The 142,542-nt window shown below is 43.9% G+C and overlaps 1 protein-coding gene across 2 annotated transcripts; it reads right to left on the bottom strand.

Moving 5' to 3' along the window:
* Positions 1–24,614: 24,614 nt before the first annotated feature.
* EIF4EBP1 (eukaryotic translation initiation factor 4E binding protein 1) lies at positions 24,615–116,497 on the bottom strand. Of its 2 annotated transcripts, none has more exons than XM_029603903.1 (3): positions 116,220–116,491; positions 70,220–70,390; positions 24,615–25,534 (listed from the first exon to the last, which is right to left on the bottom strand). In XM_029603903.1, exons 1-3 carry the CDS (start codon positions 116,350–116,352, stop codon positions 25,503–25,505), a joined length of 336 nt encoding a protein of 111 aa, XP_029459763.1. In that variant the 5' UTR covers positions 116,353–116,491; the 3' UTR covers positions 24,615–25,502. The 2 variants fall into 2 exon arrangements, with proteins under 2 accessions (XP_029459763.1, XP_029459764.1); XM_029603904.1 differs by lacking the exon at positions 24,615–25,534 and adding an exon at positions 39,803–41,779 and having other exon boundaries at positions 116,220–116,497.
* Between the last annotated feature and the right edge of the window lie 26,045 nt (positions 116,498–142,542).

Raw genomic sequence — 142,542 nt, 5'->3', positions numbered from 1 at the left:
TGTTTTTGCCCCTTTTAAGTGCAAAGCGAGGGCCATTTGTAAATATAGGATGTAGATTCAAGACATGCCAATGGCGCTTTATACTATGTTGTATAACGATATATTTGAGGGGAATATGGTAAAACACAAATCATCCGGTCCATATTTTCTTGTCTTCGTGATGGTTGTAAAAGTAAATCACGATTTGCCCACCGTGCTCTTTTATAGGCTTTTTTTTACCACATACGGGGGATATCCCCTTGAACAAAAACTTTGTGTCATTTCCTTTGCACGTATCTTGTATTCTTCTACAGTAGAGCAGACTCTTCTTAGTCTAAGAAATTGTCCCATCGGTAAATTTGATCGCAGATTATGGGGATGACAACTCTCATATCTAAGCAAGGTGTTTCGATCCGTTGGTTTCCGGTATAATGTATATTCAAAGCCATATTGTTGTATGGTAATGAAAATGTCCAAATAAGCCAATCCAATTCGACTAAATACTGTAGTGAATTTTAAATTCACATCCCTAGTATTTAACCATTGTGTAAATTCCACAAAAGTTTGCTCTTCTCCTTGCCAAACAATTAGAATATCATCTATGAAGCGCTTCCATGTTTTTACATGGGCTTTAAATGGATTCTGTTCCAACCACATAGATTCAAAGTTTCCCATGTACAAATTTGCTACATCGGGGGCCATTGTGGCCCCCATTGCTATCCCTTTGGTTTGTAAGTAATAATCATCTTCAAAAAGGAAGTAATTATTGTATAGAACAAATTCAATCAAAGTTTTAATAAAATCAACTGGAACTCTGTTATCCAATGACTTCATTCTTAAGATGTTTATTATGATATCACTCGCATCCCTCTGGGGTATATTTGTATAAAGTGCTACAACATCTATTGTTGCTAATGCCAAATTATCACCCGGGAAAATATCCTTTGATACATTATCCAACTGCGCTATCATATCAGAAGAATCCCTCACAAAAGCAGGTAATTCTTTAACCAAACTGTCTTTAACAAAACAGTGACCCCTAGTGGGTTGAATAAAGAAATTGACTGGTCGGTGTTTTAGAAGGATGCCTTCGGAAGCAGTGACTTTTGAAGATGATTGACATCATCCAGTTCCGGGGAGGATTGGTAAAAAGAAGTGGGCAGGAAGTGGAGGTGACACAGGCTAAGAAGGAATTTCGTATTGAGTAAAGCGATGTTTGAACATGATTGACAGCATCAAGTTCCGGGTATGACAGGTATAAAAAAGTGGACAGGAAGTGGAGGAATCTAAGAACGCCGAGGCGCCATTAATGCATGAAAAAGGAATGGGCATTAGCAACACTGTGAGTAAAGTTTTTTGTTGAGTTGGAAAGAAATTTGTTACAAGAATTTGTTTTAAGGGAGTTGGTAAAAATGTTTCGGGAAGGTTAGACAAACTTGTATCTGTGATGAGGTTTTTTAAATAGCACTTTTTAACAATATTTTTTGTATGTCCTAGGTCAAATTAACTGACTAGCGCTGGTAAGGCAAAATTATAAAAAACTGGTTTTTGGAATCGTGATTACAACATGCTAAGTATCCCCTGAGGAAGACTGGAGACAGTCGAAACATGGCCCATGTCGGGACAACTTGAGAAATAATACATCTACAGTGGGGCTAAGTATACTCGATCCTAGGATTTTTTTCCAGGATGTCAATGATTGAACAAACTGAATGACGGTGGACATCTAATTTGTGCTAGGAAAATAATTATTCTAGATTTTAGAAACACATAAATAAATAAGTTTTTTTGGGTTTTTGGGATAAAATTAAAATTTGAATACTAAAAAATAAAAAATATTTTTAGTAGATAGATATTAAATGTTGTGGAATAAATAAAGGAACAATACCAAATGATTGTACACTATGTGCTTGAAGAAATGCTGAATTCGCCTGGGGCCCATTGCGTGGCGAGAGGCGATGGATTATAGTCCATTTGCACTACTACTGATGGTATTTGTTCCTATATAAATAGTTGATTAGGCTTTTGAATTTGTTATCTTAATAATTATAGAAGAGAACATTATATATCCTCCTTTTTTTGTATTGAGTAAATTCGTGAGTGAGGATCTTTAGCTTCTGTGGATTGATTGATTACCAATTTAAATATGTCATCTTTAGGAATGTGCATGTCTTATATTTTTTAATTCTGCTCTTTCTTAAGTATTCCACTGTTCAGACATTTTAATTTCTCAGGCTTTGTATTTTGGCTTTATCTGCATGTTTCTGTTTCTAATTTATAGTCTCTTATTTCTATATTAGGGTAAGGGTCGGTCTCAGTTTTGCCTGTGTGTGACTGAAATGCAGTATTTCTGCTAGCGTGTAGTTTCTCTGTAGTAGTAGTCCAGCTTGTTCAGTTATTCCAGTAGGTGATGTATTAATGTTCTAGGGCCTGGTGTAGTATTTGCATTGCTGCTTTTTCATAAGGTTGCTGTTATTTGAATCCTGAGAGTCAGTGCTGTGACTGTATGGCAAGGTTCTAGATGCCTCTTTCTTTGCAAGAGTTTGTGTTACTTCACAAAATAGCAGTGGAGGGTTATTTTTTGCTGAAATGACACCAGAATTTGAATTTTTTTTTCATGTAATGTGAATTGCCCTAGCTTTGCGCTGCAACTGTTCTGATGATTAATTATATTTTATTGTATTTATGAAGATTTCTGGGTTTCTGCAAAGATGGTTCATGAAAGAATACATTAATTTTTGTTTTATTACGATTGGATCTGATTGTTTTAAGATCATGAGAGGTCTTGAACGAGTAGATGTGACTCGGTTATTTACACTTTCGAATAATAGAAGGACTAGGGGGCATTCCATGAAGTTAGCAAGTAACACATTTAAGACCAATTGGAGAAAATTCTTTTTCACTCAACGCACAATAAAGCTCTGGAATTTGTTGCCAGAGAAGGTAGTTAGTGCAGTTAGTGTAGCTGGGTTCAAAAAAGGTTTGGATAAGTTCTTGAAGGAGAAGTCCATTAATGGCTATTAATCAATTATACTTAGGGAATAGCCACTGCTATTAATTGCATCAGTAATTCTTCAACATACACCGATACAAGGGCCCACTTGTGCTCTGGTGTTACTTATGTACGGTGGCTATGTTAAAGGACAACCCATTTGGTGGGTGCCCTTGTCTTTCGCCTTTTTTGTGAAACCTTTTTTTTAATTTTCTGCAACGTCAGTCATTTTCTTGAAAAACCCCCAATTGCCCGTTTTCCGAGGCGACCCGCTATTGATGTATATATACTTATCAAGGCAACCGTCTCAGCTTCTTCTCACGGGTACGCGTCTGCTAGCCCGACATGGGCCATGTTTCGGCACCTCCGTGCCTGCTTCAGGGGCTACGGGTGGGGTAGTGCTGTGTCCTATCAGGTACACAGTAGCTGTTTGCGTTTCCAACTATAAAGTTAGCACACATAACTCTCATTCTGATTGCTTATCATGCATAATCAATTTCAATATACCATTTGCACTTTGTTAAAACACTTACATATGCCTTGATAAGTATATATACATCAATAGCGGGTCGCCTCGGAAAACGGGCAATTGGGGGTTTTTTAAGAAAATGGGCTAGCAGACGCGTACCCGTGAGAAGAAGCTGAGACGGTTGCCTTGATAAGTATATATACATCAATAGCGGGTCGCCTCGGAAAACGGGCAATTGGGGGTTTTTCAAGAAAATGACTGACGTTGCAGAAAATTAAAAAAAAGGTTTCACAAAAAATTAAGATAATAAAGAATAATAGACGGGGCGAAAGACAAGGGCACCCACCAAATGGGTTGTCCTTTAACATAGCCACCGTACATAAGTAACACCAGAGCACAAGTGGTCCCTTGTATCGGTGTATGTTGAAGAATTACTATTGGAGGGAAGAGGTTGGTTGATGTACATTAATTGCATCAGTAGCATGGGTTCTTCTTAGTGTTTGGGTAATTGCCAGGTTCTTGTGGCCTGGTTTTTGGCCTCTGTTGGAAACAGGATGCTGGGCTTGATGGACCCTTGGTCTGTCCCAGCATGGCAATTTCTTATGTTCTTATGTTCTTTTCTATACTTGAAATAATTGAAATAAATTATTTTAAAGTTTCATACATGACATAATGGCAGTTGCAAATTACTTAAGCCATTCTAGGGTGCAGTATATGGCATTATTTATCAATAAGAAAACAACTAGTAGGTCTCAGACCTGCATGCCTACAGCCCACCCATGTTAACCTTGTGCCGACCCAAAAAATCAATTCTGGCTACGCCACTGGTATCTATGCCCAGGGACCATGAATCTCTCCTGTGACTGAAGAATCGAGGAACCTTCGCCTTGCGAGAAGTTCTTTCTTCTACAGTCCCTGCCCTGATACCACCCCCCCCTGCTCACCTCCCCTTGTCTCCTCCTCCCACAGGATATATTATGTTAATAATCGCCTAGGATAAATCGCTGTTTATGTCTCGCTACTCTATTGTTTTTCGTTGATTATTTTATCACTCTCCAGTTGTTATCGTTTAAAATCTTTCCTGTCTTCCATCTCCCATGTTTTCGCTCCCTGTTTAATGTAACTTTACCTTCTACTTAGTTGTTAATTGGTTTTCCCTGTTCTATTGTAAACCGGTACAATAAGACCTCTTCTTGAGTATCGGTATAGTAAAAGAATTTAAATAAAATAAAAAATAAATAAAATAAGTTGCCAGCAGGTCTAGAAATGGAAGGCCCCAGCAATCCACAATCAGCTGAAATGCCTCAGTTGATAACACCCATTCTCCTGGGTCTAGACTCTCCCTGCTGAGAAAGTCTGCTTTTACTTTGTCTTTTCCTGCAATGTGAGAGGCTGAGATCATTCATAGATGTCCTTCCACCCATTCCATAAGTTGGTCTATTTTCTGTGACACATGCTGGCTCTTCCCTGACAATTGATGTAGGCCACTGTCGTCGTGTTGTACGACATTATGCAGACCTTTTGATCCTGCGGCCTGTAGCTGAACTGCAAGCATGCCAACCGGACTGCCCGGGCTTCTAGGCGATTGATGTTCCAGTGCGACTCCTCGGCATTTCAACGCCCTTGGGCCATCAGCTCCTGACAGTGAGCTCCCCAACCCTGGAGACTTACATCTGTCATAAGTACCAACCAGGTCGGGGAGGACAAGGAAACACCCTTTTTCAGATGAGCCTCCTGCAACCACCACTGGAGGCGAGAGCAGATTTCCATCGGCAAATGGAGCTGAACCGAATAGTCTTGAGACTGTAGGTTCCAATGAGACAGTAACGAGTGCTGAAGAGGACACATATATGCTCTCGCCCATGGCACCACTTCCAGGGTTGCTGCCATCAAGCCGAGCATCTGTAGATAAGATCACACTGTCGGGTATATAGTGTTCACCAACTGACACACCTGAGACATCAATTTCTGAATTTGAACTTCCGGCAGGAAAAAACTCTGTCCTGTCCCATGTCAAACCGAACCCCCAGATACTCCAACAACTAGGAAGGCTGAAGACTGCTCTTGGCCAGGCTCACCACCCAAACGAGCTCCTGCAACAAGGAGACAACCTTTTGCATCACCAGGTGGCTCTCTTTCTGAGACTTGGCATGAATCAACCACTCGTCCAAGTATAGATGCACCAGGATCCCTTCACTTCTCAAAGCTACCGCTACTACCACCATAACCTTGGAAAATGTATTGGAGGCAGTGGCTAGATGAAAGGGCAGCACCCGAAACTAATGGCACCCCAATACTGCAAAACAGAAACGGTGTTCCAAATGGATGGGAATATGAAGGTAGGCCTCGGACAGATCCAGGGAGGTCAGAAATTCCCCCAACTGCACTGCTATTATCACAGAATGTAAGGTTTCCATGCGAAAATAAGTCACCTTCAAATGATGGTTGAACTTCTTGAGATCCAGGATGGGATGAAAGGAACCCTCCTTCTTGGGAACAACAAAATAAATGGAATATCACCCCATACTTTCTTGAGATGTGGGCACTGAAACCACAGCCCTCAGCCTGAAGAGCCTTTGAAGCATAAACCCCACTGCCTGCTTCTTTTGTGGGGAGTGGCAAGGAGACACCATGAACACATCCCGAAGAATACTGTGAAATTCCAGTGCATATCCTTCTACCTCCAGGACCTACTGGTCTGATGTGATCTCAACCCACTTCTGATAAAAGAGAGAGAGGCATCCCCTATCTCCTGTTCCTGAAGGTGGGTCAGCAAACCTTCATTGGGAAGCTCGGTAAGATCTGCCACCCGAGCCCGCTTCTCTCTTGAGCTGTTGGGGATGAAAGGACCGAGACCCACCGAAAGGCTAAGTCCTCTGAAAGGTCAAACCTCTGTAGGGATGAAACCGCTTGGAACCCCGGAGACAACCCCTCATACCAAAGGGGTGCTGCAATTGCTTCTTATCCTCCAGGAACCGAGGAACCGGAGATTCGCCTCAATTATTGGCCAGTTTCTCCAACTCGCTCCCAAACAAGAGCGAGCCTTTAAAGGCCATCCTTGCAAGATTAGCTTTGGAGGCTGTGTCAGCTGACCAGTTTCACAACCAGAGTTGATGCCTGGCCGCTATCACCGAAGCCACTTCCCTGGATGAGGTATAGACCAAATCGCAAGCTGCATTTGCTAAAAAGGGAGCAGTGGGCTCCATAACCGCTCTGGAATTCCCTCCAGAATCATCAACCTCCTGAGAGAGAAGCAGAAAAGATCGTGCCACTAGGGCATAACAGGAAGCTATCTGTAAAGTCATCGCCATTACCTCAAAGGATTGCTTAAGGATAGCCTAAATCCTCCTATCATGCACATCCTTCAAGGCCGCTCCTCCCTCCACAGGGAAAGTCGTCCACTTAAGAGACGGCGCATACCAGTGCATCCACTTTGGGAAAATGCAAACGCTCTCTCACAGCTGGATCCAGGGGGTACAGGTCTTCCAATATCTGACCCCCTTTAAAATTTTCTTCTAGGGTGTCCCATTCAGGATCAATCAATTCTTGAATAGTGTCCATCACAGGGAAAAAACGGAGGCTTTATGCAAGGAAACCAAAATGAGATTTGTCTTCGGCTCAGACATGGAATCTGCACCAGGAACACCCAGCTGTTTCAAAGTCTGGGAAATCAGGGCTGGCAGTTCATCTTTATGAAAAAACCGCAACATGGTTCGATACAGTTCCAGACCTGGAGGAATTTCTCCATCCTCCAGAGAGTCAGAATCTGCCTTATAATCAGTGCCATCTGGATTCCTGTCGGGAATACCTGCAGGAGGGAGCCGAGGCGAGCCCCAGTGCTTCAGCATAGGACTGAAAGAGGGAGGAGCCACCGGATGAGGGTCCATCCTGACAGGATTGGATGAAGTGGAGGACTGCGCCTGAAGAAAAGCTTGTAAGTCTTGAAAACAATTCCACCCAAGATAAAGCAGCCGGGGCCAAACCAAGCCCAGAAGCAACTGGAGCGAGGCCCTCAGAACTGCCCTCTCCTGCGGAGGAACCAGTCAAGGGAGAACCAAGGTCTGGCGACCCACCAGCCAACAATCCACCATCAGAATGGGAGGAGCCAGGCCTAGCAAAATCTGAGGAAGACAATTCTCCCTGTGCGTCCGAACAGCTCTGACACAAGTTAGAAAACAGGTCAGGCTGAGAAGCCCTAATATGACAGGCAACACAAAGAAAAAGGCACCTAGGCTTCTTGTTTACTGGCACAATCACGGCAGTAAACCATGCATATAAACGGCTCGTGCTCAAAATTTATGCGCACAAAAATGAAGTGCCAGAGAAGTGCGGCAAGACACACACACACACACACCCCCCCCCCCTTGTGCACCAAGCTAAAGCATTTGAAACAGTTCAAAATTTGTGCACGCGAAAGGTGCGCCCAAAACTGAGTGCACAATGCATGCGCAGAGCTGACACACTGTACACAGAGACAGTGTGTAGAGGGCAAAGCATACACAGGAGCATGCGAAAATGTTGCTGTGGCCTACCATGCGGCGTGCAAGCAAAAAGTCTAACTGTGGGTCCTAGCCCACCGGGGCTGCACAATCTGCTAAGTTGCTCAATTCCCCAACTCCAACCAGGGCGGGAATGAACGTCGGGATGGCGCGCCAAGCACGGAGACTGGAGAAAGTCCTAAAACCCCTCTGTCTCCGAAAGTAAAACTTTTTCTTTTTTTTCTTTCTTTTTTTTAAAACCTTACCCGATTCAGCGCTTACTGGCTGAGTACAGAGATGGTCTCTGGTTGCAGGGGGGGGGGGGGGGGGGGGAGGGCATCTGCCGTCACTGCCACCCTCAGCCTCCTGCACCCACTGACTTTCAGCTGAATAAGCAGCTAAGTCCATGCCAGGAACTGGCTACCAGACCAAGGCGCACCTCTGAGCAACCATGGAAATCAGCTCAGGAATTCTCAACTGGGGGAGGGACCTTTTGGTATCACCGCAGGAGAGTGGGGCTTTCTTTTCCAGAAATGAAATTTCTCCTTCCAAAAAACCCTATGCAATCCCCATAGGGAGATGCACGTCCACCATCTGCTGGAGATGAAAAATACTGGCAGGCTGGTGTCACTGCAGGAATATATAAACACTGTGACTTCAGCTTGCTCCGTCTCCATCTGCGGGCAGGGGAGCATAAACCCACTGGTCCTGAGTCCATCTGTCTATACGCTAAGAAACAAAATTTAATGTATTCTTTCATGAATCCTCTTTGCAGAAATCTGAAAATCATCATAACTACAAAAAAATATCATTAATCATCAGAACAAGTGCAGAGCAGAGCTAGGACAATTCACATTACAACCAACATGAAAAAAAATTATTATAATTCTGGTGTCACCTCAGCAAAAAATGTCCCTCTACTGCTATTTTGTGAAGTAACACAAACTCCTGCAAAGAATGAATTGTCTAGAACCTTAGAAAAGGAATGATGAATAAAACGGAAAATGTCATAATGCCTCTGTATCACTCCATGGTGAGACCGCACCTTGAATACTGTGTACAATTCTGGTCGCCGCATCTCAAAAAAGATATAATTGCGATGGAGAAGGTACAGAGAAGGGCTACCAAAATGATAAGGGGAATGGAACAACTCCCCTATGAGGAAAGACTAAAGAGGTTAGGACTTTTCAGCTTGGAGAAGAGACGACTGAGGGGGGATATGATAGAGGTGTTTAAAATCATGAGAGGTCTAGAACGGGTAGATGTGAATCGGTTATTTACTCTTTCGGATAGTAGAAAGACTAGGGGGCACTCCATGAAGTTAGCATGGGGCACGTTTAAAACTAATCGGAGAAAGTTCTTTTTTACTCAACGCACAATTAAACTCTAGAATTTGTTGCCAGAGAATGTGGTTCGTGCAGTTAGTATAGCTGTGTTTAAAAAAGGATTGGATAAGTTCTTGGAGGAGAAGTCCATTACCTGCTATTAAGTTCACTTAGAGAATAGCCACTGCTATTAGCAATGGTTACATGGAATAGACTTAGTTTTTGGGTACTTGCCAGGTTCTTATGGCCTGGATTGGCCACTGTTGGAAACAGGATGCTGGGCTTGATGGACCCTTGGTCTGACCCAGTATGGCATTTTCTTATGTTCTTGCCATACCATACAGTCACAGCACCGACTCTCAGGATTCAAATAACAGCAACCTTATGAAAAAGCAGCAATGCAAATACTACACCAGGCTCTAGAACATTAATACATCACCTACTGGAGTAACAGAATAAGCTGGACTACTACAGAGAAACTACATGTGAGCAGAAATACTGCACTTCAGTTACACACACAGACAAAACAGAGACCGATCTTTACGTAATACAGAAATAAGAGACTACAAATTAGAAACAGAAACATACAGACAAAACCGAAATAGAAAGCCTGAGAAACTAGATTCTGAACAGTGATTTACTGAAGAAAGAGCAAAATACAAAAATATAAGAAATGCACATTCCCAAAGATGGCATATTCAAATCGCTAAAATCTCAAAATAGTTTTTTTTCCAAATGTCTTTATTGAGGAACACAATGCACAAGAAAAAAAACAAACAAAGCAGACTATTCCATTTAAAAAAGAATCCCTCATCCCCTAACCCCCCCCCCCCAATCTCATGCTTCACCAAAAGCCCTGGAGTCCATAGACCAGCAATTATATAATCCTCGGGCAAAACGCAAAACAATTCTCCCAGTACATACAGTGCACTCAGTCGACTGACAAGAACCCACTTGATCGAGAGATATTCAAATAGCAAGTGAAAAAGCATTCCGCATTTCTATTGGTAAAGTAAGAAAGAAAGGATCCAAATTTCCTTGAAAAACACCTTCTTCTACCGAGGAAACTTTCGATAAAGAGAACCATGCTCCAATTGGAACAAGTCAGTCATTAAAGATGTCCACATATCAACAATAGGAGCAATCGGTCATATCCACTGATATAATATACATTTTTTTGTGATTAAACACACCTTCAGTAAAAACATAATATTATCAGAATTCACACTGTCTTCCCCAGAATCGATACCCAAAATACAGAAGGCTTTAGACCAGATGTTTGGCACCCCTAGAATTTGACCAGTCCTCTTGTGGACCCCTGTCCAAAATTCCTGGATAGGAAGACAATTCCACAAACAATGAAAAAATGAAGCTTCCCCAGACCCACATTTTAAACAAGTAGCATCTGCTATCAATCCCATGGTCTTAACATGCTTAGGAGAAAAAAAAACAATTCTATGAAAAATTCATAATTGCAGTTCCCGCAGGCTTATATTGTAAGAAACCTTATACATCATATCATGACAGCCCCGAAGCAAACCAGCATCCAGGTCCTCATCAACCTTGGGTTGCTTTTTTGCACCAAACTGCTAAAAATTAAACATTTCTTAGTCTGCCGCAAAAAACCCATAAAGATGAGAAAGTGACCCCTGTTGGAGAAGAAAAAGCTTCAGAGTTTGATAATAGATATTAGTTAGAGCATTGTATCCCCCCGAAAAAAACCTTCATAAAATAGGCTCTCATTTGCCCATAAAGCAAAAAATGAAAATTCTGAAAACCAATTTGTTTTTGAAAATATTCAAAAGAATACACCTCCCTGGCATTAATATCACAAAAGTCAGTTAAGAACCAGCCAGACAATAACTTAAAAATATGCCTCTTAGGAAGGCATTGAAAAGGGAAATTCGGATTGCCAAGGAGAGGCAGATGAGGCGACACCTGAACATCCAGTAGCAAGTCTGTGTGCACTAAGGCCCAAACTTTCCTAACCCCACTAATTAAAAGGGAAGGCATAAGACTGCTCTGTATTTCTGCTGCTCGGGGATGGAAAATATATTTAGGACTGACAGGGAAGCACAGTGCTCGAACCAACAGGCTGTCAGTATAATCAGAGGTGTTATTCATCCAATCTTCCAAAAAACCTCAAATTTGCAGCCCACGTACAAGTACAAAAGTCAAGGAGTCCCAACCCATCACAAGCCCTTGGTGCCACCAGGGTAGAATAAGGCAAGCAGGGCCCTTTTGCCTCTCCCAGATAAATTTCCCACACATCTGCTGAATAGATTTGGAGTCCTTCACTTTAAAAAAAATGGGAAGCATCATTAGCAAATATAACAACTTAGGCCCTATAACCATTTTAATAAGGGCAATATACCCCATAAATACTAAAGGAAGAGAATGCCAGCTATTTAGTTGTTTACAAAGTTTTTCCAGTAAGGAGGGGCGGGGGGGGGGGGGGGTATTAATATCACCAATGCGCAGGGTTCCTGTGGCGTTGCAAGTCCAGTTATTTAATATTATCTTTTTCTCACATCACCAGAAATTTCTCCCAATGTTGGTGCAACGAGTCAGATACATCTAAAGCCTCTGTTTTGTCCAAATTGAACTTAAAGCCAGATACTCAGTGATAGACTAAAAAAATCCGAAGCGCTTCAGGCAAAGCTACTCTAGCATTGGATAATAGGGATGTGAATCGTGTCCTCGATCGTCTTAACGATCGATTTCGGCTGGGAGGGGGAGGGAATCGTATTGTTGCCGTTTGGGGGGGTAAAATATCGTGAAAAATCGTTAAAAATCGTTAAAAATCGAAAAATCGAAAAACCGGCACATTAAAACCCCCTAAAACCCACCCCCGACCCTTTAAATTAAATCCCCCACCCTCCCGAACCCCCCCCCGAATAACTTAAATAACCTGCGGGTCCAGCGGCGGTCCGGAACGGCAGCGGTCCGGAACGGGCTCCTGCTCCTGAATCTTGTCGTCTTCAGCCGGCGCCATTTTCCAAAATGGCGCCGAAAAATGGCGGCGGCCATAGACGAAAAAGATTGGACGGCAGGAGGTCCTTCCGGACCCCCGCTGGACTTTTGGCAAGTCTCGTGGGGGTCAGGAGGCCCCCCACAAGCTGGCCAAAAGTTCCTGGAGGTCCAGCGGGGGTCAGGGAGCAATTTCCCGCCGCGAATCGTTTTCGTACGGAAAATGGCGCCGGCAGGAGATCGACTGCAGGAGGTCGTTCAGCGAGGCGCCGGAACCCTCGCTGAACGACCTCCTGCAGTCGATCTCCTGCCGGCGCCATTTTCCGTACGAAAACGATTCGCGGCGGGAAATCGCTCCCTGACCCCCGCTGGACCTCCAGGAACTTTTGGCCAGCTTGTGGGGGGCCTCCTGACCCCCACGAGACGTGCCAAAAGTCCAGCGGGGGTCCGGAAGGACCTCCTGCCGTCCAATCTTTTTAGTCTATGGCCGCCGCCATTTTTCGGCGCCATTTTGGAAAATGGCGCCGGCTGAAGACGACAAGATTCAGGAGCAGGAGCCCGTTCCGGACCGCCGCTGGACCCGCAGGTTATTTAAGTTATTGGGGGGGGGGGGGTTCGGGAGGGGGGGGGATTTAATTTAAAGGGTCGGGGGTGGGTTTTAGGGGGTTTTAGTGTGCCGGCTCACGATTCTAACGATTTATAACGATAAATCGTTAGAATCTGTATTGTATTGTGTTCCATAACGGTTTAAGACGATATTAAAATTATCGGACGATAATTTTAATCGTCCTAAAACGATTCACATCCCTATTGGATAATAGTAAAAGAATATCATCTGCAAAAAGCAGAGTCTTGACTGAAAAATCATGGAGATTCATCCCAGTGACCACCGGCGAGTTTCATAACACTAATGGTTCAACTGTTAAGATGAATAGTAAAGGGGACAGGGGGCACCCTTGCCCCCTTTGAAGGGAAAAAGATTCAGAAAGATGACCATTAACTAAAATTCTAGTGGAGGGATTTGAGTATAACAAGGTAATGTACTCAGCAATCTTCCCATGGAAACCAAATTTCGATAAAACACAAAACAGGAAGGGCCAGGACACCCTATCAAATGCCTTTTTGGCACTGCAGCTCACAACTAGGGGCTCAGATAAGAAACTGTGCATACAGTGCTCTAACATCGAGCACCATCCGTAAACAAAACCCACCTGGTCCATAGAAATTAATATGGGCATGAGAAACTTTAAACTATTTGCCAAAATTTTAGCAACTCGATTAATGTCCAAATTAAGAAGAGAGATGGTTCGATACAACAAGGGCAATGAGTGTTTCTGCCTGGTTTAGGGAGAACAATAGTTGCTTCCCTCATTGTAGCTGGCATTCTCCCATTATTATCATTGGATTAAAAATGTAGTTGAAGAATATCTGAGATTTCATCTGCCAAAATTTTATTAAAAAGAGCATCAAAACCATCAGGGCCAGGAACCTTCATGGATGGCAGTGATCAAACGGCTTCCCTAACTTCTTGGATCTCAATGGACCAGTTCAATTTTTGTAGATCCATTTCAGATATCCTAGGGCATTCCTCCTCTGCCAAAAACTGATCTATCTCTTGCGTATCCCCAGACTCTGCTGTGTACAGTCGCTGATATTATGTAGAAAACACTGCAGCAATCTGCTCAGTAGTCATCAAGCAATTCCCCATGTCATTTTTTTTTATAGAAGAAATGAATTTAGATTGTTCTTGCCCTTGTACAAGGTTTGCAAGAAGTCTCCTGGGTTTATTCCCAAATTGGAACAACTTACATTTCAGCCTCTGTAGTGAGGATTCAGCCCTGACATGAAGCAAGTTGTTTAAAGCTTTCTGATTTTTTTGAAAACCTTCTAACTCTATGGCAGATGCATTAGTACTCAAATTTCGCTTGTGAGCCCTCATAGACTTTTCCATCTCAACTATATCAGTATCCAACTTCTTCCACTTATAGGCGTCATAACTAATTATTTCGCCCCTTAATTCAGCCTTAACTGTTTCCCAAAATAGTACTGGATTGTCTAAGTGCTGCAGATTAAACTCAATATACTCCTCCCACTTACCCTTTAAAAATATAGGGAATCCAGGGTCATTTTACAATTCTGCGGGCATTCGCCAAGTGCAAGAACCTGGTGGGGATTGAAATTCTATAGTACCTACCACAGGGCAATGATCAGAAATCACTAAATCTGCTATGTAAACTGTGGAGAACCTGGACTGCAAACATTCTGAGATTAATATATAATTGATGTGGGACATCGACTTGTGAGCATGCGTTATATGAGTGAACTCTTTAGCGCCCAGGTGAAGCGACCTCCATAAGTCGATAAGACGCAGGTGATTACATTAAAATCTAGTGCCTTTATGCTCACTCAGCAGATAACCCTTGAAGCCAGGCTCCCTATTCCATTCCGGGTCAATTATACAATTCAAATCCCCACCAAGAAGGATGGGATAGTCTCCCAGTTGAGAAATATGAAATAGAAGATCTGTAAAGAAAGTATGTGTATATTGGCTAGGCACATGAACAGATGCTAGGATAACCCGCAAACCCATGAGAGTGCCAAAGAGAATAATAAAACGGCCATGTGGGTTAGCCACACTCTGCAAGACCTGAAAAGAGATTGTTTTGTGAATAAGGATCACCACTCCGCAACTCTTTTTTGTATCAGCAGCCGAAAACACCTGCACCACCCAGCACTTACGCAGTTTGGCAGCCTCCGCAGCATTCAGGTGAGTTTCTTGTAAAAAAAATAATTTTGGCTTGCGAGCTCTGTAAACGAGTTAGGACTTTCTTCCGTTTGACCGGTGTACCTAGTCCAGCCACATTCCAAGTAACCACATTCACTGACATCGTATTATACATGACAAAGAGAAAACTGCACGACCCCTCCTATTTATTGTAAGGGGGACTATTTCTGCAAAAACAAAATACTGAAGGTACATAAGTGAATGCTTGCAAAAAGCACAAGTAACTGGTTGATAATTTAAAACAAACAAACAGAAAACATACCCAGACCCATTCACTTTGCCCTAGGCCAAGAAAACCCCAAAATTACTGTGGTGAAGATTCACCCCCCCCCCCCAAGACTTCCTCACACAGGCAAGCTCACACACACACACACACACACACACACACACACACACACACTCTCTCACTCCCCCTCCCAGGCTCCCATTCTTATGCACTCACAGGCACACACCCAGGCTCCCATTCTCATCCATATAAAACACATTCAAGCTTCCATTCTCATCCACATGCACACATTCAAGCTCCCATTCTAACCCCCACACACATTCAAGCTCCCATTCTCATCCGCATACACATTCAAGTTTCCATTCTAACCCCCACACACATTTAAGTTCCCATTCTAACCCCCCCCACACACCCAAGCTCCCATTCTCATCCACACACACACACACATTCAAGCTCCCATTCTCATCCACACACACTCACAGCCGAAGTCCTACTACTTCCGCCACAGGGATGGGATCCCACGACAGCCTTGCTACTCTGGCCCTCCTCTTCGCCGTCATGGGATCCCGTGATGGCCTTGCTACTCCGGCCTTCCTCGTCGTTGCGGGGATGAGATCATGTGGCGGCATTGCAACTCCAGCCCTCTTCGCTGTCGCAGGGATGAGACCCTGCGGCAGCATTGCTTCTTCTGAGGCTCTCCTCTTCGCCGTGGTGGGGATAGGATCCCGTGACAGCATTTCTCCAACAGGCTTCTTACAGTTGGGTGGACCTGAGCCCAAAGTGGGTAGGCCACTGCCTGGCAGGTATCCAAACATGAAATAGATTGCATGCTATTAATGTTGGTAATAGCAATGGCTATTCCCTAAGCCAACTTGTTTAATAGCAGTTTATGGACTTCTCCTCTAGGAACTTATCCAAACCTTTTTTAAACCAAGCTATACTAACTTAACTAACCACATCCTCCGGCAACAAATTCCAAAGCTTATTGTGCGTCGAGTGTATAATTCTGTGATTTGTTTTAAATGTGCTACTTACTAACTTCATAGTCTGCTCCCTAGTCCTTCTATTATCTGAAAGAGTAAATAACTGATTCACATTTACCTGTTCTAGTCCTCTCATAATTTTATAGACCTCTATCATATTCCCCCTCAGCAGTCTCTGCTCCAAGCTGAACTGCCCTAATCGTTTTAGCCTTTCCTCATAAGGGAGCTGTTCCATCCTCTTTATCATTTTGGTTGCTTTTCTCTGTATCTTCTCCAGTGCAATTATATCTTTTTTGTGATGCAGTGACCAGAACTGCACACAGTACTCTAGGTGTAGTCTCACCCTGGAGCAGTACAAAGGCATTATAATATTCTCTGTTTTATTTACTGTTCCCTCCTAATAATTCCTAACATTGTTTTTTTGACTACCATAGCACACTGAACTGACGATTTCAATATATTATCCACTATGATACCTAGATCTTTTTCTAAGGTGGTAAACTCCCACTATGGAACCTAATATCGTGTAAACTACAGCAGGGGTTATTTTTCCATATAAGAATCAGCTTGGCACTTGTCCACATTAAAATATCATCATTCCTCTCACCCCCTCCATACACTCACTCCCGGCACTTCCAGACATCTACATCACCATCTCTCCCCCCTACACCCATGTCCCCAGTAACTCCCTGACACTTGTCCCAGACAACTCACGCCAATCCCATAATACCTGCACACAGCCCCACTGCTGTCACCTCCCCATACATCTATGAGGAGAGGCATAGGGAGCAAAATATAGTGCACACATACACATGCATGTAGCTCATTACAACCGTGACACGTACACCCTTCCAAATTGCTCCCCCCTCCACCACACACGCACTGGGGGGTGAGGGAGCATGTGCAGAGTGCAAGGGGAAAGAGCACACCCCAGCAACACACAGAGGAGAGGAAAGGGAAATGAGGGTGGGGACAAAGCGGAGAGTGTACACATATATACCCCTCCACACTCAATCAAGGGATGAGGATGAAAGGAAAATGGGGGTAATTCCCTTCGCCTACCAGCACACATCCCTCTCACATCCACAATACACCCCCCATTCACTCATGAGTAGGGGAACATAAGAGAATGCAAGTGGGGGGGGGGGGGGGGGGGGAGTGCACTCACACCTCTAGTACACTTTTCACCAACGTCCCACCCCCATTAGTACCTCATGTAAGCTTAAAGAGTTGCCATGCAGTCATCATTCTCTTTTTGGGCAGGGTTTCCTCAACATCCATATACACCCTTCCTTTCATTAAAGTTACTGGCCCCACACAACATCGGGTCCAGCACAAAACCCTCTACCAGGGCTAATATATATATATAGATATCTATATATATTTTTTCTACTATATATATATTGAGCTATAGATCTTTTGTTATTTCTGCCTCGTCAACAATTGACCAAATACTCAATAACTGACCTGTATTCAATTGAGATAAATACAAGGCAGCAGTAATGAAAGGATTCATGCACTATGATATGAGATGTTGACAATGTAATAACCTGTGCTGTATAATGCAGACTAACAGGTGTTCTCCTAGGACAGCAAGATGTTAGTCCTCACATGTGGGTGACATCATTAGATGGAACCTGGCATGGGAAACTTTGACTGGCAGGTTGAGCATACCCAGCCTGCTGCTAGCCACGCATCCACCCGAGGTTCCCCTTCAGTCGTGTAACATTGCAAAAATTACGTGCATAAAAATAACATAACAAACAGAAAGTGAACCCAACATAGTGGGGAGGTGGGCGAGATTCCTGAGGACTAACATCCTGCTGTCCTAGGAGAAAACTTGCTACAGGTAAGCAACTGCGCTTTCTCCAAGGACAAGTCCTCACATGTGAGTGATTACAGAGCTCCAGACTGCCTTCTGGGGAAAGAGGGACCCACTGTGGCCAAATAAGGTGCCAACAGGTACATCCCAACTATGGCGCTATGGGAAACAGGGACAGTCTGGCCCCACAGAGGGCACGATGAGAACAGTTGGGTTCATGATTGGAATAAGATTGCAGAGGACAGACTGGCCAAAAGCGCTGCCCTGGTGACTATCCCTGTCGAGACAGTAGTGAGCTGCAAATGTGTGGAGAGAACTCCAGATTGCAGCCCTACAGATTTTGGCGAAAGGGACCACACACAGATGGGCCACTGATGCCACCATAGCCTGCACCGAGTGAGCCTTTATCCTGCCAGCCAGCTGGATGCCTGCCTGCTTGTAGCAGAAGGCAATGCAATCCGCTAGCCAGTTGGATAGGTTCTGCTTCCCCACTGCTGCTCCCAGTCTATTGGTGTCAAAAGACACAAAGAGCTGGGTGGACTATCTGGGACTCGCTGTATGGTCTAAGTAGAAAGTGAGCACCCGCTTGCAGTCTAGGGTGTGGAGAGCACGTTCCCCGGGCGAGAATGAGGCTGGGGGAAGAATGTGGGAAGGATGATTGACTGGTTGATGTGGAAAGCCGTCACCACCTTCGGCAGAAATTTTAGATGCGTGTGCAGCACCACACAATCATGGAAGACTTTCATGTAGGGAGCATAGGTAACCAGGGCCTGGACCTCACTCACCCTGCGAGTGGAAGTAATTGCCACCAGGTACATAACTTTCCAGGTGAGGAACTTCCGGTCACAGGATTTGAGAGGCTCGAACGGATGCCGCATGAGCCTCACCAGGACAATGTTGAGATCCCACGAGGTTGCCGGTGGGCGAAGCAGGGGCTTCAGTTGAATCAGGCCTTGCATGAAACGCCCGACCAGTGGCTGGACTGAAATGGGCACCCTGGCGTCCCCCTGGTGGTAAGCGCTGAGGTGGACTCTGACCGAGCTGGTCTGGAGGCCAGACTCGGACAGGTGCCATAGATAATCCAGCAGGCGGAGGAGCAGGCAGGAGAAAGGGGTCCAGTCTGAGGCCCCTGCACCAGGTGGAGAAGCACTTCCACTTTAAGCTGTAAGACCTCCAGTGGAAGGTTTCCAGGATTCAATCGAGACCCCATCCGAGAGCTGCAGGGGCTGGAGGATCATGTGCTCAACATCCCTGACATGAGGGCCAGGGCCCGGAGGTTCGGGTGGCGCAAGGTGCCCTGGTTCTGCGATAGGTCAGGAGCCATCCCCAGTAGAACCGGTGCACTCACGGACAGGTATTGGAGCAGAGGAAACCACACCTGCCTTGGCCAGGAGGGTGCCACCAGGATCATGGTCCCCCTGTCCTCTTGCAGCTTCATCAGAGTCCTTGAGAGAAGCGGAATAGAGGGGGTATGCATATATGAGGCCTTGTCCCCAATGAAGGGAGAACGCATTGCAGGCTGGATGGTCCTTCCTCAGAATCAGAACATGCTCACCTTGTGATTGTGGGGACAGGTGAACGGGTCCACATCCGGTGTGCCCCAGCAATGGAATAGGCTGACTGCTGCCGCCGGGTTCAAGGACCACTTGCGAGGCTGGATGGACCGGCTGAGGCGGTCCGCCAGTGTGTTTAGGTGGCCCGGCCGGTATGTGGCTCACAGATACATCCCCCTGGAGAAGGCCCAATCCCAGACCTGCAATGCCTCCTGGCAGAGGGGGGAAGGAGCCCATGCTTCCCTGCTAGTTGATGTACCACATCGCCACTTGGTTGTCCGTTCTGATGAGGATGACCTTGGAGGACAGCCAGTCCCGGAAGGCCCACAGGGCGTACTGGATCACCCGCAAGTCCAGAAAATTTATCTGGCAACGGGACTCTGCCGCAATCTAAAGGCCCTGAGCATGCAGGCTTCCATGTGGGTCCCCCACCCCTGAAGAGAGGTGCTGGTGGTGAGGGTCCCCTGGGGTGGGGTAGTCTGGAATGGGAGTCCTATTTCCAGATTGGACAGGGCTTCCCACCAGGCTAGGGAGACACGGAGAGGGTCTGTGACCGTCACTGGTGCTTCCAAATCCTGGGATGTCTGCCGCCATTGACACCACAAGGCCCACTGCAGGATCTTCATGCGGTGGCGGACCAAGGGGGTCATGTGGACTGAGGCTACCATATGGCAGAGCAGCAGATGGGCTGGTACCATCGCTTTGTTGCGAACGAGGGGAGCCAACGGAGAGGGAGACCGTTCTATCCCTGGGCAGAAAAGCCTTTGCTTGTGCCATATCCAACCTGGCACCAACGAAGTTCAGTCGTGGAGACAGATTGAAGTGTGACTTGGGGAAGTTGATAACGAATCCCAGAGTCTGTAAGGTGTTGATCATCAAGGCTAGAGCATTCATGGCCCCTGAGTTGAATCACTCCGGATCAGCCAGTCATCCAGGTATGGAAAGACATGGACCGAGCAACACCTGAGGTAGGCAGCCACCACCGCCAAGCATTTTGTGAAGACGCATGGGGCTGATGCCAGCCCAAAGAGCAGCACTTTGTATTGAAAATGTGCCATCCCTACCAGAAAGCGGAGGTACTTTCTATGGCTGGGGACAATTGTAATATGAGCATAAGCTTCCAAGTTGAGGGAGCAGAGCCAGTCTCCTCTTTGCAGGAACAGAATCAGAGTGCCTAGAGAGACATCTTGAATTTTTCTCTTATGAGAAAATGGTTCAACACCCTGAGGTTGAGAATGGGGTGCAGGCCACCGTTCCTCTTTGGAATGATGAAGTATTTAGAGTAGAAGCCGTGCCCCTCACTGTTCGTGGGGAACCGGTTCTACCGCATCAGCCACTAGAAGGGTGGAAAGTTCCGATTGGAGGACGACCTGATGGGCAGATGAATCCCACGATGGACATGGGGGAACGGTCTCTGGGAGTCTGCTGAAGTTTAGGCGGTAGCCCTGGCGGACAATGGAGAGGACCCAATGGTCCGAAGTGATTGCTGCCCTGTGGAGGGAAAAGCAAAGAGGCTTGCGCCCAACTGCTCTACAGAGCCTCAGGTTTTGATTAGGAGTTCCCAGACTCCCAACTAAACAGTAAGGAACTGTAATGACCCCATATAACAAGAGCTATTCATGTTTCTCAACCCATTCCCTCAGGGACCACCTGGAAAGTATTTGCTTAGCATATCCAGAATGAATATGCATGTGAAAGGATTTGCATGCACTGTTTCCATTATACACAAATGTCTCATGCATATTCAGTTTGGATATCCTAAAAACCAGACAGGCAAGGCAGTTAAGGATTTTCACTTTAAGATTACTTAGTGAAACTATGATATTTTGAATTGTTTTCTTTAAAACTTGTGGCACTATCATGACACTTAAAAATATTAAAAAGCTTCCAACCCTTACAATTTAACAGGTTTGGTATATAGAAACCCAAGACAAATAACAGAAAGCCACCACAGGCAAAGCATACAAGAGAGAAGTACCAACTCCTCCTCTATATTCTCACCCAGTACCATGCTCAGGATTAGTTTACTGCAGAGAATCATGGGTCTTAGTCTGGCCTTTTGGTTACCATTATGCATATACCTACCTATTCTCTGGTTGTCCAGAACTCTTTCTGCTGGAGCTTTTAAGCACATTTAGCACCTGAATCTGTTGTGTCCCTAGCAAAATTCTTTACAATTCCCAGCAGAGAACCGAATGACCTTGGAAGGTATAGGTGTACAGCTCAGTATATCAAATGGGATAGCGAGCCAAGGGGTGGGAAAACAGGAAGCAGATTGAAAGCTACAAAATGGAAACCTCTCTTTAATTTCTTCTCCACAGAACCTCAACTCTGAACTGCTTGTGGCACATACTCTATTGTATCTCATTTCTTGACTCTGCACTCAATCCAGGTGACAAGATTCAGGTAGTAACTACTATATTTTGGATGTTTTATGATGATCTACCTATTGGAATCTTGCCAGGTACTTGTGTCTTGGATTGGCCACTGTTGGAAACAGGATGCTGTGCTTGATCGACCTTTGGTCTGACCCAGTATGATAAGTCTTATGTTATTTTATCATCAGTAACTGAGAAATAACTTCTGTAAGTACAGCTTAGTGCATGGCAACCTGTGTTCTTCTGTTACTCTATTTTTATGTAGCACCCTATGCAGGGCATAGGAGGGTAATTTTCAAACATCCCACATCAGCTAAAGTCTGCAGGTACTTCTTACCCACAGGTATTAACCAGAATTTTCAATGTGGATTTATATGCATAAATCTGCTTTGAAAAATTTGCATTAACCAGCACCAACATATATGCACAAAGTTACACTGATCAGGAGCTGGGGTCATTTGAGTGTATATTTACACACATACTTTTAAAAATCAAATATATGCATGAGAGTTTTGTCACTGCTCCAACTCTGCATATAATTTAATGTGCAAAATCATCTGGGCAATTTTCAAAAAGCCATGTACATGAATAAAACTTTGGTTTATGCACATAAAGCATTTTGAAAATTAAACATAGGAAATGACTACTGCTACATATACTTTTCCATTCTTATCAAAATGCCTTTCTACAAATACACAAAATTGTTTTTAGATGTCAGAAATTCCATATGCTCAAATTTGGAAGCAAACAAAAAAAATTGAATAGGAATGAAGGACAAGTTGGATAAGAGTTCATGAGCTAGAAGAACCTGCTCAGGTCAGGGACAAATTCTGCTTTTCCTAGCAGGCATAGTCTTTCTATAAGAGAAGAGTGTGCTGGACAGAAAGATTCAAACTGGAAGCCTTAAAACTATGAATATTTCAGCAGTTTTACATAGACAGGAAATTTAAAAATCCTACACAAGCCGGGGATGAAGCTAACCTCGGTGAGGGAGGAAGGAAAGCAAGCCTACCGGGGGACTCACAGCGGAGTGGAGAGGTCCCCCTGGAGAATAACCAAGGACAGACGACATCCAATTTGACTGTTTAAGATGCTTGGAAGCTATGGAAAATAGTATTAAAAACATTTAAATATAAGGATTCTGAATTTCCCGAGGATCGCTGGGGGAAATAGCTTATACTACTTTAAAAAAAAAAAAAAGTTTTCATTGAAGCACTCTTTTCCTTCTGAAAATATTCCGTGAATACCTGCTATTTTTTTGAATAAGAGAGTTTCTTTGAGAGGGACTGTACCGGTAAATATCCCAGCGAACTTAACCAGTTTTCTGGAAAATTCTAATACAGACGTGCTAAAGAGAAATACTTTGTTAGTCTCATTCATCGCTGTACAAGATGTCAATAATGTAATGAAAGCTTATTTTAGAAAATTTCCAATAACTTTCCTACGGCCAGCCAATAAAGATATATCCTGATCTGGCACAAGTTACCCAGAACAGGAGAAAAGAATTTCTTTCATTGCGACAAAAAGTTAACGAGTTAGGATTTTCATTTGTTCTAGGATACCCGTGTAAATGTATATTGAAGAGGGGGGGGCAGAGACCTATATATTCTTTCAATTTGATCAGTTGCGGCAGTTTGTAGAGGCCCGGCAGCCTGCTACCTCTTCACCAATTCCTCAGAATGGGGAGTGGTCTTAGAACATAAGAAAGTACAAGTGTAAGTTCTATGCTATTGCCCTTTCTGATGGTTATTTTCTTTTTCCTTTGTGTATTCTCCTTAAATAATTTTGCTTGTCTCCTAAAGCCTTGGTTTTTCTTGTAAAAAAACTTTGCGAGTACAAATTGAATAACTATTATACTTAAGGATTTGTATAAGAGTAAGATTTAAGTTAGGAATGTGAGAATTTAATTGTTTAAAAATTGTTTCCAATTTGTAACATAAAAAAAACAAAACAAACCTACACAATTGGCCTATCCATTCTACCCAGCTTTTCTGATTTACACTGCCAAGACTATAATCTCAGCTGTCAGCCATAGAAACAACCACCTACAAGGTATCATTCCTTCTCCAAACCAGTTTTGGCTTCCTATCTCGATAAGCATTCAAGTTCCCACATTTAATCCAACACTTAGAAACCCTCATGCATGCCAACAATGTCATACCACCAAACTCTAAAAATCTGAAATACCATACCTTGAAAGTGTGTTGCCCGAACAACTGCCCACCTACCAGCCCCTTTTTATTACCTTGCTGGATAGTGTCCAACCATCAGCCACCCAGTTGTTTTCTGAGAGTTGTAGCCTATTGGTTTTAAACTGGTAACCTCATGGCCTGTGGTATTGCTAATTTTTTAATTTCTTCAGGATGCTAAATCTGCAATTGTGATCAGTATTATCCCATACAACAGCAGAAACTATCAGAATCTCCAGATGATTAAAATTAAGCTATACAGTTCACCCAACTACACAAAGTATTGTGCTTACTGTCAATGAAGGGTTAATTTTGAACAGATTGGATAAATAGAAGCTACCTGGAAACAAGTCAATTAAATTGCTCTAAATAGATGGGGATTTTTTTGTATCATCAAGATATCCTCCTAAATAGGCTTCAGCTGTCATTAACAAATCAATAATAAAATAAGAGACCAGACTGGAATACATATATTTGCTCTTTATTCCATGCAATATGCATCTGCTTTTCTCACATTTCTGACACAGATTAATGGGGAATCTTCTCTTCCAATAGTGATTTTTCCCCCAATGGAAAGTAGTTATCCTGTTATTAGAAGGGTCAAGAATTTGATGTAGTACTCCTAGGGATGCTGTCGGTAAAATGGAAATCTGAAAATCTGGCCTCTAAATCTGTCAAACTTTATTAAAAACAAAACAAAAACACAAAAACCTTTAAATCCCCAACACATAAACCCAGCCAGGAGGATAAAACAAACACAAGGCACTGCCAAAAAGAAGGGAAGAAATAACATTGTGATACCATGATTTTATTTCATAGAGAGATTTTCAAATTCCCATTTTAAAGTATCCCTTTAAGGCATCTCATCAGCAAAAAAAAAAATAAAAAAATAAAAAACCCACCACAAAATTTATTGCATTAACCTCCAGATCCAGAGACTCAATTAGGATTTCTGTCATTTTTCCTATATGGCATTTCTTTAACCCTCTGCAGTGTTGACACACACTGATCAATAAAGACAGAGAAATGTGAAAATAAAATCAATTAAAGGAAAGTAATTTCTCTTTCACTCTGTGTGTTGTCCATTGCCAGCAGAATCCCTGACACCTATGTACACCCACATCAGTAAATCTTGCAACTCCAGTGAACCTTTCTATCTATCTCAGGACTGGAAATGAATCGATTGTCCTTCTGTGGAGAAGAGTGAAGTCACACCAAAAGGGGAAAAAAAAAAACAAAAAACAAAAACAAACAAACCACAGGCCTAACTTAAAAAGCCTAGCTGGTGAGAATCCACAGACTGAGGTCCACTCTTTACAGGACAAAGTGCATGGTCCACTTCCAGAGACAGCATTAAATATCCATCTGAAACTGAGCATCTTCTCCTGTTAAAAGAAAAAAAAAAAAGGTCAGACAATCGAATAGAAATGCACACCTGGGCAGGAACTATTTACTTTAGTATGAGGTGCAAATTCACCATAAACTTTTCTTCATTCCATGTGACTTGATTGTATCCACAAGAATCTCAGCCGAATGTACAATATAAGAAAATTATTTCTTACCTGCTAATTTTCGTTCCTGTAGTACTAAGGATCAGTCCAGACAGTGGGTTATGTCCCCCGTCCAGCAGATGGAGTCAGAGCAAACTTCGGAGGGTGCTGGCATATAAGCTGGTGCAACCCTCCTAGATCCTCAGTATCGAGAATATCAAAGCCAAGCCAGAGAACTGGACAGACCGAGAAGGATGGATCAAGCATATCCACAATGTCAAACTGTAAAACTGTGAGAAACAACAACTATGCAACTTGCAAAGAGAACTGTCAACTGATACAAACACACACAGACAAAGAGTCCAGAAGGAGAAGGCTAAACAGTAGGACAGGAGAGAGACTATTCGAGCAGGTATACCCCCAGATCCGAACACGACCAGGGCGGGCGTCTGGACTGATCCTTAGTACTACAGGAACGAAAATTAGCAGGTAAGGAATAATTTTCTTTTCCCTGTACGTATCAGGATCAGTCCAGACGGTGGGATGTACCAAAGCTTCCCTAAACCGGGTGGGTCCCTGAGAACCCTGCTCTGATAACCCTGTCCCCAAAAGAGCCTGATTCCCGCTGCCGGCAAGTGGAGCCGGTAATGTCTGGAAAACGTGTGCAAGGACTTCCAAGTCGCCGCCCTACAGATTTCCTGAACGGAGACGTGCTGAGACTCCGCATAGGAGGTGGGCTGGGCTTGCAGAGAATGGGCCTTGATTCCTACCGGAGGATCCCTCCCGGAGCCGATGTATGCCGAAGCCACCGCCTCCTTGAGCCAGCGCGCAACGGTAGTCTTCGACGCTTGTTGACCCTTTCTATTCCTGGACCAGAGGACGAAGAGATGATCGGAGACGTGAAATTCATTCGTCACTTCCAAATAACGTAGGAGAACGCGCTTTACGTCGGGAAGGACGGTAGTTCCACCACCTGGTTCAAGTGGAACGCCGAAACCACCTTGGGCAGGAACGAAGGGACTGTCCGGATTTGGACCCCCGAGTCCGAGAACCGAAGGAAGGGTTCCCTGCAAGATAGAGCTTGGAGCTCAGAGATGCGCCTCACCGAGGCTATGGCCACCAAGAAAATCGCTTTCAGAGTGATATCCTTGAGAGAGGACTGACGCAGGGGCTCGAAGGGAGGCCCCGCGAGAGCCTGCAACACCAGATTGAGATTCCAGGAAGGGCAAAGCTGACGCAATGGCGGCCGCAGATGCTTGACTCCCTTCAGGAACCGTGAGATATCCGGATGGGACGATGGATCAGGCCTTCCCGAGGAGCGAGCCAAAGAAGCCAGAGCAGACACTTGCACTCGCAGAGAACTTTAAGAGAGACCCTTCTCCAGCCCCTCTTGGAGGAACGCCAGGATCTGCTGTCGTGAGGCTGCGGTCGCGTGGGCACCCCGTGCCGAACACCATACTTCAAAGACCTTCCACACGCGCACGTAAGCGACCAAAGTCGAGGTCCTACGCGCTCTGAGGAGGGTGTCTACCACGGAGACCGAGTAGCCCTTACGCAGGAGGTTCCTCCTTTCAAAAGCCAGGCCGCAAGACAGAAGTGTTCCGCCTGATCCGAAAATACCGGACCCTGGTGAAGAAGACGAGGCAGGTGCGAGAGCCGGAGAGGACCGTCTACCGCAACGTTGAGTAGATCTGCGAACCACGGCTGACGCGGCCATTCCGGAGCCACTAGGATTACCAATCCGTGATGCAACTCTATCCTCCTCAGCACCTTGCCCACCAGAGGCCAAGGGGGGAAGACAGAGGAGAAGCCGGGGCGGCCAAGGGAGAACTAGGGCGTCCACTCCTTCCGCGTCGCGCTCCCTTCTGAGGCTGAAGAACCGGGAGGCTTTGGCGTTGGAGGCGGTTGCCATGAGATCCATCGAGGGCGTCCCCCAGCGCCGGACGATGAGAGTCATCGCATCGTCGGAGAGAGCCCACTCTCCGGGGTCCAACGCCTGACGACTCAAGTAGTCCGCTTGAATGTTGTCCACCCCCGCAATGTGCGAGGCTGCCAGACGGACGAGGAACCGTTCCGCCCAAGACATCAGGCGAGCGGCTTCGAGGGCTACCTGACGGCTCCTGGTGCCCCCTTGCCGATTGATGTAAGCCACCGTAGTCGCATTGTCCGAGAGGACATGAACTGCCCGACCCCTGATCAAGGGCAGGAAATGTATGAGTGCCAGACGCACCGCTCTGGTCTCTAGACTGTTGATCGGCCAGGTCGCCTGTTCCTTTGTCCACTGACCCTGAGCCGAGCTCCTGAGGCAGACTGCCCCCCAACCGGACAGACTGGCATCGGTAGTGACTACTATCCAGTCCGGAGTCTCCAGAGGACAACCCTGGGCCAAGTTCTTGGGGTCCAACCACCACCGGAAGCTGTACCTGGCGGTCGGAGTAAGAGGGAGTATCACCTGATAATCCCGAGACACTGGCTTCCACCTCGATAGCAGGGACATTTGCAGGGGTCTCAGGTGTGCAAAGGACCAGGGCACGAGGTCTATCGCGAATGCCATTGAACCCAGAATTTGGAGGTAGTCCCGCGCCGTGTGCACCGGAAGGGAGGCAAATTGGACGATCTGATCTCGCAGGGATTGAGCCTTGTCTGGACGAAGGAAGACTCTGCCCTGCACTGTGTCGAAGTGTGCCCCCAGGAAGTCCAATTGCTGGGAGCGCAGCAGACTGCTCTTGCTGAAGTTCACCACCCAGCCAAGAGACTGGAGGAAGGACACTACTCTGTCGACCGCCGCCCGCCCCTGCGGAAGAGTCTTTGCTCGGATGAGCCAGTCGTCCAAGTAAGGATGGACCAGTATTCCTTCCCGCCGTAGCGTGGCTGCCACTACTACCATGACTTTGGTAAAAGTTCTGGGCGCGGTCGCCAGTCCGAAGGGTAGAGCCTGGAACTGAAAATGTTGACTCAAAATCTTGAAGCGAAGAAACCGCCGATGGGCTGGCAGGATCGGAATGTGCAGATAGGTCTCTGTTAGATCGAGAGAGGCTAGGAACTCCCCCTGATGCACCGCCACGATGACAGAGCGAAGTGTTTCCATGCAGAACCTGGAGATCCGGAGCACCTTGTTGACTTCCTTGAGATCTAGGATGGGACGAAAGGAGCCGTCCTTCTTGGGAACCACGAAGTAAATTGAATAATGCCCCTAGCCCACCTCTCCTGAGGGGACGGGTGAGATGGCCCCCAAGTCCAGAAGCCTGTCTAGCGTGCGCTGGACCCCCAGGCGCTTGGAGCTTGACCCGCAGGGAGAGAAGATAAACCTGTCCCTGGGAAACCGGACAAACTCCAACGCGTAGCCATGTCTTAGGATGTCCAGGACCCACTGGTCCGTGGTGATGTTGGTCCACTCCTCGTAAAACAGAGCGATGCGACCTCCAATCCGGGGTAGCGAGGAGTGGACTGGCATCATTGGGGTGTCTTGCCAGAGGCTCCCTGAGCCGAAGAGTCCCTGGGGGGTCTGCGACCCCGAAAGGGCTGAGACCAAGACTGTGACCTCCCTGAGGGCGCTCTAGGGCCTTGTCTAGCACCCCTATAACGCCTCCGAGGGCGGGAACGGTTCCTGGGAGCCGACGAAGACGGACGATAGGACCTCCGGCGGTCTTCGGGCAATCTGTGGACCGAATTTTCTCCTAGAGATTTGATAATTTGATCGAGGTCCTCGCCAAAAAGAAACCTGCCCTTGAAAGGCAGCGCTCCCAGGCTAGATTTGGAAGAAGGGTCCGCTGCCCAGTTCCGAAGCCACAAAAGTCGTCTGGCAGAGACTGCCGACACCATAGTCCTCGCAAAACCCTCAGCAAGTCGTGTAGAGCATCCGCCCCGTAGGCGATGACCGCCTCCAGTCGGTCCGCCTGAGCCGCCTCCTCCAGCGGCAACTGCTGCGAGGTGAGGAGCTGTTGGACCCATCGAAGATCGGCTCTCTGAGTTAGGGAACCACAGATGGCTGCTCGGACCCCCAGTGCCGAGACCTCAAAGATCTTCTTGAGGGCGACCTCCAGCTTCCTGTCCTGTAGATCTCGAAGAGCCGTACCCCCTGTGACCGGGATTGTGGTTCTCTTCGTGATGGCGGAAACTGCTGAGTCAACCTTAGGGACCTTAAGGAGATCCAGGAAGTCTCCAGGGAGAGGATAGAGCTTGTCCATAGCCCTGCCGACCAGGAGGGACGCCTCCGGAGTGTCCCACTCTCTCACGAGAAGCTGGAGAAACGAATCATGAATAGGAAAGGTCCTGGCCAAAGGACGCAGGCCCGCCAGCACTGGATCTCCCTTTTTGGTGGAGGAAGCTACAGAGGGGGCCGGGGGAGCTGGTGGCTCAACGGGGGGATCGAGGTCCAATTCCTGAAGAACATGGGGAATGAGGTCCGCCAACTCCTCTTTGCGAAAAATCCGGAGCACCCGAGGATCGTCACATTCCAGGTGCGCTGCCAAGGTCGCCTCATCATCCCCCTGTGATGCCGGGTCCCCCCTGGGTCCGGCAAGGGAGACGTCCCACCCAGGGACAACGGAAGGCCCAGGGGCGCCCTGGGTCTCCCCACCACGGCCCCCGGTACCGCCGCCGCAGTACCTGTGATCCTTGGAGACTTGGCCGGCGAGGGAACCGCAGCTGACCACCCCCCGGAGGATGTAGACTCTGGAGATAGGCCTGGTGCATGAGCACCACAAAGTCTGCTGAGAATCCGAGAGGCACTGGGGGGGGGGGGGGGGGGGGGGGGGGGAGGATCCCTGGGGAGTCCGGAGGTGGATGGGAGCGGACCTGGATCCGGGATCGGCAGTGCCAGAGATAAAAATTCATCCTGAGTCTCCTCCGGGTCGGATCCCATGCTGCTTTCTAACTCTAAGATGGCCGCCGCTCCCGCCAAAGGAGGGGGCGGGGCTACTCCCCGAGGACCGCGGTGCTCTGAGCGCGGCGGCGAAATCGTCGGGGGAGCAGCGCTTGTCTCCCCCCCCCGGGGAGACACCTGCCGCAGGGACCTTCCCGTGAGCCGCCCTGTCCCGGGCCACCGCAGGACGGGCAGCGAGCATGCTGCATCGCGCAGGCCCGGGAACGAGGGTGCTGAAGTAGCGATGCCGGGAGTCGCGCCGCGGGAGGAGCAGGCCTGCCTCGCCCTACTCAGAAAGTCCTCCCCCCCAGGAGCGGCAGGGGAATGAAACCTCCGTGCTGCTTCGACCCCGGGGAATTGGCGCGTCGCAGGGCTGCGGGGGGGGGGGGGGGAGGAGAGGAACTGCGACTAAGGGAAGGGGAGAGGCTGGCACCACCAGCATCCACCTCCTCACAGCTAAATCCAATGCTGCAAAGGAAAAAACACAGTAACTCACCAAAACTTTCCCCCGAGGAGACAGCAGAGGAGCAAGGGGGGAAAGAACAAAAAGAAGAAAAGTAAAGGAGAGGCAGTCCTGATGGCAAGAAAGAAATTAGGGCGGCAAGCCCAAACCGCCTCTCTACTGAATACTAAAGCCTTTCTTATTTTTTTTTTTAAACTGCTTGATCCAACTTGAGAGGAAAATATTAAGAAGAATAAGAAAAATGTGGAACAGAGCCACTAGCTAGGGGAAGCAACGGGTTCCCCTCCTCACATCTGCTGGAGTCAGAGAGATACTGAGGATCTAGGAGGGTTGCACCAGCTTATATGCCAGCACCCTCCGAAGTTTGCTCTGACTCCATCTGCTGGACAGGGGACATAACCCACCGTCTGGACTGATCCTGGTACGTACAGGGAACTGCTGATCATTGCAGAGTCAGTCTAACTTTCAAACACCACATAACATTCTCAAACTGTTATCCCTGCATAGTATAAATTCAAAGGTTAAATGCACTGCATTTATTGTTGCCAAAACATTCCTCCTCACTTCACTCAAACATCTGTTACCTAATCTGCAACTCACCTTGAGCTTGTATTTGGAAAGGCGAGTAATTAGATCTAAGAAATATATTAAACCTATTATACACAGACTGATGTGGGGCAGGAAATACAAAAAAATCCATTAGAACTATTGCATATGACAGAGCATGCACATTGCCAAATTAGTTAATCAGTAAGAGGCCTGAACTTCAGTTTTAGTTTAGAAAATGACCTTAAATGCCATTACAGAGAAGTATTATCCTGAAAAGCAAATTTTCATGTATACTATATAAAAATAACCCATGCTGTTACACGATGCTAGGTTCCATATTAGGTGCTACCACCCAAGAAAGATCTAGGCATCATAGTGGATAATACATTGAAATTGTCGGCTCAGTGTGCTGCAGCAGTCAAAAAAGCAAATAGAATGTTAGGAATTATTAGGACGGGAATGGTGAATAAAACAGAGAATGTCATAATGTTTTTGTATCGCTCCATGGTGAGATCGCACTTTGAATACAGCAGAACCAGGGGTCATGATTTAAAACTCCTGGGAGGAAGACTCAGAACCAATGTCAGGAAGTATTTCTTCATGGAGAGGGTGGTGGATGCCTGGAATGCCCTTCCGGAGGAAGTGGTGAAGACCAGAACTGTGAAGGACTTCAAAGGGGCGTGGGATTAACACTGTGGATCCATAAAGTCTAGAGGATGTTAATGAAGAGTGGGTGGCTTGCGGGAATGACTGCTACTACCTGGAGATAATACCCTTATTCAATAAACAAACACACGGTTAATGCCACTCCAACATTGTTCTAAGCTTCCATGGCAAGAGGAAATGTGGAAAAAAGGATTTGCATTCACAAAAAAAGCGGGGAGTAGCTTGCTTGTTACAGCAGTTGCTACCCCAAACCAAATAAGCCTGATACTCCACTTTCAATGCATGTCCAGCGTGGCTCTCTGCTTCAACGGCGGGGGGAATGAAGAGAAGTGGATCTATATACAGATGGCAGCTGGTAGGGACTGAATTGCATAGTCTGGGTAGACGGGTGGGTGTGGGTGTAGCTTGCTTGTTGCGGCAGTTGATACCCCTAACTAATTAAGCTATTTCACGTGGATGCAGTTCCAACAAGGCTCTCTGCGTTAGTGGCGGGGTTGGAAGGGAAGTGGAACCAAGGGGTTACTAAGGGCCAAGAGTAACAGATAAGTGAGGAAAAAAAAGTTAAAAAGCTTGCTGGGCAGACTGGATGGGCCTTTTGATCTTCTTCTGCTGTCATTTCTATGTTTCTATGTACAATTCTGGTCATTGCATCTCAAAAAAAAATAAATAAATATATAGTTGCACTGGAGAAGGTACAGAGAAGGGCGACCAAAATGATAAAGGAGATGCAACAGCTCCCCTATGTGGAAAGTCTAAAGAGATTAGGGCTGTTCAGCTTGGGGAAGAGATGGCTGAGGGGGATATGATAGAGGTCTTTAAAATTATGAGAAGTCTAGAATGGGTAGATGTGAATTCGTTATTTACACTTTCGGATAATAGAAGGACTAGGGGGCACTCCATGAAGTTAGCAAGTAGCACATTTGAGACTAATCGGAGAAAATTCTTTTACTCAATGCACAATTAAGCTCTGGAATTTGTTGCCGGAGGATGTGATTAATGCAATTAGTGTAGCTGGGTTTTAAAAAGGTTTGGATAAATTCTTGGAGAAGTCCATTAACTGCTATTAATCAAGTTGACTTAGGAAGTAACCACTGCTACTACTGGCATCAGCAGCATGGGATCTACTTAGTTTTTGGGTACTTGCCAGGTTCTTGTGGCCTGGATTGGCCACTGCTGGAAACAGGATGCTGGGCTTGATGGACCCTTGGTCTGACCTAGTATGGCAATTTCTTATGTTCCTATACACATATATGTGTGTGGTTTTGTGTGTGTGTGTTAATGACCTCTGCTCTGTTGGCATTTACATTTTTGCCTTTAATTAAAACCATGACACTTAATCCTATTACACCTGAAAACAAGGATTTAGAGGCATGCAACTCATTCATTCTCTCATATACTATACATAAAAATATTAGGGTGCCCCAGGTGATCATCGCATCACATTTGTGCAGACACAATGACTGCATCCTAAGCAGAAGGGGAGCTGCAGGCAGCAAGGGAGACGTACCAGAATCAGAGCGAGAGAGAGCGAGCGAGAGAGAGAGCGCGAGAGAGAGCGCGAGAGAGAGCGCGAGAGAGAGGGAGGGAGGGAGAGAAGCAGGAGCCACTGGTGGGGGTTTTCAGGCCTCACCAACTTCAAGATGATGACCTTTGAGCCTGAGGTGGGAGGGGCAGGCAGTGGGTACAGCAGAGGGAGAGGGGAGCTGGGGGGAGAACACAGCACAGCCCAGCCTTCCTCTCATATATACCCCTCGATCACTCACACACCAACCTACACCTTCCCCCCTACATACTCAGCACTTCCATACCCCCTGTAAACACAAGGGGTGGGGGGGGGGGTGGCGGGGGGGAGGCACGTGTTCTTTCCTACCCAACTCATCCCACATTATCACCCTCACACAAACTACTCCAACCTCATAACACAACCCAGCCACACCACTGCCCACACAGGAAAAGAGAGAACGTGGACGTACAGTTCATACCCCACCCTCCCCGCTACCTCGTCACTTCTAGATTCCATCCCTTACACACACATCCCCTAGATCACTTACACCAACCCCATAATATACACACATCCCTTTCCCCCCTCCCCCTACATACATGGGGAAGACAGAAGGGTAGAGGGAGATTGGGGATATCAGCAAAGTGTAAAATGTGAGTGAGCACACACAGAACCCCCCCCCCCCCCCTCCTCAACATTCATATCCCCCAACTTACCCCTAATACCACTCACATACTGCCTCCCACCTCCATGGAAGAGGATGGGGAATCTGTGGAGACTGCAATGGGGAAGAGTACATCCCCCCCCAACACATACACCCTCACCTCCCCGAATTCACACATGAGGATGGAGGGGGAAATGGGGAGAGCAACCAAGTGGAAAGTGCAGTGGGGGAGAGGGATAAAGCAAAATTGCTTACCTTGTAATAGGTGTTATCCCAGGACAGCAGGATGTAGTCCTCACATGTGGGTGACATCGTTGATGGAGCCCTGTTGCGGAAAACTTTGTCAAAGTTTCTAGAAACTTTTGACTGGCACACTGAGCATGCCCAGCATGCCATGATATTCTCAGCCACAGGGGTCTCCCTTCAGTCTCGTATGTAGCAATAAGCTTTAGCAAAAAATAAAAAAACGTATAGGACCCAACTCCGCGGGGTGGCGGGTGGGTTTCGTGAGGACTACATCCTGCTGTCCTGGGATAACACCTATTACAAGGTAAGCAATTTTGCTTTATCCTAGGACAAGCAGGATGCTAGTCCTCACATGTGGGTGATTAGCAAGCTATAGGCTGAGTCATTTTATAGTGAAGCAACATTGCAGTATTGTTGGTAAAAATGAGGCAGCCAAAAATCACAGCAAGTTGGATGTAGAAGGAGTTGGGATTATACTGGAAACAAGTTCTTTAACACAGATTATCCGTAGGCTGAATCTTGTCGTCCTTCTTTGTCCAAACAGTAATGAGCTGCAAAGGTGTGAAGAGAACTCCATGTTGCCGCTTTACATATGTCAAGGATTGGCACTGAACAATAGTGTGCTACTGAGGTTGACATTGCTCTTACTGAATGCTCCTTTACTCTCCCTTGGAGAGGAAAGCCTGCTTTTTCATAGCAGAACTCTATGCAATCTGCTAGCCAGTTGGAGAGAGTGTGTTTGTCCACTGGATTACCCGGTTTGTTTGGATCAAAAGATACAAAAAGAGTTGAGTGGATATCCTGTGGACTGCAGTGCAGTCTAAGTAATATGCTAGTGCATGTTTACAGTCCAAGGTATGTAAGGCCCGTTCACCTTGGTGAGAATGAGGCTTTGGAAAGAATGTGGGCAAAACTATGGATTGGTTCAAGTGGAATACCGTAACTACTTTGGGAAGGAATTTTGGATGGATTCGGAGAACGACTGTCATGTAGGAATTTTGTATAGGACGAGTACGTGATAAGTGCTTGTAACTCACTAACCCTTCTAGCCAATGTAATGGTTATAAGGAAGATAGCCTTCCATGTGAGAGATTTAGGATCACAGGAAGTCATGGGCTCAAAAAGGAGAACGCATGAGCCTTAAGACCAGATTCAGGTCCCATTCTGTGACAGGTGGTCGAATTGGTGGTTTAAGATGAGTTAAACCTCTCATAAACCTGCTGACAAGAGGTTGTATGGATATTGGTGCATCTCCCATCTTGTTATGGTAAGCTGAGATTGCACTTAAATGTACTCTTAGAGATGAGGTCTGAAGACTAGAGTCTGAAAGATGGCATAAATAGTCTAGTAGAGAAGGTGTGTGGCAGGAGAAAGGGTTAATGTTCTTTTGCGTGCATCACAAACTGAACCTTTTCCTTTTCGAAGAATAATTCTTTCGTGTGGAAGGTTTACGTGAAGCTATAAGCACTTGAGACGTTGGTTGAAAGATTAAGTGGTTGTAAGATCAAGCTTTCAACATCCATGCTGTCAGGGATAGGAATTGAAGGTTGGGATGGTGCAACCGACCCTGATCCTGAGTTATGAGAGTGGGAGCTACACCCAGGCGAATTGGTTCTCTGATCGAGAGATCTAGAAGTTTGGGAAACCATACTTGTCGAGGCCAATACGAGGCTATGAGTATCATGGACCCTTTTGTCCTCTTGTAGCTTCACTAGAGTTTTGGTTATGAGCGGTATCGGAGGATATGCGTATAGAAGGCCTGAGTTCCAAGGGCGAGCAAAGGCGTCCTTGGCTGGCTGGTGTTTCTGGCTGTGCAGAGCACAGAACCTGTCCACTTTGTGATTCAGGTGTGATGCAAAGAGGTCTATTGTTGGTTGTCCCCAACGTTGGAATATCCTGGTCGCTACTAAGGGATCCAGGGACCACTCGTGTGGTTGGAACTGACGACTGAGGCGATCTGTTACTACGTTGTGGATGCCCACTAGATAGGTGGCCTGGAGAAATATGGAATATGTCAGGGCCCAGTCTCAAATTTGTGCAGCTTCTTGACAAAGGAGATACGAACCCGTACCTCCCTGTTTGTTTATGTACCACATGACTACTGTATTGTACATTTGAATCAGAACAGTTGTGTGAAAGGCAGTCCTTGAACGCATGCAGAGCATAACGTATAGCTCGAAGTTCCAGGAAATTGATTTGAAATGTTGCTTCGAGTTTTGGCCAAGTACCCTGAGTTTGGAGATTGTCTATGTGAGCTCCCCAACCTAAGGTGGATGCATCTGTACTTAAAGTTATTTGTGGGACTGGTTGCTGGAAGGGTAGGCCCTTGCACAAGTTGTCTTTGTTGATCCACCGAAGGAGAGAAGAATGTAGTTGGTGGGTTACTTGAATTGGAGAAGACAGTGGTTGAATGGCTTGGATCCATTGTGACCTTAATGTCGATTGGGTTATTCTCATGGCCAGTCTTGCCATAAAAGTGACATGAACCGTGGAGGCCATGTGGCCTAGTAATGTGAGAAACTGATGAGCTGTCGCTTGTTTCTGCGAGTGTATTGAGTTTGCCAATAGGGAGAGTGTTTCTCTGCCCGATCCTCAGGTAAGAACATAAGAAAATGCCATACTGGGTCAGACCAAGGGTCCATCAAGCCCAGCATCCTGTTTCAAACAGTGGCCAATCCAGGCCATAAGAACCTGGCAAGTACCCTGATAGGATGATGTTCAATTCTGCTCTGATGAATTGAAGCAGGTGAGACGGAATGAGATGGGACTTTTGGTAATTGATGAGAAACCCCATCGAGTGAAGCAGAGTAATTGTTCAGCTGAGAGAAGCCAGAGCTCCTTGTTGAGATTGACTTCTGATGAGCCAGTCGTCCAGATAGGGGAAAACGTGTACACTTTCCTTGTAAGTGTGCTGCTACTACTGCCAGGCATTTTGTGAACACTCTGGGAGCTGAGGCAAGTCTGAATGGCAGTACTCTGTACTGGAAATGTTGTTGACAGACCAGGAAGCGCAGATACTTGCGAGGAGGAGGGAATATTGGAATGTGAGCGTCTTGTAGATCCAGAGAACAAAGCCAATCTCCTGTTTGAAGAAGGAAAAGCATGGTGCCTAGAGAAACCATCCTGAACTTTTCTTTCTTTAGAAATTTGTTGAGATTTCTGAGGTCTAGGATGGGACGTATGCCTCCGGTTTTCTTTGGAATGAGGAAATAACGGGAGTAGAATCCTCTGCCCTGCTGAGTCCAGGGCACCGGTTCTACGGCTCTGGCTCTCAGAAGGGTGGATAATTCTGCTTGTAGATGAATTATGTGATTTTCGTTTAGCGAAAGAGGTTTTGGAGGAGAGTCTCTTGGAGTTGAGAGGAAATTGAGTTGGTAACCTTGAGATATTATTGAGAGTACCCATTGGTCTGTTATCTGTAACCAATGGTTGTAGAAGGAGGAAACTCGGCCTCCTACTGGCAGGTTCGGTTTTGGATTGTACAGATGGCTTTGGTCTCTGGTGGTGGCCTCAAAAACCTGCAGCCGGTCCCGTCTGCGGTGGCGGTTCAGGCCTAGCGGCTCTAGGCTGTCTGGGCTGAGATCTTTGCTGCGGTCGAGAAGATCTACCACTGGATGCTGGTGGATAATATAGTCTCTGCCTGTAGAAAGGTTTTCTAGTGTCTTTCCTTGGTGGACGGCGAGACAATGATTAACAGTCTTGCGGAACCGATGACAGTTGGCGCAATGTCTGTGTGTTCCTTTAGTTGGGCCACTGCATCTTGAACTTTCGACCCAAAGAGGTTGTCACCTACGCAGGGTAGATCCACTAGCTTCTCTTGTACCTCAGGCCTAAGGGTCAGAGGCTTTTAACCATGCCCAGCGATGCGCACTGATCCCTGAGGCTGCCACTCTTGAAGCTATTTCAAAGTTGTCGTAGGCGGCCCGGACTTCGTGCTTTCCAGCTTCAAGTCCTTTGTGTATTATAGCCTGAGCTGCCTCCTGGTGCTGCTGAGGTAGGGAGTTGGAAAGTTCCTGCATCTGCTTCCATAGATTCCTTAGGTATTGCGTCATTTAAAGTTGATAGGACGCTATCCTTGAGTTGGGCATAGCTCCTTGGAATACCTTTCTCCCCAAAGAGTCCAGGAATCTATGGTCTTTTCCAGGTGGAGTGGAGGAGTGAGGTCGTACTTTTTTTTTTACTTCTTTTGAGCCAACAACCACAACAGATTGATACGGTAACTGTGACTTCTGGTAACCAGGAACATGTTCGACAAGATAGGTGGTGTCCACTCTTATTAACAGGTGGAACAGAGCATGGATGTTCCCAGAGTCTATGTTGCAACTCCAGAAGTACCTCATGGACAGGAATGGCCAGGACCTCTTTTGGGGGATCCACGAACTGTAAGACTTCTAAAGTCTGCTGTCTTCCTCAGACACTAAGTTGAATGGTATTGTGTCTGCCATGTCTTATGAAATTGGTGAAGGACAAGTCCTCTGGTGGAGATTTCTTCCTGCCTTCTGGAGGAGAAGGGTCAGCTTTCCAATGAAGAATCAGTATGCTTGTCTTCCCATGAGTCGTATGGTGCTTCCCTGGAAGGAGAAGTGGGAGAAGATCTCTGTGGAAGAGATGGAATCAGTGGCCGAAAGAGTCCTGAAGGCCCTGGCTGAGGATCATCGACAGGTTTCTGTCCAGGAACATCCCCAATAGGTTTAGTTGGGACAGACTTCGGTGGAATAGCACCGATGAGGGCGTCAAATCTATCCATTAACATTTGAAATAAAGCCAATTCTGGTTGACCTGGAGCCCCAGGTAGTGGCATTGGTGTCATTGGAGATGGTCCCGGCGTTGGAACAGGTACCGGCATCGAAAATGGTGTTGGCGAGGGCATCGGTGTCGGCGTTGCTACTCTTGTAGCACCGCTTGGCGGATAAATCCGCTCAATTCCTCTGTGATAGCTGGTGCAGGCAGAGCAGCTACATGTGATGGCGATGGTGGCATTATCAGTCCTACCACAGGGCCCTGTGGAGGTTCGATGGCTGGCACCTCGACAGATGGTGAACACCTCGGTGTCGAAGGCCTCTGTTTCCTGCAGGCGAGGCCGCTTGGTTGTCGACTTGTCTGGGGATAGCAGAGATTCCGGTATTGATGGATGGCGATGTCTATGCTGACTTCATCGATGCCACGGATGGGGTCGGTGACAAACGATCCCCTGAACCTTCCGGACGGTGGTTTTTTTTTTTTTTTTTTTTTTTTTTTAAGTATCAGTCGTTTCCGGCCGGAGATGAATGAGTGGACGTCGATGGGGGAAGGTAAAAGTTGAAGATGGAACAAGTGTTCCATCTTTTCTTGTCGTGCCTTCCGACCTTTAGCAGTCATTTCAGCACATTTTGGGCAAGATGTTACATCATGAAATTGGCCCCAAGCAAAGTACACACTCGAGGTGTAGGTCCGTAATCGACATGGTCCGATTACATTTGGGACACTTTTTGAATCCTGTGGCCATGATACCGTCGACAGCCGATGTGTATGTGAAGAAAAAATTTTGTACTCAAATGAGTCGGATGAAAATATTTTACTCACCGGCCGGTGGTAACGAGGGAGACCCCGATATGGGAGAGAATTAACTTTTTTCACTCTGATTTTAGTCAGAATTGTGTGAGAAAACACACAGGCTCCTGCTCCACGATGCCAAAAGCAGCGCGGAAAAACGAAGACTGAAGGGAGACCCCTGTGGCTGAGAATATCATGGCATGCTCAGTGGGTTCAGTGTGCCAGTCAAAAGTTTCTAGAAACTTTGACAAAGTTTTCTGCAATAGGGCTCCAAAGACGTCACCCACATGAGGACTAGCATCCTGCTTGTCCTGGGATAAAGACGACACATTCGCAGAGGAGAAGGGGGGGGGGGGGGAAGGGGAAATGGGAATGTGTTTCCCCCTCTCCCTGCAACACTCACCTCAATACCATTTACATATCCTCCACTCACACCCACACTACTACAACACATGCACACCATTCCCACCCAGGTGGAGAGGATAGGGGTAAGAGGGAGAACGTGGAGAGTGCACATGTACATCTCAAACCAATCCAACACCACCTCATACATATACCCCGCCCACCTTCATCCATCCTCTGCAAGCCTTCTGACCCACATCCTCACTCATTTAACATCTCTCCCCCTGCTCCCCATACACAGGCACCATCTCCTAGACACTGAAAATATATGCATCTAGCACATGGAGTCATAAAACACTTTTTGACATTGCCATGCAATTAACATTCTTTTTTAGGGGTTCTGTTAACACCTATGCACTCAGTCAAGGGAGAAATAAAGGATGGGTAGTGTCAAGAATTCTACAGCATTCTCCCTTCCCTTTCATTAACGTCAACTGCCCCAACCAGCCACTCTTTGCATTTTCCACCTAGGCACGAACACGGAATCTACAGCAGAAAGCCAACTGGCAGAGTTGGCGAGTGAAGTGAGCAGGGACACAGTCTCTGGTGTGTGATAGAGGTTAGAAGATTAAGAGCTAAGAGCTAGCGAGCGAGAGAGAGATTGAGTGTCGTCATTCTAATTAATGACATGATCTTGAATGCCATTACAGAGCAGAGGAAAACCAATTTCCATATACACTGTGTACACATACATATATAATCAAAAACACTGTCCTAATACAATTCAGTGTGGGTGGAAAGTAAACACTAAACTACAGTTCTCTACCTCATCAACAACTTTACGCTATTATATTATAGACCATCATAATAGGCGTCATCAGAAACATGTAATTAAACACTTTGTCTTCAGATTATATCTATCTATCTATATATCTATCTATCTAGGAGAATGTTCCATTATTTATTTATTTTTTTATGGACTTGAAAAATATCAAACATTGGTTTTTCAAACGTTGTAATTATAATGCTGTGACTTATCTTAAGTAACGCCAAACAAAACGATTCTTTCCAAGGTAATTCTCTATACAGAATGCTGTGTTCTTCTCAACATGAAAACGCCCATCTCTTAGACTGATACAGGACCGTGTTTCAAACAACCTTCATCATTTTGAAGACAGAGTCTGAAGTCATTTCCAATTCCATATAGTAGAAAACCAGAGGTGGATTGATGTCAGAAGTGGATTTTATTGATCATATAATAAACTGCCCGACTCGGGCCGAGTTTCACCCATAAACAGGGGCTGCTTCAGGGGCTATATTAATGTTAAAAAAACATATTAAAAGTACATTAATAACATATAAAAGGTACATGTGTAAATAGAAAGTAAGAAACTTAAAACATATATAAAAAATTATTAGAACGTATAAAAAACATATATAAAGAAATACACATACATTTTTAAAAATAGCTAATTAGATGGAATCAACTTAAGACGACATTGTTTGTATAACACAGTTACAAGTGATGCGGACTATACCTATACTGTTCACAGTTTCTCTGTGAAATGGTTGTAGCCAATATTTCTTTATCAGGAGAGTTGTGCACAATTCCAACTCTTCTCTATTGTGGTCTAGAGAGAAAATATATTTTAGTTAGATCAAAGTACCAATTGGAGCATTTTTATTGGAAGGGCTGGAGAAGCCCAGTCTTGGAAGTCCATGATAATATGGGCGCCAGGCTGGCTCCTCCAGTCGGGATCACGCAGCTCGAGGTGTGTGTAGGTGTGTGTCTGTTGGGTCGGCGCCCCCGTGTTAATTTTGATTCTAGGGCTCCAGGGTCAGGTTTGATCCTGATTGGCCGACCCTGGTACATCAGGGTCTGAATATTTTATTTCTAGCTGGGGGTATAAAAGGGGGCGGTACCAGGTCATGCCACCCCTTTTGCACTGCACGATCAGCCAGCCCTGTCGTCCTCTGCTCCACGTGATTGCCTGTCTCCCTCCGTGAGATAGCAAATGTTGCTTACCTGTATCAGGTGTTCTCATAGGACAGCAGGATGTTAGTCCTCACATATGGGTGACATCACAGGATGGAGCCCAAATCACGGAACACTTGTCAAAGTTTCTAGAACTTTGACTGGCACCTACTGGGCATGCCCAGCATGGCACTAAACCTGCAGCCAGCAGGGATCCCCCTTCAGTCTTGTTTAAAGCTACAGGAAGTGCCGAAAAATAAAATAAGAAAACGTAACAAACCCAACACCGCGGGGTGGCGGGCAGGTTTCGTGAGGACTAACAACCTGCTGTCCTGTGACAACACCTGTTACAGGTAAGCAACATTTGCTTTCTCACAGGCAAGCAGGATGGTAGTCCTCACATATGGGTGAGTACAGAGCTGAGGATGCCCGAGAAATGCACCAAATGTACCCAAAATGTGCAATAGGCACAAGGACTGGGGTGGAATTTGGTAGAGGGCATCATGAACCCTAACGGGCAGGCGGAAGGGTGTTGGTACATCAAGCTGTAAAAAGGTTGTGCAAGACAGACTGGCCAAAGATGGAATCTTGTCTTCCGGCCTTGTCTAAGCAATAATGGGCTGTAAAGGTATGGAGAGAACTCCAGGTAGCAGCCCTGCAAATGTCAGGATGTGGCACCGAGTGTAGGTGCGCTACTGAAGTCGCCATGGCCCTCACAGAATGTGCCTTAACATGGTCTTGAAGAGGAATACCTGCTTGCTGATAGCAAAAGGATAAGCAGTCCGCTAACCAGGAGGAGAGAGTCTGCTTACCCCTCAGGCTGCCCCAATTTGATGGAATGGAAAGAGACAAACAATTGAGTGCTTTCCCTGTGGGCTGCTGTACGGTCTAGATAGAAGGCTAGAGCCCATTTGCAGTCAAGGGTATGCAGAGCCTGTTCTCCTGGAATGGAGTGAGGCCTGGGAAAGAAGGTAGGCAGTATAATGGATTTATTAATGTGAAACTCAGATACTACCTTAGGTAAGAACTTAGGGTGAGTGTGGAGAACTGCCCGGTCCTGCAGAAGTTTAGTGTAAGGCGGATAGGTAACTAGGGCTTGTAACTCACTAACTCTGCGAGCAGATGTTATTGCCAAATGAAAAATTACTTTCCATGTGAGATAGCGAAGATCACAGGATTGGAGAGGCTTGAATGGTGGTTTCATGAGCCTTCCTAAAACCAGATTGAGGTCCCAAGAAGGGGCTGGAGGACGCAGTGGAGGCTTGAGGTGAAGCAAGCCTTTCAGAAAACATGTCACGAGGGGTTGTACTGAAATAGGAACGTCCGACACCTTTATGGAAGGTGGCCACTGACATGCATTCTGATGGAGGAAGTTTTTACACCTGATTCTGACAAGTGCCAGTGATAGTCTAGAAACTTCGTGGTGGAACAGGTAAAGGGATCAAGGGATTGAGAAGACACCATGACTCAAACCTGTTGCACTTGTATAGGTAAGACTTTCTCGTGGAAGGCTTCCGTGAAGCAATCAGGACACGGGAAACTCGCTCTGAAAGGTTAAGTGGCTGAAGAATTAACCTTTCAACATCCAGGCTGTCAGGACAAAGCTTGAAGATTGGGGTGGCGTAGGCACCCGCCACTCTGAGTGATCAGAAGCGGGTCCTTTCCCAAGGGAATGTGTCTGCGAATGGAGAGATCCTGAACTATTGGATACCAGACTTGGCGAGGCCAGTGAGGTGCTATCAGGATCATGCATCCCTTGTCCTGATGTAACTTCACGAGAGTCTTCGAGAGAAGTGGAAGTGGAGGGAATGCATATAGGAGACTGGTTGCCCATGAGAGGGAGAACGCATCTCTTGGCTGAGAGTGTTGGCTGTGAGTGAGAGAGCAAAAGTTCTCTACTTTATGGTTTTGAGGTGATGCAAAGAGGTCTATGTGAGGATGACCCCAACGTTGGAATACGGAGTCTGCTACTGTGGGGTTGAGGGACCACTCGTGTGGATGGAAAGCGCGACTTAGGTTGTCCGCCAACACATTGTCCACTCCTGGCAAATAGGTGGCCCTGAGGTACATTGAGTGGGAGAGGGCCTCTGCCCATATCTGCGCAGCTTCCTGACACAGTAGGTAGGAGCCTGTCCCTCCCTGTTTGTTGATGTACCACATGGCCACCTGGTTGTCAGTCTGAATCAGGATGACCTGATTGGAAAGGCGATCCTGAAAGACCCTGAGAGCATATCTGATTGCTCGCAGCTCCAGGAAATTGATTTGGTGTTTGGCTTCCTCTGGAGACCAAGTTCCTTGTGTTTGCAAGGCAACATGGGCTCCCCAGCCGAGGTTGGAAGCATCGGTGAGAATTACTTGAGGGTCTGGAGCCTGGAAGGGCAGGCCTTGGAGGAGATTGATCTGATATTTCCACCAGGCTAGAGACTGACAGAGTGAGTCGGTGATGTGGACAGTGGTTGATAAAGGTTGGACAGACTGAATCCATTGTGACCTTAGAGTCCACTGCATAACTCTCATGGCCAAGCAGGCCATTGGGGTAACCTGTACTGAGGACGCCATGTGTCCCAGCAGGATGAGGAAGTAGCGTGCAGTCATGTGGCACTGAGACTGTAGTTGGTGTGCGAGAGAGAGATGAGAATGAGAGCTCGCTATCGAGGCAGAAATGCCTTTGCCTGCAAGGTGTCCAAGTTTGCCCCTATGAATGATAAAGTTTGAGATGGGACTAAGCAGGATTTTGCATAGTTGACTAGAAATCCTAGCGAAATCAGAGTGTGTAAAGTAAGACGTAGGGACGACAGAGCAGCTTGCTGAGTGGGAGCCCTGATCAACCAATCGTCTAGATAGGGGTAGACATGAACACCTTGAGTCCTGAGGAAGGCTGCTACTACTACGAGGCACTTGGTGAAGACTTGTGGTGCAAATGCCAGGCCAAATGGGAGCACTCTGTATTGATAGTGCTTGGGGGCTACCAGAAATCTCAGGAACCTGTGATGAGATGGATTTATCGCAATGTGTGTGTGTACACATCTTGGAAATTGAGAGAGCAAAGCCAGTCTCCTCTTTGCAGAAGAGGAAGGAGGGAACCCAAGGTTACCATCTTGAACTTTTCTCAGTGGAGGTACTTAAGGGGACATAGGTCCAGAATTGGACGAATGCCGCCTGATTTTTTGGGGATTAGAAAGTACCGGGAATAGAATCCTAGGCCTTGTTGTGAGTATGGCACTGGTTCTATTGCTCTGGACTGGAGGAGGGAGACCACCTGCTCCAGGAGTAGTGAGTGGTCGGATGTTTTCCACGTCGGTAGAGGTGGGGAGTCCGGTGGAATGGAGAGAAAGTTCAGGCGATAACCTTGCGAGATTATGGCAAGGACCCACTGGTCTGAGGTGATTGTGCGCCACCTGTTGAAAATCGCACAATCAACCTCCCACTAGTATCTGAGGCAGTGGAAACTGGCTGCTGCTCTCTATGCAGGAGTCAAGAACTGGAAGCAAGGCCCGGCTGAGGAGCTGCTTGTGGCTTTTGTTTACGAGGTTGATGAGACTGGGTCTTTTGGAAAGGTCTCATGGAACGAGTTTCTAGACGGTGGTGGATAGGATTTCTTTGGACGGAAGAAAGACTTTTTAGTATCCTTCCTGAATGGCTGTTTGGAGGAATAATCAGAGGGCATCAGAGAGCACTGGCAAAGGGTCTCATGATGGTCCTTGAGTTCCGCCACCGTCCACTGAATCTGTTCGCCAAACAGATTGTCTCCTATGCAGGGCAGATCAGGTAATCTGTCTTGTACTTCAGGGTGCAAGTCCGAAGACTTAAGCCAGGCCCATCTTCTTGCCGAAAAAGCAGTTGCAGATATCTTTGACACCGCTTCCAGGATATTATAAGAGATCTTATTTCATTCTTCCCTGCCTCAAAACCCTTGTGTACCAGGGTTAGAAGTTGTTCCTGGAATTGCTGAGGCAGGGATTCTGCAAAGTCCTGTATCTGCTTGAATAAGACCCTGTTATACTGGGTCATATACAGCTGGTAAGAGGCGATCAGACAGATAAGCATAGATCCCTGGAAGACACGCCGGCCAATGGCATCCTTACCTGGGGGAAAGGAAGAGTGGGGTTTTGATCTTTTTGCCCTTTTTTGGGCAGATTCTACAACCACAGATTGTGATCCAGCTGAGGTTTCTGGAATCCTGGAGCTGACTGGACCAAATAAGTGGTATCAGCTTTTCTGTGACTGGAGCAACAGAACCAGGGTGTTCCCCAGTTCTTTTTGAGGAGATTCAAAAGAACCTGGTGAATAGGGATGGAGGTTATTTCCTTGGGAGCATCCAGGAATTGTAACAGCTCCATCATTTGATGTCTGTCATCTTGTTCAGTCTGCAATTGGAAGGGAACCAATTCAGACATTTCTTTCACAATATTTATGAAGATAGGTCCTCTGGAGGAGAACGCTTCCTGCTTTCAGTAGGAGAAGGTGGCGATGGCAAGTCATCGGTGTCTTGAGAAGAATCATCGGTCCAGGTGTCATAGGGATCAGCACCTGCCCCTCTAGGAACCTGAGAAGGACGGGACGATGGTATTGCTGAAGGTCCCGGTCTAGGATCTGAAGGAATCGAGGGAAGTACTGGAGGCACAGATGAAGGCATTGAGGGCATCGATGGATGGATCGGTGGCGCCGATGGGCGAGGCATCGGCAGGACACCCAATGGTGGAATGCGAAACGGTGTTTCTCCTCCAGATGACAGAGTAAGTGGGGAAGGCACCGGAGGCATCAGTGACCCAGGATCCATCGGTGGAAAGCAGCTATAAGCGCTTCCATCTTCGAGAGCAGCGGTGCCAATGCTGCCGGAATGGGATCGATGGTTGGTTCCGCGACCGACACCGATTTCAGCGCCGGGGGACCTTGGAGTCTGTGCATCACCTTATCGATGGCCTTCTGAACCATCCGGTCCAGTTCTTCAGAGACCTGGAGCAAGCAGCCCCGGCTCCGGAAGGGAAGGAGGCAGAGGCATTGCTGGAGGGACCACCGTTAAAGGCAGAGTCGCGGCTCCCGATACCTGTCCGGGTGAGGGCTACCTCGGTGACCCGGTCGCAGAAAGGGTCAGTGCATTTTCTATACGGGGGTTTCTTCGATGACTGCTCGGATGATGGCGAGGTCGATGACTTTCCTTCCTCGATGGTCCGAGACTTCCAGTGTCGATGCCGATGTTTCTCTCTACGATCCCCTCAGTCTTGAGGGTTGTAGAGGTAAGTCAAAGGGAGAGAAGTCGTCGACGCCAGGCGGTCACCGGCCGGTGGCAGATACTGGTGCGAAGTGGATGGTGCCAGTTCAGACTACGTTGATGCAATAGACGGCGTCTGGGTTTGAGAACAGAAGAGAAGTTCCATCTTCTCCATTCTGGCCTTGCGACCTTTAGGTGTCATTAAGGCACATTTGGTGCAGGTCAAGACATCATGCTCGCACCCAAAACATTACACAGACTTTATGAGGGTCTGTTATGGACATGGTGCGAGTACAGTCCAGCACCGACAGAACCCTGATGCCATGGCCTCAAAAAATTGAGCCGTAGTACGGTCAATGGCCAGTAGGCTGCGAGGGCCAAACCCGACGGGAATAGACCGAAAATGGGTAAAAACTTACCGGAGTACCGCAAAGTCAAAAAATCAAAGGAGGGACCCCTGTGGGGTATGAAAGTTTTTAGTAATTCCGTGAGGAATATTCCTGTCAGGAATCTCTGTGGAGCTCCTTAACCCGCGTGGCTACTGCTGCGCGGAAAAAAGAAGACTGAAGGGGGAACCCTGCTGGCTGCAGGTTTAGTGCCATGCTGGGCATGCCCAGTAGGTGCCAGTCAAAGTTCTAGAAACTGACAAAAGAGTTCCGTGATTGGGCTCCATCCTGTGATGTCACCCATATGTGAGGACTATCATCCTGCTTGTCCTGTGAGAATGGCCTGCTCCTTCCTGCCCTGGGTCTTCCCCTCCTCTCCTCATTGTTCGGCCTGCTTTCCCTCCCGTGGGGTCGGCCCGCCCCACCCTGCCTCGTGCGATCGGCCTTCCTCCTTTTTACTCTGATCTTCCTGGGCTGGGCCTGATGCCTGCACGTGGCAGAGCTCGTTTGGCAGCTGCTGCACCGGCTCCTTCCCCGCTGTCAGATACAGTCTCTTCTGCTCGCTCCGCTACAAGGTGGGCCCGGTGGTGCCGCAGCCCCTGAAATAGTCCCGGCTCCTGGGGTTAAGGTTGAGTCAATTCCTGCAGGGCGCGTTCTCCCTTCTGCTGTTCCCCACGCTCCTGGGTCTCCTCTTGCCGGTCGACGCTATGGTCGACAGGAGGGTGCAGGCTGGGCCCTGGGAACTTGTTTTTGCACATCCCAGTCTTTATGCAGGTGGAGGACCTGGTTTTTCTTTTTCTTTCAGCACTTCTTTGCAGGTTTCCTCGAGGGGGGGGGGGGGGGAGAAAATATATTTCCCTACTGCTCCAGCTGGTGTTTTAGGCCATGAGGGTATTTCCTGTCAATGGGGCTGGTGCTGGGGTTAGGGTTCTGCCGGGGTGATCCCTGCCTGTCTCAGATGCACAGAATGTGGCACAATTGCTTCCCAGCACTGTAATTACAACCTGTGCTGTCCATCCCCTGGGCACTGGTTTCCTTATGCACTTGTGTTTTCCCAGATTTCCCCAAACAATTTTTTCCTTGGGGGGGGGGGGGGGGGGGGTGTCTCATTCTTTTGTTAATCCCAAATTTTTGGGGGTTCTGGTGCCCCACTTGTCCCTTCTGCCCCTAATTTTACCTCATCGATGTCTGCAGTGCCTGTCCCTGTTTCTGTGCCCTGGAGTGCTGCTTCTGTTGCTACTGCTTCCATTTCACTTTCCAGTGCCGGGACTGATCAGGCAAGGGTTGTGGGTCTCCTGGGTCCTCTTTTTAGGTTTTTCAGCCTGGGGTGCAGAGTGTCTCTGGCACAGACACCTCCGATCATCCAGGTCCTTCATGTCTGGAGAGATGGCGGAACCAGCACGCCTCAGCGCTCATCAGGACTGGCATCTCTTCTGGTGATCCAGGTCCAAGGTCTTCAGTTGCCGGTTCTTCTCTTTCGGGCCCTGCTCTTGCCTCACATTCAGAGCCAGTAGTGTCACAGGGTGCTAATGCTCCTGGTGAGTTTCTGATAAGGCCTGATATGTCTTTGTCAGCTAATATTAGTGAGAGTATTCCCAGCACCCTCTTTGTTAATAACAGGCCTATGCCCACTAATGAATTTTTGCTCTCGGGGTTAACAGTTGGTGCTGCCAATCAGGGTGCTTTCTGCGAGACTTTGCGGCCCACTTCTCTCCTCGGCAGGTGTAGCGGATGCCTCTGATTCTGCGGTTCCTTGCGTGACCAGCGCAGTCTAGGACGGAGGTGTTTTGGAGTCCATCCCGGTCGTTGACAAGGTGAAGGGGAGTGTAAGAGGGAGTAAGAAGAAACACAAACGGCATGGTGGGAATAGGAGGTCTGATTCTTCCGACTCCAGTTCCTCTTCCTGTTCATCTTCTTCGTCTGGTGGTCGAGCAGGTTCTCATGGTCAGTCATCCCAGTTGGCGGACAAAGGTGCTCCTGTGCTTGTGGCTCTCACCAAGTTTTGGGAGGAAGTTTCTCATGCACGCAGGAAACATATCTTCCGCCTGTTAGAGGGTAGACGGGGTAAGTGCTCGGGTAAAAAGAGGACCAAGTCTGATGGTCTCGGGGGGGGGGGGGGGGGGGGGGTGTGAGGTTAAGATTCCTAGGAACATACTTAATTGGGTTCAATTCCTCTCTCAGATTGGCCAGTGTTGTGGGTCATTAGAGCAGTCACAGTATGGTGTGCTATTAACTTACGCTGACAGCATCATTGGAGCACATAAGGATTACGAAGGTTGGGCTTGGCTCAACTACGAAGAGCATTTTAGAGATAGGATGGACAGTAACAAATCTATTTGTTGGGGCACCCGGGACGTTAGTCTCTGGCTTAAGCAAATGAACAATAAAGCGCATCCTGCCGGCTCTTCGGTTCTGAGTCAACCTGGACCCTCCACAGCTCAGCCGGCCCTTTCGTGGACAGGGCCCCGGTATTGGGCAAGGCAAGCTGGCGATTGTGGCTTCTGACATCTGTTGGCGTTTTAACCGATCGGGATGTCTCTTTAAATTTACAATCAGCAAACATCTCTGTTCCATCTGCATGGCCAGTCACCCATCCACTAAATGTCCCCGGAAAGCAGGTTCGGGTCCTTCCGCTACTACCAAGTAATTTTGTTTTGAATAGGGCTCCCATCCCCATTTCCGTTGTGGGAATGGCTCCCTGGCTAGACAGATATCCTAAGCATCAGGCAGTGGTGACCTTACATGAAGGCTTTGCCTTTGGTTTTCGCATCCCGTGCGTTGGCGTCATCGAAGGTACAAGTGCTAATTCAGTCTTGGTTGGTAGGCTGGAGCCAGTGGTTTGTCAGAAGCTGGTGGATGAGGTTTCCTTAGGCAAAATAGCTGGACCTTTCTTGGAACCCCCTATTGCAAGTATGATTATTTCTCCTCTAGCGGTGATTCCAAAAAAGGAGTTTGGAAAGTACCGTTTAATTCATAACTTGTCTTTCCCGGAACAGTCATCTGTAAATTATTTCATCCCTCGCTAATTTTGCTCAGTGCGTTATTCTTCATTTGATTCGGCTGTTTGGTTATTACGACGCTGTGGTACGGAGGCCTTGATGGCCAAGGTGGACTGAGTCGGCATTTTGCCTTCTCCCTGTTCACCCTGACATTTTTCCTCTTCTGGGTTTTCAGGTCAGGAATCAATTTTTTTTTTGACAAGCGTATGCCCATGGGTTGCTCTGTTTCCTGTGCCTACTTTGAGCTTTTTAGTTCTTTTGTACATTGGGTTACTGAGCGATCTGCTGGTGTGCGCAGAGTGGTTCACTATTTGGACGATTTTTTGTTCATAGGGCCGGCCTCTTCTGATGTATGCTCTCGTGTTACACCTTTTTTGCAGTTGCCAATTGTTTTGGAATTCCTATTGCCGCAAGCAAGACTGAGGATCCCACCACTTGTTTGGTGTTGGGTATCGAATTAGTTTCAGAGGCTATGGTATCTTGCTTACCTATGGAGAAAGTGGGGCGGTTGAGATCCTTGGTGTCTGATGCGCTTCGGGCCATGAAAATCACGCTTTGGCAGATGCAGTCATTAGTTTGAATTTTTCTTGCCGAGTTATTCCAATTGGGCGTGTTTTCTTACGGTGCTTATCTGCGGTGATGTCTGGCATTCAGAAGCGTCATCATCGCATTCGGATTACTCAACTGATCCATGAGCATCTTAAAGTGTGGGATGCCTTTTTGGATGTTTTTTTCCCCCCCCCATCATGTTTATTAGGAGAATCACATATACATGTAATTTTCTTCTGTTACATAAGATAACTGACGGTACAACAATACAATATGTTTAATGTCCTATGCAAAAGAGCATGTGTAAACATCTTGTATATAAAATCATGTAAATAACATCCTAGGGAAAACAGCATATGTGTAACGTCATATGAAGAACTTCAAATGTAGAACATCCTGTATGTTGCATTATATGGGTATTTGGGTCTCATTTTGGGATATTATCCCAAACCCGAAGCACTTCCCTTCCCCTTGAGAAGGACGCGTTGCACCAATCTCCATGGATAAATGTCCACAGGGACTTCTATAATGGTATCCAGGATCAGCACTTCTATTAAGATAGACCATCTCCCTGGAAAGGACAGCATAACATGATAAAAGAGTAGAGCTAGTTCCCCCTCCCCCCCCCCCCCTTATGTCAATGTAGACAGCTTTCCTTGTGTTTAGCAGAAATCATGCGATAGGGCTATGGGACTGATAGGTTATAGAGGTTGTCCCTTATTCTGGGAGAAAGATGATCAGCCACTGCTCCCCACACCTGAGTGTTTCTGGGAATGTTTGGCCAATAAAAATTCTAGAGTAAAAAGGTGAATCAATTTCTGGAACCAAATTTCTGGTGATGGGGTTGTTGGGGGTTATCCAATTTAGAAGAATGACTTTTTTGCCCATCAGGCCCATCTTTGCTATTAAGAGCCAGAGGTGAGATTGTATCGTAGCGTCCCTTGCTGTGTGCCTACCAAACAGCCAGATGTTTGGATCAAAGGATAAGGCTTGTTTAGTAATGTTTTGGGTTTTAGCATGTACTTTTAGCAAAAAAGCATGTATATGCAGGCAAGTCCAGAACATTTGAGGTTCAAAAAAAGGTTTGGATAAGTTCTTAAGGATAAGTCCATTAACGGCTATTAATCAAGTTTACTTAGGGAATAGCCACTGCTATTAATTGCATCAGTAGCATGGGATCTTCTTAGCATTTGGGTAATTGCCAGGTTCTTGTGGCCTGGTTTGGCCTCTGTTGGAAACAGGATGCTGGGCTTGATGGACCCTTTGTCTGACCCAGCATGTCAATTTCTTATGTGGACTTAATCCCCAGTCCCCATATCACATTTTGGGCAACGAGCTGACTGCACCTGAGCGGCCTTGAAGGCTCTGTTCGGTGTCCAGTAGAATTGCCAGAGAAATTTTAATTGGGTTTCCTGTAGGCTCATGTTTTCCGATATCTGTGTTATGTCCATAAAACATTTTTGAAAGGTTGAAAAGAAGAGACGAAATTCCGTCCAGGCAATCCATTTTTGGTATGCTAATTTAAAACCTGGGTCCTGTAAAACTTGTCTCAAATGTTGGCGAAAGTAAGCAATGGTGGGCCTACCCCCATTCGTGGGGACAGCATGGACTACCCCACGTATATTCAGGGATGATTGGGATTGTGTCAGGTTGGTCCCGAACGTCTCAGCCAGATGTCTGGCCTGTAGGTATGCATAGAAATGGTGGCTCCGTATCTGAAATGTCTCTTGAAGTTCTTGGAAGCTGAAGAGGTGTGTCAGGTGAGTATAATTGATACAGATGAGTAAGACCTTCAGCTTCCATTGAGCAAATACTGTGCGACAGAGTCCTGGCTTGAATAAAGGGTTTTGATTCAATGTCAAACAGCGAGTGTTCTTTTGTGGAGTGATTCAGTAAATGGCACAAATACCACCAGGCTGATCTACTGCAGCTAGGCAGTATATGTGTTTTTAAATGCCCCGGCACTGATTTTGACAAGCCAAACAATAAGGCATTTAAGGAGGGTGCCCCATACCAGCTTCGAAGGTGCTGTGCCGGGAGGTAGAATGACTCCCCCCAAACAAAGTCCCTAACCCACCGTAACATGGAAGTGAGGTTATACATCTGTAGGTTGGGACACCCAATCCCCCCCTGTGCCAAGGGCCTTTTAAGTGATCTCGAAGATATTCTAGCTCTCTTCCCTGCCCACAGAAATTCATTAAATAGTTTATCTAGGTCTTTATGATTCTGTCTAGTTAGCCACACCGGGACCATCTGTAATATATACGGCCATTTGGGGACAACCATCATCTGGAGAAGCTGACTTTCCCCCAAAGGGAGATAGGCAGCCCCCTCCATTTTTTGAGTAGTGATGCAGTGGCATTCAGGAGCGGGCGCACATTGGCTTCACGTACTTAGGTTATGTCTATTGGTATGCGTACCCCTAGGTATTTTGTTTACTGCCCATTTTAATGGGAAAGTGCCAGGCTATGTAAGTTTCAAGGTGCCCCCTACATCCAGGGCTTCCGCCTTATCTTGGTTTATTCTTCAAACCTGCCAAACTGTGTTTGAAATTGTAAAAGTAGAGGTAGGGATGTAATTGGATCGGTTAGAAAAATGAGGATGTCATCCACAAATGCCGCTACTTTTAATGATACTGGATCTTGGGAGAAACCCATTATGTCTGGTGCGCTAGTGATCTTCCTGAGAAGGGGGGTCTATGGATAATATATATAATAGTGGTGAAAGTGGGCACCCTTGCCTCATTCCCCTTTTGATCTCTACGCTGTAGATCTTTCTCCATTGGCGAGGATATGCGATACAGGGGCTTGAGGGAGTGGAAGGGAAAAAGAATAAAAAAAGGTTACTAAGAGCCAAGAGAAACAGATAAGTATGTGAGAGAAAAAAAAAGTGCGAAAGCTTGCTGGGCAGACTGGGTGGGCCGTTTGGTCTTCTTCTGCCGTCATTTCTATAGAAATATAGTGTACTATGTTACCTTGTACTCCGAATTGCTAGTGCCGGTTGCTGCTCCACTTGACAAATAGTTATAGCAGTGATAAGCTTAATGATGTGGGAGCATGCAGACCTTCCCTTAAACCCAACTTGTTGCATCGATATCAAAGAGGGAAGAATGACACTGTCTATTCGCTAGTATCTTGGCTAAAATTTTACAATCACAGTTTAGGAGGGAAATCGGACGGTACGAGGCTGGATTGGTGGGATCTTTCCCTGGTTTTGGCAGGACAGTGAAATGGGCCATATTGAATTCCTTCAGGAATTTGTCTTCCTCTAATGCTTGGACAACAAAAAAAAAATATATCAGTCAGTAAAGGTGACAGGTTAGTATTTAGTATTTTATAGAAATACTAAGATAGGCCATTTTGTCCTGGGGACTTCCCCACTGCTGATTCCCCTGTAACTTGAGTGACTTCCTTTTGCTGGATGGGTTGATTCAGATAATTCAATTGAGCCTCAGAAATATAGGGTAGGGAAATGTTTTCAAAAAAAGACCCTTTCCTCCTCACTCCCTCCCTGTACATCATCCGTATACAGGGTTTTATAGAAGTCTTGAAAGACTTCACAGATATCTGGTTTGGAAGTTATGATCGCCCCTGTCTTATTTTTCAAGGCAATAAGGGCCTTGCTCCTGGCAGTGCATACCGCATTAGCCAGAAATTTGCCAGCCTTGTTGCCATAGAGAGATTGAGTTCTGATACTTGCAAAATTTGTTGGGCCCTATAATGAAGCATAGAGTTGAGGCTCTCCAAAGTTGACAAGTATAAGTTTTTGATAGCTGGCGAGGGATCCTTTTATCAAGTCTAGTTTAGCGGACCTGACTGTTTTCTAGGGGTAGTATGGTGTTATTGATACGTTTCTTTCTTTTACTTAAAAATGCAATTATTTCTCCCCTCATAACTGCTTTTGCTGTTTCCCACAGCAGGGATGGCATCCTTTCATGCTCTGTTATTGGTGAGAAAGTCCTGCCACTTTTCTTTAAGTACCTTTTGAAATTCTGGGTCTTTTTTTTTTTTTTTAAAAAGCTTGGGCATCGCCAGGAATGAGATCCATGCTGTTCCCCAAACTGAGATAATTCAACCACTACCGGTGCATGATCTGATATTACTTGATGGCCAATATTTGCTTTTTTCACCAGGAAAAATCAGTTCTAGAAAGGGTTGCATGAGCCTTCGAGACATGTGTATAATTCCATTCTTCTGGGTGTAAGGTTCTCCAGATATCGATCAGATCGTTTTTGACATAAAAAATGTGTTCCCTTGATGTTCTGTGGGTGCCCCCTTTTGTCCCCTGGACACTTATCTATGGAAGGGTCTGCTACCCAGTTGAAGTCACCCACAACAAATAAATGTCTCTGGGAATGTTCTAACAACAAATTAAAAATTTTAGAAAAAAGGCATGCGAATATTCATTAGGAGCATAGATGCTACAAATGGATATTACTTTATTATGCAGCTGCCTTCTAGGTCAGCTGTGGTGTGTGTTACGGTGAAATTAAGAGTTTTTGTGAATGAGAATTGCTGTGCCCCCACATCTGCCTTTAGCTGCTGGGTAACAAGTACCAACCCAGTCTCTGCGTAGTTTCTCACTCTCTTCGGAGAGGTGCATCTCTTGGAGGCAAGCTATGGTAGCCCCTTGTTTTTTCAAATGTGTTAAGATTTTTTCCCTTTTGATCGGGGAATTGAGTCCATTTACATTCCAGGAATATACCTTAGTGGTCATAGGATCTTTATGGGGATTGGAACTGATAGATCGTGAAATTCCAATACGAGATAGTGGGCCATGGGGCTCCCAACCAGACCCCATCATGCCCCTTCTGTTTTGCACTGATCTGTACAGCCCTGCTCTAGATACATTTAGGTGTATGGTGTGCCTAGGTCCTCCCCAGATTGTGCTGCCAAATCCTGCAGAGTAACCTCAGATTTAAATAAGTGCTCTGTTTCTTTACCAGAGTCCTGTCCCTCCCACCCCCTCCCTTCCTGTCTATCCCGCCCTTTATCCCCTCCCCTTGCTGTCCCCTCCCCATATAGCCAGTATCCAGTCTCCTAGGGGAATGTCGGGTCATGCGTGCTATGTGAGTGGGCACCACACCAATCCATAGTCAGTCTCAATACGCTCATAATTACCACATTAACCTTAAACAATCGATCAGACAAACTTAGAAATTCTGAACATTAAAGAATAGTCCCCCTCCCCTTAGGCACCAAGCCGCTATGATCAGCCAGGCTTTGTCCACTAGCCATCATGGTGTTTGAGATCTCTGCCTTTGCCCTGTACTTGTTCACGACCATATAGAAAAGGTGACTAAAAGTGAGGAGCTGGGGGTCCATCAGGCAATAGGATAGCCATTATCTGAAACCGTGCTTCCCGATTTGTGGCGTGGTATCTGTAAAATTGCAGACTTAGATCCCTCGAAATCAGGTTCCCCACGTATTTGTCCCCTTGTCCTCTGTCCCTCCGTTGGGGGGGGACTCTCAGCCAGTATCCACCATGGGGCCAGAAAATTTTTTACCAGATAACTGCTCCCTCCCTCACATCCATTCCTTCTTCAGGGGTATACTCCCCCTAATATATGTCCCTCCGTCTAGTTGGTTGAGAAGCTTTGCCATACTTAGGAGGACCCCTTTTGATCCTAGAGAGGGAACATGCCAATAGACACTGGTGGATATTTGGCTTAGTGTCTCAGGGTTGAGGGTTATGTAACATGTCTAATACTAAAACCATATATGTAATCAATCATCGCTGGGATCTTTATTTACTGAAGGTTGCCTCCATGAATGCCTGCGCAGCTTGGGGGTGTCAAACATTTTCATCTGTCCATCGTGTCAAATCCGTAGTTTGGCAGGAAACCCCAGCGAAAACGTAATATTTTGTTGGAACAGATTTGAGCATATTGGCGAGAAAGTTTTCTGCAGCGCCACGACTCTAGCCGAGTAGTCTTGCATCACTTATTTTGTGGTTTTGGTAACATATCAGGGTGTTTCCTCACAGCTTGCATGATTCGAGCTTTTTGCGTGAAGTTCAATACTTTTGCAATTACAATCCTGTAATTGCAAAAGTCTGTCTTCAGTGTCCCGTTTTGGGCCTATCCTATGAGCTCGTTCAATACGTAAGCATTCTTTCATATCTGGGAGTTGCAAGGCCTCTGGCAGCCACGCTTCTAAGATTTCCCCTAACTTAGCATCCTCAATAGTTTCGGCGAAACCAAGGAACCAGAGATTTGATCGGGGAGTTCTGTTTTCTATATCTATTTTAGAGGCCTGCTCGGTTAGCATTTTCTCCAGTGTTTGTATTTTTTCCGGCTGGCTTTGATGATAGTCTTCGAGCAGGGAGATTCTCTCCTCAGTCTGGTCTAAGCATGGGCCCAGCTCGGCTATAGCTGTTTTCACCTCTTCTAAATGGGTTCCTATGCCGGCAAGTTTTTCTTCAAGGGTGGCGCGCACTATACCTTTTATATCAAGGAGAAGTTGTTCAGTCCGAACGTGCTCCGTGGGAAGTTCTTTGCTAGCGAGGGACCCGGTCGCCATTTTGTCCTCAGCCACCCTGCTCTTATCCTTGTCCTTTCTTTCTGCCGGCGGCGTTTTACTCATAAAATTCACGATGGACATGAGCTTGCTTTAAAGATGCCGTTTTCCTGTAAAGTGCCAGTTTTTGAGGCAAAATTATACAAATCAGTGGTGTGGTGCCCTGAGCTGTGCAAGATACGTCCTGCTCAGCTCATTCACATCACGTGACCTCTTTTTGGATGGTTTCAATGGAGTTTCGCTTGAATCGTGATCTGGAGATATTTTTGGATGCCACGAGTGGTATCGGTTTTGGTATTTACTGTCAGGGAGCATGGTGTGCAGCACCTTGGCCCGATATCTGGGTTCTAGCAGGTTCAACCAGGAATATCACCTTTTTGGAGCTTTTTCCCCATAGTGGTCGCTTTGGTCATATGGGGGGAGTGTTTACGAAATAAGAGGGTGGTATTTTGGTGTGATAACTTGGGAGTTGTTCAGATCATCAATCTGTCAGCCAAATGTGTTCTGGTAGCTGATTTGCTGCACGAATTTGTCTTACATTGCTTGCAGCTAAATGTGATGGTTTCTGCGAGGCATGTTCCTGGGGTGGATAACAAATTAGCTGACTCTCGTTTTAAGTGGGAGCTATTTCGGAAGCTGGTGCTGAACGCGGACTCGGAAGGCGCTGTTATCCCAGATTTCCTTTGGAACTATAGAGTCTCGAAGCTTGGCATTTGTTGAGGTCATCAGTGGCAGCGTCAACATGGACTTCATATCTGTGTGGGTTTTCCAAAGTTTTGCAATTTTTAACTGCACATGGTTGGTCTTGGGGGGCCGATTTCTGATGAGCTGCTCTCCAACTACATCTCCTCCTCCTCCATGGAGACAGGCTTATAGAAGTCTTCTGTTGCCTCGCACATTCAGGATTGTCCTTCTCTAAGGCAAATGGTTGGGGTAATCCATCCGATAGTTTTTTGGTTCGGCATTTATTGATGGGGTGGTCGCGTTGCTTGCCCAGTCCGTCAATGGCAGGCTACCCAATACCCATGTGATGTTACCACAATTGTGGGAGTGCTTGCTGGGTATTTGTTTTTTCCCTTTTGAATTTTGCCTATTCAGGACTGCCTTTGTGGGAGTGCTTGCTGGGTATTTGTTTTTTCCCTTTTGAATTTTGCCTATTCAGGACTGCCTTTGTGTTGGCCTTTTTTGGGGCATTCCAAGTGGGTGAACTGGTGGATCATTCCAGTTCCTGTAGTGACCATAATGGTTTGAGGGCAGCAAACGTTTTCTTAGAGGGTGATAGGCTGCGGTTAAAAATACACAGGTGAAAGACCGATCAGTCCAGGAGCGGTGTCTGGTTGGTCCTGTCTAGTGGTCCTGGACTCACGACCCGTCTGTTGCAAATGTGTGTGTGCACTTATCTGTGCGTCGCCCCGGTGGTATCCCCCTTTTCATACATGCCAATGGATCTCCCCCTCACTAGATACCAGTTCAGCATGGTTTTGCAGAAAACTCTGCTGGTCCTTGGTCTGGGGGGGTGGCCATTATGGTACTCACTCGTTCTACATTGGTGCGGCTACTTCAGCAGCTGATTCCGGCCTGTCCAGTGGCGTCATCCGCTGTATCGGCCGTTGGAAGTCTGGAGCATTTGCCAATTATGTGAGATTGGGCAAACAGTAAGTCGTTGATTGCTTCATGGTCTGCTTGCTGTGTTTATTTTTGTTTTCTAGATGCGTGCCTGCCAAAGCGGAGAGTGTGGCTGGTTGGCCATTCTTATATTGTTTGGGTGCATCATTGGGCAGAAAAAAAGACCGTATGACCCTCACTTGGGTTTGGCACGGCATGGAGTCCGTGTGAAGTGGCTCAGTCTCCGTGGGATGCAATGGAACAAGCTATTCCCTCTCGTGCAGTTCTCGCTAAGTGGACACCTCCGGATGTTCTGCTGGTCCACCTGGGTGGCAACGACTTGTGGGATTGGTCCTGTCGTCAACTACTGGAGGCTGTCCGGAAGGATTTGGCTGGCTTATCTTGGCTGCCTGACACAATCTTAATTTGGTCACATATTATTCTGAGGCCTGTCTGCATTGAATTGAGGATTTGGGGTCATAGCAGAGTCAAATTGAACAGGCAGATAGGGTCCTGGTTGGTTAGGCACAGGGGGGCTCACGTTAAACTTGGTCTAGGGATGCCTGTCCTGGTCTTTTTGGCAAGCGACGGTGTTCACCTTTCCAACGTAGGTAATGATCTATTCCTCAATTCTATTCAGGAGGCTTTGGAATACATTTTTTGCTTGATTAGGCCACATCTTTGTTGTGGGGGGGGGGGGGGGGGGGTAAGGGGGGCCATGTGGATTTGGGCCACACAAATCCCTCACTTTGGCGGAGTTACCAGAGCCATTATTTTTTGGGGGTGGGGTTTAGGGCAAAGGAACCCGCTAGGTGGCGTGCTTCCTTGACTCTGGTTTTAGTTGCATGTGACTGGGTTCAGCCACATGGTTGGGACCCCTTGTTGGGGGTCTCTGTTAGTGGCGGGATGCTGCTGGATATTGCAGGTTTGGAGGCCTGTGAAGGGATCATCTTGCTGGGGCGAGGCGGATGATTCCTTGGGGTGGAGTATGTGTGTTGACATGTTGGCTCTGGTGTTTGAATGACTAATAAAGCTACGGCCTTGTTTTTACTCCAAATGCTGTCAGTATTATTTTGTGACTATGTTACTGTAGGAGCTGAGGGGACATTAGTCCTGGCTGCCCATATTATTTAGATGCATGGGCCAAAAGGGGTCATTATTGTAATTGAAACAAACAAAAAAAAACCAAAAAACAAACAATAGAACAAACAAAAAAACCAAAGCAAAACAAAGATGGCAGAGAGTTGCTTTCTAGCATATAGTCTATATTTTTTTTTTTTTTTAAAACAAAGAAAGTATAAATTAGTTCTTTAAAAATATTGCTTTTACCAAAAAACATTTTAACAAGAACTATTCTTGTATCTGTCGCCATGGCTAAGTTTTCAATGCAAAACTATGTGCTCCTAATGGAAGTTTCAACATATACTGCCACCTTCGCAGAAAATAAAGTAATTAATATTGATCTTGGAAACTAAAAATATTCATTTTTCTTTTTTCATTTTTAATGGCAAGATGATTTGAAACAACCTGTGGTACCCAGCACTCGCACATGGATGCCCGCGCGTAGGTTTTAAAATCTACCCCTATATTTATAATTCATCTCTAGCCTGTATCTACAATTACAATTTTCAAATGTAAAAAAAATTAGTTAACAAAAAAATTTAAAACGATGCACTAGAAAAATATATTATACAATAAACTGACAGACCACAAAGAGAAGGGCTGATGTTCAGCTCAAAGGAGCAAGTTATAGAAATAAACATAGTTGCAAAAGATGTTGCAAGCTATGAAACATAGTATCTCCTATAGTGTGCAGACGTCTATTTGTTAAAAAAGTTACTATGTATAGATTAATTTGTTCGATTGTGGCTGAACCTATGTTGATACAATCCGCAGTCATTCTGTTTCTTATTACGCTGATAATGTATACCGACTGAAGTTTTCTCCATTAATGATTCTATGTGGCATGATAACATGATCAAGTAGAGATTCATGATCATCATTGGCGATCGAGATTATTCTCAAGAAGCTTAAACCCTCCTCTCATTCACTAGATACCATACCCTCCAATCTTCTCCTATCAATGATTCCTATCAATGATTCTCCTATCAATGATCATCATTGGAGATCGAGATTATTCTCAAGAAGCTTAAACCCTCCTCTCATTCACTAGATACCATACCCTCCAATCTTCTCCTATCGACTCCCAACACCATTTCCAAAGCATTAGCAGACATCATCAACTGCTCTTTAACTCAAGGAAAGGTCCCAGATCAGCTCAAAATAGCCATTCTGAAACCCTTATTAAAAAAACCTAACCTCTCAACAGATGACCCTGCAAACTTTCGCCCTATCGCCAACCTTCCCCTGATCTCAAGAGTGATGGAAAGATTCGTCAACAAGCAACTGTCAGAGTACCTGGAGGAGAACAACATACTCTCCCCGTTCCAGTTCGGCTTCAGGAAATCGCAAAACACAGAAGCTTTACTTGCATCGCTATCTGACACCATCCTCCTCAATCTTGAAAAAAAACAACCATACCTCCTCGCTCTTCTTGACCTATCCGCCGCATTCGACACAGTTAATCACGCCATCCTTCTCGAGCGGCTATCCGATATAGGAATTCAAGGAGAAGCGCATTGCTGGTTTCAATCATTCCTTGAGAATAGATTCTATAAAGTTAAAATCAACAACTAAGAATCACCTCCTATCAAATCAACACGAGGAGTACCACAAGGATCATCCCTCTCCCCTACGCTATTTAATATTTATCTGCTTCCACTCTGCCACCTGCTCTCCAACCTCAAGCTAAAACATTATATTTTCACTGATGACATTCAGATACTCCTTCCCATCACAGAATCTCTGCAAAGAACTTGGGCACATTGGATTTCTTGCCTACAATCCATCAACTCTCTGCTATCCAGCCTGAACCTCATACTCAATTCAAACAAAACAGAAATCCTAATCATCTCGCCAGACGAAAACCATACTCTCATCAACTCCCAAAGCGCAACACAATTCTCAAAATTATCTATCAACCACTCCCCTTCCGTCAGAGACCTAGGGGTGCGTCTCGACAACAAATTCAACCTTAAATCCTTCATTTCCAACACAACTAAAGAATGTTATTTCAAATTGCAAGTGCTAAAAAATCTGAAACCATTCCTCCACTTCAGTGACTTCCGTCTAGTACTCCAATCTATAATTCTGTCTAAGTTAGACTATTGCAACTCTTTACTGCTAGGTCTCCCGCTCTTATCTACAAAACCCTTACAGATGGTGCAGAACGCTGCAGCAAGGCTACTCACCAACACAAACAAAAGAGCCCACATCACACCTATTCTTCACAGCCTTCACTGGCTTCCTATAAAAGCCAGAATCACCTTCAAGACACTATCAATGATTCACAAGGATATTATGGGCATCGCACATCTAAATCTAAACACGCAACTCCGCCCTCATACATCACATAGACCCATCAGATACAACTACAAAGGTTCTTTATATGCTCCCCCGATGAAAACCTCGCTTACAAAACGAGCACTCTCCACAGCCGGACCCACCCTCTGGAACTCATTACCACCGGATTTACGCCAAGAGACTTGCCATCTAACTTTTAAGAAAAACCTAAAAACATGGCTCTTCCGGCAAGCCTATCCAGAATCACAAGAACATTCTGACACCGGTCAAAGAACAAAATAGTCCTCCTCAAGCTCCTTGACCACCCACGATATGGACAGTCCACCTGTATTGAATACACTCCTCTGTTGATGCATTAGTTCGTCGAGCTCTTGCACTACTCACGTTTGCGCCCATCTACACATTTTTCTATTAAATGTATATCCCAAGTTACACTACCCCTATTTAGCTAGTACCCATATTTATCCACGTTACTCTGTCGAGTTACTGTTGCTTATGTAATATTTATTGATGTTCCTATGTTCAGAAACTCTGTTTATTGTAACGCCTTAACCGCGACAGTTTTGTTCTTTGGAAACCGACCTGATTTGATACTTGTATTAAGAAGGTCGCTATATAAAAATCCTAAATAAATAAATAAATGATATAACAGGCTACAAGTTTTTTTGTCTATGCACGACACTGTGAGATCGGCCCTGCAGGCATATTTTAATTCCTGCCTAAATTGATTGCCCCTGAGGCAGCTCTATATACAAGAACGAAACTCGGCCAGAGTCGGGCATATTTCAATAAAAGTTTATTGCATGGACACATTGCTGCATAATTCACACCTTCACTCTTGCAGCTGGTAAATTCATTCAGCTTAAAGGTTTTGTTAGTGGTTGAAATATGAATGTTATCAGTCTTCATATTGACATTGCACACAGTACAGTGTCCGCACGGTCTATGTCCTGCCAGCCTTAATGTCTTGATGAGTGGCAATTGGTAATTCTGAGGGTGACAGTATGTCTAAGATTTCTCTCTCCCCTATGGGCAATCAAACTTTTTATTCTTAAAAGCAGGTAAATATTGTATGATGTGCCAATATTTTTTTTATTTTTTTAAATCTTAGTAATATCTTTGGACATGTAATTGTATGTGATTGGACATTTTTTAATTTTTTGGCCTAGGTTTTAACAGTTCTACTCTTTTTTTGTTGTTTAGCACATATGAGCCCACTGTCAATATATGTTTCGGGGCAGTTCCTATCTTGAAAACTTTTTTTCAGTTCAGTAGCCCTTATTTTGAAGGTATCCTTATTAGTGCAGAGTCTATGTATCCGCAAAAATTGAGAATAAGGAAGGTTTTTGATAAGTGATCTACTGTGTCAGCTGTTAAAATCCAAGAGTTTGTTAATGTCTGTAGGTTTGCGGTAAATATCAGTTATAAATATTCTGTCTTTCGATGTAATCAGAATATCCAAAAATGCCATACAGCTCGTTAGAAATCAGACTAAATCTCAAATTGCCATCTAGATTATTAAACTCTATAATTTTGCCAGCTCCTATTATACATAACGTTTAGTAAGTAACAGGTCAATACAGTAAAGTGTGGCCGCGGTTACCCTGCTCCTAATCCGCTTTCTACCCACTTTTCGGCCGCGTTAGTCCAACCCGCGATACACCATCCCCTTTAACCTACTCTTACCACGTCCTTAAATCACCGGGTAACCCCTTCCGCCCGCGGCATGTATATTACATGTAAACGATCGAATTAGCTATTCCCTCCCATACAGTAATGCGCGCCCCGACTATCGCTTTTTCACCCTGCCATTTTGCCGCGCGTTTAACCTGCTAACTTACCACCTACCCTTACCCCTGCGTTAGAGGCAGGGGTAAGGGTAGGCGGCAAACTTTCCCTCAGCCCCCGCTCACCTGCCCTGGCCACGTCCATGGGTGCTGGTCTCCGGGGCAGCCCCAGTCCTCTCCCTTCCTCCCAAAGCAACGAAAGCGGAAAAAAAAAAAAAAGCGAAAAAAGAGTTGCAAGAGAGAGAGAGAGGAGAGAGGATGGGCAATCCTAAGCTCGGGATTGCCAGTCCTCTCTCCCCTCCTCCCGAAGCAAGGCGCGAAAAGCACCCTTGCTTCGGGAGGAGGGGAGAGAGGACTGGCAGTGTAAAGCAACGAAGTGACTTACTTTTTTTGCAGCTTCCCTCCGGAGACTGACATCGGGCCATGTGGATTTGGGCCACACAAATCCCTCCCTTTGGCGGAGTTACCAGAGCCATTATTTTTTGGGGGTGGGGTTTAAGGCTCAAGGCGTCACGTCTTGAGCGGCCCAATTTGCACGCACAGGGGCCGCTTTCGCCCATGCGATGCGTCCATCTTCGCGGGCAGCTGGAGGCAGGGGAGCCGCGGTCCGTCTTCGCCGATGTCAGTCTCCGGAGGGAAGCTGCAAAAAAAGTAAGTCGCTTCGTTGCTTTACACTGCCAGTCCTTTCTCCCCTCCTCCCGAAGCAAGGCTGCTTTTCGCGCCTTGCTTCGGGATGAGGGCAGAGAGGACTGGCAATCCCGAGCGTAGAATTGCCCGTCCTCTCTCCCTTGCTACTTTGGTTTTTTTTTGCTTTTTAGATTTTTTTTTTTTTCATTTTTTCCGCTTTCGTTGCTTGCTTCGGGAGGAAGGGAGAGAGGACTGGCAATCCTGAGCGTAGGAGAACCGTCCACTTCCTGGTAGCTGTCATTTCAAATGACAAATACCAGCGTGTCTGAAGCGTTAGGCCAGCGCACCCAGGATACTGTATAGCGCTCTATACAGTAAAATGGGTTGCGCGGGCCTAACGCTTCACGGACGCTTCTTAGACGCAGCTTGCATTTGCAAGTTATTTACATACAGTATCGAGCGGTAGGTGAGCTGGACTGTGCGTGCGGCAACCGCGGGTGCGCCCGGCACTAACGCAGCTCTTCCTACCGCTCCTTACTGTATCGGCCTGCATGGTATTTAAAAACCATTTATATGTATATACTAAAAAAAAAAAAAAAGAGAGACAGTTCCTGATATTTATCGGGAAAGTAGACTGCAGCACTTTTAAATTTGCTCTGCCGGTGCCAATTCAAGTTAAAATAGCGATTTATAAGTTTAATAATAGCTCTATGTTTCACTTTATATCTACATTGCTAATACTCACACCTTATGAAGTAAATATTAAAATTTTAATATACAAACTGAATAAAGGGTTATGAGAGCGATTTAATATTAGAGCCGTTTTTGGCAGCAACTTCACATTTTTCTAACACCCAACTTACATTACCACGGGTTGTTTCAAATCTTGCCATTAAAAATTAAAAAAGAAAAATGAATATTTTTAGATTCCAAGATCAATATTAATTACTTTATTTTCTGCGAAGGTGCCAGTATATGTTGAAACTTCCATTAGGAGCACACAGTTTTGCATTGAAAAAGCTTAGCCACGGCGACAGATACAAGAATAGTTCTTGTTAAAATGTTTTTTTGATAAAAGCAATATTTTTAAAGAACTAATTTATACTTACTTTGTTTAAAAAAAAATAAAAAAAAATTATATATATATATATATATATATATATATATATATATATATTATATATTATATATATATATATATATATATATATATATATATATATATAGAGACTATATGCTAGAAAGCAACTATATTTATTTTTTTTATTTCTTCTATTGTTTGTTTTTTTGGTTTCAATTACAATAAGGACCCCTTTTGGCCCATGCATCTTAATTAAAAATGCTCCAATTGATACTTTTTTTTATTTATTTATTTATTTATTAAGGCTTTTATATACCAACTTTCTTGATACAAATCAAATCAATTTGGTTTACAATGAACTAAGCAGAATATACAATTAACCAATCAACAAGAGATACGGAGCATACAGTTACATTATAACAAGGAAGCCTTAACTTGGAGTAGGAAAATAAAGAAGGGGTGAACGGAGCAATTAATATATAAATAAAATGAAATAAAATAGAATAAATTCTATATACAGAAGAGGGGGCAAGGGGCCAACCTCTCTTTAATGGATATTATGTATGAAAAATTTGGAGAGTTTTGTTTACAGAGATGTGTGGTGTACAATTCTAGATCAGGCAATGGAGTTTGTAGAGGGGAAGGCTTTGCTGAACAGCCATGTCTTTAGTTTCTTTTTAAAAGTTGTTAGACAAGTCTCCAGTCTGAGGTCCGGAGGCATGGCGTTCCACATGGAAGGGCCTGCGGTAGAAAAAGACCGGTCTCTGAGGTATGCGTGGTGCACTAATTTGATAGTAGGAACGTGTAAAGATCCCTTGTAAGCATCCCTTAAAGGCCTGGCTGTCGAGTGCAGTCTGAGAGGATGAGACAGGTCAAGCGGGGTTTGATGGTGGATATTTTTATGAATGATTGTGAGAGATTTATGGAGGATCCGGAAATTTACTGGGAGCCAGTGGAGATCTTTTAGGATGGGAGAAATATGCTCTCTCCGATTGGTATTTGTCAAAATCCTTGCCGCTGCATTTTGTAGCAGCTGGAGCGGTTTAATGGTAGAGGCTGGAAGACCATGCAGAATGGAGTTACAATAGTCGATCTTGGAGAACAGAATGGCTTGGAGGACGGATCTGAAATCGTAGTGGAATAGGAGCGGTTTGAGTTTTTTGAGTACTTGTAACTTGTAAAAGCACTCCTTAGTAGTGTGTTTTATAAAATGCTTTAGGTTCAGGTGACTGTCGATTAAGACTCCAAGATCTCTGGCGTGTGATATATGTGGAATATTTTGTGATTGGCGAAGTATGGGACTACCTTCTGGAGTAATTAGCAAGAGTTCGGTTTTAGAAGTGTTGAGCACAAGGTTGAGGCTGGATAAGTAGTGGTTTATAGTTTGTAGATGAGAGTTCCATAACCTGAGTGTTGAGTCCAATGATTTGGATATAGGATTAAATTTGAAGGTCATCTGCGTATATATAAAATTTGAGTTTGAGGTTTGAAAGTAGGTGGCAGAGGGGGAGAATGTAGATATTAAACAGGGTGGGTGAAAGGGAGGAGCCCTGGGGGACGCCAAAAGGAGCATTAGTATGAGGTGATTCCATGTTTTTAATTTTTACCTTATAGCCTCTATTACTGAGGAAAGATTCGAACCATCTGAGGGCTGAACCTGTAATTCCTATGTCTGAGAGTCGGTTTAGGAGGATGTTGTGATTTACCGTATCAAAAGCCGCAGAGATGTCGAGGAGAGCTAAGAGAAATGACTGTCCTTTATCAAAACCAATATATAGTTGATCCAGGAGGGAGGTGAGGAGGGTTTCCGTATTGTGTTCTTTTCGGAAACCATATTGTGACGTGTGAAGTATATTGTGGTCTTCTAGGTAATTTGAAAGTTGCTTATTTACAATTTTCTCCATGATCTTAGATACAAATGGGAGATTTGATATGGGACGGTAATTGTTGAGGTCTTCCGGGTCCAGGTTGGATTTTTTGAGTATGGGTTTGAGCGTGGCCAATTTGAGCGCGTCCGGGAATGTTCCTTGTGTAAGGGAACAATTGATGATATCAGCTAGAAATTTGGATATGTATTCTGGAATGAGAATCAGTAGCTTGGAGGGTATTTGGTCCAGCGGGTGGGTCGAAGGTTTCATTCTTTTTATCAGCGATTCTACCTCTAAAGTGTGGGTCGAATCAAAGGAGTCCAATCTTATGTCTAAGTTTGGTAGGAGAACTGTGTCCGGAAGAGTAGGATTTGTGTTGACAGGTAATCTAGCCAGGGTACTGGCTAGATTTTATTTTGAAAGAATAAGGCCAGGTCATTTATTTTGAAAGAATAAGGCCAGGTCATTTTGTATCTAACTAAAATATATTTTCTCTCTAGACCACAGTAGAGAAGAGTTGGAGTTGTGCACAACTCTCCTGATAAAGAAATATTGGCTACAACCATTTCAAAGAAACTCTGAACAATATAGGTATAGTCCGCATCACTTGTAACTGTTATACAATGTTTTAAAAAATAAGTTGATTCCATCTAATTAGCTATTTTAAAAAATATGTCTCTCTTTATATGTTTTTTATACGTTATAATTGTTTTTATATATATGTTATGTTTTTTAATTTCTTTTATACATGTGCCTTATGTTATTAACATACTTTTAATATGTCTTTTTAACATTAATATAGCCCCTGAAGCAGCCCCTGTTTATGGCGAAACTCGGCCCAAGTCGGGCAGTTTATTATATGATCAATAAAATCCATTTCTGACATCAATCCACCTCTGGTTTTCTGCTATATTGGATCGACTTCCGTGTTGTTTTTTGGGACCTTTTCCAGTTCCATGCCACTATCTCAGTCAGTGCCTTCGATGGTATTAATAACAATTATTCTTATGCAGATTTTTTTCTGATTTCAGTATTTTCTTCACAAACAGACATTTTGAAGATAGCACCCTGATGAGGAACGGTTGTTTGAAACACGGTCCCATGCCAGGCTGATAAGAAATGGGCGTTTTCATGTTGAGAAGAACACAGCGTTCTGTATAGAGAATTACCTTGGAAAGAATTGTTTTGTGGTGGCTGTTTGGCATTACTCACATAAGATAAGTCACAGCATTATAATTACAAAAAGTTTGAAAACTAATGTTTGATATTTTTCAAGGGCATAACAAAAAAAGAAAAAAATAATTGGACACTCTCCTAGACCTATGAAGACAATTAAAATGTTTAATTACATTTTTCTGATGACACCTATTATGATGGTCTATAATATAATAGTGTAAAGTTGTTGATGAGGTGGAGTATTGTGGTTTAGCATATACATATATAGACATACTATACATGGAAATTTGTTTTTCAACTTAATGTCTGCCGATTTGTAATGGCATTCAACGTCATGCCATAAACTAAAATTCAGGCATCTCATACTAATTTACTGACTTGGCTAACCACACCAAATGACATTTACGCCATCATATACAATTCTATTTTTTTTTGTATTGCTGTTTAGTTTGTGTGTTGCTTCAAATTATTTTAAAATTTCATGTATCAGCATCCAAGGCCACACCACCATAAGCAACTGAGCCAGTATCAACATGATGTAACCTACCAGGGCCCGGCTTCTCCTCGTGGTTGACGATGTGGTTCGTTTCCACTTTAGGCACCTGTGTGTTTGGGCTGGTAACCCCTGGAATGTTGGGAAGGTCGCGGGGTGGCGTTTTGGCAACAGGAGAATTACGGCACTCCATCAAGAACTTACGGTCGTAAATAATTCTTGTACCTGAAAGAATCAGAAACTTGAGAAGATCAATCTCTGAAATCTCTTAATTGTGCACACAGCTACCCTACCAAGTAAGTGACCCACATCAAAGCATCCAGAAACCCTGTGATTATGGAAGAAAAACACCTCATTAACATGAAAGTTAATATTTATGATAAAGATTTGTAAGCACTATAAAACATACTACAACTCAGAAAGACAGCAAATCATATGTAATTTTTTTTGTCATCCAGCAGCTTCCACCTGCATCTTTGTATTTCCAGCTCAATAGAGCCAGGGCTGGGATACCATGAACCTTCACTGGCAACTGATAATCTTTTTCCTCTATATAATATCTCTGCACACCCCCTTTTCTCTCCCCAACCCCAGCAAAAGTACCTAATTTGGTGATTGCAGTGATGTTCCCTAGCCTGGGGCTCTGCACTACGGCTCTTTTCAGAACTCTGCAATCATGGATCCTAAATCTGGCCACTAAGACATGACTGCTTTCCTCTCATGGGCTGCACACACTGCCTCCGCAGCATCCCCAGCTGACTTAGAGAGTAGAAGACCCAACTCGGTGACTGAAATCAGGGACATTCAGCCATACTATATGTTGCTCAGTATGGCCCACATATACTATTTCTTTATTTAAAAACTTTTCTATACCGTCGCTAAGTTATATACCATCGCAACGGTTTACAAATAGGCACAGACTAAGATAAGTAAATGTAGGTTATCGTACATTCTAACAGGTGCCAATAAAGTTTGGTTACAATTTCATAAATAAAATCATTATTTGAGTATTGTTTGTCAAGTCCAGGTATATTATTGAGCTACTATCTGAGATATTACTTCTTAAATGTAGGATTGAGTAAATTCATTCTCATCTGCATTACCCTGTACTTTCATTCTCTACCCTCCAGACTCTTTAGTGAAGGCTTTTTTTAAAGAGCCATGTTTTTAAATTTTTCTTAAAAGTTTTGAGATTACTCTGTAATCTGAGTTCAGGGGGCATCGTGTTCCATAGTATGGGCCCAGCCAATGATAAAGCCCTTTCTCTCACTTGGGTTAATTTTGCTGACTTTACTGAAGGGATTGTTAGTAGTGCTTTGTTTGCTGAGCAGAGGTTTCTTTGTGGAACATGTACTCGTAAGGCTGTGTTTAGCCAGTCTGCTTCTTTATTGTATATTAGTTTGTGTATGGTGCATAAGGCCTTTTATTTTATCCTGTATTCGATGGGCAACCAATGTAAGGCTGCTAGAGTTCCAGTTATATGGTCCCTCTTTTTTCCCCCGTCAGTATTCTGGCTGCAGTAATTTGAAGTATCTGGAGTGGTCTTATCGATGTGCTTGGGAGTCCTAGTAAGAGTGTATTGCAGTAGTCAGTGCTGGAAAAGATAAGTGTTTGCAATACTGTTCTGAAGTGGGCGGGTGTGAGTAATGGTTTCAATCTTCTGAGGACCATAAGTTTTGCGTAGCCTTCTCTTACTTTTATAGATATGTGTTGCTTCAGGTTGATTTTTGGGTCCATTATTACTCCCAGATTGCTTACTTTTTCAGCTAGCTCAATTTTCTGGTTATTTCTTAGGGTTACCGGTGTTTGAATGATTTCAGTATGTTTTCTCTCAAGGTGAAGGAATTCAGTTTTGTCAATGTTGATAACCAGTTCCATTTGGTTTAGTAGTAGTTTAATTATGTCTAGGTACATGTTAGCTAGACTTAATGTTTTTTCAATTGTGTCATCTATTGGTAGAATTAATTGAATGTCGTCTGCGTAAATGTAATGTATTATCCCTAGGCCTGCCAGCAGATGACATAAGGGTAGCATATATATGTTAAAGAGGGTAGCAGATAGCGCTGAACCCTGAGGTACTCCTGTTTCAAGTTTAAATTTTTCTGATAATGTGTTTATCTGGACTTGAAAGAACCTATTGTTTAGGTAGGATCTGAACCAGTTTGTTTTGTCACATAATCCAATTTCTTCAAGTCTTTTTAGTAGTATTTTGTGGTTTACTGTATCAAAGGCTGCAGATAAGTCGAGCATTATAAGGATGTAATGTTTACTGTTATCAAAACCTCTTAGTATGTTGTCTGTTAGTGAGAGAAGTAATGTCTCAGTGCTGTAGTGTTTCCGGAAGCAGTGTTGTGAAGGGTACAGTATGTTATTGTCTATGTGTTCAGCTAGCTGTTTCTGTACTGTTTTCTCTATTAATTTAGCTAATAAAGGGAAGTTTGAGACTGGGTGGTAGTTAATGAGGATTAGTGGGTTACTGTTTTTCTTTTTGATTGGTTTAATGATTGCCCCTTTTAGTGCATCTGGCATTAATCCTTCAGTTAGGGATAGGTTTATGATATTAGTTAGTGTTGGGGTTACTACGTTGGTAATCTTTATCTCAGTTGTTGGTATTGTTCGATTTTGTGTGGTGCAGGGTTTATATTTTTTTTATCATTGATTCAACTTCTTGTTCTGATATTTCTATAAATGAGGACCATATGTTAACATTTCTTTTTTGCATTACGATTGCTTGTTTGCTGTTTTTTGGGAGTTTGTTTTCTTAGGTTTAATATTTTGTCACTAAAAAAATTAGCTAATTCATTGCATTTTGATTCAGGAAGACTTTGAGGTGATTCTTGTTTGTCATTTGTGAGATTTGTTACTATGGAGAATAAGGTTCTTGGGTTATTGGCAAACTTTTCTATTTTATTGGAATAGTATTCTTTTTTAGTATTAAGGATCAGTTTGTAGAAAGCTAGATGTTTCCTGAATTTGGTTAGGTTTCAGTTTTGTGTTTTCTCCAGTTTTTTTCAAATTTTCTGAGCTTTCTTTTTGCATTATGCCAGTGGTTATTTTGTTTTGTTTCTTTGATAGTTATTGTTTTGATGGGGTTTATTTCATCGGCTATTTTTTGGCTGAGTCTAACCAGAGTTCTGTAGCTGAGTTACAATCATTAAGTGTTATGTCTTTTAGTAGTTCTTCTAATTTGTCCTTTAGTTCATCGTTGTTATAGGGTGGTCGATATTTAAATTTTATGAGATTATGAGCTTGTATGGTCTGAGGATTGAGAATATTAATATTGGACTGAATAAGGAGGTGGTCAGACCAAGGAATTTGTGTGTAGCTTGTTGCTAAGTGTTCTAGATAGTTGCTATTTATGAATGTTAGATCAAGTGAGTGTCTGGCTCTGTGTGTTGGTTTATCAGTTATTAGTGAAAACCCTAGTGCTGTCATGGCATCCATTAGTGTCTGGCATGTGTTAGAAAGGGGTTGGATATCCATGTGTAGATTAAAGTCACCTAACACTATGGTAGGTTTACAGGTGTTGTCAGAAACTCGATTAGTGGTTCATTTAGCTCTAGTAAACTGGGAGGGCAGTATATAAGGTATATTTGTATATTGTTAATGTTGAAGATGACAATTTCATGGTTAGGTGGAGGTATTATTGGGATTAGTTTACATTTAAAAGCTTTTTCAATAATTAGTAGTAGGCCGCCTCCACGTTTATTTATCCTTGGGACTGAGAATACCTCATAATTTTTGTGTGATTTTTGATTTTTTAAGACATCAGATTTTTTTAACCATGATTCAGTAATTGCAACGAAGTTGGGTTTATTGTCATACAGTAGGTTGGAGATGATTGGGAATTTTTTTTTTCTTTAAAGAATTTTATTGTCAATCAAAACGGCAAAAAAAGCAGTTAAAGGTAGAACACAGAACAGAACCGTAGATGTGTCATAACAGTAGCTTTATATATCAAAATAGTACACATCGTAAGCATGATTGACCAGTTTTTCATTTTATAAACAGTCCCCCAACCCCTTCTTCCCATTCCCCCCCCCCGCACAACTGGGAACACATAACCGTATGAATAAGGATTCTGGGAAAGATTAGTGATAGAATCAGGGTGGAGCCAGGCTCCCATTGCAAGGCTGGGAATACATATTCAGGCACAGGTAAACGATTGAGGGTATATAGTCGAGTACAAAACCAGAAACAGAAGCTCAGAATAAACCCGGTTGCCCAATAATATATATACACAACAGTAGAAGACCTTCAAGGGGAGCTGGCTTGAAGATCCAGCCACTTAGTATAGTGCCCCCACGATCTCTCAAAAGCTCCCAGCCGGTCTCTAATTACCGCAGTGAGTCTACTGAGTTGATAATATGTATGCAATCTATGTTGGATCTTGGCTAAGCTCGGCATATTGACACCTTTCCAGTGTAAGGCTATTTCAGAGTGAGCTACAATAAAAACTTGCAACAAAAACTTGTGTATCCTTATTGTGTCTGCTTATCGGGAAGCCTAAGAGCATGTGCCATGGTTCCACCGTCACCGGGGCCAAGACGACCCTAGAAAGCCATCCTAGTACCTCCTGCCATACTTGTGCTACCTTAGGACATTCCCACCAAATATAACATGAACCAAGGTGTCCACATCCCTGCCAGCATAGGTTAGACAATGTAGGCCGATATTTATGGAGTTGCACTAGAGTGTAGTGCCACCGATAGATTATTTTATAGCAGTTTTCTTGGAGACCCACCGCGACAGAGCATTTATGAGCTAATGAATAGATAGCATCCCATTCTTTAGTCATCCAACCGACATTGAAAGTCAGTTTCCCATAGCGCACGGTGCCGAGGGGGCTCCTTCAGTATGTCATTAAAAATACCATATATCTTAGAGATGACGCCCCGCACTGTTGAGGCATTCTTACAAAATGTCTCGAATAAGGTACCTGTCAATTTCGATGAACAAAGTGATATAGTTTGGCATAGTGTAAAAAATCCAACCCACTCAGGGAGTAAGTATGGCAAAGCTGATAGAGAGAGTCATCAGAGACCCCCTGTTGCTGTACATGCACCAGTCTGAGGATGCCCAAAGTTGCCCACTTTTTCACAGTCACAGAGGTGTCATGTATGGGGTATACAGTGTTTGTGCAAAGATGAGTCATAGTAGAATACTGTTCAGGCCCTACCAGCTTAGGCTTCCACAGACGCCATACCTTGAATGTAGTGTGGAGTGCAAATGGAATGTGTGTGAGAGGACCCCAAGTTGTATGTGGTTGCCAGGGCAAAGCCGAAATTGGAATAGCCCCTATAAGTGCTTGCTCCAAATGCACCCATTGCGGTACATCATTTGTACGATGGAGGGCTACGAGAGCCCGAAGCTGTGCAGTGAGATAGTACCACAGCAGGTTAGGTAACTGCACGTCCCCCTGGAGCTTTGTCCTATACAACGTAGTCCTCGCCACCCTAGGTGGACGTTTGCGTCATATGTAGCTGCATAAGATTTGTTGCCACTTTTTGAGTGTAGTAGTAGACAAGAATATGGGAATTGTGGTGAAGAAATATAGAAAACGGGGGAGGATATTCATCTTAATTATGGTGAGCCGCCCCAGCCACGAGTGCATTTGATGCTGCCATTTGTTTAAATCTGTTTGTATGACTTTGATAAGGGGGTCATAATTTAACGCATATAATTGGCTAACTGTTGAGCCCAGCCTAACTCCCAAATATTTCAGTGAGGTAGTAGCCCATTTAAAGGGAAATTGTCGACTCAACGACTGTACAGCAGTTTGCGACAGGGTTAAAATTTAGAATTTCTGATTTATCGAAGTTCACCTTCATGCCCGAGACAGATGTAAACCGTACCAACTCTACCATAACTCCCCGGAGTGATGTTTCCAGTTCAGTAAGTGTAAACATCACAGCAGCGAAAAGTGATATCTTAAAGTGATGAACCCCTTTCCTCACCCCCAGGATTCTCTGTGATTTCCTAATGGTCGTGGTAAATGGTTCCAAGAATAATGCAAACAATAGATGAGACAAAGGACACCCTTGTCTAGTTCTCCGTTGTATCTCAAATGGATCACCATAACTCCCATTAGCTTTAACACGAGCGAAAGGGTGCTCATATAACTTCACTAACCAAGTCTTAAAAGAAGAGCCAAATGACATATGCTGTAAAGTCTTAAATAAAAAGGGCCAATGGACTAAATCAAAGGCTTTTTCAGCATCCAAAGAAAGGAGAATGGCCGGCACCCCATTAGTATGCACCCAATCTATGTAGTCAATTATCCTCCTGACGTTATCCGCCGTTAGTCGCCCGGGAACAAATCCCACCTGATAGTTATGAACTAGACCTGGCAATACACCATTAAGCTGGGCAGCCAAAACTCTGGCCAGTATTTTGAGCTCTATATTAATGATATAGGCCTATATGAGCTACATTTTGTAGGGTCCCGCCCCGGCTTTGGTAAAACCGTGATGCCTGGGGTGTTAGCGTCTCTACCAAAGGTCGCACTTTGCAGTAAGGAATTAAATGCGTCCGTCAAAGGACCTACTAAAGTGTGTGCAAATTTACGGCAATATATACCCATAAAGCCATAGAGTCCCGGTGCTTTCCCTGGTTTCAAATTTTTTATGGCTAGTAGAACTTCATTAGGCTCAATAGGCTTATCCAAAAATTCCCTCTGTGAATCATTAAGAGTAGGCAGTTCTACCGAGCTTAAGTAATTATCAATAGCAGCATCAGTCACTGTTGTCAGAGAAATATAATTGAGAATAAAAAGAAGTAAAAGAACTCCTTATATCCTCTGAGGTGAGGGGTGTGCCCATGGTGGAATCTATCTTTGCAATCACCGTCTGAGCTCTGGCAGCCCTTAATCTCTGCGCTAAGTATCGACCCGCTTTATTTCCCCCCTCAAAAATGTTTTGCTTTAGTAAAAGCAAATGATGACTGATGGCCTCATCATCTAGGGACCGGAGTTGGCTCTTAACTTGTAACATTTGATGATAAATTGATTGGGATGAAGTGTCACTGTGCTGCTTGGTCAAAGCTCCCAGCTTGGCTAATAATGCGAGTCTGGTGCGTTCCCTAGTCTTATTACAATATGCTGCCTGAGAAATACAGAGCCCCCGCATAACTGTCTTAGAGCATTCCCATACTGTTAAGGGGTCCATTCCCTCAGTCTGATTCTCCTGAAAGTAGTGTGTCATATTTGATTCTAATTTAGCAACAAAATCTTTGTCTTTAAGGAGACTGTCATTAAGCCTCCATGGCCTATACCCAGAGTCTGAATCCTGAAGTACAACCTCAATCCAGATAGGAGCGTAATCGGACCATGTAATATGGTCTATCTCTGCTTTCTGGACCCTATTTTGGGCTTGAGTGGAAATATATAATCAATCCTGGAATATGTGCCGTGAGGGTGTGAAAAAAAAAGTGTAGGACCTAGAATGCCGGTATCGTCGCCGCCACACATCTACAACACACCATTTGTCCAAAAAGTGGCACCACTTACTCCAGAAGCTAGGAGCTGGGCCCACACTTGTACTATTATCCAGGGAAGGGTGCAGGGTAGCATTAAAATCACCCGCCAACACAATATCCCCCTCCGAATGCTGTTGGAGTATACTGTCGATTTGACTTAAAAATGCCACCTGTTCTGTATGTGGGAAGTAAACATTAAGAAGAGAAATGATATGTTTACCCATTCTGATTTTTAAAAAGATATATCTGCCCCTAGGGTCGATCACTTTAAGTAACTCCTCATGTACACAAGCAGTCGAAATTAGTATCCCCACCCCTGCATATTTGTTAGCTTTAGAGCTAGCTGCCCAGTAGCTGGCGGTGAATTGGGGGAAGACTAATAGCCGTTCGTGATGTTTCCTCACATGCGTCTCTTGAAGGAATGCTACCCCCACCTTTTGTCATTGGAGTTCCCTAGTGAGCAGCAGTCGTTTTCTTGAGGTGTTCAGCCCTTTTACATTAAGTGAGAGAATCTTAGTAGCCATCACTCATGAGGATAGACCCATCCCTGGGGTTGATTTGAGAATTCCTCTGCCCTTAAAACATACCAAACCTGAAAAAGAGTTCCCCCTAATTGTTCCCTCTACTCCCAATGTGCTAGTAAGAAAAAAATTGCCCCAGTGTGTTCCCCATCGGTCCTACCGTATCCCTCCGACTGCCCATGGGATACATTAATTAGGGGAGCCATGAACAATAGACATCCAACAGTCGCCTGCCGCCAACACCCTCCCCCCCCGCAGCCCAAACCCCAATGTCAGGAGAACATAATCGTAAACATGGAACCCAAGTAGAGTTCCGCAATTGTAACATCCATACCAAAAATAAAAACCAGCGCAAAATGTGACATACTATGCCCTGTAACCAATCATAAAATACCAAAGCTTTTCTCTCTCAAGCAGTCTGCCGCTTCTGTTGACATGCAGCCAGCAGTAAACTCCAGCTGTACCGTGATTTAGCTACCCAAGCCAAGGAGTCAGATTGGGTCCTTCTGTGGTGAGCGACGAACATCAGACTGCCTCCGAAGTCTCCTCCCTCCTTTGTCCGTTCGCTGCCATCTTGGAGCCGAATCTAGCTTTTCCATTGGTGGCACCATCTTGGGGACTTGGAAGGATACGGGGATCTGTGCTTTATTAAAGGCCTCCAAGGCCTCCGCCATGTTTTTAATCCTAAAAGTCACTCCCTGAATTTGAAACAATAGTCCAAAGGGGAACGTCCATCGATATTTTATATCCTTCGACCATAACGCGGATGTCACTTCTCTCAAATCATACCTCTTCTGTAGTGTGATCGGAGCCAAATCTTGATAAATGGAGAGGTGTAAGTTATTCCAACTAATCTCCTTCAGGGAACAAGAGGCAGCATAGACCTTCTCCTTAAGTTGGAAGCTGTGAAAACAAATGATTAGGTCTCTCGGTCGCTGGTCCCAGCGCTGACCAAGCGCCCGGTGTGCACGGTCCAGGATAATTTCCGAACTGGCGGTCTGTGTTTCTGTATTACTTCCCTGCCCCAGGGAAAGCAGATGGTGGCAGATCTGTTTGGCTATTGCAGCAGTATCAGCGAATTCTGGGGTATCCGGTACCCCCCCTGATGCGAAGGTTGTGTCTTCTTTTCCGGTTCTCCAGATCTTCTATTTTCTCTTGAAGCGCCAAAATGTCAGCAGCACATTGAGTTCCCTGGGTTTGTAGGTTATTTAATGCCTCTCCATGAATATCAACCCGGTTTTCCATTTCATCTACCTGGGTCCCTAGTGCAGCCAAATCTTCTTTTAAGTATGCAACTGAGGCCATGATCTCTTGTTTATGTTGCTTCATGTCTCCCCTTAAATCCATGAACCACTGCCTTACTTCTGAGCGCATCAAAGAGGTTTCCCCCGATGCAGCAGTCTTTTCAGGCTCCGTTTCACGAGGCGCCATTTCAGCCTCACTTCCTCCTGCTGTATTTCCATAGTCCAAGACGCCATCTTGGTCCGGATCAATCGGCAGCTTGCCATATATGAAAATTGCCGTAAATCGGCTGTTTTTCGCTTCGTAGCCATCGATTCCAAGAAGTTAATTAGTTAAGGCAGTGCCCCTGATAGATTCGCAAAATAACCGCTCGTTTTTCGCTGGTTTTAGCGGGGTATGGGCTCGCGGGGGAGCGGAGCTCGGCAGCTAGACGTCTGTCCTCATCGACTGCGCAACAGCGCCCCCCCGATTGGGAATTTTTTAGTGATTGATTGAGCATTTATTAAGATGAATGTTAACATTAGTAAGCTATTTAGAGTTAGGGTCACGCACAATTAAACTCTGGAATTTGTTACCAGAGGATGTGGTCAGTGCAGTTAGTATAGCTGTGTTTAAAAAAGGATTGGATAAGTTCTTGGAGGAGGTCCATTACCTGCTATTAAGTTCACTTAGAGAATAGCCACTGACATTAGCAATGGTAACATGGAATAGACTTAGTTTTTGGGTACTTGCCAGGTTCTTATGGCCTGGATTGGCCACTGTTGGAAACAGGATGCTGGGCTTGATGGACCCTTGGTCTGACCCAGTATGGCATTTTCTTATGTTCTTAGGGTGTTTGATTAGGTGGTTCTTATCTGTACCAGGTTGTTTTCTTTTTTAAATGAGTTCTGCAAATCTCTTTTGTTGTGATTAGATCTGAACATTTTAAAATTCTTGTATATTTACTATGGTTGCTGTGTAGAGAGATATATATACTAAAAAGTCAAAATTGCTAGGCATAGATACTGCACATACAGTTCATCTTCTTGAATCTTGTACAGCATTGCTCTCTGCTTCAACGGCAGGGAGAAATGTGGAAGGGAGAATTTACATTCAGCAACATCCAACAAGGCATGGATCTGTGCAGTCTGGGTAAACAAGCATCAGGGTAACTTGCTTGATGCGGCAGTTGCCACCCTTAATTATTAGGCCTTATGCTCACCTTTGATGGAACTCCAACATTAATTATTCTCTGCATCAATGGCAGGGAGTGACAGGAAATCTGAATCAAACAGTTACCAACAAGGGCCCTGAACTTGGTGGTTAGTGAAACAGGTAAGTATGGGAAACTAAGTGTGGGAGCTTGCTGGGCAGACTGGATGGGCCAATTGGTCTTTTTGTGCCGTCATTTCAATGTTTCTATGTATATTTGTCTTACAAGGGACTAGCTTTTTTTTTTTTAAATAACTATTTTTTCGAAAAGATAGACATGGGCGCTCAACACCACTAAAGAAAAGTCTATTGTTACACCTTTGATGACAAATAATTGAACAGGGTCTGAACAGCATAACATGTCTTATAGATTGTCAGATATAAACAATTAATAAAACAACTGTCCAAGGAATGCTCAAAACTGGAGATAGCAAATGTTGCTTACCTGTAACAGGTGTTGTCACAGGACAGCAGGATGTTAGTCCTCACATATGGGTAACATCACAGGATGGAACCCAATCACGGAACACTTTTGTTAAACTTTCTAGAACTTTGACTGGCACCTACTGGGCATGCCCAGGATGGCACTAACCCTGCAACCAGCAGGGGTCCCCCTTCAGTCTTCTTTTTTCCACGCAGCAGTAGCCACACGGTTAAGGAGCTCCGCAGAGATTCCTGACAGGAATTTTCCTCACGAAATTACTGAAAACTTTCTTACCCCACAGGGGTCACCTCCTTCAACTTCTTCAAGCCTCGGTACTCCGGCAAGTTTTTTTTTTACCCATTTTCAGCCGATTCCTGTCTAGTTTGGCCCCCGCAGCCTACTGGCCGTCGACCGTACCGCAGCTCAAATTTTTTCAAGGCCATGGCGTCAGGGTTCCGTCTGTGCCCGGATTGTAACCGCACCATGTCCATCACAGACCCTCATAAGGTCTGTGTAATGTGTCTCTGATGTGAGCACGATGTCCTGACCTGCAGCAAATGTACCCTAATGACACCAAAAGGTTGCAAGGCCAGAATGGAGAAGATGGAACTTCTCTTCCGTGCTCAAACCCCGATGCAGTCTATTGCATCAACACTGTCAGAACAGGCACCGTCCACTTTGCGTCAGTATCGACCACCGGCTGGTGATAGTCTGGCATAGACGACTTTTCGGCCTTCAACTACCTCTACTTCCCCTCAGGACAGAGGGGATCGTAGAGATAAACATCACCATCGACATCGGAAGTCTCGGACCATCGAGGGAGCGAAATCATCGACCTCGCCATAGTCTGAGCCGCCGTCGAAAAAAAACCCCATCCACAAAAGGCACCAACCTTTTCTGTGACTACCATCCTGCTTGTCCTGTGAGAAAATTCTAATTTTGGGAATGCCATTTCCAAACTTTCCCCAAGCATTATAGTCCTCAAGCTTACTTTTTAAAGAAAATGTAATGACCTCTAAAATGGCTAGCTCAACAACTTTTACAGGGTCATTTATCAAAATGCGTTAGGGCCCCAACGCGTGTGATAAGGTCCCGACGCTTGAGATAAATATCGCAACGCACGTTAGTATGCAAATTTTACATTTAGTACATATGGATATAGGTCCTCTGCGCACCACACTGCCGCCAGCACAAAGGACTCAAAGCACTAAATCTAGGGGAAAAAAAAAAAAAAAGGATAGCGATATGTGCAGTTAGGTAACCTGTACATCAGCTCCTGATTTTTGTTGCAAACAGATAACTTAAATTGGAACACTCAATCAACTGCCAATCAGTGTCATCAAGATCCATACAGAGATCTGCATTCCATTTGTCATTCAAACAGGGGCTAGGAGTTTGATGACCATCACCAAAAGTGAGTATAATTGATAAAGCTTCATGATAAACTTGGGAGCTGTTGTGGGTTGTGCAATCATGCTCTCCCATCCCCATCTTTTGTTTCAGAGGTTTGCCCAATGGGGGTCTCTGAAAACATTCCTTTTCAGCTGATAGTAAATCTCTCATATGACTTGAAAACCAAACTCGTCCTGCAAGGACAAACATTAAAAACAAAAAAAACCCAAGATCATCCTCTTTCCAAAGTGTTATTCCATTGAATATGTAACCTGAGAATTAGCTATTAGGGGCAAAATTGGGGAATTTTGCTCCTCTAAGTCCCTGTAACTCTTTGAGGCCGATGCAACAACAAAAGCCTAGCACACAACTTGATGTGCGCTTTGGATGCACTAGAATGACTCCTGATGCAGTAATGGGATTAACTCGTCCAAAACACGATCCAAACAAGCATATAGCTAATAGCAGTCATCACCTATAAATACTATGTAGATGAGGCTGTTAGCTATTACCCCAATGCGCCAGACACACTTTTTAAACACAGAAAATTTTATGCCTGCCCCGGAGCAGGCATAAAGTCTTGCTGTGTGTCAAGGGTTCCACTTAAAAAAAAAAAAAAAAGACTGCTTTTCTGTGGTACCTCCTACTTAGTATCATTGCAATACTAAGTAGGAGGACCTGCAGAAAGCAGCACCAGGCAAAATTAAAAAGGCTTGCCTGAAAAATTTCTGGGCACACAATATACCTGCTCCAGGCAGTGTATATCATGCTGGTCAATTAACTGCCCTGGGATAAAACAGATGCTTGTTTTGAGCATTCATTTTCCTAACCTGCACACAGACACTTCTCCTGGGCGCCTGATGCCAAAGACACGCTAGGGATGCACAATTTCCCTTAGCGTGCTCTTTTTAATGCTGCAGGTCATTAGCAGATTGCATCGCACGCTCAGGAAAGGTAGATGGACACGTGTTATATTGAGCACCCATTTTCCTGAGTGTGTTTAGTGTGTTTATACTGCAGCGGCCTCAAAAAAAAAAAAAAAGAAATTCCGCACTTTCAAAGCGTGCACTAAAATGGGAGCTGTTGTATCCACTCTCACCACCCTGGAACATCGTAAAGTGTACTGTAACAATGCACCTAGACTATGTCCTCCAGCATGTTCAGACTTTGCTGCATCTGCCCCCATCCATCCCCGCAGGCATGTAAGGCGTGCTGCAACGTTATAAAGACCTGACAGATTGAGTCCACTGCCATCCTCCTGAAGCTGTAAAGTAGTATATTTAATGCGCGGCATCTTGTCACTCCAAAGGAAAGAAGAGATCTGGCCCTAAGAAGAGCAAACACCTTCCATGGAACTGTACAAGGAAGCTGCTGTAAAAGATATGAGTTTAGGAAAAACTACCATTTTAATCAAGTTAAACCCACCCAGCAGGGAGATAGGCAACAAGGTCCATTTTGCTAGATCCACTTTAATACCAGCCAATAGCCTGATAGAGATCCTTTAAGCTGGGAAAAAAGATCTGGCTTCCCCCCCCCCCCCCACAGAGCAGCTTCTAAGCTCAGTCAGTCTGAAAGTGCTGTAACCATTTTTTGCCAGATTATACAGTGATCCTTTTCATGTCCTCTGTCTTGCTCAGTGCTGGCTAATCTCTCTTAGCCAGCTGGCATGTTTAGGTAGTCATGAGACTTTCCATCTCAGAATGATTAATCATGTTACTTTGCAGGTAACTTTACTCAACTGTATGTGCCACTAATGAAACACCATGACACGGACACCTCCAATCATGAACTTTCCACTCTCTAAACACCGTAAACATTCCCAGCAACTCTGTAATATTTCCCTTCATCAGTTAGTTCTTTTCTTAGTGCACGTATTTATGATTTCATCCATGAGTCTGGCATATCCTATCTTTTCACTTTATAGATTCCAGTGTGCTGACAGCTGCTGTTGAGACATACTGTAGTAATTTTTTCTGAAATGTCCTACTTGAACAACATCTCAGCCCATGTGACTGCACGAATGTAAACCAGGTTTTAACCTCTGGTGAACCTGTTATGAAATGTGCTTACAACTGGTTCTTCAGCAGATTTCCTAGAACAGCTATCTCCATGCCATATTTAACTCATAACTAGCGAGGGAGGGCTAGAGACAGTTTTGGCACTGAAGATTGATTAAAACAATTTTTGGGGGGAGGGAAGTGAAGGATTACATTAAGATTTAGAAATCTAAATAAAATATATTACTGCTGGAGAAAGGAGAACACTTTTCAGTGGAAAAAAAAATATGAAGGTGGAGAGAAAAAGAATAACCCAGCTCAAAATAGAAGACTTACACCTTAAATTCAATCTTCTGATGAAGCCCAGAGTAATGCGAGAGAAGCAATAGGAGGTTGGTGTGTTAGAACAGCCAAGTTAAAAAGGGTGGTAGACCAAGATGCAGCTAGTTCTATCTACTTCAGTACCACAGACTCATTTTGACCTCTGCTTCTCTATTAAGTGTCTTGCCCAAGGCATTTTAAACAGTACTGTTTTTGTCTCTATTATCTTTGCTGGGAGGCTTCTCCTTGTGCCCACTCTTAGAAGAAATACTTCCTTATGTTACTCCTGCTCATGCACTTCATGGCTGCAACTACGAGGGCGTGATGGCAACCGGCAAACCTGAGAAAGGCAGTGACTGAGCTGTCAGAGATGGTATGTTGTGGCATAATTGTTATTGCCACACATTTGGCAAAAGGGGAGAGGCCCTTCCTGTTTCAGCATAGCTTGCTAAATTCTCTAACTATGGTAATGAGACCAACTCTGTTCCCAGCTTGCCTTTTATTTAGAGTGCAGTAGGGAGTATGCACAGAAAAAGTTGTATTGGTTTTGTTTCATTATTTACATGAATAAAGCAAGGCTGTTTACTATAAACTGCGTTCTCTGTAGACAGGAGGCTGAATTAGCCATGCCACGTGGGGTGACATCTCTTAGCTCAGGGGTTCTCAATCTAGTCTTCAGGATACAATTAGCCAGTCAGGTTTTCAGGATATCCATAATGAATATGCATGAGAGATTAATTTACAATAGAGTCAGTGCATGCAAATCTCTTCATGCACATTCATTGTGAACATTAGTCTCTCTAAGCTGTGCACATGTGTGCATACAGAGGTCATGAAACCCACACACAAGAAATCCCAATATTTGCATTATACGGACTTAGCACACAAATTTGAACTTGGCTTATAAAAAAAATTGCCCAAAATGTTTTTCAAATGCAGTCTTTCAAAACTTTGAGAGAACATTGATTGCAGATATCCTGAAAACCTGACTGGCCAAATGTGTCTTAAGGATTGGTTGAAAACCCCCATTTTAGTTCATAGAGCTTTTGCTCCGAGCATGTGTGGGAATTCCCTCACGGGTATTGCCTCATGAGCACCTCAGTTAATTCAGAGCTAAGTCTAGATAGGTAGTTGACTCACCAGGGAGGTGGGTGGGTATTTAATAAGGCTAAACTTTTCCTGTGGTCTACTGAGAACACAGTTTATGGAAAGCAGGTGGAACAAGTGGTCTGAGAACAGGTTTAGTATGCCATACATAAGCTTTTCATGAACTTCGATACTAAAAGGATGAATGAAGATTGGCCTACTCCCAATGTGAATATGGTAAGCTACTATGACACTCAGATGTACACTCACTGACAAGGTACTGAGACCTGAGGAAGAAAAAAAAAAAAACCAAATAAGTACTGGAGCAGCTTTTGTGGTTCTCATGCAAATGGGTCTAAGGAGCTTTGTTGACACCAGAAGGAGAACCACTTTAAATGTATACCCTGGAGGAGAGGAGGTGCAGGGGAGATATGATACAGACTTTCAGATACCTGAAAGGTTTTAATGATGTACCAACTTCAAACCTTTTCCGCTGGAAAGCGGACAGAAGTAGGGGCCATGGAATAGAACTCCAGAGGCGACAACTCAGAACCAACATCAGGAAATTTCTTCATGGAGAAGGTGGTGGATGCCTGGAATACCCTTCCAGAAGAAGTGGGGAGGACAAAAACAGTAAAAATTCAAAAAAGCATGGGATAAACAGTGTGGATCCCTAAAGGCTAGAGCATGGAAATGAACGAAAGGATGCATGGGGGTAACCTGCATGGAGCAGCAGTTACTATCTTTAACCAATTAGCTTTCATGATTTTGATGCAATTGCAACATTGCTCTGTGCTTCAACGGCAAAGGTGAGAGAGGAATTGGATTCAGATGACAGCCAACACTGGGCTCTGACTTTTATGGTCCAGGGTACTGATACACTGATATTAGGGAAAAAGCACAGGACTGCTTCTACAACCAAGTTCAAAAGCAAAACATGTTCAAGCAGCATTGTCTGAATCATCAAGGCTGCTCAACCTGTAAAAATGTTGCTAGTAGGGTAGTAGCCTTGTTAAATTACTACCCTTAACAGAAACATGAGGTAACCTGCACGGAGCAGCAGTTACTACCATAAGAAGCTTGCTGGGCAGCCTGGATAGACCATTTGGTCTTTTTCTGCTGTCATTACTATGTTACTCTCCTCAACTTCTTTAGATACGTAAAATGGGGAGTTCAGCGAACACTCAACATCCAGACTGTCAAGTTGAGAAAGGGAAGGTTCGGATGGTACAGACTTCTCTCCTCTCACGTTTACAAGGATGGATCAGAGGGCCAATAGATAGTTGTACCAGGTACACGAACCATATTCGAACCAATAGTGCAAAAACTAATCATTTAGTTTTGGCCTTTGAGCACTTTTTGCACCAAGTTGGCTATTAGCAAAATCGGTGGAAATGTGTACATGAGATCTGCATTCCCGTTGAGCAGAAAAACATCCTAAGTAGATTTGAATTCACTGGAAAGAATGGAACAATCTCTTTCCACTTTTCTGTTTTCCTTTGACACAAAGATGTTGATTAATGGATGTTCCAGCGACAAAGTGTACAGGAAACTCCCTCAAACCACCTTAAGGGACTGGTCCTCCTTAAGGTTCAGCCCCACAAAAGATTCTGGGTGAAGGGAGGCTCCCCTCACCATACTATAAGGAATCAGGGCCCAGAAGGGTTAGAGAGGCCCCGGGGAGCAAGCAGGAAGCCAGACTATGCAAAGTCCTGTTATGTTTGAGGTTGTTTATTGTCAGAACTGCAAGGTGAGGAACTTTTCTTCTGTATTATGTTTTGCACTGTAAATAAAGTTACACTTAAGGAAACAGCCAGAGTCTGCTTCCTTTATCTCACTGGCTGTTTCTGAAGCCATGACCCCCCCCAAGCTACCACAAGCCCCAAGGACTGAACAGTCTGTCGGCTGTTGTAGGGACATTCATGTGGATGAAATACCCTTGTGAGGGGTTCACTGTATTGGTGTCTCCCAGGAGTTGGATAGGTTGCTTGAAGAATCACTTGTGATTGCATGCCCATTCCCATATCACCTCTTTGGAGAGAATCCATTACCCTATGCCTCCTTGTTTGCTGACAGAACATAGCTGCTTGATTGTGAGTACGAATGAATGTTCTCTTTACCCTCAAGGAGATGTGAGAAGGTCATCAGGCCAAATCTGATTGCTCACAGTTCCAGAAGATTATCTGAAACCGCCTGTTACAACTAAGTCTTGAGTTTGGAAGGGACCTATGTGGGCTCTCCATCCCTTAATGCAAGTGTCCTTTGCCAATGTCACTTGAGGTAGAAGGTGTGGTGCTCCCTTTAGAAGTATGTAGGGTCTACCACCAGTGCGTTTTTGCTTTGTTTCCTTTGAGATGTTCACTAAAGGCTGAAGGCCGAGTTAACTGTTCCCACTGGGAGCTCTCTATGATGTCCATCCATGCCCTGATGAATTTGATTTTCTATGACAGGATCAGGGTTGACTTTTTGAAATTTACTAGGAGCCCTAGTGAATGTAGAAGTTGAACTGACTTCTGAAATAAAGATAGTACTCCTTCCTGGAAGTCATAGTCACTAGCCAGTCGTCCAGGTAAGAGAAGACAGAATCCTTGAAGACTGAGATGTGCTACTACAGCTGAGCATTTGGTAAAGACTCGCCACGGGGGTCACTTCAGGCAGAGCCGTTGCTAGCCTATGGCTGAGGCCATAGGCACCATTTCTCTCAAACTACTAGAAGATCTGTTTCACCTCCACACCATCTAATACAGCTTTGGGGCCTCAAGCTCAACTACCCAAGGGAAGAAAAGCTATTGCACCTGCTCCTAGTGTCCCCACCTACCCTCACAGAGCTGCCCTTGAGGGACAGTGGGCTAAATTGGGCAAGAAGATCACCACTGCTGCTGCTTCCCCCCTATCTGCAGTCAAGAGCAGAGTGACCTGTGGGGTCAAAAGCAAAGCATCACTCTGTCCTGGTGGTCAGAAACACATCCATAAAGCCGCAAGCAGCAGCATCTGCCTCCCACCACCCGAAATCAGGAGAAGCAAGGCATGTGGAACAGTGTTGACTTCCTTCATATCCCGGCATTTAGGAATAGCAGAGCCTAAACATAGACTTCCCACCCCTGGAAGTCAGGAAAAGGGCAACCCATGAAGCAGTATTGGCCTCCTTCACCGCTCGGCATTTAGTGGAGCCTAAAGAAGAAACATCGGCCTCCCAAGAACCCCCCCCCCCCGGAAGTCAGAAGGAGCATGGGCCACGGAAAGAGCATGAACGAGCATGTATGTATATTTATTTATTTTATTTAAACATTTTTATATACCACACGCACATATATATATGTGCGTGTGACTGTGCATGAGAGCATGCGCGCGAAGGGGCCCATGCATGAGAGAGAGAGAGAGAGCGCGCAAAGGGGCCCGTGCATATGAGAGAGAGCGCGCGCATGGGCCCGTGCATATGAGAGAGAGAGAGAGAGAGAGCGCGCGCGCAGGGGCCCGTGCATATGAGAGAGAGAGAGAGAGAGGGCACGCGCGAAGGGGCCCGTGCATATGAGAGAGGGAGGGAGCACGAGAGCGCGAAGGGGCCCGTGTGTGACTGTGCATGAGAGAGCGCGCGAAGGGGCCCGTGTATGAGAGCACGCAAATGTGTGTGTATATGATTGTGGATGAGCATGTACGAGCATGAACAAGCATGAGCATGAATAAAATTACAGAACACATAGAACAACATGGTTTAATGAGCACAGCCAGTATGGATTTATACAAGGGAAATCTTGCCTCAATCTGCTACATTTTTTAGAAGAGGTTAACAAACATATGGATCATGGTGAGCCAGTGTATGTGGAATATTTGGATTTTCAGATAAACTGCCCTATGACAGATTCCTAAGAAAATTAAAAAGTTATGGGATAGGAGGCAATATCCTTTTGTGGACTGCAAACTTGTTAAAAGATAGGAAGCAGAGAGTAGGACTAAATGGAGCGGACGGGGAGGGAACTTCCCTAACCCTATCCTTCTTCCCCTCTCCTCCCCAACCCCTAAACTATCACTATCCCCTATTTTTTCACGCGCATAACCCCCCCCCCCCACCCACTCCTACGTGTGCTGGGTTTTTTAAATTTGGGCAATAGTTGGGTTTAAAAAAAGGTTTGGACAAGTTCCTGGAGGAGAAGTCAGTAAACTATTAATCAAATACACTTAAGAAATAGCCACTACTTATACATGGGATCTATTTACTGTTTGGTATCTTGCCAGGTACTTGTGATCCAGATTGGCCACTGTTGGAGACAGGATACTGGGCTTGGTGGAATCTTGGTCTGACCCAGTAAGGCAAGCTCTTATGTTCTTACCCATTTACTTTGTTGGCTCCCTTGTAAAGTAACATTGTTAAAAAAAAAAAAAATAATAAAAATGAATAAAGAGCCTGAAGGCTAGGCATGAGAAAATACACACATGGCAACTATTTGCAACAAAACTGAAGCCAATAGATAACATCTGTCATGAACAGCTGTGCTGGTGAGCACTTCTCTTTCTAGCATATGTGACCAATTTATTTTCTATCCACTTCATGCACTTGAATTCTAGGCCTGTCCTCAGTGCATCCTAGCTAGAAAAGATGAAGTTAGAAAACATGCAATTGCTTGTGTTCTGTCCTGCCGGTTGAATATCAGTTTATTTTTCTATTTACTCCTATTAGGATGGAAAAACCCACAAGTAAGAGTCAGCAAAGGTGGCCAGTGCCAAATGAATAGTGTTTAATGTACAGAGACAGGATTCAGGCTTGTATTATAGAGACTGCCATTTTTAACAGTATCTATACACTGACTTCTATTTGCTCTGGTGATGAGTATAAAGCTGCATACATATACTGTAAAGTGTCTAGTGCATCTATGCATGTTAATATACAACCACTAGCATGACGTGAATGAAGAGAAGAGGCATAGGGGTGGCTTGCGGGAATGTCAGCTACTACCCTGGTGATTAATACCCTTATTCAATAAACACACACGGTTAATGCAACTCCAACATTGCTCTATGCTTCAATGGCAAGAGGAAATGTGGGAAAGGATTTGCATTCACAAATAAGCGTGGGAGTAGCATGCTTGTTGCGGTGGTTACTACCCTGAACCAATCAAGCCTGATACTTCACTTTGAATACATGTACAGTGCAGCTCACTGCTTCAATGGCAGGGGGAATGAAGAAAAGAGGATTTATACTATCCCCAAGCTCGAAATAAGAGCCTACCCTGACTCTTAAAACAGCTGTTATTATCATAAGCACTTCGTTCCTTAGTCTTTTCTTTCCAGCAGTCTTTGCTTCCAAGTTTTACCTCCCTTGTTGAATGTAACTTTGTTCTTCTTGTTACCTACGGTTTCGTTACAGTTCCCCCTTTCGATGTAAACCGACCTGATATGGTCCCTACCATGAAGGTCGGTATAGAAAAGTGTTAAATAAATAAATAAATAAATATTCAGATAACAACCAACAAGGACTCAATGGCACAGGCTGGGTAAACAAATAAGCGTGGGAGAAGCTTGCTTATTGCGGTTACTACCCCTAACCAATTAAGCTTGATACTTCACTTTGATGCAGTTCCAGCACTGCTCTCTACATCAATGGCGGGGGTGGAAGGAAATTAGAACCAAAAAGTTACCAATAAGGGCCCTGACCTCAGCGGTCAAAGTAACAGATAAGTATGAGAAAAATAAGTGTGAAAGCTTGCTGGGCAGACTGGATGGGCCGTTTGGTCTTCTTCTGCCGTCATTTCTATGTTTACAAAGTATAACTACTAAATTAGGTCTTACCTGATTAATTTCCTTTCCTTGGAGTCCTGCTAGAATGGTCTCTACCAATGGGATCTCTCTTCTCCACAGCTTCTGGAGACAGAGGACAATGTTCTTTCCACTCCCTTGACATCACTCCTGGGTATAAGAGAGGCAGATCCCAGTACCCTATTGTAGCAGTGAGTCTCACAACAAAAGTGAATAAAGGATTAACATTGCATTCGCTTAACAATTCAAAGTCAAGTTCACTTTGGAACTGTCCTCATACTTTCTATTTTTATTTTTGAAACAGAAATTGGTGAAGGGACAGGAGGAAGCTCCCTATTATATCCACTCTGCTGCCTCCTAAGTTTATGATCATTTCTAATTTCAGTTTTTTTTTTTTTTTTTTTTGAGGTGCTGGGGGTACTTATATAACCTCTCCCAGACACATAAGGGAGAAAAGACGACAGGCAAAACAAAGAGGAAAAGTAGTAATACATACTGCCTACCTTGGCAACAAGTTAAACTGTTGGTTGCTGCTGACTTCCTGGGCAGGCTCTGGACTGATCTAGCAGAACTCAAGGAAAGGAAATTAATCATGTAAAACCTAATTTCACATTCCTTCTCTTCCTGCTATACCAGTTTCTACCAATGAGATATACCCAAGCCTTACGTAAGAGGGACAGGAGGAAGACAGAGCTTACTTTAAGCTACCTTGCATCAAAGGCAATGTCTGCCTTGGCTTTTATATACAATATACAGAATCTTGTGAAGAAGTGCAGGGATAACCAGGTGACTGCTCTGCAAATTTCATTCGGTGGTACTACTTATACCTCCATCCATATCATCACTTGTGCCTTGGTGGAATACACTGGTGCTTGTGAACCCTCAAGCAGATAAGCCAATGTGATCGCCTCCTTAATCCATTTGGCTAATAAGGACTTGGAGGCTGTTTTACATTTCCTTGGGCATCCATGCAACACAAACAGCCTGTCTTCCTGAAGTGATTGGTGACCTTTGCATATCTTAACACGTTTCACATCCAAGAGGTGCAACTTTCTCTCCACCTGAGCATCTCTCTAGTCTCAAAAGGTTGAGAAAGAAATAGATTGATTTACATGGAAAGATGACACTACTTTTGGTAAAAAGGAGGGAATGGGAGAAAATCAAATAAGGATCACTATAGGACATTGCCTGTAGCTCTTAAACATGCCGGGCAGAGTAGATTGCCACAAAGAAAACCATCTTAAGGGTGAAGTGCTTCAAGGATGCTCTCTTTAGAGGCTCAACAGGACTAAATTAAGGGCCTACTGCAGAATGAGTGGCCTGAACAGAGGATAGATATGCTTAATCCATAAAGTAGTGTAGTACATTTGGGTTCATAGAAACTATCCCCCTATAACAGGAAACAGAAGCCACCTACATCTTCAGGGCTCCAAGGGCTAGACCCCTGTCTAGTCTGCTCTTCAGGAAATCCAAAATAGATGTGTTTGTTCTCCAAGGCGAGACCTTGTGATCTTTGCAGAATCTCTCAAATAAGCACCAATCCTGCAAGTAGGCTAAGGAAGTAGATACCTTCCGTACCTTCAGCATAGTTGATATGACTACTGGAGAGAAGCCCTTTCCTTTGTAACTGCTCCCCTTCAAGGGCAGAAGAGAACAAAAATGGGTCCATTACCACTGGGCCTTGATGGAGACCTCTCCTCAGGGAGATGCAGGGGGCGAGGAAAGGAGCCTTAGCAGATCTGTGTATCTGGGTCACCTTGGCTATGGTACTACTGACATTACCATTTTTGGATAGTTTTCTATTCTTCTTAAACACCCTGACTATTAGGGACTGGGGAAGAGACATACAGGAGACCATCCCTTGGCCAGGGCTTGATAAGGGTGTCTCTTGCTGGATTCTGTCTCCTTTCACATGCTGAAATAAGTTTCTGCCTTGGCTTTTGATCCGGTTACCATTAAATCCATCCACCTATCCATTATCCTTCAGAATGCTTCCTTACTGTGTTCCCACTCTCCTGGGTTTAGCCTGTGCATGCTGAGGAAATTTGCCTGCATTCTTTTGCTTCCTGCGATATATGCTGCTGGCATGGTCTGGATATGTTGTTCCATCCAGAGGCTGCTGGCTTCCCTTACCAGAGTGTCTACTTGTTTGTTCACATAGGCCACTGCTGTTGCGCTGTTGGATAGTACCCTGACTGAGCTTCCATTTACAAGAGGGAGAAAGTGTAGTAATACTCTAGATGGTTTATGGACTAAGAGGTCTCCCCCTCTGCCCACTATCCTAGAGTTTCCTGCCCCCCACCCCTCCTACAAGCATCCTGGCATCCGTGGGTACCATAATCCAGTCAGGTAGCTGGATTATTACTAACAGCAGTTTAATACTGAATTGCTTGTTCACGCATTTCTTCTTCTACAGGGCAGGTTACAGGATTTTATACTGTCTTTAAATCATCTATATCTTCTAGATGTGTGGAAAAAAACATGGGAACAAAATCTTGAAATGGACGCAAAACCTTAGGATAAATTTTGGGGCAAGTTCATTCGTATTTGTCTGCCTCAGACAGGCAGTCTATTTTTTTTTTTTTTTTAATCGCCTATCATACAATTTGTACTTCAAAGTTGTTAAAATATCATATGACGACTAGGTTCAATGTTGGTCATGCAAGAGGGAAGTGGGAACCTTATCAAATATGTTGTTCTTGTGTGTTAACATCCACATTTTTGGCAATAAGCATGGGACCATATTTATGAAGTGATTCACTTTCAAGAACCTTTAACTTTTCAAATTATTTGGAAATCCTTGGCATTACAATCCCTGTTGCTAAATAGAGAAAGAAACCTTGTTTTTTTAAATTTTAATTGCTTTAAAATTGTTGTCCTTCCACTGAAGGAGGATCAAAGTATTGGATATCAAATATGTGAGATGGAATACAGTCAGTACATTTTTTAAAATTTGAGATGGTTGCTGATATAGGACTGGACCTGCTCGGGCTTGCAGAATCCATTGAAAGCTTTTCACTTTCATAACTGATATTTCTTATGCTTTGTATGACATGGTCTTGCCTTTAGTTGATTTTGTGTTATTTTCTTGCTCGCTGTTTGTTAATTATGCTACATGGTACGGTTTTCTTATATACTTTAAATAAATTTTGAACAAAAAAGAGAATTCTTGTCTTCTGGGCCACCACTGACACTAGGGCATCTGCTTTAAGAATACCAAATAAATTCTCATCTTCTAGCGGTAGGGAATATAGTCTGCCAAAAAAGCTGCCCACTTTGAGAAGCTGACGGCGGGACAAGGCTAATTGCTCCAGAGGTGGTGAATGTTGTGTGGACTCAAGGAAGTTTGCCATTAAGGGTGAGTCACTCCATGAGGGAAAGGAACTAGCAAGGGTGATACTATGGAACGGGGACATCCTTTGGTATTCTCTCGGCTCTCTCTTCCATGGTGGACACTAGAAGAAAAAAAGCAACATATGAGGCCATAGATGTACTTCATGTGAAGCCAAATACTTGCCAAGTGTTGTAGGCTGTTTTTGCCTCGAATGTGACCGTGATCCTGGGCCAATAGAACAGGGGAGCACCAAGGCCTCCCCTCACCCCGGCCATGTGGTGCATAGGGACGGGTCCGAAAACCTGCTCACAAATGCTGAACTTGTACTGGCTCAGAGGAAAGTAAGCCCAAACAATTCCCCTTCCAGCAACCAGGCTCCTCCCATTTAAAACTAATCTGAGAAAGTTTTTTTACTCAACGCACAATTAAACTCTGGAATTTGTTGCCAGAGGATGTGGTTAGTGCAGTTAGTGTAGCTGGGTTTAAAAAAGGATTGGATAAGTTCTTGGAGGAGAAGTCCATTACTTAGTATTAAGTTGACTTAGAAAATAGCCACTGCTATTACTAGCAACGGTAACATGGAATAGACTTAGTTTTTGGGTACTTGCCAGGTTCTTATGGCCTGGATTGGCCACTGTTGGAAACAGGATGCAGGGCTTGATGGACCCTTGATCTGACTCAGTATGGCATGTTCTTACACAGGAGGGGTGGGGAGAGGAGGACACTAGAGCAACTCCTGAAGCAGAGACTAGGTTGCTCTACTCCTGGAGGATTTCTGCACAACCATGCAGTGCAGAATTTGCACAGAATTGTAAATATTTTGTGCAGAATTCGGAGAGAAGGCCAGCGGACTGCAAACAGAGCCCATCTAGCTTGTGGCCAAAGAAACAGAGGCCGGGTGGGATCGCAAGTTGAGTCCATCCTGCTTGTGGCTGAAGATGAGGCAAGAGAGCCCGCCTGCATGAGGGGGCACGAGAGAGAGAGAACCTGTGTGAGAAGGTGTGTGCGACCATACGCAACAGAGAGAGAGAGAGAGAGAGAGAGAGAGAGAGAGAGAGAAAGCCCGCGTGAGGGGATATGAAAGAGGGAGCATATGTGAGGGGGGCCTGTGTACAAGAGAAAGGCGGGTTGTGCATGAGACAGACAGTATGTGCATGAGAGAGAGAGAGGCGCATGTACTAGAGAGAGAGAGGTGTGAGTGCGAGAGAGAGGGAGCCTCTGCGAGGGTGTGTGTGTACGAGAGAGAGAGAGGGAGCCTATGTGAAGGGCTGTGTGTGTACGAGAGAGCGCGCCTATGGGGGTGTGTGTGGGTGAGGGAGTGTGTGTGCATGAGAGAGGGAGCCAGTGTAAGGGTGTGTGTGCGCACACGCAAAAGAGATCCTGTGTAAGAAGGTGAGAGAGTGCGTACCTGTGTGAGGGTGTGTATGTGGGAGAGAGAGAAAGCCTGTGCGAGGGGGATGTGTAAGAGAAAAGCCTGTATGAGGAGAGGGTGTGAGAGCCTGTTTGAGGGGATATGCACACGAGCGAGGAGCAGCCTGTGTGAGATTGTGCACACACACACACACACAGCCTGTGTGAAGGGTATGTGTGCACGAGAGAAAGGAGAAATCTGTGTGAGGGTTTGTGTGTGCAAGAGAGAGAAAGGAAGCTTGTGAGAGAAAGTGTGTCTATGAGAATGGGATAGAGGGGGCCTGTGTGAAGGGGATCTATGAGAGAGGACAAACTCTAGGACTGGAGGGCTGTGGGGTGGAGATAGTGGAAGGGGTTGAGTCTGGAGATGAAGGGAGAGTAGTGGAGAAGTTGGGGGCCTGAGAGGTCTTAGTAAAAAGCAGTCTGGCAAGGGGAGTAAGCAAAGAGGACAGAAGGGACACTTAGTGTCCTTCTAGGGGAATTCTACTCAAAATATTTAAAACTCTGCATCTTTGAGTAATAACTTTTCTGTATTACATTTTAAATTAATTACTCAAGGACTGTGATGTGTTATTTTGACTAATATAAAAGTATGCAGAATTTTACATTTTTTGTGCAGAATTTAAAAAAAAAAAAAAGTGCATAGAATTCCCCCAGGACTTTGTTCTAAACAGGCCAAGCTAGTGCTTTTAAGCTACAGGGCCTCTTCTGGGGCCAATCAACCTGTCTCCTCAGAAAACAGGGATCCAAGCTCCCAGGCAGCTCATCCAGGCAAAAAAAAACAAAAAAAAAAAAAAAAAACTTTTAACACCCTGGGAGGCAGGCTGCAGCTGGAGAAATTAGCTTTGCAGGATTATTGCTCCAGGAGCCACAATTTTTCAGCTGTACCAGACCAGCTCTGGGGAAGGACATCTTCGTGTGTCTACAATTTCTGAAGACAAAAACTACTGCCATCTGCCTTGGGACACACCTCCCTTATATTCAGGAGTGAAGTCAAGGGAGTGAAAAGAATGTAGGTATGTCCTCCGTCTGACATCCATGGAGTGGAGATATCCCATTGGTAGAGACTAGTGTAGCAGGAAGAGAAGAAAGTTTATTTTAACACAAGCAGCCCCTTCCCATTCAACCAGAAGGTAAGAATACATGGAATGTATGGCTCTTCACTGCACACTCCAGTCTATGACGTTACCGAGTTTATGTTCATCCTGAATTTCTAACTGGATAAGGGATTCCATGACATGGACTGGATATAGCGCCAAATATTAACTCCTTCTCAGATAACTTATGTATTCCAGTTATATATAGCACAATTTAAGGCTCTTCTGGTAAAGGTAAAACTACCTGTTCATTGGAATACATAAATACAAATTGAACATAGTTACACTGATATGCACATAAAAATACCATTTTTTTATGATTCAAGTGTTTCATGATGATTCTGGAAGATACAGGGGAAAAAACACACTACACTGCCTTTCCATATACCAGAGACTAAAAGGTTCCCATAGTAGAACACATATTAAACAAGGATAATATCTCTTATGTTTATTTATATCAACAGGTCAAGGCAGACCAAAATTGGCAATAGTATTATACTTTATTCAGTCACTGACAAAAGTTTCTTTTTAATTTGATAAGACATAACTGCACTACTTTCTCCCCCCAGAGTAGAATATTTTCTCTGTGGACAAGCACATAATACAGCCACACAAGTGGGGTGACATCAGCTTCCAGCACTGAATTCAGGCATGTTCTCCTTATATGCTCAGAAGCTTCCAGATCTTTAACTGAACATGCAAGGGTGTTCCCACTCAACCATCATCTCCAAAGATGTTCCCCAGTTGCTTCTTGTCCTCTAAAGCGTCAAGATGGGCTAGCGTCTCTCAGAAGAAATAAGTTCAAAGAAAGATAAGTTCAAAGAAAGAAAGAAAGATGTCACAAGATGTCGTCCATTAGAGATACCCATAAGATTTTCCTGAGGTGTTTAGGAGCCAGACATGATTCTACAAATTGTAACAGAATATAGAGCGGGAGAAAATATAGTTTACAATTTTCTCTTATTACAATTTTTTACATTAATGTTTAAACAAACTTTGCTTTGCAAAAGGTAAAGAATAAACAATTGCCAAGGGAAATGCAGATTCACATTTTCATTAAAAACCTCTCTTCCAACATCATAACATATCCAATACTTAATGCACACCTACAAACATATATTCTACTATATAACAGAGAAAAACAGAAAAATGAGGATACCCAGAAAAACTCCAGAGGTCCAGTTTCTTTGTAAAGTAGCTTCTTCAGGGGGATTTCTCAAAATAAATTAAAAAAGTCCCGAGTGCTGTTTTCTCAAATTCATTATTCAGATGCAATCCTCAGAAGGATAAGATATTTGAAAGAGGTATAATGCCTTAAACAAACCAGCATGACCGTGTAAAATGTCACCTTGTATGATACCACAATAAAGTTGCCAGTTCTAACAGCAAATTTTATAAGTATCAGATTTATGCATGTGCACCAGCGAGGCTTATAAACACAGGACCCGTTCAATATTTAGTCTTGATAAATAACTACAAATTCCAAGATTGCACAGCAAGCCCTGCTTGTCTTGTCCCGTTAAAAGCAATTCAATATTCAACTGCTGTTAGTAATAAGTTAGAGATTCTAAACAAACCTCTGCAAGGGCTGAAGTGTCTTCAAACATAAGCAGATGAAGTTTCACCGGACACAGCTGGTCAGCTTAGTAAAACATGGTCCTCATGCAATATAGGTACCTCAAAAGAACAAAGACAACGAGGCTGTGCCTGTGATCTCAATAAGAGATAAAATTGTAGAAGTATATTTTCTGCCTCTTTCTATAATCTCTATATCAGCTTTAGAGGGAATTTATCCATTATACCTTCTCTTTTACTCTACAAATTGTAAATCATGTGGTAGCATGTCACCTTGAGCACATGTCTATCTGAAACTAAAATTAAGATAAATAGCACATGACAAGGATAGTTTTAAAAAGAATGATAATCAAGGAAATGATCAAATTCTTTGAATGATGCTAGCGATCGTTCGCATAAAAACCAAAAACTAAGCGAAGAGACCAAATCATGAAGTATAGCCATCGCAGCCATCTTGAAATTGTGAAGAAAGTCAACACCATCAACTTCCAGTGCCGGCTGCAGTGCCAAAAAAACTCAGTGCCGAAAAGCTTGGTGCCAAGTTCATCAGCGCTGTTGCACAGCATCAGAGCAGAGAGATAGTGCCGAAGCCTCGGCACTGACATTAAGTCCAATATCCCAGCACCAACGCATGGAGACAGAAAGGAGGATAAAAAAAAGTGCATCACCAGTGACTAGGAAGGCAAAAGCCAAGACAAAACATGGAACAACCCTAACTGATTCTGACTCAGAAGTCTCCGAGGAGGGAGAAATCCCAACAAAAAAAATCTGACAATCTTATGATATGGAGTATGACTGATAGAAATATACTACTACCTTTTCTACATTGAGACCAACACGCATTTGTTCATAGAATCTGTTCAGATTTTGTCAAAAAAGTACATGACCAGTGCATAGAAGGGACCAGGAGAAGAAAAAGGATAAGTCAATCCTACTATGGTTCAGAAAGATTCTGATCAATCTTCTGTAATCAATCTCTTCAGGTCAGTCCAGCTCATCTTTAGACTCACTGGAGTGCTCATTACTTGACAAGTCACCAGTCTGTTCCTTCTCCTGATGTCTTGCATAGTGTTACACCTCCAGACGACAATACCTTTATTAAAAGAATTGCCAAGGTAAATTCATTCACACTGGAAAAAGAAAAATACAGCCTCTACAGAAACAGATGTCTTACAGTGTATTCAAAGATTAAAGATTAAACAAGGCTATACCAATGCTAAAGGCTCTCTTAGATCTGCAAGATAGCAGATGGTCCATATTGCAAACCATCATTCCTGTACCTAAACCACTAGCCATGAAATACGTGGTTAAACAGTGCTGCAGGCATAGAAAGCCAACTCCCACAAGAATCTTTAAGTCTGCAATGAAAAAATTTAAGAAAACTTGGATTATATTCTAGTACACCACCTAGAAAGGACCCTAGAACCCTGGACAACCTGGGAAAGAAAGTTTTCTAGGCCACAACTTTACAAGCAAGAATAGAGGCGCACCAAATTCAAAATAGTACAATTCATATACAACACTTTGCAAAGTATGAAAGATTTTTCATAATACATCACAGACAATAGAAGAGTATAATTTATTACCTAAAGATGCAGACTGTGTTAAACACATGACCAGATCCATTTACGACCCCTTTGACCAAGCTTCACAAGCATTTGCTATAGCCATAGCAATGCGTAGACTAGCATGGTTATGCGCTTCAAATGTCAGAAGACTTACATAAACTAGCAGATGCTCCAAGTAAAGGAGACAAACTTTTCAGCAACAAGAAGCAGTAGAAGCCACAAAAAAGCAGAACATAGCTTTACAATCTTTATCTACATCATCTCTTCTGAGAATTACAAAATAGAAAACATTCCTCAGTCATACAAATGCCCGTACTACTACTCAGGTTACCAAGGACATTTTCAACCATATAACTACTATCGCAGGCAGTCTCAATCATATCAGGCTGCGCCATAGCAAAAAACTTTCAGCAATCCCGGAATCAAAGACCACAATCCGCTGGAAGAGGACAAACACAGCCTCAGCAAACTCAGCAACAATCCCAATTAAGTTTTTGACACCAGATCATGGGAAAAGCTTTCCCCAATTCTCCCAACTGGAGGAAGATTAAAACATTTCTACAATTCATGGACTGCAATATCAGATCAATGGGTACTATCTATAATCAAACAAGGATATTATCTTAATTTAAAAGAAAATTCTCCAAAACTTTCAAAAACAGTAAACACATCCATTGAAAAACTGATGATCACCTCTTTAATTCGATCTAATGCTATCATTAAAATGCCGAAAGCAGAAATGGGAAAAGGATTTTACTCAAAATACTTCCTTATCCCAAAGAATATTGGAAATCTTTGCCCAATACTGGATCTCAAAGTTAAACATCTTCACAAAAGAGAAATTCTGGATATGGTTAGTGCAGCTGTGTTTAAAAAAGGATTGGATAAGTTCTTGGAGAAGTCCATTACCTGCTATTAAGTTGACTTAGAAAATTAGCCACTGCTATTACTAGCAACAGTAACATGGAATAGACTTAGTTTTTGGGTACTTGCCAGGTTCTTATGGCCTGGATTGGCCACTGTTGGAAACAGGATGCTAGGCTTGATGGACTTTTGGTCTGACCCAGTATGGCATGTTCTAATATTTCTAAACCATAATGCCTCTCCTCCAGCAAGAGGACTGGTTAACAACCATAGATCAAGGATGTTTACACCCATATCCCAATAAGAAAAACTCAGAGGTATCTCAGATTTACAATTCAGAACCCCCCCCCCCCACTACCAATACAAGCAAGTTTGCTTACCGTAAACGGTGTTTCCGTAGATAGCAGGATGAATTAGCCATACTGTTTGGGAAGCACCACGATCCCGGGTAGGCGGAGTTTCTCATAGCTGATCACAGAGTTTTGAACTCTGTGCGTCTGCGCGGTCGTCTTCCCGCGCAGTTCCCTCACCTCTTCAGTTTCTTTGTAGCCAAGCGATAGGTAAGCTGAGAAGGAATGTCTGATTCTTTGTGACTGTCTAGGGAGGTGGGTGGGTCAGCATGGCTAATTCATCCTATCTACAGAAACACCGTTTACGGTAAGCAAACTTGCTTTTTCCCCCCGTCGATAGCAGGGCTGAATTAGCCATGCTGTTTGGGAGTCCCAAGCTCCCTGGTTGTGTCCTTGTATATTTATTGTTCTTAGGGTAGGACATCAACCTTTGAAGTGGTAGACAGTCTCATGTACTTTTTAGTGATAACACTGCTGTGCCTAGTGCTGCATCAGAGGTTGTCTGAGACAATAGTACGATGTGAAGGTATGAATGGACGACCATGTTGCCGCTTTGCAGATCTCAATTAATGGCACTTTATTTAAGTGTGCAACTGAAGCTGCGGTGGCGTGAATTTGGTGCTCCTGAGGTTTAGTGGGTAGTTTGATGGAGCGTTTGTTGTAGCAAAAAAGTATGCATTGTGATAACCAACTGGCTATAGTCCTTTTTGAGACTGGTTTACCAGGATCATTTGGGTTAAAGGAGAGGAATAGTTGAGAAGGTCTCGAAGTTGATTGAGTCCTGTTTTTATAGTAGGCCAGCGCTCTCTTACAGTCCAACGTGTGTAAAAGTTTCACGTTCATTATGATGTGGCATAAGAATAGGTAGAGTTATGGTTTGGTTGAGATTAAAAAATGTTACTATCTTAGGTAGAAAGGAAGGGTGAGGACGAAGGGTCACCTTGTCATGGTAGAATTCAATTTAAGGAGAGTAGTGAATCAAGGCTTGTAGTTCGCTGACCCTCCTTGCAGACGTAATGGCAATGAGAAAAACTGTTTTCCATGTCATATATTTAATGTGGCTAGAGTCTAATGGTTCGAAAGGTAGAAGTATTAGTTGTTCTAGGACTATATTTAAGTCCCAAGGAATGGGAGGCTTAGTCACCGGTGGATGAAGTCGGATCATTCCCTTCATGAATCTAGATAACAACGGGTGGTTAGACATTGGAAGGTTATTAAAAAGGTTCATGAAAGGCTGCTATGGAACTGATGTGAACTCGTACCGAAGTGGTTGCTAACCCTGCTTCGTAGAGTGTGTGCAGATACTGCAATAATTGTGTGGCCATAGATGAAAAAGGGTCTACATTCCTTGGAGCACACCAGTCTAAGTAACATCACCATTTCCCTTTGTAGTTACGTCTAGTTGAAGGTTTCCGTGACGCAATGAGAATATCCTCTAATTGAGAGGATAAGCCTAAGGGAGTTAATATTTGCCTCTCAATCTCCACGCTGTGAGATGGTGATTGATTCATGGGGTGAAGTAGTGAGCCCCCTTCCTGTGTCAGAAGATGTGGAAGGTTTTGTAGCGGTATCAGTGGTTGAATGGAGAGTTTCAAGAGATACGTGTACCAGGGCTGTCTCGGCCATGCTGGGGCTATTAGAATCATGTCAGACACGTCCTGGATGCATTTCTGAATTGTTCGAGAAATGAGTGGATAGGCATACATCAAGCCTGGTGTCCATGGAATGAGAAAGGCATCTGGAGCCATCCTTTGATTGCTGGGGTAAAATGAGCAAAAGGTTTGGACCTGTCCGTTTGCTTCCGTTGCAAAAAGATGTCTATTCTGGGAAACCCCCACTGTTTGAAGATGGTGTGTGCCACCTCTGGGTTCAAGGTCCATTCGTGTGGATGAAAAATGCGACTGAGACGGTCTGCTGTGACATTGTCCAGACCTGGAAGATACGTTGCTTGAATTGATACTTGGGTCTTCACTGCCCAGTGTAGAATTCGTGTTGCTTCTTGGCAGAGAATCCATGAACCGGACCCTCCTTCCTTGTTTATGTAAAACATGGCTACCTGGTTGTCTGTATATACCATGAGGCTTGACCCCTGTATCTGGTCGAGAACGTTTGCAGTGTCATCCAGATGGCTCTTAGCTCCAGGAGATTGATCTGATATGTGGATTCCTGAGGGGTCCACAGACCTTGAGAGTTTTCAGGTCATTCAGATGTGCTCCCCAACCCTTGTTGGAGGCATAGAGGAGCTGCCTTTTGATATGGCAACGACAACTACATTGGTAGTACTTCCAAACCATCATTCCTTGATTTTCCCCTTAACATATGGTTTCCAAACTTTCTGAAATTTAAGGAGCTGATCATGCCTTGTCGCTGTAAGGTGGTTCATAAGATACACCTTATCTAATCTGTTCAGAACATCACGTAACGTTGGTGTCTCAACTTTTCTTCCAAACTCCCTAGGCCTGTCGAGCGATGTTTCGTTTTAGAAACTCCCGGCTCCGGCCTGATCCTTCGCTCGGCACGCACCTCTGTTCTATGTGTCGTCCGAGTGCGTTCGGGAGATCTGTGGTGTCTTTTGCAGCCCCGTGGCGAGGGTTCACGCGGGCCTCGATGAAGTAGTACCGGGGGAGCCTTACCTCCGGTCCCAGAGGGTTGTTGATCGCAAGACGAGGCTCTTCTTTTGTGCAGCTGCCGTCTTGACTCCTGTTCTGGGGAGGAATGTGTTGTGGAAGGCCTGTTAGTTAATGTGAGCTCCATCATACGATAGGCTCGGTGCCGCCTAGCTCGCGGGGACATGCGTGCACAGAATTGACAGTCGGATTGGTTATGGTTCGGTCCCAGGCAGCGGTAGCATCGATCATGTCCGGTGACGGACATGATCTTACCGCAGGGACATGGCTTAAATCCTGAAGGTTTCCTGGACATTTTCGTCGAAAAAAGTGATGTCTGTGAGGAGAATAGAGCTCCGTGTGCGCTCTCGCGCATGGAAAAAAAAACAGACTGAGGAGAATCTGTTACTTCCTGCGCGGGAACCCACGCGCAGCCGCAGAGGGAACAAAAATCTACACTCTGCTACATAAGTTCCGCCTCCCGGGCACTGATGGACAGTTCCCATGACAGCATGGCTAATTCAGCCCTGCTATCGATGGGAAATACCTGTTACAGGAAAGAAACTTCACTTTTCTTCACATGTATAAAACAGGTAAAAGTTTTAAAAATAATTAACTTTTGTGTTTGTGTGGGAGATCTTTATGTATACTCCTAACCTTGTAGAAACTAGCAGTCTGTAGAATTCAAATCACAAGATCTGATCAATTCTATTAAAACTATAACTTTACTTCACTCCAGAACTCAGCCTCAATACACTGAACAGAGAAAGACAAAAACTTCCTGGACTCTACTTCTCTTTTCTCAGCTTCCCTACAGTTTGAGAGTTTTAAAGATATAGCAATCAATTTTGGCAATATACATTTATGGATTCAACATACCTTAATATGCCTGAATTGAAATAGTAATAAAGTAAATACATTTAGAAAATGAAATAGCTATAGAAGCAGAAAAGATCAGGAAGACCTGAGTAATTAAATATACAAGGAGTGCCAGGGATTTTTACTAGAGCTTTAAATGAAACTGTAGTCTCTACTTCCTTAAATACAGGACGCAAATTATGATTCATAACAAAAAAGCAACAATCACGTCCTGGATGTACATATATGCAGAAAATGATATCCAAAATGTTTTCAGACCACCAACTGAGCTGATTTCATGCTTTTTCAAATATGGACAGCAATTCACTGACTCACAGAGATAGTTATTCTGGGCTACAACCTATTCAGGAAGGAGCGGATAGGAAGAAAGAGAGAAGGCATGGCACTTTATATATAAAATATTATTAAAGTAACAGAACTGCAGACGAGGCGGCAGCACTATGGATAAATATGGAAAGAGAGAATGGAACATCCATTTATACTGGTTCGATATACAGACTTCCTTCACAGACAGAAGAGTAGATAAATATTTAATGGAAAATATTCACAAAGTTAAGTTATGAGAAATACGGTGCTTTTGCTAGGTGATTTTAATCTACTGGATGTTGACTGGGACATCCTAGCTATGGAATCATCTAGAAGCAGGGAGATGCTGGTAACAGAACCCACATGGTAGGGGGCAATATTGGGGATGGTGCTTCTGAACATGCAGTGGATGATCATCTGGGATCCACTGACCACTAGATGGTGTGGTTCAGTATTAGAAAACAGGCAAGGATTCATTGTAAGATGAGGGTCCTAGACTTCTGGAACAACAACTATTAAAATGGGGAAGTACCTCAAGGAGTGGATGAGAAAATCTAGGGGCAGTTGAAGAGCAGTGGGCAAAACAAAGAGGAGGTATTCTAAGGGCAGCTAACATTTTTGTTAGAAAAATAAATAAAGATAAGAGGGAAGAGACCGCTATGGTTTTCTAAGGTAGTACCTGAAAAAGTAAGGGAAAAAAATGTTAGCACTGATAAGCTACAAGAGATCACAAAGACAGGCAACGATATCTGGAAAAGCTAACAGAAACTGGGAAAGTAGTCAGAGCACAAAGATAAAAATGGAAGAAAAAAACAGCAAATAAAGTGAAACGGGAGGGAGTGGAGGAGGAGATACGTTAGTGATAGGAAGAAGTGACACAGAGGTGAAGGGAAGGAATATGTAGAGGCTGACAAAGGAAAAAGAATTGCTTAAATATTTCTGCATTTGTGAGGACGTGACTAAACAAAAAGTAGATAAACTTAAAAGATTTTCATGCACTACTTCAAGCATTAATCTTGACCGGCACAGACTACTGCAACGCAGTATTAATTGGCCTTCCCTATAATGTAGTAAGATCTCTTCAAGTAGTCCAAAACTCTGCTGCCCCATTGCTTACAGGAACAAGACTACAAGAATATATTACACCTAAACCTGCAGCTTTTACACTGGTTACCAATTCAATTCAGAATTCAATGAAAGATAATTACATTGATCCATAAACTGTTGCAGAATGATTCCATTCCTTGGTTCAACACCATACGGCAAAGCTACAAACACAATCAAGCCTTGAGATCGGAGCACAAGAATTTCTTAGAAGTTCCCTCCATTAGAGTAACATGGCTTGGCATTACCAGGGAGAGGGCTCTCAGTAGCAGCACCAACAATATGTAACTCGCTTTCTGAGCAGTTACGTCTAATATTATACAGACCCTTCAAAAAAGCCTTGAAGATCCATTTAAATTAACTTCCGAAGGCACTTGAAAACAGAGTGTACCTTTGTTTTTCCTTTTTTGTTTGCTTGCTTATTTTATGTATTATACACTGTATTTTTAACATGTATGTATAATTGTTTATTAATCTGTGTGTTTCTTTGTACTCTGCTATGAACCACTGGAAGTATGTGGACAAAAAGTCTATTTTAAATAAAATTAATTTAAATAAAAAATGAAGGTGTTAAGAGAACTTAGCTAGACAAGCTGCCCAAACAGATGACCTTTCAATGCTTCTTTAGAATCAGTACTTGTTCTGAAGACTGGAGACAGGCAGATGGAGTTTGTTTTCAAGTGGAAGGAGAGGGCTGGGTATTACAGGCCAGTTAGTTTGACCTCAATAGTGAACAAATTAATGGAACTCCTGCTAAAACACAGCACAGGGAGGTTTCTGGAATCCAAGGAAGGCAGCATGATTTTACCAGAGGTGGTCTTGTTAGATGAATCTAATCAATTTATTTGATTATATAGCCAGAGAATTGGATCAAGGAAGGTGCTAGATGTGGTGTACTTTGATTTCAGTGAGGCCTTTGCTTCGGTTCCACATAGACAACTTATGAATAAATAGAGTACCCTTAGTATGGGCCCTAAAATGACTGGGTTAGAAACTGGTTAAGTGGGAGCCAAAGAATAGTGGTAAACAGAGTTCACTCAGAGCGGAAGGGTGCACCACAGGGATGGGTCTTTGGACTTGTTCTTTTCAAAATTTTCATAAGCAATATTGCAGAAGGACTATTGGGAACGATTTGTCTTTTTGCAGATATCAAATTCTTTAACAGGGAAAACACCCAGAAAGTTGGGGAAACCATGTGGAGGGGTCTTGCAGAACTTGAAGAATGGTCTGGAGTCTGGAAGCTAAGATTTATTGCTAAAAAATAAATAAAAATGCCAGGTCATGTATATGGGCTGCAAAAACCCAAGGGTGCAGTATAGTATAGGGGGTGAGATTCTTCTCTGCACAAACCAAGAGCGGGATATGATAATCTCAAGGAGGCAAAATAGGCAAAGAAGGTGATGTCAAAAGCCAGAAGGATGCTTGCATGTACAGGGAGAGGAATGGTCAGCAGGAAAAAAAAAAAAAAAAGAGAGGTGCCACCTCTTCTGTACAGCTCTCATTTTCTGGCAAACATTATCTAAAAGTTGTAAACCTGCCCAGTTTAACTCACCACAAAATAATCACATTTCGTTTTTGTACTGCTGAATTCTGCAGGGACAGGTATGCATGTCTCATGCCCTGTGCCTAAAGGGCAGTTGTACTTTGAAATACTAATATAGAATCAAGTGGGTGAAGACTGTTTTAAGAAGTTTTACAACAACAAATGGACCTTAACACAAATGTTTAAAAATTAAAAGGCATCAAACTTGAAGCTTCAGACCATATGAGTTTACCAAAGCCAATTACCCAATGTCAGCATATGCCAGTTTGTGGTTCAAACAATTTATGAGAACATTTCTTCTATTTTTGTTTTTGTATTTTCATATATGTGATACCAACAGTGAGTGAGCATGTAACACCGTTGAAATGATTTATTTTCCACTTCTGGCATCCAGTGCGTTACAATTGTCACCAACCTGTTGGACAATTTTGTCCAAAAAATAGTAATACAAATAGCATATAAAATATGGATAGCTATAAAAAATAAATCCTATAAGTAAAAAAAACCCCCCAAAACCAACAAAACCTCCCAAACCCTAAAAAGTGTTACATGCTGTATTTTATACACTTAACTAAACAACGATGAATATGCATGTGATAAGTTTGCACATACCAAGTCTCCATGATATGCATATTCATTGTAGATAGCCTGAAAACCCAACTGGCCATGGGAATTGGGAAGCCGTGCCTTATTGTAATGTGCTTCATTCCCAACCCAATTTTTTAAACTGATTCAGTTATTTGTTGTTGGTGGCAGCTTGCCACTCACAACAAATAAATGGATCAATTTAAACTGGAAATCAAACAGAGTAAGTTGAAAACAAAAGTTTTGTTGGGATAAAACTGATTGCAGTAAGGCAGGCTTCCCAAACCTGTCCTGGGGAGTCCATGGCCAGCTGGGCTTTCAGGCTTTCTACAGGGTATATGCATGAATTAAATTTGCACATCATGGAGACTCGGTATATGCAAACTTATTTCATGTATATTCATCGTGGATATCCTGAAACCCTCAACTTGGCTGTAGGGTCCCCAAAACTGGTTTGCGAAGCCCTGCAGTAAGAGCTTTGTGTATCCATGGATGAATAAACAAACAGGCTGATGCAATAAGACGCGGTTGTACTGAGCGCCCATTTTCCTTATGTGCACTCAACCACCTCTCCTCAGCGCCTGAAGCGATATTAAAATGAGCTGCTGTGTTAAAGAAGATGCGCTAGGAAGAAATTGTGCGTCCCTAGCACTCAAAATGCATTGGGTGACCAGGAGACAAGGCTGTGCACCCAAAACTGCAACAGGTACTCAACAGAAGCGTCCATTTTATCCCGCCTCAGTTGATTTACAAGCAATATACACGCACAATACCAAAGGGGAGAAATCAGCCTGGAGCGTATATATTGTGCATCTAGAATTTCTTTTTTTTTTTTTTTAATCAATCCATTACATTTTTTTTAATTCTTAATGCAAGCAGTAGATCAACTGTTGTCTATGGTTTCTCCTTTGTGGAGGAACCACAGAAAACGATATTTTTGATTTTCTCAATAGCATTGACAACTTTGAAAAGATTCTTTCACTGTCAAACCGGCTGATAAGGGAGGTGTGCTGTCATGATAGATCGTTACCAATATCTAAAACGAGGCACTGCATCAACTACAGAATATTCACTTTTATCAACAAGTGTCAGAAAGCCTTATACCAGAAGTACAGCGCGATTCAGCAAGCACAGAGGGTCAATTACAAAGAATATGATTTCTTATATTTAAAAAAAAAAATAAATAATAATCCAGTGATGTCGGCATTTCATAATTGTCCTTAAATTCATAAACCTCTATTTAATCCACCGGGACGACCTATTGTTTCAGGGGTAGGTTCTTTGTTGGAACCTTTATCTATGTTGACAAAATTCTGTGTCCTATATCATTAGCTTTGACATACACTCAAAACTGACACATTTTATTACTATGATGCAACAAGTTGAATGTCATCTGAACTGGTTGCAAGTTACAGCAGACATTACCTCCTTCCATATTATCCTGTAGGATAAAGCCATTGAAATTACTGATTAATGTGCAAGCCAAAAAATGGTCACTGCATGACATAAGGCAATTTAGCTGTGAATTGGCAACTTTAGCTCTAACAATTTTTGGTTTTATCTTTACCCATCTATATTATCAGCACAAAGGAACAGCAATGAGTGCCACTATAGCACCATCTATTGCCTGCTTATGTGCTACTGCTTTTGAAGATGCCTACATCTAAATCACTCCTTTTTGGCACAATATTAAATGCTGGAGACAATATATATTTGATTTTTTGTGTGTGGACAAGTACTGAGGAATTAATTTTCTTGACCCACATTTACAATTCCCATTTCATAGTAGTAAGGAACAAACTGCATTTCTTGATATTTTAGTGAGAACGACTTCTGAAGGTTTCTCCACAACCAATTTCAAGAAGTCTACTAATAGAGAGACACCTTGCTTCATTATGCTAGCCATCATCCATAACAATTAAAATCATCCCTATTGGTCAGTTTTTGCAACTGCAATGTTTATGTTCTTATAGTTCAAGAATATAAAGGACAAGCTACAATGATGGCAGATTCCTGAACTGAGATTATCCTCAATTTAGTAGTTTAAAAAAAAAAAAAAGCCTATAAATGAACCCATTATACAAATCAAGCATTATTGCATCAGGATCAACATAGAGAACCTTCTCTTGCATAACACTCTTCCTTATTCTTGAAAGGCTGTTTTAGGAAGTGCTTGTCCCGGTTTTGGCCTATCATAGGAACACCCTCAAACTTTAAAGATCCCCCTACTTTTGCTTTCAAAAAGGGACTGAATCTTAGAGATCAGCCTACACAAATACCATTTGGGGCTAATGGAAGATAACACCAGTGTGGTGCATGCTCAGTTTGCGCATATAGGAGCAGATTTTCAAAGGGGTACGCGTGTAAGATACATGCGTAACCCTCGAAAAGCTGCCCCTTCCACCCCTGCACGCACCGAGCCTATGTTGCATAGGCTCTGCGGCACGCACAAGCCCCGGGACGCGCGTATGTCCTGGGGCATGGACGCGGCCTCCGGACCGGAACATGGCGCGCGCAAGTTACACCTGGGGGGGGGGGGGGGGGGGGGGGGGAAATTAGTTAGGACTGGGGGGCGCCGGAAAGAAAAAGTTCCCTCCGAGGCTGCCCTGATTTCAGAGCGGCCTCGGAGGGAACGGAGGCAGGCTGCGCGGCTCGGCGCGCACAGGCTATTTTGTGCAGCCTTGCACACGCCGACCCTGGATTTTAAGAGACACGCGCGGCTACGCACCTATCTTTTAAAATCCGGCGTACTTTTGTTTGCGCGAACAAAAGTATGCGTGCACTTTTTAAAAATCTGCCCCATATGGTTTACAAATGCAAGATTTTGTTCATCTGACATTATGTTTTGCACATAAACTAATATGCATATTCCACTTATCTGGTGACAAAGCAGATTTATAAAGCAGTATTAGAGCTTAAATGTATTTTACTTCACCTCAACTGTGGCGGAGCCAAACTTCTCTCCTGTTGAACAACACCCATAAAGTTGCATTTTTAAGGCTTAATTTGTTAAACAGAGAAACACAAAGTTATGCATATGATGACATTATTGCAAAACATACTAAAAAATGTGATGAAAGCCCAATTCCTACCCTCCTTGTTCTTTTCTTAAAGTAATAAATTCGGACCTAGAGATCCAAGATGGACGCTTGGTAGAAGGACGGGTGAAGAGAGAGCTCCTAATATTCCTTTGATTTCCGCAACAATATGCCCCATTTGAAGAGAAAGGGGAGAATAAGGATGGAGACCCCGACTACTCCAATTCATACCCTCTCTCAGCCGGTAATTGAGGGGTTCTTCTCACATCTGAGCACGATACCTCCCGGGAGAAGCGTCCGCTGTTGGCGTCGGGGAGGAGCAAACACCGGCGCCACTGGACCTACACACCTCCTTGAGCCCCGGAGTGCCCGTGACGCCTGAGCCTCCTCATCTCACTCTATCCCCAGAATCAGGAGAGGTAGCTCTCCGGGAGAAGTCAGAGGCACCCACCCTATCAGGGGGAAAAACGGGGAAGGAGGAGCAAGTCCAAAGGTGATAAGGAAATCCCGCAGGAGCGAGAAAGGAGAAATAGCGGAGGAAAAATCTTAAGTCCGGAACCTCTAACCTCAACACCTCAGGGGCACGAAGGCATGGCGGTGGCCCCCGTTGTGAGGCATGAATGTCACCTACAAGGTAAAGAGAGCAGTATTGTTGGTTCAAGTGAAATAGTAACAGAAAATAACGTTGGAAAATGTCTGGCTGATTTTGATGGAACTTAAAACCTCAATAGTGAGTTTTAACTCAACTATGACTGAAATCCAAAATCAAATAATGCAAATAGACTCCCTGGTAAAAACATATTCTGAGAAATTGGAATGCCTAGAAAGCCAGGTTAATCTGATGCAAAAAAATTCAAGTTGGTCTAACGCAAGGAGAAACGGCTAATGCAAGATGGAGAATAATTCAAGATACAATAACCTCAGAGTTTTGAATTTTCCAAGTGTTAAACTTATTTCACCATTAGAGCAATTTAAAAAATTTGCGTTGGAAAATTTACAAACTTTCACCAGAAAATATTCCACCTATAGTCAAGATTTTCTTTGTATTATCTGGTAAGAAGAAAACTAATGAAGGGCAAAATATTATTCCTCAGTCTCAGAATTTGAGTAATCTTACAGATTTCCTAGAACAGTCAATGGAAGAGCAGGTGGAATACCGTGGAACTCTATGTATAAAATTTCTATATGCCGTGGACAGAGATAAAATTCTAAGATTATTTCTTCGAAATAAAGTTTATCTTGCTCAAAAAATCTGGATGTTTCCTGATATAACCAGACCTACGCAGATACGTTGAAGAAATTTCCTTCAGATGAGCCAAGAGGTTAAAAACCTAGGGGCTCAGATAATAGTTTATTACCCCTGTAAATGTGTAGTTAAACATAATAATGAGAGATGTGTGTTCCTAGACCCGCTCGAGCTTAGGCAAACAAGCATCCAAAATTTTTCTAAGTAATATACCTACTTTTCTTTGTTCATGGGCTATGTATTAGGCATTTCAATATTAGATATTGAATGTGACTTTCAAGGAATACTTCACTTTCAATGCATATCCAGCATAGCTCTCTGCTACAACAGCAGGGGAGAAGAAAAACTAATACTTCACGCATATCTCTGCTTCAACGGCAGAGAGCTATGCTGCTGCTTAACCAACTAATCAAACTTAATATTTCACTTGGAAGCAGCTCCATCACTGCTCTCTACATTAATGGTGGGGGTGAAAGGGAAATAGAACCTAAGGTTACTAAGAGCCAAGAGAAACAGATATGAGAAAAAAAGAAGTGTGAAGCTTGCTGGGCAGACTGAATGGGCCGATTGGTCTTCTTCTGCAGTCATTTTCTATGTTTCTATGTAGAGAAAGCTCTTAGAACCTTCTAATCATTATAATTTTTTTCCTCTTTAGTGCTCTGCAATGGGTTTGGATCTCCCAATTTCCTTATAACGGGTTTGTTTCTACAAATTGATTGTATTGGTCTAATTTTGTATTATGTTTCTTCTCACTATATACTAAGTATTTTTGACCAATATGTATCTTTTCAACTTTAACTTTTAACCCATTCATTGATAAGTGTAATTGCTATCTATTTTTTGTTAAAAATGTCATAAATAAGTAATAAAGTCAAAATTGCCATAATAAACGCAATATATGTGGAAACATAGCAGGCATTAGTAATCATGTAATAAATATTACAAAAAATTCACAAAAATGTTTGCTATTCAGTTGCTTGATTTAAACCATACACATGCAAACTCTTCCAATGAAAACTATAACTCTGTTCTTTTCGGTATGATGATTGGGAAATGTTGCCTGATCATCTCAATGCAATCAAACAAAAAAATTTTAATTCTCCTAACTGCTGATCCTTAGATATCCAGTGATATACCAAGGGAGCTTCCATTTCTTTTATTGCCAATGCAGCTTTTCTGTTCAATAATACGAGTTCCGACAGCTCGCTTAGTATGACAGATATATACATAGATCAAAGACAAACTACAGCATAGATCACAGTAGAAACGTTGCAATCAATAACAGCCTTTTATTCATTATTGTACAAATAAGGTTCATTGTTGAAGTGAGGTGAACAATTATCAGTATTGCTGTTTGATTGCTTAAAAGTATTTTTTGGCTCAAGAGGATTATATTTCATGTAGTAGCTAATGCTATGTAAATTTCTGGAACTATAAAGCCTTTTTCACTATTAGTTTTATTAGTAAGTGAACATAATTATAGTAAACATTATGACAGTAACTTTTAAACAGGTAAGCAGGCAAGGCTCACTCCCAGGGATGCGGCTATTTTATAACATATGTGCGTATGTGCGCGCATGTTATAAATGGGCCGAACATGTGCACATGTATGCAATCTTAAGTGGGCGCCTATGCACGCAATGCTTCTACCACGCAAGTGGGGGAGATTTTAGTAGACATGCATGCCAATGCCATTTCCAGTTTTCCTAGATCGCCCAGGCTAGGACTTCCAACCCTCCCTAGTTTAATAGCCTCTCTTCTCCTGTTAGCCCCAACCCTCAAAACCCCACTGACCTGTGTAATTTTTTTTGTTTTAGGGCTTACACATTATCTATAGCAGAAAAACTTATACAGCAGAGAACCCTGACACGTGCTTGTGCATGTATTTATGCACTGGTTTCATTGAGAAATGCAGGAACATTCATGCCCCTCCCCTTTTTAAGAACATTTTTGTGCACGCAGTAGAAGACGCACATATCTGGGCAAATTTTAAACTCCACTTGGTGTGCATGGCCGACATATTTGCTTGCTTCCCAGTTTTGGCATGCGCCAGGCTTTTAAAAATTGCCTTTATAATATTTAGCAAAGTGTTTGTATGTTTAACTTTATCTAGGATTTATTATAGTTATCTGTCCTTTTATATGCTATTCAGAGGTCAGTCTTGTCCAACACATCCCCTGAGGCAGTCTTCTCAACACATCGATGTCTGGGCCCATTGTGATCTTACCAATTTCTGTTTAGCCAGTATCAATCATTTCAACATTGTTACGTTAAGACTCACCCGTGGCATTACATATTTGAAAATAAAACAATCATTTCAACATTGTTACGTTAAGACTCACCCGTGGCATTACATATTTGAAAATAAAAAAAGCCAAATAGACATTTTCTCACCAATTGATTGGGCCATGCACTGGCATATGACAACACTGGGCAGTTTGTAAAGTCGTATGGTCCAAAGCTCCATGTTTGATTCCTTTATTTTTAAACACTTGCTTTAAGATGTAATTATTTTAAAACTTCTTGAAACCGTTCTTCACCCACATATTTTAAATTGTTTGAGTACTCCTTGCTACTTCCTTAGAAGTGTTGAACCACAGTATATATGAACAGGCTTCTCACCAAGGTGGTGCAGACTAAATCAATATCAGAAATCAAAACAGCGCAGAAGATCCTTAGTTGCAGGAAAATGAAGGTAAAACCCAAGAACGGGAAGTAGATGTTCTGCGTTATCACAGCAGTAAGGAAAAAAAACAAACAAAACACACACACAGACAGACAGCCAGCCAGCCAGCGTGCATTGGCCCTGCAGTCTTCACCTATAATCACAAGCCATATAAACAGGAGCAGGCATATTATGAGAAAGTCCCTGTCACAGCCCTAGAAAAGAAGCTTGAGGGTGCAAGAGTAACCCGACCTCAGTCCCCCTCTCCTGAGCGTGGTGGTGGTAGTAATACGCTGACCCTTCTCCTCATCTTATTTCGGGGGTAGGGTGCCACTACTTTTCCTCTCTTTGGGGGGGGGGGGGGGGGGTTGGCGGAAAAGGGAGGTGCCGCTGACCACCCCCGGACCTCCTCTCCTGTTACCTCCGGGGACAGTACTAAGTTGAATACTTCCGACGGCGCTCCCCCGGACTTAACCCCGTTACCTCCGGGCGTGGTGCTGAAGAGCGTGCCTCCGGGCGTGCAGCTGTAGTCGGGCGGCAACTGGGCCGCTTCGCTGACGGTGACCCGGCGAGTGGGAATGGCGCAGCTCTGGGCGCGGTGGCAGCCGGCCGACATGATGCTACGGCGGCTCCGACTCCTTCTCTTTTTCACAATCGGTAACAGCGGCGCCCAGTCACCGCCGCCCGCCCGCCGCCACTCTCACCCCCCACACGCGCGCGCTCACGGAGAAAGCGCCCTCCGTCATCGCGCCGCGCCAGCCATGCTGGGACTTGTAGTCGTTTTTGAAGGCGGGAAGCCAAGCGCACCGGGCATGCCGGGACTTATGGTCATCTTTGAAGATTGGAACCTAAGACGCGCAGCAATTACTTCAAGGTAGTAGGTTTGGAATTCACAAATTATATTTTTTATTTAATTTCAATAGTACCTGAATGTAATTCGCTTTGAAGTGCCTGAAAAAGCGGAATATAAATTAAAAACCAGGAAAATTATCAACTTACTAAAATGTGGAAGTTAATTTTTTTTTTGGAATTTAGAGTCATAACTGGAACAGCAGTGACCTATTTTCCACTTATTTTCTCTCTGTCCCGGTTTCCATATTTTCTATATGTTAAAAATTATCCTTTGAAAGATCAGGGACCAAAGTATGTACCATATAAAGCAAACAGGTCTGTATTTAACTAATTTGACTATTTCTGCGGCACCAGTTTTCAAAGGAATTCACTATGAAGTTGATCTTAATTAATGGAAACATAAAGGTAAGCTTGGAGGGCTGGGCCCTTGAGTCCTTTCCTGGGGCAATGTCCTTATGAGCAGCCTAGTGGTTAGAGCAGCAAACTAGCACCCAGCGAAACCAGGCTTCAAATCCCTGTTGCCCCTTGTGAGCTTGACCAAGACACTTTACCCTCCATTGCCTTAGGTACAAAATTAGATTGTAGCCATGTGGGGATAGGAAAATACCTATAGTACCAGAATGTAATCTACTTTGATGTACACTTTGAAGTGCTGGAAAAGCAGAATATATAAAGAAAATATTGCCACATTATTCAGTTGTTGCTATAATTTCAGAGTTATGGTATATTAAGGAGACATTCATTGTAAATTGTAAATTGTTTTGGTTATGACTTTCTTGTTTTCCCTTTCCTTCCTACTGCCTCTCTGTTCTACCCTCGCCCAGTTACATTCTCCTTGTTGAAATGTATTTTCCAATCTTTCAGTTATTATGTGAACCGGTATGATGTCCCCACTAATACCGGTATATAAAAGTTTCTAAATAAATAAATAAATAGTATTGTTGGCTACTTATTACAGAGTTTTGCGATTGAACATGAGAGGGGAGAGCTGCCGGAGGGAACTATGCAGGGGTCTGTGTAAGCTTATCTGCTTATGATGGTGGAATACAAAGGAGAAAGACAGAAACTACTGTCCTGGATTTAGGCAGCTAGACTGTATCATTTGTAATGTGGCTACCATAACTGTACAAACTGAATGGGGCATAGTCCTAGTCAATTTTCCTAAAGGTCCTGGAATTTATAGATGACCCTCTTTCTCCCTATTTTTGACAAAAGAATAATAAATTAGTATGGTGACCCCCCTAGTCAGCCACTAGATGGCCCTGGATCCCTACTCATAAAATTCCAGCTTAAAGACACCATTCTTATACAGCACCTCCCCCTGAGGCTGGCTGTAATTGGTGGTCTCAGTCTATTTGGGGGTGGGGGGGGGGGCAAGGCAATGGGCACCTGGTTGTAGGTGGCACCTGGGGGCCCATATTTGCCAACAAAATTGGTAACCCATGGCTGCTGGGGGATTCACTTCTACCCAGCGGCTGAACTGAAAAAGGCCCACGGCGGCAGTGGCTAGCCCCAGCCACGAGTAGGCCCGGATAGGAGAGCAGGGCAACACATGACGTGAGTTGAATTGGTCGCAGCCGTCTGCGAGCGACGGTCATAACAAAAGCCTTTGAAAATTTATCTTTAAGCTAGGACAACACAGAATGGGAACATAAGGAGCTCTACTTATACATAAAAAAAATTAAAAAAGTAAAAGCATGAAGGTGCTATCCTACTACTATAAAATATGCAGCTGAGTTTTCTGCATGTAGTGATATTGCAGCTGAAGAAATATGGGTAAATATCCTGGGAGATGCACTTGCAGTATCGAATAGCTCCTGTGCCAAGTAGGTGTTACAATCTTTCACTGTGTAAACACCATCTTATATTCCTCACATTTTACTTATATATTGGATATATATGTACAATCTTTCACTGTCAAGGTATTGGTGCTTAGCATGTGCAGTTTTACATGTTTCACAGCACAATGTGTGAGTGTGTGTATGGGGTGTAGGGGGTAATAGGAGTGTAGTTTGAACACATCGGGAGTGAATTAAGATATGGTGCTTCATGTGTAGGGTCCTTCGTTTTCAGTTCAAACCGATTTTCACCTATAAATTCCCAGATTTTTCCAAAGGTGAGAATCTGTTTAAACCGATTTTCACCCTAATATTAAGATGATTAAAAAGTTGCTTCAGAGCTGCAGATGCAGTGTTTCAAAGCCTCCAGCCATTACTGGAAGCCAGCGTAGGCCAAAGTGTATATGGTATTTCATGTCCAAACTCCCACCAGTGAAAGCACTTATCCTCCAGTACAGCCCATGCCGTGCTTCAAATCTTGTCTCCTCATCCCCCAAGTAGCCAAAGTGCTCACTATCTGGTGCCATGAAGGCATTTGAAGCAGGCCCTGTCCACCAGAAGCAATTCCCAGCAAGCTCCCTGGGCCCTGCAGAAAAGCAGAAGTGCAGTGCTGCAGCGTGAGGGAGCCTCAATTATGCTGCTAAAGGAGACAGGAGAAGCCTGGAATTACCACTAGTAAGGATGAATGCTGTTGCAGTGCGGGGGTGGCGGGAGAGGGAGATTCTCTGTAGGGTGTGGGGGGAGAAAGAGGGACATGCTAGGCAGGGGATGGGGATAGAGATAGGGATGATTCTTAGTGGGTGGGTGGAAGAATCTGTTTCATATTTTATTGTCCTAGCTTCTATCCACTCAAATAAACTTTGATATTTACCCAGAAAAATAATGTCTTTTTCATTCAAATAATTTTCTCCTGTTTTTGTTCTTGTTATAATAAACTCTGATAAATTCCCAGGAAAAATAAAGAACAATAAAAAAACGAAAATGAAGGTCCCAATTCATGTGGAATGAGCTTGCCCCCTTGTGGCCAGACTGATACCTTATATCCACTTTAATCAGCATTCCAATAGTAATAATTACAATCAATCAGGCCAATTCAGTACGGTGCGCTCAGGCTGAGTGCACCGTTAGCCCCCGTCTAGACGCGCGTTTTCCATGAGCTAATATTACCCCTTAAACAGTAAGGGTTAATAGCAGGAGGAAAACGCGTGTCCAACTCCCCAAAAACTAATAGCGCCCGCAACATGCAAATGCATGTTGACGAGCCTATTAGTCCCGCACGATACAGAAAGTAAAATGTGCAGCCAAGCTGCACATTTTACTTTCAGAAATTAATGCCTGCCCGAAGGCAGGGGTTAATTTTGGCCTGCACCGGGAAAGTGTACAGAAAAGCAGAAAAAACTGCTTTTCTGTACACCCTCCGACTTAATATCATAACGATATTAAGTCAGAGGCCCCAAAAAATAAAAAAAAATTAAAATTCTAAAAAAAAAAAAAATTAAAAATCTGCCTGTGGCCCGCGGGTTGGAAGATGGACGCTCAATTTTGCCGGCGTCTGTTTTCCGAACCTGTGGCTGTCAGCGGGTTCAACAACTGACGCCGGTAAAATTAAGCGGTGGCTGTCAAACCCGCTGACAGCCGCCAATTCTGTCAATAAAGAGGTGCTAGGGACGCACTAGTGTCCCTAGCGCCTCCTTATTACCACAGGCCCTCATCTAAATACAGAATCGCGCGCCCAGGAGAGTGGCCTGGGCGAGCGGGTGCTTGCCTCGGAGCGCTGGCTCTCCCGCGAATTTTACTGAATTGGCCCGTATGTTTTTACATTGATAAGGAGGCTGAATTAGCCATTACACATGATGACGTCATCTGGTGACATTTGCCTATAGACCAGCATTTTGTAGCAGAATTTAGCTATTGTCTGCAGGTCTTCCTGTGAGAGACAGCTGCAAGCTAAGTGAAATTGTTTGCTTATTTGTAATATCTGGGCTAAGTATATCCCTTATTTATTTATTTATTTATTTAAATTTCTATACCGATATTAGTGGGAACATCATATCGGTTTACATCAAAAACAAAAAGGTTGGAAATTACATAAAACAGGTAGGTGGGGGGAGAATAGGAACTATAGAACGCAGAACAGGAAGTACATAGGAACAGGCTACTCAGAGAGTGGCACAGCAGTTCAAACTAAGCAAAAAATTTATGGAAAACAAAACAAAACAAAGAGAACTTTATACAAAATTCGTGTGGGTAAAAGGGGGAAATTTATGTCAGGGTGAGAAGGGATAGTGTTCTTGATGGGCAAATTGGGTGGCCGTGGGAAGAATTATCTATATTTTGTATTATCTATATTTTGTATTATTTTGTGCCTTGGGGGGGGGGGGGGGGGAGAGATTCTTTTACTTATGAACAAAAGGGAAAAAGTGTGTATTGGGGCTAAAAAGAAAAAAAAATAAAGTCCCATAAGTTTTATTATCAGAGTGTCTAGGGGGAGGGATTCTTTTTAGAATTAATTTGCCTAGCGGCCAGCATTATATAGCAGAATTTAGCCATTGTCTGCAGGTCTTCCTGTAAGAGGCAGCTACAAGCTAAGTGCAATTAAACTGTCAAATTGCTTGTAAAATTTGGCTTTTCTATTCTGCCTATTTGTTAGTGTTCGTGGTAGTTGTGGGTGGATCCTTGGGCCGGTGGCAGATGACCACACCCCCCCCCCCCCCCCCCCCGGGGAAAGATCCCGAGAGGGACCACCAGTTAGGCTCAGAGTATGAAGACAGACACACACTAGTTCTTTTATTAAACAGTATATTGAACCACCAGAGGTGGCAGTAGTGAGCTGGTAATGCCTGGCTGGGCTGTAGTCCCTCAGATACTGGAACAGTGATCCCGGATATCTGAGCTGCAGAGAAACTGAAGATAGTGAGTAGGCAGGGTATGCAGAGTTCAGGAACAGAACCTTGATGGTAACACTCACACAATGGTCTCATGAAGCAGCCCAGGAGCTGGAAAGGATTAGGCCCTCGAGGAGCGAGTACCTGGTTCCAGGGAAGGCTCTGAGAGAGAGATGGTAACTCACTGGTGTTGTAGGCAGCGATGACTTCCTGGCAGAAGTAGTATTCAGAAGCGAGTCAGGGAACGAGGGCCCTCGAGGAGCGAGTACCGGTTCCAGACTGTGATCTGAAAAGCAAAGAAAAAGCGAGGCCCCCTAAGGAGTGGATACCCCTGGTAAGTCCGAGGAGGCAGAGTAGCTTGGAGAGAACCTGAAGTCCTAGAACTCCTTGTACGTATCCAACTCCTTGCTAACGCGATACGTTCGCGTATTCAGAGACCTTAAGTATCCGGTGAGGATGATGTCACCTCAGGGGGACGCCCCTGAGGTTCGCGCAATTGCTGGTTCTTCAGTCGGGGCTGTGCCGCGAGCGCGCCCTTAGGCTGCTGGGAAACATGGCGGTGTGTAGCGTCGAGCCGTTCCGGAGACGCCAGAGGGAGTCGGCAGAAGACGCCGCGGCAGCCAACCTTCCACTTGAGCAAGAGGGAGTCGCCGAGGAGGGTGGAGTGGAGACGTCGGGCAGCGACAGTGGCAACAGTATCCCCCTTCAAAGGGCGATTTCCTCTTCAGGTACCAGACTTGGATCTTGAAGGATGCGCGAGGTAGAACTGATGAAGCATTTCCTTGTCTAGGATAATGGACAAGAATCTTTTTTGGGATCAAAACTTTCCACTTCAGAAGGTATTCAAAAGCAATGCCTTTCTACGAACATCCAGAACCTCTTCGACTGAATCTAAGTTGTCTTCTGCAGTGATGACAAGTGGATCTTCAGGCTTGGAAGAATTTTCGCTGAGTATGAGTGGTTTCAGATGAAACATGAAAAGCATTATGAATATCAGCAGCAGTGGATGAGATGCTGGGACGTCACTGAGCTTCAGTGGAAGAGTGGTGTTGGGGAACGTCCATAGCCCACTTCAAAAGATGACACAGTAGTGGATCTTTCAGCTTGATGCAGGGACTTTTCATGTCTTCCACTAGACGTCTGAGAATGAAATTGCCTTCTGCCCCTGAATCCACCGGGGTAGGAATCAGCGGAGGAAAGGATGCGGTATGGCCTAAGAACAGTCCTCCTGCAGGACTTAGGCCCGTCTGTTTTCCGGACAAATGGAGCATGTAGAGACATTATGGCCGGACTGACCACAGTACACGCAAAGACCGCGCCTCTTCCGAAATCCTCTCTCTTTGGAAGTTAAATGTCCATGACCAAGTTGCATCGGTTCATCTTTATCAGCAGCGATGATTACTGGAAGCATCCGAGGTGCAGATGCAGTACTAGCCTGTTTCAACCCAGGTAACACCTTAGGCCGGATTTCCTTCAACTTGTCCCGGAGTCGGTGATCAATCCGAGTGGCCAAGACTACTAATTCTTCCAGCGAGTCAGGTGTTTCACGAGCGGCCAGCTCGTCCTTTAAACGGGTATCCAGGCCTCTGCAAAAGAGTGTCTTGAAACATTTGGGGTCCCAGCGAAGTTCTGCCGCAAGAGTTTTGAACTCGATGGCAAATTCAGCCAATGATCTGTTACCTTGCTTCAATTCCACCACAGCAGAATCGGCTACAGCAGTATGAACAGGGTCATTGAAAACGGATTTAAACAAGTCCATAAATCCTTCTATGTCCTGCAAAATGGGGTCCTTGCTTTAAGATGTAATTATTTTAAAACTTCTTGAAACCGTTCTTCACCCACATATTTTAAATTGTTTGAGTACTCCTTGCTACTTCCTTAGAAGTGTTGAACCACAGTATATATGAACAGGCTTCTCACTAAGGTGGTGCAGACTAAATCAATATCAGAAATCAAAACAGCGCAGAAGATCCTTAGTTGCAGGAAAATGAAGGTAAAACCCAAGAACGGGAAGTAGATGTTCTGTGTTATCACAGCAGTAAGAAAAAAAAAACACCAAAACACACACACACACACACACACACACACACACACACACAGCGTGCATTGGCCCTGCAGTCTTCATCTATAATCACAAGCCATATAAACAGGAACAGGCATATTATGAAAAAGTCCCTGTCACAGCCCTAGAAAAGAAGCTTGGGGGTGCAAGAGTAGATGCCCAAGACAAGGCCCTACCATCCAGGTATGAAAGGATGTAGGTGGTCTTGGAAAGAGCCGTAGGAAATAAAGATGGCTGTCAGGCAAAGTGCATGCAGCATTGGTTTAAGATGCCTCGGGCCTTCTGAATTTCACCGGAAAAGCTGACTGGAGCCGCCAATGGTACAGCAGCTTTTAAAGTTACCTCCTGTAACTGACCTTCGTAGTTGGAAGCTGTGCCTTGAACCTTCTGTGTGTGTAGCTGATGAAATGCTGAAGTAAGTTTCTCCAAGGCGTCTTGCTGCTCCACAATGCGCTGGGCCAGGCCCGGTATGGCCTGCAAGGCATTCAGTTGTGCCAGATCCATGGAGTTAACAATATATTAGTCGTGGTAGTTGTGGGTGGATCCTTGGGCTGGTGGCAGATGACCACACCCCCGGAGAAAGATCCCGAGAGGGACCACCGGTTAGGCTCAGAGTATGGAGACAGACACACACTAGTTCTTTATTAAACAGTATATTGAACCACCAGAGGTGGCAGTAGTGAGCTGGTAATGCCCGGATGGGCTGTAGTCCCTCAGATACTGGAACAGTGATCCCGGATAACTGAGCTGTAGAGAAACTGAAGATAGCAGTCCAGGAGCTGGAAAGGATTAGGCCCTCGAGGAGCGAATACCTGATTCCAGGGAAGGCTCTGAGAGAGAGATGGTAACTCACTGGTGTTGTAGGCAGCGATGACTTCCTGGCAGAAGTGGTATTCAGAAGCGAGTCAGGAAACGAGGGCCCTCGAGGAGTGAGTACCGGTTCCAGACTGTGATCTGAAAAGCAAAGAGAAAGCGAGGGCCCCCGAGGAGCGGGTACCCCTGGTAAGTCCAAGGAGGCAGAGTAGCTTGGAGAGAACCCGAAGTCCTAGAACTCCTTGTATGTATTCAACTCCTTACTAACTCGATACGTTAACGTATTCAGAGACCTTAAGTATCCGGTGAAGATGACGCCACCTTAGGGGGACGCCCCTGAGCTTCACGCCATTGCTGGTACTTTAGTCGGGGCCGCGCCGCACGCGCCCTTAGGCTGCTGGGAAACATGGCGGTGTGCAGCGTCAAGCCGTTCCGGGGACGCTGGAGGGAGTCGGCAGAAGAAGCCACGGCAGCCAACCTTCCACTTGAGCAAGAGGTAGTCGCCGAGGAGGTAAGGAGGGCGGAGTGGAGACGTTGGGCAGCGACGGTCGCAACACTATTAATTTTACTGGCTTGTTTTTAATACTTTAGTTTTTATTTCAAATATCTATTAATAATCTTATGCTAGAACCTAAATTTTACCAAACCTTATTAATAGGATTTTAAGGGATTAGTGATAATTTAACAAAACAATGCAACAATTGTGAGGCTTATGTCCCTTGGCCTATCATTTAGAGAATCAAAGATTGTCCCTTTTGCCTTCAGCTGTCTGCAATGAAAATGGAGCTCATTCATCTAAGAGAGGAATTGTCCAAGTTTCAGTTAACCTCACCTTCTTTGAACCATCCAATATCTCTTGCCCATCTCCCACAGAAGTTTCAGAAACCCAGGAAAAAATGGTTTACAGTGGGCTCTGTTAGAACAAGACATGTGACAAACAGACACCCAGTTTCCCCAACTTTGCAGCATCCTGTGCATCAACCCCCACTCCCACAGAGATATCAGACATCCAGGATTTAAAAACCCAGGAATAACTGGATAACAGTGGGCAGAATAAGGCCTGTGATGAAGAGACATCCACTCTCCCCCCATTACCCCTACATAATGCCTTTTCTGCATTGGAAAATGAAACCCCAGCAATAGAATATGAAGTGATGTCTGAAAGAGAAGACACCCAATGCATCCAGAAGCCCTTCAATGGGATCAAATGTTATAAAAGAAAGCTTCTTCTGCTGGGAGACTCGATCATCAGAGGAACCAGGTTAGGAGCTCATTTTTATAGTGATACAACAGTTAAATGCCTTCCAGGATCCTCAGCTAGTTAAATGCAAACCAGATAGTCAAAGCCATCGTAGAAGAAAGTAGGAATGTTTAAATCAATGTTATCATCCATCTTGGGACCAATGGCCTCAATAGAAATGGTGACTATGACGTACAGAAACATTTCCAAAATCTAGGGAAGATTAGACACATGGCAAAGACCATTGCCTTTTCAGAAGTATTACCTGTTCATGGAAAGGGAAAGGAAAGTCTATGCCATATAGATAATTTCAGTTCCTGACTCAAAACCTGGTGTACAGAAAGTGGTTTTGGATACATTGGAGGCTGGGGTCGTGGATGGAGCAGTAAAAGGCTATTTGGTAAGGATGGCTTACATTTGTCTGTAGCAGAAAGGAGGATGCTAAGTGAGAAATTCAGATCATATATTATCAGACATTTAAACTAAAGAAGAGAGGGGTGGCATGAGATGTCCAATGAAACTGGCATGTCACCCCCATGCAAAACAGGAAGTGGGAAGAGAAAATAATAAAATCAATCAGCTCAAAAAAGCAGAAAAGGTGACTAGGAAGTGCAACCAATCAAGGGAGAAAAATTGGAAGGCTATGACCACAAATGCTCATAGTTTGGGCAATAAAATCCCAGGCCTGCAGGATCTAATGGTGGAGGTAGATTTGGACATTGTTGCTGTTATGGAGATATGGTTCATGGATTCTCATGTTTGGGATACAGCCATACCAGGCTATAACTTGTTAAGGAAGGACAGAGAGGTCAGAAAAGGGGGAGGAATAGCTCTTTATGTCAAAAATAATATCCAAGCAACTGAACTGTAAGGAACGTGGGATAGAGAAGAAGCATTATGGGCCATCCTAAAAAAAAAAAAAAAAGATGATGGTGCATCTGTTTACACTGGAATGGTCTACAAGCCTCCAACTCAAATGGAAGAACTAGACAGAAATCTGATCGAAGACATCCAAAAGGTGGGAAAGTAGGGAGAAATGTTGCTTGTTGGAGATTTTAATTTGCCGGATGTAGACTGGGGAATCACTTCAGCAGAATCTACCAGAAGTAGAGAGATAGTGGATGCCCTGCAAGGGGCTCTGTTCAAACAAATGGTAATGGGTGTTAAACTTGACTCAGTGCTTACTAAAGGGGATAATCTCTAATGTCCAGGTGAGTGCCCACCTGAGTACCAGTGATAATCAAATGGTATGGTTTAATATTACAAATAGGATACAGAGAGGTCACATGAAGACCCTAGTTCTGAATTTAAAATATATGGACTTTGTCAAAATGGGGATGTACCTGGAGGAAGAACTAGAAGACTAGGAGAAATTGAGAGAGGTAGAACAAGATGGGCAAAACTAAAAGGAGCAATTACAAAGACAACAAATCTATATGTTAGAAAAGTAAACAAAGGTAAGAGGAATAAAAAACGATCTGGTTCTCAAAGGAGGTGGCTGAAAAAATAAAGGCAAAAAGCACAACATTTAAGAAATATAGAGGATCCCAAAAAAAGTTACAAAGGGAAGAATATCTGGTGAAATTGAGGGAAACAAAGAAGAAATCAAGAAAGCAAAAAGTCAGGCAGAAGAAAGGATGCTAAAGAGATAAAGGGAGGTGACAAACATTTTTCAGATATATTAGAGAAGGGAGAAACATTCAAAGTGGTTAGTGAAATTCAAAGGTGACAAAGATCAATGTGTGGAGAGAGACGAAGAAATGGTGGAAATATTAAATAAATACTTCAGTTCAGTGTTCACTAAAGAAGACCCTGGAGAAGGACTGTTGCTAGTTGACAAGGCTATGGATGGGGGTGGAGTAGATGAAACTCCTTTTACAGAAGAGAATGCATGAGAAGACCTAGGAAAACCGAGTGGACAAGGCCATGGGGCCGGATGAGATACATCCCAGGATACTAAGGGAGCTCAGAGATGTGCTGGTGGATCCACTGAAAGACCTGTTCAATAGATCCCTGAAACAGGAGTGGTACCACGAGACTGGAGAAGAACGGTGGTGATTCTGCTTCACAAGAGTGGGAGCAGAGAGGAGGCTGGAAACTATAGACTGGTGGGAAAATTAATGGAGACTTGGTGGTAGGAAATTAATGGAGACTGCTGAAGGAAAGGATAGTGAACTATCTGCAATCTGGAGTGTTGCTCAACCGGGGAAGGTCCTGTCAGACAAATCTGATTGATTCTTTTGATTGGGTGACTAGAGAACTGGATCAGGGTAGTGTGCGCAATGTGATTTACTTGGATTTTAGTAAAGCTTTTGATATGGTCCCACATAGGAGACTTATGAACAAAATGAGAAGTCTGGAAATGGGTGCCAAGGTAGTAGTGCAGATTGCAAACTGGTTGACTGACAGGAGACAGTATGTAATGGTAAATGGAACCTACTCTGAAGAAAGAACTATGTTAATGGAGTGCCACAGGGACTGGTTTTGAGATCAGTTCTATTCAATATCTTTGTGAATAACATCGCGGAAGGGGTAGAAGGTAAAGTTTTCTCTATTGCGGATGATACTAAGATTTGCAACAGAGTAGAGAAAATTAAAGTGATTTAAGAAAACTTGAAGACTGGTCAATGATTTGGCAGCTGGGATTCAATGTCAAGAAGTGCAGAGTCATGCATGTGGGGTGTGGTAATCCAAAAGAGCTGTATGTGATGGGCGGTGAAAGATTAATGTGCCAGGACTGGGAGAAGGTCCTTGGTGTGATAGTGTCAGGTGATCTGAAGCTGGCGAAGCAATGTGACAAGGTGATAGCTAAGGCTAGATAAATGCTGGACTACATAGAGAGAGGAATAATCAGTAAGAAAAAGGAAGTGTACTCAGTCTCTCCTCAATTTTTTCTCTAAACTTTAATATTCAATATTTCTGTTTTAAATATTATATAGTTGCCGTGCTGCCTCTGCAGCACCCATAACAGTACTTTTCAGTGCTACTTAAAAAAAAAAAGAAGACATTTTTTCTCAGGGGCCTTGCCGCCTCAACATATCAGGCCAGAAAAAAAAATCAATGGTGAGCAGATTTAAAAACTGCATCTATGGCAAGGTAATGTCCCTCACTGATGGCTATGAACCCTGCTATCCGTGCCGAAATATGACCAGGCAAATTGCTATGCCTATGGATGGATGTACCCATGTTCCCAACATTCCAGGGCAATTTGAATTGAAGAGCTGCATAAATCTCTCTGGAGTCGCAGCAGGTCCTCTTCCCATAATGCAGTGTCATCTGCCTCACTGGGAAAAGAGTTGAGGAGAAGCTCCTTAAAGACTCCCCCATTGACTCAAGCTGAAGCCAAGAAGTCGAGCAGTGTCAGCTGGCCAGCATCAAAGAAGAAGAGGCATCAGTCTTTGGAACCATTGGAGCCTATGTTGAAGAAGTGCAAATACTCCAAACATAGTGCATCATCACCGTCACCATTGAAGCATCCATCGTCTGTACCCTTGGTACAAGGTGTAACGACACACATGACTCATCAAAGTATTCCATCTATGTAGCGGTGCACTCAACACATGTCACACCAATGCATTCAATGCATGCTGCACTGACACATTCAACGCAAAACACACTGACACATGATGTACCAGTGCACTTGATGCACAATTCACTGAAGCCCGCAGCACCCATTAGGCATGTATCATTGTTGTACCTCGAAGCCTTTATGGCACTTGCCTGCTCGGGTGCATCTGGTCCTCCAATGCATGACCACATGATACACAGTGTAAGAACATATAGTGTAATTCTGATGCAGTTGATGCTTGAATCGAGGCAATATCCTCAATATGTGTTGCGCTTGCAAGCCGAGGGATAGAAACGTGAGCGGCTCACTCACCTCCCGGCACTTCCTGTGGCAGGGGAGCTTGGGATGCCGCCTTCTCCAGATGCCAGTGAGTTGGCCTCTCCGCCCCGGGCACAGTCGACACCTCCTGGCCATGCACCTCTCCCAATCACAGTGCTGTGTTCTCTGCCGGCTTTCTTCCTGCAGCTGGGCTGCTGCCTTCATTCTTTGATCTTTGTGGCTGATGCCACTGACTTCAGCTTTCCCCAGCATCCTCCTAGGCGTGCAGGCATGCAACAGTCCACAATTTAAAGAGCCTGTGACAAGAGAATCACCACACCTTTTCTGATTATGTCTGTGTTACATCCTCCAGCTAGCCCTATAAAATGGCTCTTCTGCCACTTCATGGTTGCCTTTGCATCGGTCTTCACTGTCTTTATGTTCCTCGTTGGATGTCCATCCTGATTCATGTTCCTGATCTCTCATCAGTTCTTGTGTCCAAGTCTTCTGTCTTCATCTCGTCCAAGTCTTCTGAATCTTTGCTTCTTCCAAGACTTCTGAGTCCTGCTCAGAATTGCTGGCTCTGGTACAAATTCTAGATACCCATCAGAGCTGGCAGCCCTTCCAGTTCACAATATTCTCAACATATTGCAAGTGAGAATGTGGGAAACCCTATTTTGAGCATTCCTCTGGTGAGGAAAGTTGACCTTAAATACAGAATTCAGAAGTCTCCAAGATTCGGTGTGGTTCAATTACCTCACCAGTCTATAGTGGTTGAGTCTGCTATGAAAAAATAAAAAATAACCAGAATTCATTCAAACTTACCTCCAGGAAAAAATCATAGACTACTTGATAGTTTCAGCAAGAAATTCTTTCAAATCTCCTTAAAGACATTAGTTAAAGACATCTCCATAAAGTCATTAGTTAATTTTCTTCGACTGTTACTTGTAAGGGCCCTGCCCAAAAGTTTTTTGTTTGATATAAACCGATACGATGTGCGAACGGCTATCGGTATAGAAGAGACTTTAAATAAATAAATAAATCTCCATGCTTACTGCTCACATCACTATCCACCAATTTTATATGATGCAATAAATTCAGGACTGCATCCAGAAGCTAAACCTTTTCAACAGTCTATGGAAGGTGGTACTTATTATTCACAACTGCTTTTGAATGTGGAAGAGGGCAACCGTGACTTTCTTAGATCTGTGTATGAGTCATTTGACTACGTTTCACACATCTCCTAAGCCTCAATCAGGGCATGACGTATAGTGCAGCTTAGAGCAAGCAGCATATGGGAAGATGTCCATGATAAATTGACTGACCTACCTTGTTTAGGTGACAACCTGTTTGGCAAAAAGCTCAGATAAATGATCGCTCAGATTAATGATCAGAAAGTAGCAGTACAGTCTATCTTAATGGCTCCCGAACAGTCATCTATTTCGAGACACTCGTTCTTCAAGTACAAGCGACCATAATTCCATAGATGGCTATACTGTCTTTTCAGCAGTACTGTCTTCTGCCTCTTCTGGCACAGTATCAGCAGCCACATCTGGCCAGATCTCAAAAGTGGGAACATCATCAATCAAGAACCATGCAGCAGGCCCAACCCAAGCCTAGGCTTAATTTTTTATCCCTCTAAATAATTTATTTATTTAAAAAATTTTCTATACCGTCGTTAAGTTAAATACCATCACAACAGTTTACAGAAGGGCACGATAAAGAGAAATATGGGTGGTATAGATTACAAATTACTCGTGTGCCATCATAGTACAGTAACAATGTAAAATAATAAACTAGGTGTGTAAATTAAACCTGATTGTTAGGAACAAATTAGGCAGTTTGATTTTAACATTAATATGCTTATGTAGGTTACTAAAAACTTCTAGCTTGGTGCATCCTTATCGCTCAACTATTTTTCTCCTTTTCTTTATCTTTATAAAATGCTTGTTTAATCCTCACCCCTCTGTTCTGATTGGGGGAAGAAGCCAGACTTTCCTAGAAATGTGGTGTCAAATAACCAAGGACCTCTGGGTCCTCAAAATCGTGCAATCTGGATACCAGTTGCATTTCTCCCAGCTGCCACATTGTGTGCTTCTTAGATCCATCTCTCCTACCTCAACTTTGCCTGGAAGTTGAATCAGGTCTTCAGCAATCAGTGATAGAGCCAGTCCCTGCATCCCAATATGGGCAGGGTTTCTACTTCCAATATTATCTCATCTCCAAGAAGTCAGGAGGCTTGAGGCCCATTCTGTACTTGAGACATTTAAATAACATCTTCTCCAAGAGAAATTCAAAATGAATTCCCTCAGCACGATTCTTACATACAGAAGGATGGATGCATATGCTCACATATCCATCTAATCTACCCTTCCCATTGGTGCTACCTTCATTTCCAGGTGGATTATTCACTCTACCAATGCAAGGTACTTCTGTTTGATCTCTTGGCAGTTCCAAGAATCTTTACAAAATGCCTCACAATCATAGCTTTTATACAGAGGCCCAGTGATGTCATCATCTGGGGCTGCGGGTTACTTTCCCGCCGTGGCCCCTTTAAAAGAGCGAAAGTTGTGCGCACGCATGCCTAAGCCAGAGCCCAGAGGAAGCAGGATGGCAGCATCAGTCTGTGGCCTGCACGGGGAGGCCCGGCGCAGGAGTCAGAAGCGGAAGAGGTGGCTGCAGATGTTGGGGGTGGAGGTGGCTGGCCACCGCCATGAGCGAAGGTGACCTGGAGCTGGCAGCTGAACTCCTGGAGTGAGTAGGCCCGGGCGTGGGTCTGGCACAGCCGGGACGCATAACACTGAGCCTAGGTAACCTAGGTGACTGGCTAGTCATGGTAAGTTCTCGGGAAGAAGTGCTCCATTCCCTGCACTAGACTATCTGCCTTTTACAATGATTGGGCTTACTAGTCAATTTTGAGAAATGTAATCTAGTCCCCACACAGAGGCTCAAATTCTTTGGAGTGTGAACAAACACAACAAGAGAAAGCATTCTTGCTTTGGAACGAGTGAACATAAATGGGGGGCAATATGAGCAGCTCGGTTAATTAGCTGAATAAACCCATCTGGCTAACTAGCAGGGTATATTCAGCGGTGCAGTTGTGCCGCTAAATATATCTAGCTATCTTAAAGTTATCCATATATGTTTATGCGACTAATTTTAGAACAGATCAGCAGCACGACCAGAGTTAGCCAAATAAGTTAAGCATGAGATAGATTTGCATACAATGGAGGGAGTGCATGCAAATCTATTTCATGCATATTCATTGTGATATCCTGAAAACCAGGCTTGTTTGTGCTTTTTGAGTACTGGAGTTGGCCACCCCTGCACTAATATCTACATTCATGATGGTGCTATGGTATGTCAGAGCTCTGGTGCAGAAACCTCTGGTTCCATGGCACTAGAATGTTGTCTTTTCTCAACTCATGAAGCCTCCTTTTGAACCACTGGAATCTGCTTCTCTTAAGTTCTTGACATGTAAAGTATTGTTCCTGGTAGTGGTTACATCAGCTAGAAGAGTCAGCAAACTCCAAATTCTCATTCACTATCCACTGTACATGCAATTCTTCCACAACAGAGTGGTCATCTTTATTCACCTGAAGTTCTGCTAAAGGTCATCTCAGCTTTTCATTTCAATCAATCCATTGTATTTCTTACCTTCTTTCCTAGACTTCATGCCCTCTCAGTGGAAATCTTGGGATAAAATGGGGTAGGAGTGTTTGAGTCAGTTATGCCAACACAACGGTATTCTCTCTTTTGATGGGCTTGCAGGCAATATGGCCTTAGTAAAAAAGGCAGATTTAGCTATCTCCAGGCTAAATACTTTTTATCCAATAAATCAGTATTGATTGGTGTTATGAAGCCTTAACATTATTTGAAACCCTTTGTTCTAAGCAAAGTTGTGGGAAGGGTCTTATATCAAAAATCTATAAACTATTATCGCAAAACCTTTGGATGATATAATATGGGATCAAAGCTTTGACTGGACTGCAAAGAGTTCTATATCAGTCACCTATGGACACTGACTCCTTTTCTTTTAAGTTTTAACAGTAGAGATTTTGATGTTCGAAACACAGACCAATGATAACACTTTGATGCTATGTTATAAGTATCAGATTGCATTTGAAGTGATGCTGGATCAGCATCCTGATATATGATGGTCTAGCCTTATACAAGATTATTTTTGCTGATATATTTGAGTGGATTTTTATTTACTTGTGCATTTTTTCTTCTCGTTGAAGGTTCTTTTGTTCTATTGATGTTTAATTTTGTTCCATGTAGCAGTTGTGTCAGCTTCATTGAAACATACTGTTGCATCCGTCAGTCGCAGATGGCTGCGACCGCTCTGCCTTACTTCTTTTCTACCCTTTTCCTCCTCCTTGGGCAAGATGGCTGCCTCTGGTGCCGAGTGCCAAAACCCTCGGCATCTCCAACTCAGCATGGGTGTCCCAGGCTGCCATGCTCCTTCCTGTGGCCTCCTAGGGTGCGCGCGTGCATGTTGCCTACGCCTATGTACATGACATGGCAGGAACCTCGGGGGCGTCCCCACCGCATGACGTCAATACCTCTGGGTATTTAAGCCTCCGCTACGCTACCTACTTTGAGTTAGCAAGGACTTCGGTTTAGCTACTCTGACCGCTCTATGCTGCTCGCTTACATGCCTTGCTACCCTCCAGGGAATCTCGCTCCTGATGAAGCTCTAGGCATCCACTCCTCGGGGGCTTCTCGCTTCCAACTACCCCAACTTCGGGGTTTCTACTAACTTGACAACCGCTCCTCGGGGGTCTCTTTCTTTATTTCAGGATCTTCTGTACTATCAGGTACTCGCTCCTCGAGGGCCTACCAGTCCAATGTATCCTGCACCACTGACCTTTGGTCCCACCATCTTCATTGCCAGGAAGATGCTTGCACTATGCTCCAGTGAGAACCTCTATGATCCGGTTCTCCAACTCCACCCACCAGTCTCGGCTTATCCCGCACCGCAGGTTCCTATCTACCTTGAACATCTGGGTGAGACTTCTATATCTGAGACTGTCAGAACGTATTGGCATCTTGCCAGACTCTAATGCCTTTCCTTCCTGCCTCATGCCATCTATCTACAGCACAATAAAGCTTTCCACCTACAAGTGTCTGCTCTCTGCATTTAGCCTATCGCTGTGGTTCCTCAAGGGGCCTCGCCCCGTGGGAGGAGTCATCTCCACTGCGACGAAGGGTCCACACAATGCCACAAACACAACACATACAAGTTCACCTGTGTTCCCTAAATATTTGCACACAATTGAGGTAAAGTCAAGGTTTTTATGATCTGGACTGAAAGAAACTACTTGCAACTTCAGTGCAGCATAAATGAAATATTTAGCCTATGGTATTTTTTCTTGAATTGTGGGAAAAAGTGATTGGAGCCAGTCTGGAGGATTATTTTAGCTCTGTCCTGAACAGATTTATATTCCTACCTAGCATACCTCTGTTTCTCTATCAAGATGTCTCCTTGTTTAAACCAGGAGAGGGAACCTGTGAGCTGTAAGTGTATCATGAAATGAAAAGTTCCTTTCTTAACCTCTTAGCTGTCTTTCTCCTATTTTAAGTACAAGTTACAGTCTGATGTGCAAACATTTAAATGCCATGAAAGCTTTATAACAATTCATTTCAACATTTACAGAGTATCCCAAACTAGAGTGGTTTTACCTCAGGTTATACACAGGTACAATTATTCCTACTTCAGAGGATTTACAATCTAAAGTGGTTACCTGAAGCAATGGGAGATAAAGTAACTTGTCCAAAGCTGCAATACATTTCACTGTTTCATATATTATTTTTATTTAGTATATATTGCTGTGAGATTACCTGGGAAAGTGATTTATAAATGAAATGAGAATGGAAAAAAAACAGGATTTGAAGCCAGGTTTCCTGGATTATCAGCCACCTGCTCTCTGTAACATAATAATGTTATTACCACAGCCCCTGGTTTGCTGCAGAAGATTTTTCAAGACTGCAAGAGTTAGCAAATTCTCTGGCAGATTTTTTAAATTCTGCAGCACTTATGTGGCAAATTTACATAATTTTGCATACAAATTTACATAATTTTGCATACAAATTCACATCCTTGTGCAAAAAGTCAAATTTTTTAAATTAAACATTTTCACATTGTTTTAAGTTTTTATTTGCAGGGGTAATACAAATAGAAGTGGGAACCCAAGGTCTATGCTTCCTGTCTCATTGTCAAAAAATGTTTCCTCCTCTCTGTGTAACTTTGATCATGCCAGGATAAACCTAAATCCTCTGGCTAAAAAAAACAAACAAATAAGCTTTCTTGAAATACAGTCTCAAAATATAACTCATATCTTGCTCAAAGATTAATTTCACCAACAGAGTAGCTTTTGAATTTCCATATCCAATTGTTTCAACAAAGCGGAAACATTTAAACTGACTGTAGAAGTTGGGGGTCGCTCCTGTTCCAGATGCAGATGTTACTACGGCTTTTTTAAATAGAAGGTAACAGATCCTATTAATTGGAGCTATAGATTCCAGGGTCACTCCTAAAAATTCTACACAATATTTCTTACACAAATTCTTGGATGAAAAAACAGATTTTAGAAAGTTCAATAAAGACTGTCTGTAGAAGATTGATAGCTCTTTCTTGATTCTGTGGTTGGTGGTAATGGCCGTTCTTAGTTGGTGGAGCGATTTGTCTGGTTAATTCCGAACGAGACTCCTCCATGCTAACTAGTTACGTGACCCCCCAGTGGTTGGCGTCCAACTTCTTAGAGGGACAAGTGGCGTTCAGCCACACGAGATCGAGCAATATCAGGTCTGTGATGCCCTTAAGCTGTGTTTAAAAAAGGATTGGGTAAGTTCTTGGAGGAGAAGTCCATTACCTGCTATTAATTATGTTGACTTAGAAAATAGCCACTGCTATTACTAGCAACAGTAACATGGAATAGACTTATTTTTTGGGTACTTGCCAGGTTCTTATGGCCTGGATTGGCCACTGTTGGAAACAGTGGCCAACAGACCCTTGGTCTGACCCAGTATAGCATGTTTTTATGTTCTTATGTATAGTATTAACCTGTGATGCCAAGCGGTCAGGACTAGCCAGAGAACAGACTCCAGGCTAGACTCTGGCAATAATCGTTATAAGTATCTTTATTGTTAAGCAATAATAAACAAAACAATTAGCTGGTTTGAGCACTTCAACAAAACAATCATAACTTACAGTTCATATTCAAGACTTCTGTCTCTTTCTCCCTGGGCCTCCCTCATCTCTCTGGCCCTGGTCTCTTATCCCTGCTTGCAGTGCTCCACTCTATCCCAGAATCCTTTGCTGGGTTGGGAGTTAAGGAGGACCAGTACAGATAGCTGTAGCCTGTCCTTTAAAGTGTTCTGAGGGAGTTCCTTACATGCTCCCTCACATATCCTCCCCCTCAGCTCAGCCTTGTCAGCCTGGGCATCCAGCCGTGCCTGGGCTAATTCCTGGCTCTTCCTCACCAGTGACCACGCCTTGAATGGGCTATCCTGATTATTTCTGAGCTGGGCCCACAGGGTCATAAACTATGGACAATCGTGACCCAGAACAATCGGGTATGGGAGCTCAAGAAGGACTCCTGCTTCCATAATGGCTTGACCTGCTGTGGTCGTCAGCAGAACCCAACTGGTTAGGTATTCCTGTTTGTTTCTATGTACGCAGGTAAGTATCTCTCTGTTCTTGTAATTGATGCACTCTTTTTGGAGGACGTCCTCATGAACGAGAGTCTTGCCAGACCCTGAATCCACCAGTGCTTGGGTGGAAACATTATCCAGTTCCACCTGGATCACAAACTCCTTATGACGCTGATGAGGATTATCCACTAAACTACAATTTTGTAGTTTTGTGAGCGTGTTCTTCCACTTTTCTTCTCATTTTCATTCTTTTGAGGTTCTGATAATGCCCCCTTCTCTTTCTTGTGCTGTTCCTCCAGCTGGCATTTGCATTTCATGTCATCTAACCATGGACACTCATTGGTATTATGGTCCAGCAGAGCTTTACAAAAAGAGCATTCTCCTTGAGGGCTCTTTATGTTTGGCCTTTCTAAATGAGCAGCAGTTCTCCTGATGACCATTTCCCGCACAAAAAGCACAGAAGGAAAAATAGTCCCCAGTTTCGTTCCTGGGCTAACTTGAACTGCCTGAGGAACTTTTCTTCTTCTGGTGCAAGAATTTTTCCTGCTTTGGAGTTTTTCTTTCATCCTCAGATATGTTATAGTCTAGTGTTAGCTGGGTCACTAAGCTGATGCCCATAATTTCAGGCCCTCAAAATGACAGTCCCTTGCTAAATGACTCCGACCACAGTTAAAGCACATGGAGGTGAAGAGTTAATTAGCTGATGTGCAGGCAGCTACAAGAGTTTCTTCCCTCTCTCTGTTCAGCTACAAGGGGGTAGGACTGAAGAGAGTGTGCTAAGAGGAGAAACAGAGCTGTCAAGGATTTTACTTTCATTTTACAAAGGCAGCACTGATAATGCTAGAGCTGTAGAAAATTCCTGCTAGTGTGTAGCTAAATGTGCTAGCCCCCATCTTCTTGTGTGTATGTGCTGGAAAGGTACTGTGAAGAGGCTGGTGGAACAACATATGAGTCCCCCACTAATCAAGTAATCCAGTTCCCATCCAGATTCATAATCAAACTAAAAAATTTCTAAAAGTTTATGCCTATAACTTAATACCAAGAAAGGGGATGTTTATGGATTAAATGTAAATTAAAACTTGCTCTAAAGCACCCTTGTGAACTATTTAAGCTGAGGGCATCCCTAGAGTACTGATCTCACTGAAAAGTGGGAATTGCTAAGTCAGTCAGTCAGTCAGTCAGTCAGTCTGTCTTTGATTAAGTGAAGGAGCAGGTGTTCAGACCTTATCTCTTCAGAGACTGTTCTAAAGTGCCAGAAAACCACTGAAGTTGAGCACAGAGAGAACAGGCATATCATACTGTGGAAGAGGTGTATAAATATTGTTTAGAAAAAGTGTGTTTTTGAAAATGGAGTCAAAGGTAAGAAACAGGTTCAGGAAAGTCAGTTACTTGTTTAAAATTTTTGGACATGCAGGATTTGAATTCCACCTTTGATAGACAGAGAGAGAGAATTTATGAGATGGATTTGTTGCTAAATTCTTATTTTCATTAGAATAAAATCTGAGATATATTCTGCACCAATACTGTACAGCTGTAAGGGTTAAATTAAAATGTTTCCTGAAAGAAACAAATCATACATAAGGGAAGAATTATCTCTCAAAAGGATCATAGGTTTTAGATACCAGATTCCTTAATATTGAAACCTGTGTAATAAGTGATGGTGAATTTGAGAACAATTCTTAAATGAAGAATAATCTTTGATAACAAGGAGGAGAATACACAGTAGAGAAAAGAGATATAATATTGACTGTGCTTATAACTCTGGTACAGTATAGTGAGAACAAATTCATTATAAGAGATCTGGCAGCAGAATTCTGTTATTAGCATAGCATTCAAAAGGAACACTTACAAACTCCAAGTGGTCCTCATATATTCAGCAACTGCAGTAGTTAAGACAAAGTGAGTGTGTGTGCCAGGGTTGCAAGTAGAAAGTAAAGTATTTGGAAAAAATGGAAAGTATAATAAAAATAAAATAAAAAAAAGAAAGAAAGTAAAGTATGAGTGGGAGAGGTTTTTTTTTTTTCCTCTCACATTGGATTCTCAAATTTCCTCTGTGCTCTAGTGAGAGTAGGGAAATGTAATTATTGTTTTTTTTTTTAAATACAAAATTAGCTAGTTTAGTATAAATTCAGAAGATAAGCGGGGATGGAGTATTGGAGGAACACAATTATTTTAGTTAAAGCCTAGATAGGTCCAGAAGCAAGCCAATAGATGATGCTTCCCACACAGACTTTGGAGAAGGAGCTCATTCAGCTACTTAAACTGCACCCGCTACCAGCATTTCGCCAGTCCAGTGCATCAGCTCTAGTGGAAGGGACAAAGACCAGAGAGAACTAATACACAATCTAGCTAGACCACCGAATCAGAACTGAGAAACTGTCACAGCCTGAAACAGTGTACAAGAGAGAGAGAGAGAGCGACTGAGATAATAGCACCCACTAGTCCTGATGCAATAACACCAAAAAGGAGAGAGAGAACATATACAAAGTGGTGCAGAATTCACAAAGAAAAGAGACAGAGATAGTTACTTGCATGCTTATTGAAAAAAGTCAAGAGAAACACAGACACAGACATACAGGAGTACAAATAGTTTACCATTTACCTATGAAACAGCTATATTACACTGCACCTGGAAAACAAAAGATGCACGCCAAGACTCAAATTCTTTAAAGGACTAGTAGTCAAGCATGTACTTTTAGAGAAGGTAAAGTTTTTTTTTCAGTAACAGATACTTATATGAAGAGAATACTCAAACTAGTTGCAGGAACTAGTTCTTTTTTTTTCTTAGGTTTATATTGTTACCTATACAAGCAGAAGAGAAAAGTGTTAAATGTTCATGTTGACACTGTTAATGCAAATTCTTTGATCATTCTGCAAATATTTTCAGGGTATTACAAATAAAACCGAACACCTAAAGTTATATTGGGGTTTCTGTTGGTAGGGAGTGAGTCACTGTAAGATGTTACCCAAACTGAAGTCTGGTAGAGAAAAATATTGCACTTCTTCTGGCTGGGTCTCCTCAAAGGAAACAAGGGCCTGAACTCACCCAGGCAATCTCCCAGGGATAGGGAAGGAAGACAGAGTCTTGAAAGCTGTAATCAGATGGATTACAACTGCTTTATTACTATTGCCACCGTACCAGTGAAGCGGGAGATCCATTACCCCAAAGCATCTGATTGGTTAGATAATGACATTTTTTTTCCCTGCCACATATACCTGTCTACTTCAGGATTGTCGGCTCAGACTTGTCAGCTGGTAGATTAAAAACAATTATTAAAAAAATAAAATAACACTGATAAATGCAACTCAATGAAAAATGGCATAGATGCATAAGAACATAAGAACATGCCATACTGGGTCAGACCAAGGGTCCATCAAGCCCAGCATCCTGTTTCGAACAGTGGCCAATCCAGGCTATAAGTACCCAAAAACTAAGTCCATCCCATGCTACTAATGCCAGTAATTGCAGTGGCTATTTTCTAAGTCAACTTGATTAATAGCAGTAATGGACTTCTTCTCCAAAAACTTATCCAAACCTTTTTTAAACCCAGCTACACTAAATGCACCAACCACATCCCCTGGCAACAAATTCCAGAGTTTAATTGTGCATTGAGTGAAAAAGAACTTTCTCTGATTAGTTTTGTGCTACATGCTAACTTCATGGAGTGCCCCCAGTCCTTCTATTATCTGAAAGAGTAAATAACCAATTCTAGACCTCGAAGATATGTATATATACATGCACAAAGTTACATCTGCTTCTGTGTGTATATGTCAATATTTATTCTATGCACATTCATGAATTTTCAAAGCAAATTTATGCACACACATCTACTTTGAAAATTCAGGTTAAAGTCTGTGAGAAACAGTATATACGCAGACTTTTGCCTCTGTGTGCTATTTGAAAACGACTCTCTTTAGGCTAGAATATTTATTTATTTATTTAGTACTAGCTGTACCCGGCCACGCATTGCTGTGGCTCAGTCTGGTTAAATGGAAAAGAAAGAAAAGAGAAAACGCACATTTCTAATATGTTTAAGCAAGCTGTTCTCTGTTCAGCTCTTTGCGCTTTGGCTGCTGCAGGCTGCAGCTGCTTGTGATCTCTTCACAGCCGCTTTGTACTGCATTTGCTCTGCTCTGGCCGTCCCAACTCCCTCCCCCCCTTCCCCGGCGGTGGACGGACTGGCTCAGCGAATTTTCTACCCTTTCCTCCTCCTGTGTGTAACTGTCCGGCAGTCCCTACTCCCTCCCCCCTTCCCCAGCGGCGGAGGAAAGGGCTGAGCCATTTCTTGGAGCGGCGACTTGTCTGCCCTTTCCTCCTCCCCTCTGTGACACCCAGCATGTAGTGCAGAGCTCTATGGTCTGCACATGTGCGGAGAGCTGCTCTCTTCTGCGCATTTGCGGTCCGTCGGTCAGAGCCCATTTATATTGTAGATAGCGTGTGTTGCTTTTACATCCAACAGATGGTGCTGTTTTTCCAAAAAAGCATGTTTTTACCTGTCACAGGTGTGACATCTATATAATATAGGTATATACAAACACACGCGTATTTGAATGCAACGTTGTGTCAAAATTTCAAAGCAATCAGTGAAGAACTTTTGGAGATTTAAGATTTTGAACAAACTAACATTTACATTTTTATTTATATAGATTTTTCTATACCGACATTCATGATACAGATCATATTATATCGGTTTACAAGGAACCAGAGGTAGTAACAGTAACCTTAACATAGTAGCAGAGGCAAAAAAGTTACAATAAAACAAGGGTGAGGAACTAGGAAGAAGAAGAAGCCAGTAAAAGAAAGGGAACTCTGTAACTATAACAATTCAATATCTATATCTATAACAATTCTATATCTGTGGCTAGTGAGATTCACAAGTTATAGCCAACTGGCAAGTCCTCAAGGAACTGATTACGAGTAACATAGCACAGTTTGGCAGATTGTAGTCCATGGAAACCAAAATATATCCCACTGAATGTAGCACTTTAGGTGATTCAGGAAGAAAGGTAGCCAAAGTGAGAATACATCTGAAGTACCTGCAAATGAAACAGAATAACTGATAAATTTAGAGACCCCCCTTCATCAGCATCCACCTGAGCAGCAAAGGATGGAGAGGACATTGAGATACTTAACCTTTAATCCCAATGCCTCAGAGTACATTTAATCAACTCTCTCCTTCTGATGCCCAGAGGCTCAGTTGTTGAAACCTGTTTCTGTTAGTTCATTCCTAGGAGTTAAAAGAAAACTCCATCTTAGTAATGAAAGTCTCTCCTTATCTGTCTCATGTGGCGGATCAGCCATTTGTCAAAAAGGGTTTGTGATTTGTTATGAACCCTCCTGTAGCGGTGCTATGGGAGGCTCCTTACCTCTTCCTGGAGGCCGCTCCAAGGCCGGGGTCTCGCCTACGAACTATCCAGGATTTGCTCCAGGGCCTGGGAGGCCTCGATGTTCTTGGGCCCTGCCTGGGGCTTGCTTGTGGCTGCATGGACTTCCTGGTTTGAGCCACGCCCTTCTCCCTAGGGGCTGGCCCTCAGCACTCCTCCATAGTTATAGGGCCAGCTAGGTGTGGGCCACCCAAACTCCTCCCAAGGAGTCGCCGGTCTGCAGCTTTATAAAAGGACTTCAACTTCCAG

Source organism: Rhinatrema bivittatum, chromosome 5 (assembly GCF_901001135.1).
Source record: "Rhinatrema bivittatum chromosome 5, aRhiBiv1.1, whole genome shotgun sequence".
Lineage (NCBI taxonomy): Eukaryota > Metazoa > Chordata > Amphibia > Gymnophiona > Rhinatrematidae > Rhinatrema > Rhinatrema bivittatum.
The sequence above is the reverse complement of the archived record's forward strand: the minus strand, read 5'-3'. Positions and strand labels throughout refer to the sequence as shown.

Bases quoted from the DNA above. Each gene is read 5' to 3' on its own strand.
- EIF4EBP1 (XM_029603903.1), bottom strand. From the start codon at position 116,352: ATGTCGGCCGGCTGCCACCGCGCCCAGAGCTGCGCCATTCCCACTCGC. The intron at 70,391-116,219 runs GTAACGGGGTTA...TGATTCTTTCAG, and splicing joins CTTCAGCACCACGCCCGGAG to GTACAAGAATTATTTACGAC. The intron at 25,535-70,219 runs GTAGGTTACATC...TTCTTTTAACAG, and splicing joins CGAGGAGAAGCCGGGCCCTG to GAGAAGATGCTCAGTTTCAG.